At 43.1% G+C, this 144,179-nt stretch overlaps 2 protein-coding genes across 3 annotated transcripts; one reads left to right on the top strand and one right to left on the bottom strand.

The window, feature by feature from the left end:
* The first annotated feature begins 26,122 nt into the window (after positions 1 to 26,122).
* Positions 26,123 to 101,303, top strand: hdac7a (histone deacetylase 7a). 2 transcript variants are annotated; one of them, XM_080496058.1, is made up of 26 exons: positions 26,123 to 26,277; positions 45,935 to 46,003; positions 71,347 to 71,537; positions 71,641 to 71,731; positions 73,779 to 73,896; positions 74,390 to 74,490; positions 74,602 to 74,724; positions 74,957 to 75,066; positions 75,878 to 75,979; positions 76,940 to 77,111; positions 78,078 to 78,271; positions 78,368 to 78,571; positions 84,077 to 84,299; positions 85,242 to 85,375; positions 85,492 to 85,612; positions 85,943 to 85,992; positions 87,037 to 87,144; positions 88,299 to 88,354; positions 89,517 to 89,604; positions 89,706 to 89,825; positions 89,911 to 90,008; positions 95,596 to 95,714; positions 96,006 to 96,139; positions 96,666 to 96,747; positions 96,885 to 97,023; positions 97,737 to 101,303. In XM_080496058.1, exons 1-26 carry the CDS (start codon positions 26,259 to 26,261, stop codon positions 97,777 to 97,779), a joined length of 3,009 nt encoding a protein of 1,002 aa, XP_080352184.1. In that variant the 5' UTR covers positions 26,123 to 26,258; the 3' UTR covers positions 97,780 to 101,303. The 2 variants fall into 2 exon arrangements, with proteins under 2 accessions (XP_080352184.1, XP_080352185.1); XM_080496059.1 differs by lacking the exon at positions 26,123 to 26,277 and adding an exon at positions 43,747 to 43,824.
* A 3,126-nt stretch (positions 101,304 to 104,429) lies between these two features.
* Positions 104,430 to 109,092, bottom strand: LOC308130432 (protein twist-like). The gene has a single exon (XM_080496828.1). The coding sequence runs from the start codon at positions 108,657 to 108,659 to the stop codon at positions 108,024 to 108,026; it is 636 nt and encodes a 211-aa protein (XP_080352954.1). The 5' UTR covers positions 108,660 to 109,092; the 3' UTR covers positions 104,430 to 108,023.
* Positions 109,093 to 144,179: the final 35,087 nt, after the last annotated feature.

Genomic DNA, 144,179 nt, shown 5'->3' with positions numbered 1-144,179 from the left:
ATCCACCACATATTTCTACAGGCGAACATGTCAGACACCTTTAGTTCGTCTGCAGCCGTACTTGTTGGGAGTTACGGTATCATAATACTGACGTTAAAGAAAAACAACAACAAAAAAAAACCTTTAAAAAGTGCTTTTTCTGATGTTATTACCTGGTGGGGCAGAAGCTTCCTGGATCTGAGTTCTCGTTTGTGAAAACGCATCGTTCTGTGTTTTTGTTCCAGAAGTTTAAGCGGCAACGATTTGAAAACATCGGTTGACACAGAAATGGCAAGAAAACAATGGCGCTGGCATGTCAGGCCGTGACTCGGCGCTTCATGTGCTGTAAACATTAACAATGGCGAGTAGATCGACAACGTTGGATTGTTTTTCCAGTGACTGTCAACCATAAAACTACGGAGTCCCAGGAGGATCTGGACTGGGAGTCATGACACCCTGGAGACCGCCATTGTCGTTATCGTCCATCGACTCGCACATTTGCAGAAGAACTATTCACTGCAGCAGCCCCCCCCGCCCTGTTTCCACGAAGCTGGAGTGTTGTCAAAAAGTTCCACCTCGGGAGTCGCTTTTAAAGAAAATTGCATTTTCAGTTGCTCTGTCTGAGCAGCATTGTTTTAAAAATGGACGCCCAAAATGCAACAAAAGGTTTTCCATTTTCACTTGAAATATGAGGAAATGGGGGCCTTAATATTCAAAAACCTGAGGAACTTGTCAGGTGTTTTTTGAAAAGACCCAAGAAAACCTGCACCGAGCTGGAAGTGATGAAAGATATTCGGGTTTGAACCTGAAGTTTTCTTAAGCGATTTACCTGAATTTGATCATTACTTTATTAGTTGGTTTTGAAAGTTCCCCTCTCTCTCTCTCTCTCTCTCTCTCTCTCTCTCTCTCTGCCTCTCCCTCTCCCTCTCCCTCTCTCGGCCATGGGGCTGCTGAACGTTGGGACCTCTGTGAGGGACAGATGAGGGCTCTTCCTTCAGTCTGGTCTTGTAATGTGATTATTTGATCGTGCCCAGACACGGTACACTCATGCCGACGGTATGTTGTTGGTCACATTTTCTTATTTATTCCTTCATTTTATTTTCCTTGGCTGAGCTGAAGACTGCTGAACTGAATTAGGATAATTAATCAGGCAGTCCGAGTAGAGCAATTTTTTTTTTTGCTTTCCTTTGGCGGTGTTCTTGCATCTTTGTCAGAAACGCCATGTTGATGATGTCGGCGATGAAGACGGAAGAACGCCGTCTCAAGGTGACATGACGTTTGTGATTTTATGCTGCAAAAAAACCTTCCCGCATGAGAATCAGAAAAAGCGAACCACGTCTCAGAAGAGCGCCATTAAAACAACGTCCATGGTTGGAGTTCAGAAATACATGTACACAAACCAACGGCATAATGGACTTTATTGAACCAGCCTGTTTTCTCTCAAGAATTTAATTTTCAGCAACTTGCACAACGCTGTCCCGAAAGTTTGATTCCTGAACGCCGTCCAGAGTTTCTGCGGTGCCTCGGCAGATGTTATTTGTATCCTCGGATTGCACCACATGGTTTAACTTCCTGTCAAAGAACAGATACGCCGCAGATCAGAGGTCACGTAAACAAGGACTTTAAAAATACCCTGCTGCTATTTTGGTGTAAATATGATGACTTCCAGTTCTTTTTCTCTCTTGTCCAGAAACAAGTGATGGAAATTTACCAGCGACACGCCGGTGACCTCGGCGGTTCTGGCACGGCGAGCGTGTTTGTGAACGTCGCAGACGGACTTTCTGGGTCATCCTGTCGCCGGGGATTTTCTCTGTTTTTAATGCACCGGTGCGACGTTCAGGATACACCGTGTCTCTGGGTCGCTTTGGAAACGCTGTATTTTTCCCCGAGTGTGACAAACCTTTGACTTCGGCCCCGTCCTCTCCGTGTTCTTTTCCCAGCATCCTTCTGCCTCCAGGCTATCTTCTCCTCTTCTTCATCTCCTCTTTTCTTTTGCTGTTTCTTTTTTTTTTTTTTTTAAAGAAGCATGTGAGAGCGCAATCACGGAGACTCCAAGCTTTTCCGCACAAGCAAGCCAAATTTATCCTGGTGGTTTTCCTCGTGTTTATTTTGGGTTTCTCTTGAGGGACGACATATCTGCGGGAAAACCAAACGGCCCGGAGCGGGTGCTTTCCCCTCCTGGGAGCATCATCCAGGCGCGGATAAAAATAAAAGAGGCCTTTTTTTTCTCTCTCTCTCTCTCTCTCTCTCTCTATGCATGGAGATGGAATTAAGGATTGGTGAGCACCTCCCGAGGGTCCCCCCCCCCCCCCCACCACCACCACCCCCCTCTCTCTCTAAAACACAGCAGACATCATCACTCATTTACTTCTTTGTTTCTTTTACATGCGCTCCTCTCTTTCCAGCCCGCAACAGTTTCAGTCTGGCCGTAGACACAATAGGAAAGCAGCGCTTCCACTCAGCCAGCGCCATGTTTAATGTCACTGTAATTTCTTTTAACTGTGCAATTAGCAGTAAAACATCCCATAATCACACAAACACTACTTTCCACTCTGTCTCCGACTTGTAAGTGACTATTAATCTCTGTCATCACTTTCAGAAAAACCCTCCTTTTCTCTCGCGGCTGAACCCCGTGGCTGTCATTGTAGGATGTGTGTGTGGGTTGGGAGGAATTCTGGCCTCGGAAAGAAAAAAAGAAGGAGAAGAAAAGAAAAGGGAAAAAAACAACCTCCTCCTCCGCTCCGACTCCTGAGTTTGACCTGTGTTTAGCGTGCTGTCTGCTCTGGTCATCTGCTGCTGCTGCTGGAAGTGGTTGATCTGTGAGGTGGGCGACCCGGGGAGACGGCGAGTCGTCTCCGTTCACGCCGCCGTCGTTTGGCCCCCGCCCAGCGGCTGTCGTCGATACGACGGAGGTCTTTCCCCGAGAAACCTCTGACCTTTGATAATTCATTCCTCACTCGAAACGCTGCGATGTGACTTTTCCAGCCAGCGCGGGCTGAACGCCGGCCCCGGCCATGAAGCTGTCAACACACCGAAAGGGATTTTTTATTTTTTATTTTTTTAACTACTGCGAGTTTTTCACTGGGGAGGTTAAACATCCCGTGTTGATGCAAATCCAGCAGCTGAATATCGAATATTTGAAAGTGTTGGACCCTGAAAGCGTCCCTCCACGTGCTTACGTTCCCGCTGGAAGCGTCTGGAGACGCCGGCCTCACGATAGGCGGGCAGGCAGCTCATCGCTCGCACATGACTCATCGGGCATTTTTGGGAGCTTTTTTTTTATTATAGTCAGCGAGATGCCTGTGCGTGCCTGTGGAGAGCTGCATATGTGTGTGTGTGTGTGTGTGTGTGTGTGTGTGTGTGTGTGTGTGTGTGTGTGTGTGTGTGTGTGTGTGTGTGTGTGTGTGTGTGTGTGTGTGTGTGTGTGTGTGTGTGTGTGTGTGTGTGTGTGTGTGTGTGTGTGTGTGTGTGTGTGTGTGTGTGATCATATTTGTGAAGAGACTCGACTTGCATACAAATCGAGCGGATTTCTATGCGCGCAATGAGTCATGAGGTCGTCATGCGTCACACACTTGAATGTGCCCACGAGGAACGTGCAAACATCCGGCTTCTCCTCAGGTACACCTCTCAGTCTGCAGGATTTCTACCCCTCGGTGGAGATAAGCTCCAAAAATTATGACAAATGTTTGTTCTACAAAAAGAGCTGGCAGAGAGACCCCCCCCCCACCCCCCCCCCCCCCCCACCCCTCCCACCCCCACCTGAGACGGAGGTGGAGACGTTTACGGGTCCTTGTCGGCTCAACTCAAGCGTCCACGCCATAAACATGTCACACTCAGGCCCCCGTTTACGCCGCCGTGTTTTTAAGTGGGAATGGAAAACTTATGCTTCGATTTTCATTTTGAGAAATGGCTCCCAAGGTGGAACTTTCTGAATACGCTCTTTTCTGAAATGGTGCTTCCGCTGAAATATAACTCCGCGCAAAACCGCTTGCGACTTTTCACTTGTGCAATAAATGCAGGTGGATGCATCTGTATGTATATGTTTACACATATATTAATGTATGTGTATTAGTGCTGTCAAAAATAACACGTTAATTTAATTAATTGATTGATTTGAAACTTTAATTCGCTAAAAAAAACTTTTACGGAATTAACGTTTTCTTCCGTTTTTGTTTTTGGGTTTTTTTTTTTTTACTCCCTTACCAGAACAGCAGCATGTGCAGCGTCTCTGGATGCAGAGTGGAGTGATATTAAGGCAGAAAGTATCACTTAAAAAAGTTACCTGATGGCTGATTGATAAAGTGAAAGTCAATAGCTTTACTTTGAAAAGCCGAATTTAATGACCACAGAAGTAATTCTGCAGCAAACCAGCACGTTGCCATGTTGGCCGACCAGGAGACCCAAACTAGTAAACCTGGAGGAAAGATTTGCAGGTAAAATATTACTTCTCCTCTTTCTCTCCTGCATTGTGTGTTTGTGTGTGTGGTTTATGTTTTTATTATTTTGCTAATCTTGAAGAGAAAAAGTTTCACCAAAAGCTAAAAGGACATTATAAAAAGAGTCTTTGAATTTAAATATAGTCTCTGTGTTGAGTCAACATTAATTCCATGGTTTTCCTTCAATAAATATCCATTAGAAGCTTCAGTCTTCAGTAGAAAAACAATGTGATTAATCAAAATTAACTACAGAAAATTGTGCAATTAATTATTTTTTTCGTTTTTCATCATTGACAGCACTGGTGTATATATACAATATATGCATAAAGCCTTAGATGTATATACTGTCAATGTATTTCTTTCTTTCCTTTACTCTATTTTGAGATTTTGTTTCAATATTTTGGTTTTTCTTACCAAAATGTTTTGGTCTTTGTTTTATACCAATGTGATGGTGAATTTTGCAACGAAATTCAATGAAAATAAACCAGCTAGTGTTTGTTCTGTTAGACAATAAAGTGTCTATTCTATTCTATTCTATTCTTCTGCAACTATAGCTTTGTTTTTTTTCTTTACTTAAGTTTTTTTCTAATTCGTTTGATAAAATTACAAATACAGATATAGATACAAATATAGCTATGGTTTTATATTGTATATGCAACACATTTTTTAACTGTTTGTATGGATATAGAACCACATCAACTTTCTGCCGTTCAGAGTTTTACGTTATATTGTATATTGAGTTGTTGTTGATCCGTTTGCATCGGCACGCATGACAGAGTGAAGACGTGTGACTGACGATGGAAAATACTGACATACTTCAAAGAGATGGTTCTTTTGGTTTCCCATTGCATTTCCCCCCTCTACAATCTGAGAATTGTTTTGAAACGCTGCAGTGAAGCCAGGCACTCGCAGACACACCCACTTTTACAAGCAGGGACACAAAACGTCTCTCTTCTCTGAGACACATGTCGATATAAATATCTCTCATACTTGAGGTGTAGCATAATCACTTAAATGTGACCGTCTTGTCCATTATTGACTCGCCTGCGAGCAGCTTTGTGTCCACGTCAGCGCTGACCACAGCTCTCAACACTCAGCTGGGTCACCCTGGTGGAGGCGTGGACTCCGCTCCGCTGTCACCGAGACTAACAAGAAGCATCTGCACAAACACAAACAGATGTATGGACGGGGACGTGTACGAGGGTCCGCAGGACACAGTCATATTGGGAACGTGGCTTGGATCCTGTCGGCGATACAAATGGGCTGATTGGAACCAGAAACAAGGAGAACATAGAACTAAAAGACCTAGAATGGAGAAACACAGTCAAGAGATGTTTGTGAGCCTTAAATACAATTTGATTAAACTGTTTAAAACAATGTGACCCAAACTGTGATTTGATTTGACCACATACTGTAGTTCAGATTTGGAAGATAACTGAATTAATATCTACCACTTACTTATTTCCTTACTTACTTCTACTTATTTTTACCGTGCGGTGTGCTCTTCTGAATCATCGTGTACACCCGGACATAAAAACTGTGTATCATTAGCGTTATGCCAGTGAGCCAGAGTGAGTCACGGCATTAGTTTTATGTTCTTGTCTCAGTCTTTCTTCAGGTTTTCTTGTATCTTGCTTTACTGTCCTCCAGTCAGAGTGCCTTGTGTTTTATTTATTGTTTATAGATCTAGTACGGTGGCCTAGGTGGTTGTTTCAGCTCATGTTCGATTTGTATGGTTGAATGACGGCTTTGGTTTGGACTTGGTTGTGTGTACACGCTGAATATCGACACTCATCGTACAGAGATGAGAAATGTTCTCATTTGATTATTCTTCATAATTAAACTGAAATGAAAGCACCACATGTCTCGTAGAAAAGGCCGTGAAGGACAAAGCGACCTGCATTGTTAGTGCGAAAACTCCGTGTTGAAACATAATCTTGAGAATCTTGGTTTTGAGACCACAGGTCGGTTATTGCTGTGACAGGATTATTTATACCAGAGTATCTTGGGAAAGAAGCTAAAAGTCAAAAGTGAAAATAGCAGCAACAGCTAAATATAACCACGCCACAGAAAGTAAAGCAGTGGGGGCAACAGGGGGGAGGGAGGCTGACACTCTGGATCTACCTGATGACTGAACTCTGCTCTCCGGGGTCACCCGAGGTGGACCGACATGTCTGACAGAGCTCCTCGTGGGGCGATAACATATTAACCCAAGACTTTTTCATGAAAGGAAAGGACATACTTTAAAACTCAGTCAACTCCATGAATCACTTGGAAGGAATGTCCTTACTTTATACCCGGTGTTTGTGTTTTTCTGAAGCTTTCAGCTGCGAGAGGAGGACGGACGTGTGACTCGGAGGAACTTCAAGTAAAATGATTTATTAGCGTTACGTAATAACAATGGTGCAACACCTAAAAGAAACATGTCGTTTCCACACCACTCTGAAAGAGTTTTTTTTATTGTGTGCTCATGTCAATTTTCATTTTCATGCCAATAGAGTCACATAGATAGGTCTTGTCACTGGTGGAGACGACAGATTATTGTGGTTGAGCTGTTAAGTGGTCATATGTGGTCATTGATCAACAGAGTACAGGCTCACTGTGTTTTACCTCAAACGCTACTTGTTGTATTCAAATATTTACATTTTGCGCAACCTGCCAGTGTGTCAAGGTGAACATGATTGACTTGCATCTGAGATGAAGACAATCTCTCTCTGTTTTCCTTTTTTTTTTTTTTGTTTCATTCACTGGTTGGGATGACAGTGCTGTCGTGACGAAGAGAGTGGTAGTTGAAGAAAGGCACTGAAATTGTGCTATACGATGGGGCAAGTGGTGAAAACTTGAGAGTATTTATTGGACATGCATGGTAAAAGAACACCAAGGTCCAACAGGCTGCAGTAAAGGTCTTGTGCCCTGCGCTTCAGAGGCATGACAGGCCAATGGGTCTGAGATAAAGAAGAATGGGCCCCACTGGAACACCAGGCACTATCCCCACAGTGACAGTTATCCAGAACAAGACCGGCCCTGACAGAGCGACAGCCATAAATGGAAGGATGATACTTTTATCCCTCCGGGGGGGAGCGATGAAATCCCACTGCACACGCATTCTGTCTCAAACGTGACGATTGTGGAAATGAAAGTGGAAAAAGTACAAGAATGTAAATCAGAAAGTTGGAATTTAATTCAATCAAAAGATGATAAGAGCGAGCTCACCCACCTCTGGCTGATATATGGAGCAGTCTTTGTGCTCCAGATGTGCTGTAGAGGGTCGCTAGGGTAGGAAATCCTTCAAGACCGTGGACCACACCTCCAGACCCTCATGGATGCTGATATCCCATGAGCGACCAAGCTCATTCATGGCCATAGCAATACCAGAACCAGTGGCAATGGTCCAAAACCCACAAGAAGCGAGAACCCATAAGTCCCCCTGAGACGTCCAGCCTCGGACCGATCCACACAGAAGCTTTCCTCCAGTCAAAGAAAGCCAGACCCCGCAGGCCTGACCACACCTCAGACAAGTTTTGCCTCACCATCACCCTTGATTACCCTGTTTTTGGTTTCTATTCCCAATGCTTGCTCTCAGAGATGTATCAGTATGCGACATAGCTGAACCAGATGTCTTTGCTGCACTATATTGTATATTTTGGATATTTGCCCAGGTGAGTACTTCAATGTTAGAACGCCTCACGTTGAACACTTAAAGTTGAAGTCTTTAGTACGTTGTCCAAGTCGCATTGCCGTCCGGCGAAGTGCTGACGGTGCGTCGATATCGATCCAACTGCTCCAACTTCCATCATTTCAGAGGCGGCTGCACTGAGCGGCTGCAGACTCCATATTGAGCTCTGTCAAGTCTATTTATGTGTAAAACTAGGCAGATCCCACAGTGAGTCCTGGCCTACAGGGCTGTAATTCTGTGTGCAGTCAAAGAGTCAAGGTCCCCCGTCAAAGAGGAAATGACTTCACGAGACTCCGCGGCCTCAGAAGCGCGGGGGGGAAATGCCGGCAAGCATGCGCGCGCACACACACACACACACACACACACACACACACACACACACACACACACACACACACACACACACACACACACACACACACACACACATACACACCTGCAAACCCACGCAAGCGTACATGCACAACAGGCTTTCCTCACAAACGCACAATGGCACACTGCAGGAACACGTGTACAGGTCCTTTAAATACACACCGTCTGGTCCCGTCACCTCCGAGACTGAGTGCTGAGTGTGTTATTTGTTTTAGCGAGCCAGTGTGAGGGTTAAAAATGGAATGTTTCAGCTACATAAAACACTTCCTGTTTTGATGACTCCCTCGCTGAGCTGTTCCCCTGCCTAAATAGTCCCAGAGTGCCACATAATGAAGGCCTGACACACAGGGAAGTGTTGTGTATTTGCGTGAGAATAAACTGCGGACAGCCAGTGATAGTCGTCCACTGCTCGGGCACGTTATACACATTTTGTCCACCAGTCTATTCTGCGACAAGAGGTCTTGTTTTGTGTTTGCGTCTCTGCACTTTGCTAGACTCTGGCTGAAAACACTACGCTTCATTGGTAGCATATCCCAGGACGGTCATAGCCAACACCGTCACTTCCAGCAGATGCTCTGAAAATATTCACGTCCCTTTCTTCTAGAGATTTTTTTCTTTTTTCTTTTAGGACGTATGTTTTTTTTGGAAGCCACAGCTCAGGACCAACATCTTGGTCCATCGGTCAGATTTCCGCTGGGCACCTAAGTGGGTCCCTTGTGTCAATAGAAAAGAAAAATACTGGCGACTGTATCAGGGCAAACAGCTAAATGTGCCAACAGTGTCCCCAGTGAACCGGTGACTCATTCGCCTAAAATGCTAACTTAAACGACTTAAATCCTTATGTTGACAGCTGTGATGCACATGCTAACCTACTAGGGGGGGTTGATTTAAATGCCCATTTCAAGCACATTTATACAAAGTGTTTTTTGAGAAAGAAGAAATTACATTTATGAAGGGATTATCAGAATATCTTTAAAAGATACCATCACCTGTAAGCAATCCTGTAAGTGAGTTTTAGAGAGTTTTTTGAAGGAAAGTACAGAAGACACGTGGGTTCATTACCAGAGCAACAAACAGCTCAAACTCACAGTCTGGCAGTTTGGTAAACGGACGGGAAACTTTACTGAAATGGAAACGCAAAAACACACATTTTCCCTTGAAATGTTGTCGTGTAAACGGGCCAGTAGAGTGACACGCTCAGTGTGTTTACATGCTCACGGGTTGACCTGCAGGTGTTTTGCCCCACATGCTTGTGAAGAATGGAATCTTTTTTCTTTTTTTGTTAACCACCATGGTAAGTGGTGATATGCACTTTTTCAACTTGACAGCATTTGCAGTTGACTCACAACTTCCCATATAGTTAATATATTTTTTATTATGATATCGTATTATTTCCATCCATGTTTTGTTTCTACATGTCCTTGTTTTGGGTGGGTGGGGGGAGTTTAGTAGGGACACACAGGTGAAAGTTACTGTATCTTGAAGTACACTTTGTCCTGATTGACTTCCAGTGGCACGGCACTGTGTCTGGCCTTCTATGATCTCCTTACTGTCACCTCATTGGGACTAAGAAAGAAGATGAATAAATGACGGCGCATGTTTAAGAGTTCAATCAGTCAAAAAGGAGAGAATGTTTAACGTCATCAACTATACTCAAGAACTTTTACCAATTGTTCAAAACGTCCGCAATTGGAAAGATCCTCACTTGCTAGCTGGCACAGCCTCCTTTTTATGTTTCATTTTTCACTTTTAGAACAGTAATTATTTTAGTTTGATGAAACTAAAGGTTGGAATTTAAGTTTTTGCGGTTTTTCTCTAAGTAGCTCTCTAAAGGATAGCTGTACATGATCCAGACAGCCACATGAAGACTGACTGTGGTTAGCGGAGAAGCTTTGGAGTGTTGAAAGGTGTCTAAATGCTGGAAGGTGACGAACGAGCGTTAAGTAATCCTTGTGAGACACGAGGACATCAGTGGAAACGGGAGGAAGAAGAAGAACAAGGAAAAGCATTTGAGATGACAGGAGCCTTCATTCCTCCTGTTTCATCTGCAACTCCACTTTTTTTTGTTTGAGTTTGGAGTTTGCAGTAAAATATTTGCACCAGTACACACACACACACACACACACGCACGCAGGCACACACACACACACACACACACACACACACACACACACACACACACACACACACACACACACACACACACACACACACACACACACACACACATACACACACACACACACACATACACACACACACACACACACACACATACACACACACGCTCTGAGTGAGAGCAACAGCTGCAGGGATTACAGACAAGGGAGGGAAAAGGAAGAGAGCATGTGTGTGTGTGTGTGTGTGTGTGTGTGTGTGTGTGTGTGTGTGAGTGTGTGTGTGTGTGTGTGTGTGTGTGTGTGTGTGTGTGTGTGTGTGTGTGTGTGTGTGTGTGTGTGTGTGTGTGTGTGTGTGTTGAATTAGGAAAAGCTACATTCAGGGTGAAGGAGGAGTGACGGCGAGCGAGTGAGAGAGAGAGAGTGAGAGCTGTGAATGAGAGGATGGGAGATGGAGAGGTGGAGAGGTGGAGAGGCGGAGAGGCGGAGGGGAAAATTCCCCTCCAGTTTCCCCTCCGAGAGAGGCTCCGTCTTCCCTTTCTCCCAGACCCATTGTGTTCCCTCTTCACCTCCTTCCTCCGTCCATCCATCTCCACATCCTCGGGGGTTCTGCTTTTCGGATATCACAAATCTATCAGCCACATCTGGCTCCATCGTGAATGTCAAGTGGAGAGTTGGCAGTGTGTGAATAATAGCTAAATATATAACAGGGGTATTACATCTCAGAACGGCGGCTGCGGTTTGGACGGAGGCCACTTCAGTCTTGTTCTGAGCGAACACCCTGATAAAACATATTTGTCCCTGAACTGATGTTTCAGTGACACAAGGAGCAGCTTTTTTCTTTGTCCAATTATTTTTTTGTGGGCTCGGATATTTCAAAGGGGAAAAAAAACTTTATTCACACAATTCAGCCACTTTGTACTTTTACAAAAACCACAGTGGCCCAGGAGATGAAGACCTCCAGCGCAGTTTCCAGTCAGCAGATTGTGCTCTTTGAAGGAAAATGCAATTGATTGTTCATGTCGGGGGTAATTTACAACCCTTGTGCACAACTGCACAGTCTGTGCAAACAGTTGTACATTATCTTTTGTGGCTTTGCAGAAACGTGGCCAAATCTGCATAAAAATAGCTCGTATGATAAAAACTCCTGAATTACTATGATGTAAATTAGGGCTCACTAACCACTTGGTTGCGGATCGGTACATTTGGTCATTTGGTACCGGATCCTTTGGTACCGGATCATTTGGTGAGCCTTGGAGCTGAATTGGAACCAGTCTAAGGGGTCGTCACACCAGGAAAACAAGCTGTTTTGGGCCTGTCGTCCACATAAGGTGGTGTTTTAGAAGCATGAAAACAGGTTTTTTTTAATATGGGTCCCAGAGTGGGGACATTTTAAAACCCCGGCTCAATAATCTGTGGAAAAAAGATGTGGTAATCACCCCTTCTCCCCCCCACCGCGGCCCGCAATGTCATCAAATAACCACAACAATCAGGGACTACAAGCTCTGGTCAAGCTGCATAAAGCTTCATGATGCTAACAGCAGGAAGAGTGTGGTCATAGACTTATAGAGCTAGAATTATATAGAGGTTTATGAGCAGAAATCTACTTCTATCTAATTCTAAAGTTCTTCGTGCTCTATCTTATTCTGTGTTTTTGGTGTGTTTGGTGAGTCACAGTGCCCCTAAAGGCCTGGCATGTGTACAACAAGCAGTTCTTTACAACTCATTTACTAGTGTTGTAGTTTCAATTAGATTTTTCTTTCACAGAGGTTGAGATTTGAGCCAGTTCTGTGGCTCGTAGAAACTTTGTTTTTCAGCCATATCACTTTGAACCACAGCCCGGCCCAGGAGGAGACGCTTGTGAAGAAGTTCAGACGGTAAGTTCAACATATTGTATGTCTGAATAACTAATGTTCACCAGTCATCTTCAAAACCAAACATTAGCGCAACATAATGCCACTCATTTTCAAAAAGTGACGTCATCTGAACTTGCTTCTTCTCTGTTAGTCTTTCTTCAAGCAGGATCTTAAAAATGGTGCACAGGTGGACAACCAGTGTTTGGCACGATGACATAACGTCCCAGAGCCTCTGCAGTCTCATTTAGCAACGCACCAGCAATTGCCTTCTTTTTTTAGGGAAAAACATGTAGGAGTTTTAAAATGCAGGTCTTATTTCAGGCACATAATTATAAACCCATCAGTGTTGGGATGAGACGACCAGAGGAACTAAAATAAAGATTTATTCCAGGTGTTGCACATGTGGCACATCGTGGATTCCACAGCTTTTCAGGGAAGTCGGTCCTTTTTCTTTTTTTTAAATGAGCACCAGACCAACAGGAGGTGGAGAGTGATAAAAACCACCACGCTAGGATTTTGAATGTTTAACTTCAAGATTTGCGATATTGAATACCAACTTTCAATGTGAAACAGGAAGTTCAGCACTGAGTTTAAGGCTGTTGTTGTTGTTGTTGTTGTTGTTGTTGTTGTTGTTGTTGTTGCTGTTGCTAGAATTGTTTAAAGGTTTTATAATTTAATCATAAAACATATGAGAAGTTTAATGAACATGCACTGCTGTATTTCATGCCATTTCATCTTTATTCTAAAAGATTGATTCATAACAAAATAAAACTCTTCTGTTTCTATGATGGGGTTGTCTTACTGTTTATACGTGGCCTTATTTTCAGACCCGTTGCGATGTTGAAGGCAGAGGAGGTAAACATCAACAGCTCGGAAAGGAGAAAAGCAGCAAAGCACAAGATGAAAGAAAAAAAAAAAGTCCAGTTCCTGACCGGGTTGTCTCCGAGATGGAAAATGTCTATTTCCTCTACAGTTTTCCTTCTCAAAGACAAAGACAAACAGGCAGTAAAGGCACAAGTTGCAAGAACTCAAAAAAAACAAAAAACAAAAAACAATGCACGATATTAAAGGTCTGTTTACATTTTCAACATTTTTAAGTGAAAACTTATTGCATTTTTTTGGGTGGGGAAAAGCTCCAGTTGTCTCCGTGGAAATGGTGGAAAATGCTACTTTTCCGAAACGCAGGAATTGATTATGTGCGCTACGGCCGTATTAAATTGTTCTCGAGTAGATGGGAAATAACAATGTTTGCCTCCAGAGTGTCAGGACTTCCAGTACATATTGTCCTGGGACTTGGTAGTTGAGACTCACCTGTAATAGCAACCCAACTTCTTCATCTGTCCATACGATTGTCTGTGTTTAGAACGTTTTGTTCTCTGCTTGCATGTGTGTGTGTGTGTGTGTGTGTGTGTGTGTGTGTGTGTGTGTGTGGTTTCATTACAAAAACAAACAGCACCCACTAGTGGCCTGGCATGCGAATGACATTGTTTTAAGCATTTCTGCCATTTCCGTGGAAACAGCCATCATTTTCAAAATGCTGCTGCAAAACGTCTCTGAAACAAAAACACAAAAAAGACGCGTTTTCACTTAAAGGTATAGTAGAGGATTTTCTTCTTCCGGGTGGATCATCAAAATAACTGGTCCTCCCAATTGTCAATCATTCTGGTGATATATGACGTAAGCCCGTCGTACGTGCTCGTCCCTGCGCGCAGCTCACTCCACACGGTTCTCATCAAGCCGCTGGCCGACCCGACGCATTATTCTCGGACATCTTTACACAGTTTCACCCCCTCTGGTGCAAATCTTCTTGTAAAGTGAGCTTATGTGAGCGATGCCGACTTGTGACTTGTAAACAGAGCGTGCACGAGGAGAACTGGGCTCGTGCATGTCTCTCGCACGCGTATTTGTAGGCGTTCCGTCTCGGGAGCAGGTACAGCGTTGCGCATGCGCATTTTTTTCAAACGGTGGAGAGGGCGGTTCTTTCCTAAAATTCCTGAAAATCCTCCTGTATACCTTTAAAATGCACTTCCATATGTTGCCAGGCCCGAAAGTGTTTGTGTTGGAAATTAGACTCGTTTAGTTAAGTGGCTAAGAAACGAATCAAGCTGCTCCGTGAGAAATACCTCCTCACCCTGGTTTTACACTTGAGTAAAAAGCAGCAGAGAGAAGTCAGAAATAGTGACACTCAGAGTGTCACTATTTCTGTTGAGATCAGCCACTGGTGTAACGGCTGCAGCCGCAGAGCTGCTATAGAACCACATGTTATTTCAACGGCCTATATCAAACATGCACGTCACAGCCAGATGTCTGAATTCACACACACTCCTAAAATACACACACACACACACACACACACACCAGTGTGGTTTCCCAACACTCAGCTGGTACATGTCCTGATTACAGTGTTGTAGATATAATGCCGATATGCACTGAAGCAGGTTTTCTGTTTGCCGTTCACATCAGTCCCTGTTCCTTTCTGAGTTAAAAAAAAAAAAAAAAAAAGCATCATTTTTTTTTTTTAATGCAGTGATTTCCTACTTTACCCCTCTGTGACTGTTGTAAACAGTTGAAATGAGCGGAGAGGATAAAGTGTTTACTCTGCCTCCGTGAAGCTTGTATACAGGACTGGCGGCCTTGCGTACACACTCGTGTTTGGATAACGCCCGGGTTTATTTATATTCAGGTTTGGCCATAACAACAAGCTGTTCAAACACACACAGAACTATGACGTGACGACGCCCCTCTGTGTTTTAATCTGATTGTTAGGATAATTCATCTTTACCATAAGGTCTTATCTTTTCTGCTTTCTATTGTACACAATATGTATTTTTAGGTTAAATATGAAAAGGGCAATTTTTAGTTCATTGTGGAATACTTAAGGTACATCAGGCTTGATTTACAAAGATCCTGCATAAACTGTTAAATTATATATGCAACTGAGTTGAGCTTTTTTTTTTTTTGCATTGGTTTTGTGGGTGTTTACCCAGAAAAGACATTATCACATGTAAACATGGGCATTCAAATGAGTATTTTAAGACATAACTCCATGAGAGCAATCAGTTGGTGTAATCAAACATATTGGATACCTTAGATAAATTCATTGATATTTGGATCAAAAAAGACAGAAAATAAAAAATCTATTTTATAATAAAGGTGAACAATTGCTGTGGCGAGCCGGTTGAGGAAATGACAATAATGTCAGCATCTGTGTTCAAGGTTGTGTAAATTGATTGTTGTGTCAATATCAATATTATGCATTTTGTAAAAGACAGATTCATTCGTTTTCAGTGTACTGTGCATTCATGCTCTGCAAATTAACAAATGACTGAATTTCAAAAAGTGTGATTTTTCGCAACTTTTTCAAAAGAATTATGCAATAAACTTAAACACTTAGAGCACTAATCATGCCATACCCGCTGGAATTGGGTTAGGAATCAAGGAACAATGACAAAAATCAACATTAAACAAATGTCTTATTTTCTAAAGTGTTGCTGATGGGAACATGTGGCAGAAAAGGAGCTGTTGTAAGTTTGTGGGCACGAGAAAGCACACTGGTATTTGTAAGAAAGACAAAACTATCCACTGTCAACTTTTTATTAATCATGAGCATGTTGGCCTGATGTCCTATTGCCCTAATAGAACATAAAACTGCTCAAATCAATGGAGAAATGGAGAAATACCATCTTGTAATACCAATTTGAGCCACAGGTTGATGTAGCGAGTCACTTTACCACTAATTCTATTGAACAGGAGCTTAAAATTACGTTAGTGTGTGAAAACAGAACACGATAGTGGCACTCTACACTCACTAGCACCACCAACTTATATAAAGGGTGACTTTCACATATATTAAGTAAAGAGCATCTTCCTTTGTGAATAGCAGCCATGTTTGCTTCCCTCATGACGTCATTAAGGAATAAAAGCCCCACATGCCTCATTAGAAGTAAATGTGTGTGGGGGGGGGGGGTTGTATGGCTGCCTTGTTGCCCCGGCGACCACGCCCATGTGTGACTTGAACACATCCCTCCATTCATGGCTCACCCTGTCACTCAGACGTTTACAGTCTTGGTGATCTGGTGCCCGGTGCGGTTCAGCAGCAGAAAAAAAGAAGACGTGACCCATGTTGGAGGTCTGCTGCCCGAGAGCTCAAAACCACACCACTTAACCTCTGTGTGACACACACACACTCACACACATGCACACGCATGCTCCTCACCGCATCCATTCACCGTAAAAATCCTCCCACATGTGGATGCTATAAATTCAAACAGAGCCGTAAATTCTTGCGCAGCACATTAGTGGTATAAGTAGAACCGTTCCAACTCCTCTGGGTTTGACACCAGATTTTATTCGACGTTTAAGCCGTAATTCTTTCCAAAAAGACAGCTGGCACGTTAAATCGACCGTGATATTGACGAGCTGTACACTCTGACATCTGCACCTCTGTTGTATTTTTGATTAGACTGGGCATCATTTAAGAATCACATCTCAGGAAAGGTTATTTTAATGAATCACTCGACCTCGGGTTTGAATTCACTGGGCGTATTACTGCATGAAAATAAACGTAGATCTGCTGTCTCCGTCTGTCCTAACATCAGTCCAAGCATTGCCGTGGTAACCATTGGTGCCTGCGTCCTTTGGAATGGGGCGGTAGGAGAATATACACGTTTTCCCAAATTTTTACATCATTGAAATACAACATGCAAATTTGTTTGTTATTTTCTCAAATATCAAAATAGACAAGACGCTATATCTTTGGGTGGGGGGTGGGGGTGGGGGGGGGCAGAGGTCCAATGCAGCCACTAGAGTGACATTGCAAAGTGTAAAAGTTACATTAAGTGCAATTTTTTAAATATAAGCACATGTTTCTAATTGTTCTGTTCTAATGAGATCATCAGAGAACATTAACACCAACAATTGAACACTCAATTCCAGCCAATAAATTCATAATTTGGCCCATTGTTCATGTAATTACACCAAAAAACTTGCCAATAGTGCAAGAATTTATTTAAGCTAATATTGCAATAACATTTTGCTAATGTTTTAATTATTATGCAGAAGAAGGAGCATTAAAATGTATTTAAAATGAAATAACGTTTAATGTCCTGCCAGTATTGATTTGCTTTCATATTATTAATGAAAAGTCAGAACATGATATCACGAATGTATAACAGGGACAAATGGAAGACAAAATGTAAAATAGAAATCATTTTAAAAAGCAATTCATGCAAGCCTGGAACATGGCATTTCTATTGTTTCTATTTATGTTTTCTAAAAAAGAGATTGCCATAACTGCAGTCAGTATTCCAAAAATACACAACTACGACTATATTTCTTGGGAAGACTTTTTTACTCTGCAGTTTACTTATCAAACAAATAGGTTTAGTGGATGGAACAGTCATAGGGAGTTATTGGGGAAACATTTTTAATCATTTCTGATTATTAGCAAGTCATTTTATTATTGGTCTTCTTCTTCATCATGAAATTTTAAGTCGTTCAGACGATTTTTGTTCACTTTTGTGCTCAAACAAAATGGCAATGATGTCACTTCAGGAAACACCCAGATTACAGAGCACTTTACAGAATGTCCTACTAATTTTCACTCAGCAGGTTCTTTGCACGACGGCGTCAAAACGCATCGGTGCCGCAAACGCGAAAATAAAAGTGATGGAGCTTGAATTTCAAAACAATCCACGCGGCCAGACTTTCTCAGGGTCGACTTCAGTTAGCCGAAAACACCGTTAAGGACCTACTTCCTAAATGATGTGGCCTTTCAGCAGCTGTGAATAAAACAAGATGACAAAACAATGTGCGCAGCCTGGCGTTGGGTAGGAAGTGAGTGAGTGAGTGCTGGGAAGCCGGGGAGTATTGGATGTCAACGAACACTAACATTCTTTAAGTAGGTCAAGTAGAGAAGTGATTCTCAGCCTTTTCCATAAACCTACTGATGTAATGCTGACCTACAAAACAGCAGCAGCTGCTGGGATCAGGGGTCTGGACCCCAGCTCGTCTCCTCCTCCTCTTCCTCCTCTTCCTCCTGCTCCTCCTCGTCCCCCTCTTTGTCCATTCCTTGCCTTTCCACGTCCTTACATCATTCTATCATCGCGGCATTACCTCAACCAAAATGTTACCGTTGCCTAATCCCACTTTTCGTTGACCACAGCAGCTTATTTGTCTTCTACTTCTCCTTTTGGCTCTGCAGTTTTCCCCCTTTCCGAACAAACAAACATGGATTTGTTTCCCCACTCGTGATTCTGCTGCAGCGCGGTGCGGTGTCGTGTTGGCTTGACCGTGTTGACTGAGGTTATTATCGTTGGAGATGTTTGGAAAATCTTGATTTTTTAGGTATACAGCGCGGGGCCGCAGTGTTTACAGCTGGGTTTCATTGCAGTGGCTCACAGAGGAAGTCCTTCATCCAACCGAGTGGCCACAGGCTCTCTGGGTAGGAACAGCAGCAGCGAGCGGGCCAACATGCAGAAAACCTTACCTGCTATTGTTCCATCTTTTGGAGTAAGAGAGTGAACTTTTCTTCTATTTTCTTGTGAAATCACATTTGTTTTTGGAGGCTCAAGGATAAATATGCATTTACTGTACACCTGAACCTGGACCTAAACCAAATGAAATTACCTGACACACTAATAAACTGGATTATTATGAAGTGATGTCAAAATATGCTTCAACTGCCAGAACAAGGTCAGTAGAATTAGTAGTACAAATATGACTGTCATCCTCTATTGCCGTCTGTCAGTCGGGTTGGTGCAAGAAGGTTAATTAGGACAGCAGCTCTTCTGCATCTTCTCCTTTTTGCTATAAAGACAGAGACGCTGTACAGACACAAAAACCCAACTCCAGGTGCACAAGATGATTGTCTGTCTCTTCTCTATTTGCCCTGTGACTCCAGAGCGGTTGGGGTGTTACTTCACCCACAGTCCACTCCAGCCCTCCCAGCTTTAAACTGGGTAAAGCACTGCAGATGGAGGGACTTGCTCCGACCTTTGTTTACCTTTATTTTGGTCTTTGCCAACTGCTACATGTTTGATGTTTGACCAACAATTGGGGTTTTTACCAACACTTATGATGGCACCTGATTCTGATTGCCAATATTGTCAGTGCTTTCAGTATGGTAGTTACAGGGTAGTCAAGCCCAATGGTGCCTATTAGAACCTAGAGGTAAAACTCATGACACTATTTTGGGATCTTTTTTTTAGTTTTATGGAAAGAAATTTACTTTTTTTTTTAAAAAAGATATAACTAGTTATTTCTGGACTAAAGTACCTAAACATGTAATTACTGCAGGTCACAATTTAGCTTTTTTAGCGAAACCTCGCTTCGTCTTTCGGATGAGTGAACCGAACCAAAGCGTCCATCCATCCATCCATCCCTCCATCATCCATCCATCCATCCATCCATCCATCCATCCATCCATTCAGCTGACAATGGCGAAGGCAGTCTTCAGTGACTACCAACATCGTTTTAGTGTAAACGAACAGCTGATGTGCCCAAAATGTTTACCTTTTTCACCGAAACTGTTGTCATGCAGGACCTTAAAGGCACCAATTAACCTCATATTTTCTGGACAGCTTGAGGAAGGTAAAACCCCCACATGCACAGGTAGAACATGCAAACCCTGCACAGAAAGGGATGTCCCAAACTCCAACAAAAACCTTCTTGCAGTGAGGCGAGACTGCTAACCACTAGCATATATCCACATCTGATCGCCTCTTCATCGAGTTGGACTTTACCATTCAAATCAGGCCTAAAAAATAAAGTACAGGAACATGAATAGTGAACACATATATTACAATAATATTTTGGCCAGGAACATATTTCTTTTAGTTGCAGTTGAAACCAGAAGTCCAGCTCACTGTGCAGATCATTAGCATTAGCATTAGCATTAGCATTAGCCAAAGCTTTATTTATTTATACTAAACTTCTGTTTACGAGTAAAGGAATTGCACCTAAAATGTGAAATTGTAAGTAGCCCCAGTCGGTAGTGACATTTCATTTGCAGATACGAGTAACGTAATTATTTTTCAACGAGGTATTTAGTAACTGTTTTCATTCACTTGCTTTAGAAAACACTGTCAAAGGGTTAAAATTGATCAAATGATACACACTGATTATCACATACATATGTGTCAGTTAGTAATATAAATAGCTAAATAGTAATACAGTGATTGCTGGGATCATTTTACAATACTGAAGAGAATTGACTTCTGATTGGTCTTGCCTCTCTTTCAGAATCACCTCATCAAAGTTCACATTCTTCACTTGGTAGAAATACATATTTCTGTCAATGTGGAAGAACATGTAAACTGTGAAATGCTGCTTTTGGGGAGACGAACAACGGTATCACTGCAATTCATCTGTTCGCCACAATTTATGTTGGCATGGGAGCAGATATTAAAATACTCGTCTGTGATGTGTTGTTTAAACAAATACAGTTTTGGATTGACGGTATCGAAATGCACATCAGGATCAAGTTATCAACATGAGAAAGCCAAAGCAACTTAAGCTATTAGCCACAAAAATAGATCCAATAAACAGGGGAAAACTTACATCATCTCTGACTTCTGCACCGCCAGCCGCCACCGTGATGAAGCCATGAAGGGATTAAAGAGAGGCCAACACAGCAGTGGAAACACAGACAGACAAACCTCGTGCAATTAACCAGCACAGCCAGTTACTCTATACGCTCAAGGCCAGCACATCCTGCACCGGCAGTGAAAATAACCGACCGCCTTGAAACTTCGAGTTCATCACTCACAGTTACAGCACTGGAACAGGACGGGTGTGCTTTCATGTTGCCTCTCGGGCTGCACTCCCCGTGCCCTGCTCCTGCAAACCATCACTCTTATATTATTCTCCATGCAGTCGTTCCCACAACGACCTGCAGATGCTCCACGCTAGCCTCAGCGAGCACGGTGGACGTAAGGAATCACAGGGAGGGTTTAGATCTCCTTTCATTAGAACACATTTTGCAGAATTTGATTTAACGCAAAGGTGACGGGAGACAAATGACACTCACCGGACCAGTAAAATAGTGTAATAATAACCTTCAAGTTTTAACTTGAAGGTCATGTCTTGAGACAGTATATGTATGTTTTTTGCAAAACGTTTGGCATTTAATGCCAAAAATTGCTACAATCTCAACATAGTGACACAACAACATTTTCAAATGAAAAATGTTGATTTTTGTGTTCATTTACATGACAATGGTGCTCAGAGTCACTGGAAACGCAACTTTGTGAAAACGACCTTAAAGGTGACATTTTTTTGAAAACACTCCAACTCTGTCTCCGTGGAAATGGAGTAAAATGCAACTTTTCTAAAGTAGTGCTACTGTGTGTCACAGTATAGTCAATAGTTAACTTCTGTACTTGCGCAAATAGATGGACAATAACTACAATGGCAGGACTCCCAGTCCATTTTCCATAAAAGGAGCCTCACTGTTGTGTTGCAACTCCTCTCCTGATCCTGACAAAGGTGTGTTAAATAGTCAGTGGGTTGTTTGCTTTTTGTTTTTTCAAAGTTGCTTGTTTTTTATGGGGCTTTTGGGGGGCCAATTAGGAGCTTCCTGTGGGCAGATTATGACACCCCTGATCTAAACTGACTGACCCACCTGATGTCAATTTAAAGTTAAACAAAAAACTTCTCACTAGCATCCCTTCCATAATGATTTTATTAAGAATCCCTAAAACGATTAAATATTATACCTTTAACTGTGAAATTCTAGCATGAAATCAAACTTGATTTCCAGACAACCATTCAGTCTCCTGTATACTGAACAGCAGCTCATCCATGACTCTGTAAAAGGAGAGAAAATCCGAAAAGGTGGGATTCCTGCTGTGTATGAAGCACCGCTGCCCATCCATTGAATGTGAATTGTACTTTTCGCTCGGGCCTCGGTCTTGTGTTTCTCCTCCCGACAGCAGGGCTGATTAGTGAGGCTTAGCAGACGAGGCCCGTAACCAAAACAGAGGAGGGGAGGTGGAAACGCACAACACACAGCGAGCGAGCTAATCACTGCGTCCAACCGCTTTCAACGCATGCGAGCGAGAGTGTGAACAGGAGTCGGGGTGGGTGGGGGTAAAGGTGTGTGTCAGTTAATGTGTGCGTGGTTATAGCGAAGATTTATGGTTTGAGGTTCCACTGAAGCCAGAGAGGTGGCTGGTTTGACTCCGCCAGGAGTGACGTTGCACTCAGCTGGAGGAAATGCAAGGTAACTATGGCTTGTGTGTGCGTGCATGTATGTGTGTGTGTGAGTGTGTACTCTAGATGTCCAACTACCCACCCCACTAAAGAGACCTCGCCCTTGTGTTCAGTCATTCTAATGACAAACACACTTTTGGAAACACACACTGGCTTTGTCTTCATCTGCGCCTCCTTATGTTTGCCATGCATTCGACACTGACGCACCGCATTGTTTTATTTGGCCCAAATGAGACTCAGATGTGTTGAGCGAGTCCAATAAACAACCCGCAGCGAGCCAGACGCTTCATCCGAGTCCGTGGAGGAGAGCACAGAAATGACCCCTCGCTTCGAATCAAAGCCGAATTCTTTTTCTTTCTTTCTTTTTTTGTTAATTAAGAAAATATTTGTCCTTGTCTCACTGCAGGACGTGCATATTGTGAGCGTGTGCTTCAGAGCGATCTGCCAGAAACAGGCCTGCAAACTATTTTTGGGCCCATATTTATACGTTTAGGGAGGAGAGCGCATGAGAGACTAACAATTCTTATCACAGAAGACTGATGTAGCGACACAATCTGCATCTCCACCCTAATTATTGTGATTCTGACTCATTTCTTGTGACGCTGTAATAGAAACCTCTGCAGAGAGACCTCCAAACCTCCGAAATGATGCTCGGCTTTAATTAGTGTTCAGTGCTTTTACGACAGGACTGTGAAGTCTAACCCATAAATTAAAAGTGTTGATGTAATTTTAAAAAAATACTTGGTTTTCATTCCTAGCCGCAGCATGCTCTCCATACTTTCAGGAGAACTCACAAAGAGACAGAAATAAAGCAAATTCAGCAAATATGTCGCCATCGCTTGTACTTTTTCTGAGCTTTGTGATTTTTTATTGTATTCAAAGTGCGACTTGCACCCTGTGCACAGTTTATTTCTCGTTAAACCCCCGTACGGATTTTGGAACGAAACCACGTGGGAGATGCAGATGATTTCCCAACATATTTTATTCTTTGTCATCTTCAAGAAGAATTGAAAAAGTAAGAAGGACGTGGAAAATTTCCGATTAAATTTTGCGTGCACCTGATGCTCGCTGCTCTCCGGGGGTTTCTGTGGAAATGGTTTCCCAAAACCTTAACAAAAGTCATGGCACACTATCTTCGTATTTTCCACACATTTTGATGAGCTTTTTGTGTAAATGCACCCATGTTCACCAAAATCCTAACTGCTTTGACTGGCAAATCATTTTTTGCAATTTTTTTTTTGCAGAAGCGGTTTATCAAGTCATTGACTGTAGTCATTATTACTATTCCCAGAATCTATGCATGTTCTCTGTACGTGCACCCGCAACAAAAATCCAGCAGAGGTTGATTCAAATGAAACTGTTGCCTCGGATAGTAATCTTTGCAGCATTCCTGGTAAAGAGGCAGGCACACAGAATAAGTACCGTGGGAATCTGATGTTGATTTGCTTCAAATTTGCACATTTTAAAATGAAGCGAATGTAATAATGACTGTAACGAACATTGGATACTAGAAATGTAACAGGTCTAACAGGTCACAGGGTTTTTTACACAAGATCTACATCACTTTTTAAAACAGGAGCCTCCAGGGGATTCCTACAGTCTCTCTCTCTCTCTCTCTTTTTTTAATATTGTAAACTCCATATTTAAATGTTACAATAGGGCACCGCATCAACCTCTACTTCTCAATGTGGAGGAGTAGCAGCCCAACTCCAGTCTCTCCTGGATGGTTGAGCTCCTCGCTCTATCGCCACGATTGACGGGCGCCACTCTTTCAACTGTCATGACCCAAAGTTCATGACGAGGAGCGAGGGTGTGGATGTGGATTGACAGCTCAGCTCCCTCTCCACCACCGCAGTCTGCCTTGCCGCAGCTGCTGGTTCCAAAGTTTATTTAATGGATTGGCTTTCACACGTGTGCACACAAAATCATGTTTGTGCCTGTTTTTACAAGTGCGAGTGGAGCCGGCCTCAAGTGCTTGAACCCACGTGTACTTCCTACACGTACAGCATTTCTAAATGTCCTTCCATCTTCCTTACGGATTCGTCCGACGCAGGGCCACCGGGACTTGAGCCGATCCCAGGTGATTGAAGGTGACGTCCAGGTGACACCCTGAACAGGTCACCAGACCATCACACACATCCATTTCCACACCTGCAGGCAAAGTCTGCAAATTGGAGCAGAGAAAAAGCCATGCAGGCACACTGAGGACATGTTGCACGAGAAAATATTTATTCATTGTGAACAGCTGACTGTCAAAGTTTGGGGTTTTGGTGGACAAAGTTTTTAATTCCAGCTCAGTGTTCTCAGGGATCAGGAATCTGTGTGTGTGTGTGTACACACACGCACACACACACACACAGGTTGACCCTGAGGGGAGGAAATTGAATTAGCGGAGTGTAATGCAGCTCCTTGTGTGTGTAATCAGTGCAGACTCAAATACAGAACCATTGTAAGTCACTGTGGTCGGAGCCCGGAGAACCAGCGACCGTGCGGCGGGGGGGGGGGGGCTGCCCTTATCACTAGATATGATTACAGCTGGGGGAATGTGTGTGCGTGCATACGTGCGTGGTGAGATTGGCGTGGGAGTCATGGCTAACTGATTGCATGGGGAATGTGTGTCCACATGCTTGTGATCTTGCAACAAAAAGTTGCCTTTTGTTCATCTCAATACACTCACTTGTGCACGGTTGCATCCTATGCTACAAACATTTTACCAACAGTTTTGACAAGCCATTGCCACAAATCCCCCTCAGGTCCTTCTGGAATTGCTGTTTTTTACACCCTGCGGTAGCGAACAACAAAACACCGAGCGTTTTCTGTCTGTCGTCTCCACTGTCATTGTTCAACCCAGGCTGCAGCGGGCTGTATTTTTTCCACTCTGCATGTCATTGTTTTCTTTTCTTCCCCCCCCCCTTTTTTTGCTGTCTGTTAATTATTTTTGTGCGGGTATTTTGCCTCCTTCTTATATAGTGTTTCCTGCTATTGTCTTTCTCTACCAGGCTGGCTGCTGCCTCTGGATTCCAGCCAGCCGGTCCCTCCTCCCTTTAAATACACTCACATATCCATGACCGTGAAAACACACACACACACACACACACACACACACACACACACACACACACACACACACACACACACACACACACACACACACACACACACACACACACACACACAAACACACACACACAGCTCTCCCTTCCTCCTCTTGGCACTTGTGAGAAAACACGAGAAAGTCAGTGATACGGCAAACCAACTGTGTGTGAGGGAGGGAGAGAGTCCACCAGTCAGCTCATAGGGGTTAATCTCTCTCTCTCTCTCTCTCTCCCTCTCCCTCTCCCTCTCCCTCTCTCTCTCTCTCTCTCTCTCTCTCTCTCTCTGTGTTGCCTTTTGTTGCAGAACCTCACTTTCTCAACACTTGGACAGAGGGAACTGATACCGTGCCTGTGTGTAATGTGTGTGTGTGTGTGCGTGTGTTTGTGTGTGAGAGAGAGCGAGAGCGAGAGAGAGAGAGAAAGAGAGAGAGTGTTGTTTGGCGTCCTCTTCACTCTTGATCTCTTTGGACTGAACTGTACATGAACATGACTGATGGGACTTTGTAGCACGCTGGATGTTCACACCACAGACTGGTAAGGCTCTGATTGGGTTGTTACATGTGAAAGATTGCAGTGTGTGTGTGTGTGTGTGTGTGTGTGTGTGTGTGTGTGTGTGTGTGTGTGTGTGTGTGTGTGTGTGTGTGTGTGTGTGTGTGTGTGTGTGTGTGTGTGTGTGTGTGTGTGTGTGTGTGTGTGTGTGTCTGGGAAAAATGATGTCTGGAATGCAACAGGAAAATTGTAAGTGCGAGACATTCATCTCTGCTTCTTCACGTCAGTGTTTTCAAGAACTATAAAGGTGCAAAACTTTGCCAGAGATGGTTTTCTCTGTATTTTTCTCATATTTCCCAATCTCTGCTTCCCTTTCCTTACCACCCCCCCACCCCCCAACCTCCCTTAACTCTCTGCCCGGCCCAAACTTACTCAAGTTACCGGCTTCCTCCTGTTGTTATGAAGCCCCGTGGTTTCTGTGCAGCACTCCGAGGGCGCTCCCACGCTCTCCCAAAGAGAAAGAAAGGAAGGAAAACAGCGATAACTATTTCAGAGCCACAAAAGAAGTGGGAGAAGCATGCTCGCTCTCACCCCCCTGCACACGTCTCCTCTCTCTCTCTCTCTCTCTCTCTCTCTCTCTCTCTCTCTCTCTCTCTCTCCCTCTCAAGAATCTCCATGCATGCTTTTGTCCCTTTAACTCCCAGAACTTGGAAAAAGGCGTCTGGATGAATCCTTTTCTTTCTTTCCCCTTCTTCTTCTTTCCCCCTTTGGTTTGTTGGACACAAGCTGCCTCTCCTCTTCCAAAAGGTGGCGGGGTGGCCGAGGTGGTGAGAAAATTGGAAACAGAACCACCCACAGTGGAAGTGAGTCAGCCCCGGCATTTAGTGGCGTGTTGACTTTGGAAGCGGCAGGGATTTTGGAGGGGTACGGGCGCAGGAGGAATTGTCAGGGAAAAAGAAAAAAAGATTTAAAGAAAAAAAATAGCCATAAAGCATCAATTTGATCATATCTTTGGATGAGGAAACTGTGAAGTGGGAGCTGAATTGTGGCCAGAGAGGAGGGGGGGGGGAGTAGAAGCTGGAGTGTGTTTCTAAAGGGAGGGAGCGGCTTGTGTCCATCTGGGACAATCCCAAGTGCTGAAAGCTTCTCCACCCTGATCCCAAACATCCCCCCCCCCTCCCCCCCACCCCTTCTTCTCTCTCCCTCTGTCCTCCTCATTGCCTCTCTCGCTCGCTCCTCCTTCTCAGTAAAGTGCCAGTTTGATTGCAAAATGCATCCTACTTGTTGCATTTCTACTTCTTTTTAACAAACACTCTGGATAATCTTTGCTATTTTCTCCTGTGTGTGTGTGTGTGTGTGTGTGTGTGTGTGTGTGTGTGTGTGTGTGTGTGTGTGTGTGTGTGTGTGTGTGTGTGTGTGTGTGTGTGTGTGTGTGTGTGTGTGTGTGTGTGTGTGTGTGTGTGTGTGTGTGTGTGTGTGTGTGTGTGTGTGTCTGACTCCTTACCACACAACTCCCACTGCCAGCATTGACAACAACAAAAAATACACTGCTTCTATTTGTGACTTTGTGCATTATGATGTCAGGATAATGAGCATTTAAAGCCTCACCACAGCTGCATATAGTATCCTACAAATACCGACGCTGCAGGGTTGCACATAGGAATTTGTGTTGTGTTCTTCCCTCTTTGCATATTTGAAGTACAAATATGTGACACACAGTGCAATGGCATGATTTTTAAAAAAGAGATATATAATCAAAACACTGTGCATCTTGCAGTTTATTATAATTTATTGACTGCAGTACTCAAGATGTTGACCAACTGGCAGGTCCAGACCCAAAACACCATCAACCAATCAGTGGAGTCTGCCAACAACAAATGAAGGAGCAGCACTTGTAGACACTTATGAACATAGAATTGATATATTCTGATGAAGTTTGTTGCTTGTTTAGTTGTTTTCCTGCAGCGTATTCTCCTCCACATCACCCACTGTAATCGCTTACTGGCTCGTTGCTGCATTCTTGCAGCACCAAACCAAAGGTTTGCCTGTCCTCTTTGTCCCGTCCTGCTCCTCTTCCCCCTTCATCTCCTTCCTCCTCTTCCTCCCCTCTGAGCCGCCTGTGTACCCAGCGATAAGGGAGGGGGACAGCGACGGTGGCGCTTCCTCTCGCCGCAGGAAGCAGGAAGCGCTGGTTTCCAGCGAGCTCTGCGTCACACGCGCAGACACGCCGCGTGTTTGCGCGTAACGAAGGATGCAGCTTTCGAGACGTGGCGTGATGAGTGAGTGTAACCTGACAATGACACCAGTATGCATCAGGGCTCTGCAGCTGTGCGCCGGCTGGCCTTCATGGGAAAACACCTGAGGAGCTGCTCACTCGGTCTCTTTGACCTCTGGGGGTTGGTGCTCAGGTCAGAGGACGATTGGCTAATTACTCCTCTAATCACGGCTCTTGTTTTGCTCTCTCCCCGTTTGGCCGCGGAGGCAGGGGGTGGCGCTGTCGAGCTTAAGAAAACACAAACAAGCATTCATCAGCTTAATGGGTTCCAGTTCCTCTGCAGGGTGGGAGGGCCGAGGGGAGAGAGCAGCTGGGGATGACTACATGTGGAGCCTTTTCATACGTTACAGTCACAGTATGTGTATGTCCTTCAAGTCCGTTTCACCAGTGGATTGACATCATCATCAAACCTCGGTTCATTAGAGCGTCGCTGTCACAGTATGTCCGTAACCTGAAGCAGTAAGGCTGAGAAAATTGCACTTGACTTAGGAAAACATTGGCAGCGAGCTGTCTCAAACTGACTGACTCACTTATTTCACTTGTTCCAAGATAGTTTGAGGAGGATATTACTTTTCAGAGCGTGACGCACATGGTCCGAGCAGGAGCTCACAGTGAATGAGCTTTGTGAGACTGAACGGGAGCTCAGCGTTGTGGAGAACAAGCAGGAAAACAGCCCAAAATCTTGTGAGCCTTTCATGCAGTTTATTATCTTTAATGAAAGTCATAGCAATTCTGTGAGCACGCTGTAAAGAAATAGTCTTTTTGCACCACTTGTTAATCTTATGGTGCTCAAGACATTAGAGTTAGATGAAGCACATTTAGATGAGCATCAACACCATTGATTATTCTGGAAAGGCAAACAGCAGAGTCAGAATGTTTTACTCTTCATATAAAGTGAATAAGACAGTTAAGTTCAACAAGCAGAAAGAAAATCCCTCCAGAAGACACTGCCAGCTTCTCTAGCATTGTATTGGATGCTGCTGAAGTCTTTTCTTCTTTCTTTCCGAAGCCTTGAAGTGGCTCAATGAGGAAGTGGGAAGTGGGAAAGGTCCCACATCTTAGTGGGACCTTTCAAACTATGAACTTCAAACCCAACTTTCTCAAAGAGATGTTCACGCACTGCCCAAAAAAGCTTATTCTTATCTGATTGTCTCTCCCCATATAAACAGGCAGCTTTATGGTAATAGAAAATGTGTGTGATGATGATGATGATGAGCTTGTTCTTGTTCTGTGGCTGTTATCACTTCCGAACTGGTAACTATCCCAGTTCCCAGCTGCATGAATGAAGCATGAGCTACGCATTTACCCCACTTCCCAAAATCTGAATAAATATATGATTTATATACAGTTACATATGTTTGGCTGTGTAAACCTTCCAAAACTAAACATACTTCATAATTTCTAGCTTCATAAATAGTCTACAAGTTGTTATTACATCATACACAGTGTTATTATAGACCTGCCTTATTTTGCAGAAAGTGTAGGCCTGCACTGAATATGGATAAACACAGTAATTTAGTCATGCATTCTTTGATTGTCATCACTTTATATCACAGTTTGGAAGAAGCAGGAAGAAATGTGAAAATAAGCAGTTCTTGTCACAGCTGGTTGTTGAGCTGAAGTTTCCTTTAGCATTTTTTAACATTTCAAGCTGTACAAGCCTATTTCATCATTGCAGGAGCGAAATGATCATTAACTGATAATTCTGTATTGGTATTTTATAAGACACAAATAAAAGTTGCTTAATATCACAATGTGAGGTTCAGGGAAATGCTTTTTCTTCTCATGATTTTTTTATTTTTACTATAGTTTTGAGAAGAAATCATGATTAAAAGACATTTAGTCTCAATGTCCACAGGGGAAAATGCAACTTTTCTGAAAAGTTGCTGCTGTGCACCACTGCCACAGTCAATACTTCTTCTGCACATGAGCGACTCGATGGACAATCGTTACAAAAACAACAAACACCGCCAACTTGTGCCCTACATACCACCCACGTCACTTTCAAAACTTTTCCGTGTGAACGTGAAACTTTTCTGAAATGAAAACGCGAAGTGGAAACATTGAAAAGTTCCATATTAAACCTAAAATGACATCATGGAGTCTCTGTGACGAGGCCTCATCATCTTTTACTTTGCTAAAGAGAGTCTGTATATGAGAGTTGTACTTAAAGTTTGATGGAGAGATGTAAGGGTACTCTATTCCAAGAGGGGTGACTTTAAATATTCACTTTTTCTTCCTTTGTATACACATTATTCATTACGTCTTGAAGTGTTTTGTTTGAACTGTGGAAGACAAAAGTCAATGAATGACACCTGTATGGCAGAGGAGTTGGAAAACAGAGAATGCAAAGAGACCTCGGTGAGAGATACTTAGAGATTCGGACGATTAGGAAACATGGGAGATGTGAGCCTAAACCACGGGCGGGTCAGGGGTCGAGAGGGGTGAGGAGGTCAGGATGGGAGCCCAGCAGCTCTACTTAGAACAGGATATCCTGCGAGGAAAAGCCATCTGTCTCTATTTCGCTCTCTCTTTCTGCGATTCCCACAGAGGGCACAGTGGCCAGGGGAGATGTAACCTTTCACCGAAATAACCCAGAGAAAACACGGACTCATCAGTCACCGCTGACACGTGGCATTTCTCCTGATTCTGATTAAATAACAGGCCATCCCGTGTTTTATAGCGTGTGATGATGTATTCAGTGTGTGTGTGTGTGTGTGTGTGTGTGTGTGTGTGTGTGTGTGTGTGTGTGTGTGTGTGTGTGTGTGTGTGTGTGTGTGTGTGTGTGTGTGTGTGTGTGTGTGTGGATCTGTTTTCATCCACTTCAAAGGATTCAGCAGCCAAGACAAACTCCCCCGCCGGGACAATGAAGTTTATCCTACTGTATCTTATCTTAACCAGACACACAGTGTGTAAAACTGATGAATCACCTCCTTCTGTTGTGGTTACACTCTCAGTAAAGGCTTGGAAAACACTGTCATGATGTACATACACAATATAACTTTAACCTGCCCTGCTCATTTTTAATTGATGCACTAAACCTGTTAGCCGCTGTGCTGTCCGTCTTTGCTGGCCTGCAGGCAGGAAACTGCTTGGTTTTTCTAATAAATGTCCACAGCGGTTTGTAGAAACTTATCTAATAACAGGAACCAGCCAGGAACACATCATATTATGATTAGATTCTTCACAGCAAGGCACTCTGTTTCTATATATTTTAGCCAAACAAGGCTCAAAGCAGCACCTCTTCACTCAAACACTCTGTCCTCTGTCGTATTTAACTTTCAAAAGTGCTCACAAAAACAACAACACACACAAAATCATCACCGAAATCTTATATTTTGGATTTGTTCAAGTGTTTTTAGGCTTTATGGATACTTCACCGAAATCTGAGTCACTCCTATAAATCTATTTGAATCTTGATATTCAATATTGTGTAGTCGATCAATAATCATGTTGACTGGACAATCAGGGCTTTTTGTATTTCTGCTTGCGAGCTAATCCATAGCGCTAGTTTACCGAGCAGGTAGTCGCACCACTTCAGCAGCATCTTTCTAAACTGTTGTCCTGCTTCCTTGGATTTATTTGTATCCCAATCACACATAATTTTATCCACTACAGTGTTCTTGGTGGGGCCTTTCCCAGTTGAGATGACATTCATCCTTTATTGCTCCAGAAAGTCAAAAGTCAGACAAAGAAGGTCAAACTGGAATGCTTCTACATCGTTCGTCACATGCACACATCAGCAGCAAACTATGTTATCATCCACTGGGAGCAATTTTGGTTTTATTACCGTCTTGGTCGAGGACACGCCGACAAGGGAATTCACTTTGTGATGAAGACCACTCACTCTACTAGCTGAGCAATATAATTTGCAAAGTACATTATGGAACTGAGAGAATCGGTACAGAGTCTAAGTGTTTAGCTGAATTATTGTCATTTCTGGTCATCCTCCATCTGTTTTGGGACAATGGAACCGATCCCAGCTGATTACGGGTTAGGGCAGCATGTTAACAACTAACGTCCACGCAGTTGTAGACCTTGGACATGTTGCCAGTCCATCACAGGGCAAACATGGCAACACACAATCAAACACACCCATAGGAGTGCCTGGGAATCACCACCTAACATAATCATTCAATCACATCTCTGGGTTGTGTAGGAGTACCCAGGGAAAACCCATGCGAACACTGAAAGAACAAAGGGTCTGTACCGAGTCTGTCATCGAACCGGGGGTCCGCTCACTGTGAGTCAGCAGGGCAGACCACTGCAGCGCCGGGTGGCCCAGGCCCACACTCAGTCGGCGGAGCACGGCTCAGGATGATATCATTAGAGAGACAAGTCCACACCAATGCTTTGCTTATTTATCAGAGACTGTAATCAGATTTGTTTAAGACTCTCCAACCTTTGCAGAATGACAGGTTAGGAAAGTGCCAAGTAAACATCCACTTGTGCGTCCATGTGACTCCTGTTTACCTGCCAGGATTCACTTGTAATTGAGCATCCTGAGTCCAAACAAAAGGACAAAGCTGGTGAAACGGTTTAGCCCGAGGCAGACCTGCATGTGGGTGTGACAGCGTGAGTGGGATGCAGGAAATCCAGCCTGATGATGAAGAGGAGATCATTCTTTTTATTTGATCCTGACTGAGAGTTGCTGTGGAAGGTCGTCTACTGTCCCCTGGTCGGCTCTTCAGTCGCCCAGTGAAGCCCAAGTTGCTCCATTTGCTATGTTTGTGTGATAGAATGTGCCTGAGCATGTAAGGAGTGTGTCGACTGCTCAAAGATGAAAATGAGTCCACGTCAGATAAGGAGGTATTTCTCAGCCTACTAAAGTTCCCCTCCTGCATCAGTTTTGCCAAAATCATCATTTTTCTCTCCATTACACTGGTTCATAATCTGAATACATTCTCATATCTAAGGTGGGCGATATGTTTTTTTTGGTTTTTTCCATCCAGGCACATGAACTTATTGTTTTTCCCACCGCCGGTTCATTGTGACACAGGCGAAGCACCGAGAAAAGAAGAAACTCAGAGCGAGAGCGAGCGGCTGAAAGCGAGAGATGGGGAACGAGCGTGGAGCTATTTTGGGCCCGTCTGGGTGTTTCCTCCTCACACGCTCACGCTTCTCAGGCTTGTTGTTGTTCAGAGTGGTGGGAGTCAGAAGAGAGAGGTTATATTTGATTTGACTTTATATGTTTGTTTGTTTTTTGGTTTTTTTGCATTGGATTTTCCTTTGATTACTACAGTTTTTTTTTTTTGTTGTGTTTTGAACAACTTGCCATTCTTCCAAACATCCCAGGGGTGTTTGAAGGATCCTCAGAGCTTCATTATGCTCTCCTGACTGTGCCGACCTCAGTTTAACCAGATCAAATGACCAGAAGAGGCGGCACGTCTTTAGTTTCACCCTTTATCTCCAAATTCAGTCTGAAGTTTGTGCGAAACACTTTCAATACCTTGTCCAGTGGACATTTGTTTAAGCATTGCTGCGCTTCGATTATTTTCCTCTGTGATTGCACATTCCTCTGGAAATAAGAAGTAACACTACTTGTTGACGTTACATCTCTCTCTCTCTCTCTCTCTCACACACACACACACACACACACACACACACACACACACACACACACACACACACACACACACACACACACACACACACACACACACACACACACACACACACACACACACACACACACACACACACACACACACACACACACATACTCATTCTGTTGTGGAGAAAGTTAGTCAACAACTCGCTGTGCGTTCCCTGTGTCACCGAGGCTCTCGCTGTGGACGGGACTTTTATTCATACGTCTGTTCACGCAAGCATTCAAGGCAGAAACATTTATAAAATGCATCTTTAAAGAATGCACACTGACTTGACAATGTTTACATTTCCATCAATGATCGTTCCTCATCTTGGAGTTGACTCCCACTGAATTCCAATGTGATTCTTTTCGAGTCGTGTTTTGTCGACAAATTGATCAGCCTTTTAAAAAGGATATTATAAAAGTATTTTTCATTAAAAATTGCCACAATCAAATGGTTGGAATCTCCTCTAAACTCATTCCAGCCATTTTAATGACTGGACTTTTAACAGGCGTTCCAGCAAGACAAACAAAAATACAATTAACTTGCACTTTGTTTGAAGTCAATGGAAAAGTCCATTTTTAAATAAATATATTAGCAACATAAAAGCAATATGAAATATCACATGTCTATTACACATTAAATGTTGCTGAAATAGTACATGTTTGAAAATTATCACAAATTAACAACTTTATTATATATTATTTATTCAATTAATATTGAGGGTTTGCATGTGAGCAACAGATTAGATACAAATATAATATTAACAAAACAGTAATTATCAATGACATATCATATATTACTGACATATTAGCAAGATGCAACATATCAGCAACAGACTTCGCCAACATGTCACATATGTGCAGCTGAGAAATTGGCCGACAATGATACGGTCGGCTAACTTTAAATGGATAAATAGTCCATCGTCAGCACGACGGAGTCCAGGTACTTCAATCATGATGGCTTTCTTCTCACTCTGCTAATGTGTTGTACGTTGGAAACCGCTCAGTGCGGCGCTGCTTTGTGGGTCCTGCGTGAGGCGCCGCCGTCTCTGCACCTTCAGCCGCTTCGTTCTCAAACGGGCTAAAAGTGTCATCCTGTGCTGCCGCACGCCTCCTGCCTGTTTGTTGCTTTAAATAACTCCCAGAAGTTTCTGTCTTGCGTCTCGTATGCAAACCAACTGACTGACACAAATCTGCCGAACGCAGAGAGAGAATATGTTCTGGAATTAGAAACAAAGTTGAATCTAGTTCAGTCGTGTGATTAACCACACCCTGAAATATTCTCCTTCACACACACACACACACACACACAAATACTTGAATGCACAAACAGTTTTCACCCTTATTATATTCATCCTCTTTGTTCTTGTGTTCACTCAGCCTACTAAAGATAATACGTCTCTTCCTCAGTGTGTACAACCCCCCCCCCTTCTTTTTCTAATGTCCTCTCTCCTCCTCCTCCTCCTCCTCTTCCTCTTCTCCTGCTCCTTCCTTCTCTCCTCTCTTGCAGCATTCCTCACATTCCTGCTGGCTTCTTAAGGGGAAGGACCCCGCTGGCAGAGCAAGGCAAAACATTATTACAGAGCTCTCCGCCTCTCCCTCTCCCTCCCTCTCATTCCTCTCCTTTTTCACCCTTCTGTCCCTCGTTTCCCCACACAAGCTCCTTCTTTTCTCCCAGACCTGCAGTGTAATACTGAGACCACTGTCTCCCGTAACTGCTGGAAATCAGGGTCATGCTATTCTTATCAGACGGTCAGCACATGACTCATAAACCTTCACCACAACAAGCCCTAACTATAAGAACATATTTCTGTTGTTTGGTGTTCAGGGCTTATTATTGGCCCCCGTTTACATGTCAGGAGGAAACATACAACTTTTGTCCAGATTCTCCCGGGACTGGGTAGTTTTATAGTTGAGAGTCGCCCATAATACCAATCCAACTTCGTAATCTGAGTTCAAAGAAAGTAGAAATGAGCACATGGCGTTCATGGCATTTCAGTGTACGAAACACAATAACACAAGCTGGTTTCAAGATTTTCTCAAATTCTACAAAATCATCGTTCGTCTGAACGTATCAGAGTACATGTATGTCGTGGATTTACCTCGGGAAGGTTGGAAGAAGCAGGAAGAAATTTTCAAACATTGTCACTTGCTAAATTAAGTGGCTTCATTTGTTACACATAAAGTAATAATAACAAATAAGTGAGAATAAGCACAATTCTAAACACTGTGGGTTCAGAACCACTCTGTAAGAAAGCCATCGCTTCCTGATGCTCAGGGTAAAAGAGCAGATATCACAGAGGACCAGCAACCCTCAAAATCACAGTCATTTGATTGATCGGAGAGATTTTACAATGCTTGGCGTTAATGTCCAGCTCTGGAAATCCCTGAAGTTCAATGTGAACGTTCTCCTTTCAGGATTAAGTTTTTGTTTTCTGTGAAACATCACTTAAATGTTGTAGCAGGAACGCAATAGCTCAGCAGGTGGGAGGTAACTCTGCACAGTTGACCACATCCTGCCTCATATAAGAGCTATCAAAAAATTTTAAAAACCAAGAGAAAAAGCGTACCTACGTCAGAATGGCTGCTTTTGCATGTATGTGTGTTTCCCCATATATGCCACTTGTCGTGATCATCTACATATTTCAGGTTTTCTCAGTAATTCAAGAGACACACGACCAAGCGTTGGTCCTCTCCCTGTGGGTGGCTGCCTGCTGCGCTGCTTTTCTGTCACCCTGTGGTTTTGTTATTTTCAGCTCGAAACCGGATGTGATTCAGACTGCATGGTAGATTGTGTAATTGAATGGATCAACCGCACACACACACACACGTGTGTGCACAGGCACACATAACACATAGAGAACACACACACACAGTTATATGTACGCCCACGTACCGAGGGTTTCTGGGAACAATAACCCCCACCAGAGGCACCCGAGGTTGAACAAGCAGCAGCACTCAAACGCTTCTTTGGTTTCAATATTGGTCTGAAACATCAGTCGTTGACCTGGCTGAGGCTGAGATTGGAAAGAAAAAAAAAGAAAAAAAGAATAAATCGCACGCACACATGCGAGCTGTGTGGAAAAAAACCCCAAACAAAACAACTCAACATCGCGAAGAAGAACGGTTGAAAGTGTGGGGAAAGAAAACACAATGACGCGCGCGCAAGAGACACTTTCTGACTCAGACAGTTCATGAAGTTGGTGTCGTTTTAAGTCAGATGTGGACAGAAACACAAATGCAAAATGGGATTGAGCGCCTCTGCAATACAACATGACTGTAATTTATGGTGACGTTCAGCCGCCACGTTCACCAGGTGGTTGTTTTGTTCAGACTGATATGGAGAATATTAGCAGAGAATACAAACCAATGCAATCATGTCAAAATTGGTTGAACATTGTGGAATTCCAACACTGGTATCTGTATAATTTACACTTTTATACGAGTTTAAAGGGCAAGGGACTGTATATGGTTATTAATTTGTTTTTCATGTTTATTTAAAAGTAACCAAAATTAGTTAATGACATTTTTGACATTTATTTGCAGCACACTTTATACAAAAGCTTTATTTTGGACTTTCAGTGAAGATATTTTTCCCCATTTATAGATGACTTTTTTCACCACAAATTCACAAAGGCCGGATCATTTTCCCTCGTTTCACACTTACAGAAACATTTCATTTAGTGCTTACTTACCTTCATTTTTTAAATGTTGCAAAACTAAAACAAAGTCTTGAAAGGTGAAAGCACAATTGAAGTATTTATAGGAGTAGCCCTAAAATGGATTAAGCGCCCATCTATTCATTTTCTATATTGTGTTATTCAATTGAGGGTCTGCAGGGAGAACATGCAAACCCCACAAACCCATTCAGTTTGAATGAATAAAAAATAAAACTGTCTCATGTATGCATCAATAAATCAAATATGATGATTTGTGCCTTCACATGAAATAATTTCAAAAAAATTTGCCATATCCTTTACATGAGTGAGTGACAATGTCCGACTTTATTTGCAAATTAGGAGCTTGAATTTGAGTTACTGGTAATGTTTTACATATCTTTGAGGTTGGTCACACTCTCACTCACGGTTTGTGGGCATCTGATCAAATATGGTGTCAAAGTGGTTAAAAAAATAAAAGACTGCAGCATTGATATCATCTTGCAAATTTTGGAAATCCCTCACATCCTACATATAAACCAGTGTTAAATATTCCTCAGTCATTTTCGGTGTGTATTGTTTGATTGCCACAAACTAATCCTGGTCCGGTCTGAAGTTACAAGAGGAAATGATCCACATTCCAAATATGGTCACAGAGTTTAGCAGATCAGAACGTCATCCAAATTCTTCAAAAAGCAAAAATGTCTAAAATGTTGTTGATGTATATTCAAAGGCTGAGTTAATTTTTTCATATTGATATTTCACACAATCATATACAATTTAGGTTTAGCAATGCAGTTTAAACTGATTCAAACCATGTTCCTCATTTGAAAAGTTTTTTTTATCCATTTGGAGAATTGTAAGCACAATTAAACACTTATTTCTTATAACTCTGCAATATGATTGTTGGATGATGTATTTTAACATGGCTGACATGACAAGCAGTGAGGTAGTTTGTTCTTTTTAATTACAAGAGACATTTTAGAAAAATGTCAAAAATAATATTGTGGTTATTATTAGAAGGGTGACACACCACAGTCCTACTCAGTCAACGCCAACACAAACATTTAATTGTGTATTGCCTGAAGTTCGTCAATTCATTATTTTTAGTTTGGGGCAAATTTGGGAGTTAAGAAAAATAGTTTCTCCGATTGATGAAATCCCTTTGACGGCTGTTAACTCATTGTTTAAATGGGGAACTGGTTGGGGTGGCTTGCATCAGGTGCACTTCTTGTTTCCGTAGTAATATTTGCATTAAGGTCACAGCAGTAATGTAGCTTCAGGTTAGACCAGGTCGTCTGTGACCTTCATGACTAAAAGAGCCGTTTTTGTTACGTTCCACCAAATCAAACTTAACTGGAGCCGCAAAGCATGGCTGACCTTTAAAATGAGGCTGACGCAGCTCTTAAAGTTTCCTATAGAGTTCTGACATATGACCACAAACTGTGTCTTATGTTGAGTGAAGTTTTAATTAGAATTAAGGATGGTGAACATTTCATGACATTATTGGCTGTTTTTTGTTTTTTTTAGCCTGATTTAATCATTGTACTTGTGCCTTTTTTAAAGGCCAATAGTCAAAAGTCCTTTCAAAAATGGCTTTCTGTGTATAAATGTGTAAAAACAAGGAGGTTTTTCTCTTGTAAGCTTGTCGCATCAATGGGGCTTTATATCTTGCTTATATCACTGCTTTAATGGTCTTAAAGTCACACTCACATTCTACCTCAATTGGGACAAATTAGGACAGAAAGACAACCACATTATATTGTTATGATTTGCTCGATGTTTATGATTTTGATGACTATTATGATTGGGACTTTTCGTCCACGACTGAGAGCGAGAAGCTCCGGAGCGCTCGGAGAGACTCGCACCGGTTCGAAGTGTGACGGTCCTGCATCCACAGCGAACTGCACAAGACAGGATGTGTTACTTCCTCATGCGCAGACGTCGAGAGACAGCCGTGCACAGGGTGGTCCGACACCGGCGAGCGGTGATTTGTACTTGCCATATCAGAGGATTTACGTGCCTTTATTCCCAGTAGAAGGCAGTAGGTGCTGCAGCAGGAGTGAATTACAGAGCGCACAGACATATGATCGCCCCTCCAGTCTGTCATCATTACCAGGGAAAACAAATACAACCAATAATCAAAAGCAGTTACGCTGACATTTGGACTGTTAGTTTGACTGATTCCAACTGTAAAAGGCCGCTGTGACTCAGGCTTGTTAAGATCATGTCAGCGTACAAAGGTGGTAAAAGGCCACTTACCTTTCACCACATCCCGGCTTTTATAGTAAGTGTTGGCGTCTGCTCACAGTTGAAATGCAGGGAGTGCAGTCTGTGGAGTTCCTCTGTTGATGTGTGACAGAGGATTGTGGAAATCGACAGAGAGGTTTGAACCATGCAGAAGTCAGATTATCAAACAATCACACAAAACCGGTTGAAACTGTGAACAAAAAGTGAGGGGATTTGGAAATCCCAGGCTGTTGTGACTGCGTACGGTTGTAACAGACAGAGAAGCTGTTGGTGGAGAAAATCCCACAAATGCATGTTTCTGGTAAATATGACATAATTGACATGGAATGTAAATAGGCTTTCCAGCATTATAAGATTTATAATGTTATGTGTATGTTTGTTTATGTCAGGAAGCATTGTTACAAAAAGGAAATCATCTACCAAACACTCATGTCCTTATCTCTTCGCATATTTATGGAGGAATTTCAATTTTTATTGGTTATATCTTGATTTTTTATTTTTTTTAATTTTTTTTTTAAGTTTATGATTACCTCTTGTGCATCACACCGAGAAGACAATGGTTTGTTTTTGTCCTTTGAAGCTTTTTTTTGAGTGGTGTTTGCTCTGGCTTTGTTTGCTCCCTGTGTGGGTGGATTTTCTTCCCGTGCTCTGTGTGTGTGTGTGTGTGTGTGTGTGTGTGTGTGTGTGTGTGTGTGTGTGTGTGTGTGTGTGTGTGTGTGTGTGTGTGTGTGTGCCTAATATAAATACATTCTACACTGATTTCATAAGACACCCTCAAGCATGTTACATTACCTTTCTTTGTATTTTTCTTTTTAAAATTCTCTATTTTGTTTTGCGTTTTTACTTTTCAAGTAAAAACACAAAACTTACTTTGCTTTTTGGTTGTCCAGTCACACGACAATGGCACTGAAAACGCACCCTTTTCATCAAACCTCACTGGTCTTGTACCTGGGGACACTTGAAAATGATCATTCCAAAAGATGATCAATACTTGTATAAGATTTTCTTGACAGCGGCCAACAAATCCATCACAATGAACTGGCTGATGATGGAGGGACCAAATCATGAAAACTTGGGCTTAACAATAGAGGACATTGTTATTATAGAGAAGCGCAGATAGCTGAATCTATTTTTTACTAGAAACTGGGACAAGTGCTTGATCGCTCCTTTAAAAACACAACTTTCTGATAAAGCTTGGGCTCCATCTCCATGTGTCTGTGTAACACTGCTACTATTACTCATCATCGGTAGGGTAAAACTAACCTGTCTATCGACGACCTAGTCCCAGCTCACGGCCCCTATTCATATAAATTCTGCTTCACAATGATTGCGCATGTACAAGTGGACAATAACAAACATGGCAGCCTCCAGAGTGTAATGACTCTAGTTGAGAGAGTCACCCATAATAACAATCCAAAGAAACTACAGCACCCACTAGTGGCCCAACATGAAAACGGCATTTTGGTAAAAGTGGACGTAATTATGAAAATGTTGCCGTGCAAACATGCAACTTTTCTGAAATGTGAATCCAAAAATATGTTGCATTTCTACTTGGAATAATGTCGTGTAAATGAGTCCTGAAACCATGTTTTTTTCTGCAAATAGAAAACATCTCATTCATGAACAGGGACCGACATGCAAAATTGTTTTCATGGTGTTGAGGATTCATGTCGCTTCAGTGTGACTGAAATCAATGTGGGATTTTTTTTTTTCCCCCATACGGTGGGAATCTCTCAACAGAAAGTGAGTCCAGTGGTTAGTTTAACAGGAAGCACCCTTTACCTGAAATGACATTTGGATCACTCCGGTCCACTGCACCGTCCCGAGAGGACAAACCACTCAGTACATGGCTGCAGTTCGTTCTGTGACTTTGATTTTCTACCCAATAATTCTGCACCACATGAACAAGGTGTGCACAGTTTCAGTCCTATACATGACACACTGCGTTGGTTTGGGGCCACGCGGTGCGCTGGAAGTACGGCGCCACATAAAGCTGTTATACAATCGGCTTAACAACATATGACATTGTTATTGAGCCTAAAGAAAGTATTCCAGCCATCGACTAAAGCTGGCTTTATTGCTCGAAAGTTCACTCGCTGGCTTTACTTGAGTAGAGAACTCAAATAACCATGTACATAATCCTTATGAAATCTCTATCGCAATGCTGCTCTTTCATGATTTACTGTGTACATTATATATCTAACGGGACGTGTCATGAGCACCGCATTCATTATTTCTTTTACTTTTGAATTAATGTACAGGAGCGATTCATAATGTGAAGGTTTCAGTTGACGCTGTGCTTTAATCAGTTGAGCTGATTGGATTAATCAATGGATCCGTTCACATGTGCAGGGTAGTGATCCTTTAAAAAAAAAAAAAATAAAATAAAATAAAAAAGAATATATATGTAGGTTGTTTTTTTGTTTTGTTTTTTACCACTGGGGTGCAGCTACTTCCTACAACAAACAGCCGGGTATTTACAAAAAACAGACTCTTTTTGATCAAGAGATGTACTTAACTGATAAATTAAAATAATCTACTTATAATGCACAAATTTTCCTCTTCAGCTGTTTGGTAAAGTTGTTTTCGAATGGTGAATGGTGCAGGAAAGTTCATTGTAATGTGTTTCTAAAAAATGCTAACTAATCAAACAACATTGAAATATCATGCGGGAGTGTGAAACACTTTTTTGGAGCCTCTTGTGGGCCCCCAGTCCTTATGTTTGACACCTGAGTATTATAGTGTTGAAGTTTTGCAAAAAGTCAAGGAAAATCATGTAAGATACAGACGTTTTTCTTATAACTCTAGTAATTAAAATGTAGTTTGTTCAATTCTGAATATCAATGTGGTAATATTAAACCAGTGTTATTTGTCCTCTTTTAAAACACTTTAAAACACTGATTTTATGTTTTATTGTTTTAATTAAGTCCTTTTTATTCCGGTTCAAGTTGTATTTTATAGTTTTATTTCTTATTTTGTTATATAGACAATGAATGAAGTCGTGCTCCCCATGTAACAGCACTTTGTTTCTACCATGGTGTGGAAGCACCTTATGGTGTATCCTTCTGGGGGTCATTGGAGTCCATTCAGGTGGTCCTTGGGGCCCTTGGGGTGGTTTTTGAAGTCGTCAGGTGGTTCTTGAGGACCTTCGGAGGGTCTTCGAGGACCTTCAGGTGGTCCTTGAGGACGTTCAGGTGGTCTTTGAGGACACTCGGGTGGTTTCTATGGACCTTCAGGTGGTTTTTAAGGGCCTTCAGGTGGTCCTTGGGGGCCCTGATATTATAAGTGCACCAGGTGTTCTGGGGTTCATGACAGCAGGTGGAGCCACTTTTTTTTTTTTTATTTACCACAAACTCCTTGAAAAACCCAAAGTTGACAGGATGAGTTATACAAAGAGGGACACGAAGAGACGAGGGGGTAAATAAAGCACAATGGCCGTGAAGGTCCTGTGGATCTATTTTTGGTGGGTCTATTTCTGTCGGCAGGGGGAGAGAGAGGCAGGGGGCGGAGGGGAGGGGAGGGGAGGGGAGGGACCGGAGGACCGGAGGGGGGACGGACTTTCTTCTCCGGGACTCAGTGTCTTTCTGTTCCTCCGGAGAGCAGCAGCAGCAGCAGCGGCGGCTGTCGCGGTTCTCGGAGTCTCCGTGTCCCCCACTCTGTGTCTCTTGGTCCCCCTCCCCGGAGAGGGCTCCTCTCTTGCTTCCTCTCTCTCTCCCGCGGGGAGCGCGTGATTCTCTCGGGATTACCTGGCGCGCGGGCGGGCGCGCGGAGCGCGGCGGTGCCCGCGGGCTGTGGATCTGCGCTCGTGTCTTCCAGAGGTAGGAAACAGCTGGAGGAGGCTCGACCTGTTTGTTTGTGTTTGGATCAGAGGTCAAATGTTGCGTGAAAAACAAACAAACAATATTTAGTCACTTTTAACGCATATTATCACTCTGCTTCCTATTCATTGTTTCTATCGGGGAAAAATACTGAAACTTTAGATTTTTGTCCTTTTTTTAAAACATAGCACAAACATAATGTATTTTTTCCCCTATAATACTTTCCACTTTTGTTTGTCCGCTTTATTAATAACAGCACTATTTTATCTTGAGTTACAGGTAAAACAGTGTCACAATAAACTTTACTGTGTTTGTTTGTTGTGGTGCAGAATAAACAGGATGAAATTGTCTATATTTTTTCAAAAACAATCAATTACTACCAAAGAGCAATACAGCCTCAACATAAAGCCACTTTTAATGATATTGTCTGGTGCAAAAAGTGACATTTCCGACAAACTTCTCTAAAGTCCAGATATCAATTTGCTTGGTGGTTTGCTGGACTGGACTGGAGCCTCTTGTGGGCCAGTTTTGGTCTGAGGTTTTTTTTTTTTTTACTCCTGTTGTAACTAAGGCGTGGTATTTAGACATAGGGTAATTGACGGTGACAAGGAAATAAAGGCAATACTGTAACACAAGGCAATCTCAACCTTAAGTGATTTGGATTATGAAAAACATTAAACCAAAGTAATTAAGAAACGTATAAAAAGGAGAATAAATAAAGTTAAAGATTTATTTGGATATAGAGTTCGTTGTAAATAAAGCCTGAGTAAATAAGAGCAGATTTAAAGGAAGTGAATGAGTCAGCAGGACTTTTCTTTCACAGGTGAGGAGCCGAGGAACTAAAAGCTGCTTGTCTTGTTTCTTCTGACTCTGAAACACTCAGTAAATCTCTTCCTGAGGACCTCAGAGGTCTGGATGTTTCATATCCTACGAGTAAATATGAGATGTATTTAAGCCCGAGACCATTCATAAGAAGCAAGTGGTCCCGTGGGCCACTTGCAGCCCCTCCACCTGTCCTATTGTGGCCCTCAGTATGACGTTAACGCTGCAATGATGAACTTTACATGTGCAGTAACGTTGTTGGTCCTTAATTTACACAAACAGAGACGTATGTTTGCAACTGCTTTGAAAATAACTGAGCAGATTTGTCATTTTTGGTCATTTTCTCTTTATTTTTGTTCTTCTGCCCTGTGACGAAGGAATTAAGTTGCTCAACAGATTAAAAAATTGTAATCTTTATGAAATAATTGCCATCAGTACTCTTTCATATTTCAAGTTCAGTCTCTTTGAATATGCACAGCAATTAATGAATACATTTTGCGATGTGTATATTGCAAATGTTAGTATCACCATAACAATACATTTGCAATATGTTGCACAACCCTAATTGGAGCCAAACTCTAATTGGAACAATTGCAATATTGTAAGTTTAAATGCACATTGAAGTCACAAATTATTCAGCTGCAAGCTTTCTGATTCAGTGACCTTCCTTTACATCCTGCAGGCAGCTTTAATATAGAACGGTAAATGACATTCACCTGTTTTGTGGTCTTTTTTTTAAAATGTGTTACTTTACAGAAAGCTCGTAGGTGCACACACTCACTCACCACTGGGGACAGCAGCCATGCAAACATTGAACTCACATTGAGTCACTTTTGATATGCGCAGCGGGGCGGGACAGGCCACCGATGATGCAACCAACACACATAACATGTACAGATAATATTAGAGACCTTTAAAGACCCAGGTGCACTTTTTCACCGCATTCTCTACCATTAGGTCATGTACTCTGAGCTTTTCTGTGTTCCGCGGTGATGCAACCACAGCTGCCTTATTCTTTAAATCAAGATCTGGGTCAAATATCAGAGCTGTGCTCCATATGTTGCCCGGATCGGCCCGGCCGCAGACATCAGGTGGTGAAAACTGTTAACACACGGATTTAAAAGAGCACTCAGTCACCCTCAGCGTTTTTCTCTCTCTCTCTCTCTCTCTCTCTTTTTTTTTTAATCTGCCTCTGATGGTAAAAGTCTCTCTGGAGCAGTAAAATAGTCAAACAGGGAGTTTGCACTGTGTCCATGAGCTCATGAGTGTTTGTGTTTGCTTGTTGCAGATGGACTCAGGACCTCCGGAGACTTCCTGAAGGCACACAGACAGGACGTCGTACTCCAAAAAGTGGCAGGTTGGACTTTTAACCTCCGCAGAAAAATGCAGCGAGCGGCAGCTCTTAACTTTAATAAGTAGTTGCGTTGCGGGTTGTTGGTAATATTTGAATGAAATCCTCAGAAAGAGAGGCCACGGGCCGTCAGCGCTGAAACATTTGTGTGGAAAAATGTTGCCAGTCTGCAGTCAGTCAGGCCCCGAGGACTGCATCCTGTCTTCTTTATGTGTGTGTGTTTTTTTTTTTTAACAGTTTGGGTGACAGCAGTTTTTCCAGCGCGGCGCTCTCGCTGAGCTCAAAGCTGCCGGATTCTGTGCTGGTAAAAGGACAGAGCAGGTGTTGGAAAGACGTAACTCTGCCCTGCTTCTTTTTAAATGTGTGGTTTATTATGTGTCAGGCAGACCTACAGAAATGTGCGAAAAGCTCAATTTAATACATCGATATTGGTATAAGCAATAACAACAAAGCCTCCTAATCGGGCCAGCCATATAGTACAGTAAGGGGATTCACTTCACTTTTTTTTTTATTTCACTTCCATTATTTCGTATATTTCGTCAAGCAGAGCAGCTTAAAATACTGACGATTGTTATTTCACGCAAGTGAAGCAAGCGTGCACATTAAACCCCGAAAACACACAATGGAATACTCACGAATGCATGCGTGAGATTTTGCCGTTTGACTGGCAATAAGTTGAAGTTGTGACAAAAAGAACCCCTAGTGTAAGTGCTTGTGAGATGAGACTTCCCACTGCGACTGTTGCAGAGACCAGACGATATGAGATGCTAACAGTATCTGGATTGTTAATGTTGGTAATGATCCAAATTGTGGTTTACAAAGAAAATTAAAGGTCTCAAAAGAAGACAAAGCAAAAAAAACCCAAACATTTAAAACTGATTAGATAAGTTCGTTATATATGAGCTGAAACAGGTTCAACTATGAAAGATGGCAGTTTTATGGTGTTGATTTCTCTTCAGTGTCGTCGAATGTGGATCCGACGTGATGATTTGATATAATGTGGACAAGTATTGTAGTGAAATACCTCCTAAACACATTGACAGACTTCTTGTCTCACTGATTTCCTCTGACTCTGGAGGAGAGACATAGAGTCGAAGGATCTTTGAATAGTTATGTACACAAAGTGCAAAAACAAGGATTTTCTAAGAAACCGCAGCACATACCAACCCTGATCTGCGATGCAGAGGACAAATCCATCTCCACACAAACTATTAGAAAACCATTTCCCAATGAGTTTTTACCGTGAAAGTAGAAGTCAGATGATTATATGGCTGTGAATGTCGGTTCCATTCAGTTCTTAAAATGGGTCTTTTAATTTGATATCAGGCCATGGTTACATGACAAAGTTTTCAAGTGAAAATGAAAAACTTTTGTTGCATTTTGAGCGTTTACACAACAGTGGTGGCAATGGTCCACTGAAAACACAACTTTTCTGAACTGTTGCTGCTGCAATAATTAGATTTTGAAATAAAGCAGATTTGTGGGATTTGCAGCGTGAGAGACATTTGAAAATAACCCAAACTGACTTTCTTCAACAACAACAACAACAACCCTCGCCTCGGGAATTACACAAGCGCCACTCCAAGGGCTGCTTTTTAAACGACCGACACGTATCGCGTATCGGCCGCCGCTTTGTGAACTCTCTCCTTTGAGTTTAGATTAGCATTCTGCGCTGCCTGTGTGATCACACTGTGTAGGATTACAATGCATGACTCTCTGAATGGGAGCCGGCTCACGCTGTGCCAGGCTCCGCTGACTGTATGCTCACCAAGGACCTACTTTGTGCCCCGTGCATGTGTGTGTGTGTGTGTGTGTGTGTGTGTGTGTGTGTGTGTGTGTGTGTGTGTGTGTGTGTGTGTGTGTGTGTGTGTGTGTGTGTGTGTGTGTGTGTGTGTGTGTGTGGGTGGAAAAAACAAAAAACCCCAGTGAGGTCATGGCCGCAGCCACAGGGGTCCGGTTACATGTGCGTTGTCCGGAGCAGGACAACCGACACGGGCTCTGTTTCCTTTTGTTTTCCTCTGTAATCTCTAATCCTTCCTCACACACACGCACACCGATCTGCACACACAGAGCCCGGCCTCGGAACCCGTCCCCGCCGCAGAACACGGGGCCCGCGTGTGCCAGACGCGTCTCAATGCGGGGACGGACCGGCAGTGCGAGGTGGCAGCAGCGCGGGCCAGATGTGTATAACATGTGAAAACCACCGTTTTAAAAGCCTGTCGAGCTCAAACAGCCCTTTAAACTACACAGGCTGCTATAAAAGACCTGCAGGCCACCGGGATTACATCCCACTTGTACTGTGGCGTCTTGGTGCGTCTGTAAATACCCCCAACCAAAGTTTTTCCACACATGAAAAGCACATGCTCCACTTCGGGGTTTTTTTTTTTTTTTTTTTTCGTTTTTCTTTCCAAAGGAGGGAGATATTTGAAGCACATCTGAAGCACATTTTATAATTGGAACACATATCTAAGAATTATGAATGACTGAACCCTCCTTCCTTTTCAATATAGACAATATTTTGAGTATAAATCTCTTAAATTTTGTTACATTTCTTACATTTCAGAAGATTTAAGCTGCTACCTGAAGCCTATTTTTTGGGGGCATAATGTCTATTTCTTTAAATAGAACTTTACATGCATGAGCATAGTCCGGTTGCTTTAACCTAATGTTTCTCTGTAGGCTCTGTGGGAATAGACCACATTCTGGCATTTGTGGGTTTCTCGTCTCAAAGCTCAGATGGGCTCCCAGACGAACCGAGGGATGTGTTCTCGTACCAGTCGGAGGTTCCTGGTGTTTACGTCTGATGGGAGGTGACCCGGGGCGTCCTGGTCAGCTGCCCGATCGACCTCATCTGGTTCTACTCAGTGCGGCGTAGCAGCTCAACTTGGAGTCTCTCACGGATGGTTGAACTCCTCGCTCTCTCATTTCAGCTCCGTCTATCCGCGATCTCCTCCGTTAGGTCATGACCCAAAAGTTCACGGGGGGTGACGGTGGGAATGTAGACCGACCAGTAAACAGAGAGCTTTGCTTTACGGAGGTCTGCTCCAGCGACCACATGACATCACATTTATACTTTGATTTCAACACGTTTCTCTTAACAACAACCTCATTCATTAGATACAGTGCAGACGAGCGTCCCATCTTAAGGGAGAACTTCCTCGACTTGCACATATCGCTCCAGTTTTGCTCTTCAAAAAAAAAAAATCTTGACCGCAAACCAGCAGAAATTACATCCATTCGGTTCGAGATGTTATTTGTTTTCCTCTTTACTATGCTGGTTAAAGGAATCTGTTGGCACATGCGAGTCATAAAACGAGTTATTTTCCGGCATGGTGAGTGAAACCAGCCAGGCTGAGATTACAAAAATAGGACCTTGTTTCAATCTCTGAACAAGTCTTTCCCCTCGCTTCGCGAGATGCGGCAACTTGAGGGGAAGATAACAAGAGGCTTCATTGTCAGAGCTGCACCGGCTGCAGATCGTGTATCCTCTTCCTGGTTGTGGCTTCCAAACAGATGGGTCAGCTGATGCTGGTGCTTTGTTTCTTCTTGTCGCTGCTTCCTGCTCGACTGGAGGAGACCAGAGAATGAGCAATGTCGAATCATTTAAAGGTGCAGTGCGTGAGATGGAGCTGGCGCCACGTTTGTGCATCAGGGGGCAGCAGTGAGTCACTTTGCTTGATTTCCTCCTGAGGATTTATCCGTTTATGTCTGGGTTGTATTTATTATCCTTCTGTTGTTGGAGTGATGACAAATTTTTAATTCTTTAAAATGACTTATTACGCCATCGCACAAGACAGGAACTCCCCGGATGTTTTTTTTTAATGGCATCATATTCTTGTTTCTTCTGCTTTTTTTTCCCACATAGTTTTGATTGTTCTTAACAAGCATTTCTTTATAGAGTTTAATAAGTGTGCTGAAGGTCGCATTTACTAGAAAACGTGGTCAATTCACACCGGAGGACATTGCAACGTGTAAATGTTACAAAGAAAAACGGTTTTGATAGTAGCAGGTGTTACGCAAGACGTAGTACTTGAGCAATTTCGGCCCCATTTACTCACTTTCACTTGAAAACGTGGAACTTTTCGGGTTCCGTTTACATGACAACGCTGCTCGTCGCCACTGAAAAACAACTTTTTGAAAAAGGCTCCCAAGGTGAAACTTTCGACGTCTCCTTGTAAAAAGGGGAAAGAGCAACTTTTTGAAAGCTGTCCAACTTTGTCTCAAGTGGTAACTGGGAAACTAAAATGCAAAAACAATGTGTTGTCACTTGAACCGTTGTCGTGTAAATGAGGCCTAAATCTAGCAACTGTCGTTCTCCTGAAGTAGCCACTGTTTACCAAGTAAAAAACAAAAGAAAGAACATATCATATTACCACAATGACAGAAATCTTATCATGTAGTTTTTGGGATATTTCAATGAACGTTACTTTAGGACGTGTTGTCAAAAAGGGGTTTTTAACGTTGCGACTGCACTTGCCATTCTTTAAAATATTCAACATTTTAAACTGTGCACTAAAACAAAGCTGAAGTTCCGACTTTTGGACTCGACATAGAAATTTGAAGCTATGCTTTTACTGGTTTTACATGCGTTTTACCAGTGTGGTGCACTAAATGGTCCGACCGAGATGAACGTGTCCCCTGAGTTTTTTAGATTTGAGTCTTGAGCTCAAATCTAAAATACAACATCACAGTATACTGGACTGGTGGTACTGCTACTGTATTCTAGTGAACTGATATAATATGGTATTGACCTCTGCACATGTATTATGGTGCTTTTGAAGTGTGCGGCTCATTAGAGCCCAGCCGAGGCGCAGACACAAGCTGTCCCGTAGCTGCCGCGGTAGTAACGGTAGTAATAGTAGACGCCATTGAAGGAGGAGGCTATTTTTGACCAGGCTGAACAAATGGCTCAATTGTCCCTCCTCTAGGTGCATGAAATCACTTGATATGTCAGGGGGTAAGGTTATATAATACTCTCCAAGGGGCCCTGCAGGACCGTCTGTGTGTGTGTGCTGTTGTTTTTTTTGTGAGTTGTGAGCGTGAATGGAGCATAGAAACAGTGTATAATTGTGAGGTAGCTCCGTCCTTAACATTTTATTAGTGTGTCAAATCAATTCATGTTATATTAACCTTTGAGCTGAAGGCTTCTCGCTGTGGTCAGTCTGGGTAACAACTCTGTTTTTGCCCCTCAGCCACAGCCGCTGCCCCCCTATCCGGGGCGGTGGGGGGGGGGGGGGGGGGGGGGGGGGGCTCCCGCCTCGCTCTCGGTTTCACACACTCATGCGCGCACGCACGATTCCAGCTCAAATTCACTGCCGTTAGTTTTCTGAGGATTTATTCCTGTGGTATTTGGGAGGGGAAAGCCTTCAATTTTCACCCCCCAGTCCCACCCACTGCTCCAGACCAGAAGCTCCAGATCAAAAAAAAAAAAAAAAAAGTGTGATGGGGGTTGTGTTGGCTGAATTTAGGATCAGAGCGTGGGCTCAAAGCTCGACACAAATGCAGACTGATACTGTGGATGATGAATATTTCCAAAGTCATTTTTCCAATTCCTTCAAGCTGTTTTAGTGCAGCAAGAGGAAACACACCCATGCTTAGATCACACACTCGTGCAAATAGATTGCACTTTCAGTTGGTGTGCATTTCATCACTTCATAGGCGATTTGCTGTGAGCCTATTTACACAGCAGCGATTTCAAGAGAAAACGTAAAACATTTGTTGTGTTTCGGGTGTCGGTTTACACAGATGGCGGTGCTCGGAGCCACTGAAAACACAGATTTCCCCAAAAAAACAAAAAACCGCTTGGGCTCTGTCGCTGTGTAGATGGCAGAAACGCTGCCATTTCGCATGTGCGCCATGCCCGTGGTACATCTGCACATGCACCAGCGTTCTTGCTGTTTCCATTTGAACTGACATTGTTCTTTAAAAATGTGTCACGTAAACGCAAACGTTTTCTGGAAAAAAAAACATGCGAAACTTCAAATCTGGAGCCTGGACACACTCTGGACACAAGTCCGTCACAGACACACTCACATTCAAACGTATGATTAATTTACAGATGCGTGAGAGAAAACTGGAGGAGCTGGACTTAAAGTGTGTCCTTCACTTTTAAAAAGAAATACTTTGTCAAAAAGATAACTTCTTTAGTATTTCACATTTAACCGAAAGTCGGCATTTTCGCTGATTTTCCATGGTGTAACTTGTAATAAGTGGCGGGGGAATGTGTTGCCACTCGACTCTCCTCGGCGTTATCTGGTTGACTTTCATGTGGTCAGCACTTCTCCACGTCAGACGTCACATTAAACAGACGCCTTCTCTTCCTGCTCCTTCCAGGCTTTGATGTTGTTTTTGTCTTTTTATGTCCGCCGGTTGCACTTTTAGTGGCAAAGATACACAGATGAACAGTCAGAAGGGCTCAGTGGCTGGAGTGTCTCAGGAGCTTGGGAAGAAAACACAACTTCTGTAAAATAAAAATTAATTCAAGCATTATGAATTATTATTATTATTTTTTTTTTTTTTAAATACAAGGAAATTATACCCTCCATGTTTAAAAAAAAGAATTATTAACCAGTCTGACTTTAATTTATTCCAATTAATAGCACAACATTTTGAATTGATTAAAAATTCACAATTCGTTGGAAGGAATTAGCATTTATTGTAAATCTTTTGACACAAATAAACAATGACGAATTGCTCTGTTGTTGAATTCAACTTTGCAAAGTGCACATCTCACATTCCAAAGAACCGATAATGTCCTAAATAATAATTTTCCATTCAATATGACCTAATCCTTGTTCTTTTTCATTGCGGCTAGTGTGGAGATGTAAAAAAGATTTTAAAAAGTTCATGCAATTATACCAGCAATAGTTTTATACTAATAGAGCTAGCATTCCCTTTGTGTAAATTAAAGTGGTGTAAAGTGAAGGCTCATCCTCATCCATTCACGAATATGAAAATAACACCAGTTTATGTGAATTTAAATACGTTTAGCTGTCTCTTCATACAGCGGCTATGCTTAAAATCCACTTGAAGAAATGTGAAAAATGTCAATGAAATCAATAGATGAAAAGCAGTTTAACAATCTGACCTTAGACTATATAAATCACAGTCATTTGAGATGATTCTATCTCTGTTAGACTGTTTCTATCAAACAGTTCCTGACCTGGGGCCTAAAAAGAATAGAATAGAATAGAATAGAATAGAATAGAATAGAATAGAATAGAACCTTTTTGTTAATCTTAGGTTTACAATGACATTTGAAGTGAGTGCCAGTCAGTGCAACAGTCAAAGGGTATATGTAATATAGCTTGAATTGTAGATTAAGTAAAAAATATAAGTAACAAATTAATAAAAGCAATCTCGTGCTCATTGTTTAATCAAAGATCACAGCGGAGGCCTGCAGCCTTCCTCATAGGGAATCAACAGAGAATGGCTAAATATGGTACGGTAAATTGTATTCAAAATCAAAGTCATGTCATAGCTTGACACAGATTTTAAGTATTGTGCCGGCCCTCTCACCGAACGCTACGCGATTGTCAGACAATGGTAGGAAAGAGAACAAGTAGAACAGAATCCGAGTCAAAGCACTTCTTTAGTGACCCGACAGCATCAGTCAAAGGCCAGCGTGAACCACGTGTGTCGGTCTGGCCCCGCTCCTGAACCAGACTCCTCGCTGTATTCTGATATTGTCTGGCCCGGAGCGCAGCCCGGAGGGACGATTCGGCTCGCATTCATCCCGGATCACCGAGGTGACTGAGGCTGACCTCATATCAGATGGCTTGTTGTGGGCGCAGATGTAACAGGAGCTCCTCTCATCTCGATGGACTCCTGACTTCATATCGGAGCGTGTGTGTGTGTGTGTGTGTGTGTGTGTGTGTGTGTGTGTGTGTGTGTGTGTGTGTGTGTGTGTTTGTGTTTGTGTTTGTGTTGCGTGATGAACCAACTCCACTGACGTTTACAGCTTCAGGCTGATTTCGACTTGTAAGTAGTGGAGGAGGAGAACAACGACACAATGCATGTTTATTTAATGTGTGTGTGTGTGTGTGTGTATGTGTGTGCGTGTGTGCGTGTGTGCGTGTGTGCGTGCGTGCGTGTGTGCGCGTGTTCGCGTGTGTGTGGTATTGTGGTCAAGGTTGCAGTCAGATGAAATACTCCAATGTGACGGCTCAGGTGGGGGGGGGGGGGGGGGGGGGGTTTGTCTAAAGACTGCCGATCTTCCTACTGGTCAAAATATTAAATCGAAACTAAAAAGCATTGAACTGGATTCCTTGAACTGGATGCCAGGCCACAAGAAGGCATTGTTGTTCGTCCCAGGAGGATGTGGACTGGGAGCCATGACATCTAAGACCCTCTGCTTGTGCCTGTGCAGAAGAACTACATAACACAGGTGTGGAGCGCAGTAGCTGAGCATTTCAGAAAATGTTACCGTTACCATGGAGACGGAATTGGTTGTGCTCTTCAGTGGCTCTGAGCACCGTTGTCATGTAAACTGACACTCAACTCAACAAAAGTTTTCAGTTTTCACTTGTAAATGTCGTCGCGTAAAGAAAGGCTTTAATCTTCACCCGTCAACAAGATGGAGGCCCATAGACAGACCGCTGCAGACGCAATCTTTGTTTATTTTATCAAGCCTTTGAGATATGTGCACTCTGTGTGTGCAAACTGACGGATTATGTTTAATCTGGTGAATGGATTGGGGTGGGGGGTCACATCTAAAGTGAGGAAGAGAAGCACAGTTACCAAACACCAGGAAATTAAAGTATATGACCAGCTGCTGCTGGCAGTCTGTGGTCTTTATTGGTCCTTGTTGACCAGATCACCACTGACAGAATGAGCAGCAGCACTTTTACGCAACAAGTAAAATGTTCAGACGTGGAGAAGCAGCTTGTTTTCAGTCAAGAAAACAAAAGAAAACATCAATGAAGCATCATTGTAAATATTTGTGCTGCTGGGAGTCGAAACGAGACGAATTTCGAGCCTTACATTTGTGCATGGACATGTTTCCCCAATGGATTTGGATTTGTTCATGACTCCGTGGGTGTGTGTGTGTGTGTGTGTGTGTGTGTGTGTGTGTGTGTGTGTGTGTGTGTGTGTGTGTGTGTGTGTGTGTGTGTGTGTGTGTGTGTGTGTGTCTGTGTGTGTCTGTGTGTGTGTGTGTGTGTGTGTGTGTGTGTTTTTGGGAGCATGTGCAGGAATGTTAATGTCTTCTTCTTTTGTTGTCGGTGCAGACAGCCGAGTGTGACGGCGCATATTCATGAAGCTGCCTTTCCTGGAACATGTTAACATTTACCAGGGAACCAACAGGAATAATAAAGAGAAAACCCCGATATTTAAATGTAAAAAAAAAAAAATACATTTAAAAAAAAAAAAAATTCCTCAAAGGTTGATCCAAAAAGTGAAGTTGGCGTGAGAATGATGCAGATGTGAGAGTTCCGTTAGCAAATCCCAGTTCATCGATGTTCTGAAACCGCGGAGGGAAACCGGAGCTCCCACCCCCCCCCCCCCCACCCCCCCCCCGTTTGCGGATTTGGCCGCCAGCCACCTCCATGCGTTGCTCCCAACAATCTCCATGTGAACCGATCACGGAGTCAAGCAGTGCACCGAGACGTCGCTTTGAAAACAAGTGAGCAGGGGAAAAAAAACAACAAACGTGTTGCTCTGCCGAGATGTTCTGAGATTTGCAGGCAGAATTCAATTAGGTTGCTGTGCATTTCGCAGGAGCAGCGCTCCCGCCGTCTCTCGGGGACGAGTTGGAGCATCTCAGAAGAAATTCCACCCTGGTTTCTAAGAGTTGCATATTCAATGGCTTCCGAGGTGTAACTTTTTGAAAACACGGTTTTGACGTAAATATCGTCTTCCACCCCCGGTGCACAAGAGTCTGATCAACCAAACTTGGTTGATTGTCCACGTACTCACCATTGCTAATGTTTATGTTGGGGTTTTTTTCTATGTGTGTAGTTTCATTATCAAAAAAAACCCAAAACAATCAACAATGCCATCTTGTGCGTTTTCCAAACTTGTACAATACAAAACGATGCCTTTCCCTCTCATTGTCTTGTAATTAAGTTTGCAAATCTAACTTTTTTGTGTGTGTTTTTGACGTCTCATTGTAAGTATGGACATGAGATCTAGTATGAGTGTGTGTGACGTGTGTCGGATTAGATAAAAGAGGAAAAGCCTTTTGAGGTTGCTGCCGTTGACTGGCGTTATCAGCCTTTGACTCACAGCAGAGCAGGAGTTTCAATACAAATCTGACCAAATAAGAAGTTTAGTGCAGTTCAAGCAAAAAAATGATGTTTTTCCCCTCCTTTTAGCGATTGTAAACCTGGGGTCTGCCTTGTGTGATGAACTCTGCTGTGTTGCATCACTGATTTGCTGAAAGGCATTTCCAAAATACTGGTTCCTGTCACATTCCTGATAAATGAAACGCCGCGAGTGATTGGACACCGACTCAGAGATACCCGTCACGGCACAAAGACCTGCGAGCTGCAGGATGTCTGCTGCCAGTCACGACCTCTGAACTCCCGTAAAGTAGAACACGGGGGCAGGAAACGTTCTCCTCGAGGGCCCCACTCCGCGTTTCTGCAACACCACACTCACCCACAACTGTTTCCAGGTTCTCATTTGGTTGGGTAAAGGATCATTCTTTAGTTTAGGGGCAAAAATTCAAGCAAAAAACTTTTTTTTTTTTTTCTTTGAACTGAACAATGTCGATAACATTTTCAGTTCGATGAGGTACCAATGGCTCTTCATGGTTTTTTTGTTTGGTTTTTTTCCCTCCGCCTGTGCTCATTTGAGCAGATTTGCCTGCAGCAAGCTGTGAGGGTATTCTACAACAATTGAGCAATCATGAAAATGTGACGAAATCACTCATTCAGGTTCAGGCAACATCCTCAAATTCTGCAGAATTCTATGTTGAGCACAAACTGTTTCTGAGACACTGCTCAAAGTTTTGGCCTGATGAAATACTCAGTTACTCACTGTACTCATATTGATAACATGTGTTTTGGAGATAATGTTGGTATTAAACTAACTTGAACTCTTTTGAGAATAAGAGGTATTACGTTTTGGTTTTTTTCACAATCAAAAGAAGCTCATATGTTGTTTTGAAAATGTTATCACTTTGTGCATTTTTTTTAATAATTCAAGTAATGGTGAAAAAAACCCTAAACATTTTATTTATGATAGACTGGTACTTTATTTCATCCCCCAAACAAATAAATGTGACAATCAGCTGGCCTCGGTGTAATTTAACACCAGCCTCATCTCTTGTTTTCTTCCCCCTGCTTTTCATTGACGTGATCAGATGACCATATAAGGAAATCGCTCACAGAGTATAGACCTGGACCAAAACAGAGCGTTCACAGAAGTCACACTGTTGACACTTTTATTATGAAAGTCCAACATTGTAAAATCACCTGAAGCCAACAACACATAGTGAGTGCTCTGAAGAAGTTGCCGCGCCGCTAAGCTGACATCCAATTTGTCACTGACACTCAGCAGTCATTTTCTTGCCGCTGCGTTTCCTCTGCTTACATCAGACACGCCACAAAAACAAGGCGGGACATTTCGCTTAAAGGAGTGAAATCGCAGCAGGGCTGATGTGAGACGGGACTCTGCTCCTGAACGGCGAGTTTCGACCGCCGCCCCTCCATCCGTCCAGCCGTCCCATCAGTCAGGACTGAACACCTGGAGCCTCGTCCCTGACAGACGGAGGCATTCACATAATGAATGAGCCGCTCTGAAGTTTCCAGCTCCGGGCGAATTGCGGCGCTGAGTGGAACAGAAGATGACAGGGGCGCAGTGGATGTTTATGTAGCGCCTGTATTTGGGTTTTGTGTGTCACTTAATGTGACTGGATGGATTATTGACGTGGTGGAATCTGAAAGCACCTGTTCAGCCGAAGCACAAAGAGGGTGTAATGACTGGGAGTCTTCTTTTACTGGTCCGTAAATCTCTCGGGAGGCAAAAGTAGAAAACCTGTAATGACGTTGTTCAGGTGTGCATTCATTCACAATCCTGTTTTATAGTTAGTCAACGATTGGGATTATTAGTTACTTGTTATGACTGGAGGTTCTGTGCTTCTGGGCCCTGTGTACACAATCGACTGCAATTTTTCTTCTCCCCCCCCCCCCCCATTTCTAATAACGATGTAGTTTGCATGTCAGGTCCTCCAGTTGCTGCATTTTATGTCTTTCTTTGCCGTATTGACCCTCTGGGTGTGTGACAAATGTGTCTCCGCCTGTATGCAGATGGTGGTGTAGTAAAATGTGCACTTTGTTAGAGCCGCCGTTATTGTTGTCGACGTACTTATTGCGCGTGCTGTGCATTTCAGAAAAGTTGCATTCACCCCGTTTGCATGCAGACAGAGAGTGGCGCGTTCCAGAAACACTCTGGGAGGGAGAGCGTTGTTGTGCAGCAGCGATGAGGACTAGCTCCACTTGCAGCGTCACTCCGACACAGTAGTGGAAGTGTTTCGTTCAGTAATGAGTGAATTTTCCATCCCGTTTGTCATTATACTGGTTGTTTATTGCCGTGCTCGTGAAAAGGAAACGCTTTAGTTAGTCATCGCTGAGTTATCGCAGGCTGGATAGAAAATCAAGATCTTTTCTGCACAAGATGGCGACTCCAATAAGATCAAGTGTTCAGCAGTGCGGCACGTTTCAAAGTATGAAAGGAGAGATGGATTACCTGTAAATGTGTTGCAGGTACACCCATGTGCTCAAAGAAAAATGGCTTTTCTTCTGGGGCCCTTATGAAGCTCACGTTTGTGTTTTGCGGGTGAACTTTCTCAATACGTTATCAGTTTGAATTTGCGGTGCATGAATGCACAGTGAATGGAAACGCCATTCACTGCACTTACGTCGGTGCTTCGCGAAATGTCGATCGTGACACATTTTAATTGTATTTCGGAGCCCTACTTTAGAGTTTCATACAGTTTTTTTGACTAAAGTCGTGCAGTTCAGCGTGCTGATGCGATGCCTCAGCGTCAACTTTGACATCATCGCACTGGAACATATTTGAGACATTTGTTTATTCAGTACTGGGATTTCACTGTGAAATGTTCATGCAGCCTTTTTACACTCGACGCTCCACTGCATGTTCGCACGGTGAGTGGCATCGACGCATTCATTTGCTAAAATCAGGAAATATTAATGTGAAAATGTGCATTTTGCAACACTGCAGCATCGGTCGCCTTTTTCCCCAGTGGCAGTAAGAAATGTAATCAAATACGGTGGCTAAAAAAAAACCCTCAAAAGAAATAATTCACCATGCCATAAACACATGATAATGTTAATTCCACTCTGGCCTCGCTGTGACGAGTTGACGGCGGCTGTCCAAAGACATTCAGACACAATCAGCAAGCGGAGTGTGAAGCGAGCCGACGGTTCCATGAATTACTTACTGATGTACCGGGCGAAGTGCTTAAGTGTCACACGTGACTGATGATTTTAACAGTGCGAGTGGGTTTTTATTTTTGCCCGAACATCACGAGAGTGTAAAATCAATCCGTCTCTGAAAAGTCTTCCTCACATGAAGAAGTCATCCGGAGACACGTGGATGATGGAGGCGCTGTCCTCACTTCTGAAGGGGGTGGTCACCCATAAGAGGCAGAAGGAGTGAGCGAAAAAAGAAGAAACGACATGGCCTGGATTAGATCAGACCTCCGCAGACTTTTATCCCCCCGAGTGCCAGATTGGATCCCCTCTGATCTCTTGATCACAGTGAAGCCAAACACTTTCAGACATTTTGGGCCTTTCAAAATAAGGCCCCATTTACACAACAACACAAATGCAATTTTTTTGTGTGTGTGAAAATGCTCAGAATCCGTCTTTGTGGAAACTTTTTGAAAACTTGCTATTGTGCATGTGCACCACAACCCTAGTAAACAGTTGATGGAGTAGATGGACAATGAGAGTAACCGTAACAGCATCGTCTGTCCATAATGTCCAGGTACTCGCATGTGTGTTGTGTGTGTGTGGTGTCATTACACATTCTGCGTTTCTGCCACTTCTGTGTAAACGGACAGCATTTTTCCAAATGTTGCCGTGCAAATGCAAAACGTTTTCCGAAACGAAAAAGCAAAGACGACGTGTTTTCGCTTCAAATGATATTGTGGAAACGGGGCCTTAAAACAATGAGCAGTTTCCCAGAAAAGGTCTCAGAGTGTCTCTCTTTGACGTGCACAAATCTCATTTTTACAACTTTAATCCAGCGTAAGATTTCCAGACCTCAGGTTTAACACCAGATGAGAGACAAGATAGATGATTTATTATTTTCTTCACAAGTCAAACTAAAATGTTTTCTTGCAAAAAGAAGAATCAGTCTCTCAATTAAACTTTTTTTTTTATTACACTCCACCTCAGCGGTTTTCCTCACGAGCACAATATATCATAAATGTACAACATACCTCTGGAATGCAATCAGTCATGTTTTCATTCATGGTGTTTTTGTATTTGTCCTGTTGTTTGTACGTTTAACCAGACGTCGCTTCGTTATTCTTTCACTATTTTCACAAGGCTTTTGTCTAAATAATCTTTTATTTACTTCTGTTGAACTTGCCAAAAAGCTTCTTGTTAATATTTACATCACGTTGAAGTATGAAGAGTCTGCATGTGCTGATGGCAAATCTTTGTTTTTCCCCTTCTTTTGAGGCACAGAGGTCTCCCAGAGTAAAGAGCATGTGATCCCAACTGTCAGTATCGAACTATTCATAGAGATCCTGTGTTGCACAAGTCTTATTTAGCAACCCTGTAGTTTGTTTTTTTTTTGTACTGAGTACACCCTCACATCCTACACCTTTATGCTTTGCTTGCTTAATAATCCCTATTTTCCTCTACACTAAGCACTGATCGGTATTAAAGTGAGTCAGTTCTTAAGGAGAAATCTCCAGTAAGCCTTTTCTTGGAAAATACTTCAGAGGAAGTGATGACTTGTACAGATTCCAGATGAACAGATCATTGTTTTCAGTTATTAAAAAAAGGAGTCAGCTGTAATCAGGAGTTTATTACAATCATCACGGTTGTTGGGCAGACATGAAGAAACAAATGGCTCCTCCAACAGAAAGCAATGGAACAGATGCGAGGATGAAATGAACTCTACTTTGGGATTATGTGTATTATTAGTGTTTATTCTGATGATATTTCAGTTTTGGTAAACTCAGAAAGAAGCTAAATGGAGCTAAATCAACTTGCAATTTTGCCAGAACTCCATTTAGAATTATTAGCAAGTATAAAAAGAAAAAAATAATCAAACTTAATCATTGAGTGCGTCATCTCCAAATCAGAATCTATTAATATAAATCACGTGCAACAAGTCAGACATATAACTGTCTCTAATCGTTTGCACTGAAAAGAGCAGTCCCGTGCAAAAAGCAAGTACAGGGCCAACAAATAATAGGCGTAAATGTTCTCTGCAGTCACTCATGGTCTGCGCTGCACCCGTCACGCAGGTTATTCCAGCCCAAAGTGCTTCAGTGTTGACTGACAAGGTGGTAATGAGACACAAGAAGTGAGGACGAGAAAACAGTGAAGACAAGACGAGAATATATACAAAAAAGAAAAGTGTGATTGAGTATTGAAATTTTGTGAAAATAAACTAGATGAGTTTTCTAAGAAAAAGAAATAAACCATCTAACAATGTCACAGAAGTATTGTCATGTCATTAGAATAAAATATATCAGATAGAGAAATATGGTTAAGAAAGAATAAATTAATACATGTTTATGCTTTATTGATAACTATGTTTACTATTTGAATGTGGGCTATTACTGTACAGTATCTTTGAAGGTGTGATATGGAAAAAATCAGTACAAGTTAAGTTGACATGTTTCATGGTTATTTAGTGAATTTTGTCTATTTACCAAAATCACTAAAGTTGCTGACTTCCCAATGCCTGTTTCCACCACCAGATGGTGTATTGAGTTACCCACTGAAGCAGAATTAGGATTATGAACACAATAGATGAAGCTCCTGATCGCTACACTTGATAATCAGGTACACCTTATCTACACACTGAATTTAACTGCAAATAAACCAAACATACGTTCCAAAGAGGAAAATCCCTGAAAGCAGTCAACAAATATAACAACACGACCGGCTGATATAATATCTAGGCATATATTAAAAAAAATGTAATCTCATTAAAGATTTTACAGCTTGTTTTTCCAAGAGTTGTGCTGCCTTTAGTAACCAGTTATGGTCTTTTTTTTTTTTCTTTATTAATGGAGACATTTTGGCATTTTCGTTTTTCCCAAAAAGACACCTTACAACATAGTGTTTCCCAACATGTTCAAAAGACTGTGTCAAAGGTATGCTATGCCCCATTTCTGATTCATATCCAAAAACATTACAGTGAAGCCAAGCGACGCTCATTCTCACGAACAGCAACAAAAGCTGAGGCCTTCAAAATAAAATTAACCCATGAATGCCAGGTCGGCATGGAACGATGAATGCATGGATGCCTACCCACCTACCTCCATACTGTACATACATATATACATACATACATACATACATACATACATACATACATACATACATACATACACAGGGAGAAGATGCAAACCTTGTCTTTCTGCTGGGATCCAGAATAATAAGACAGCAGAACTTTTAGTGTATTTTGAATGTAAATCTTTTTAGAAAACTATTAGACAAACTCTTTCTTGCTGAAAGTACGTAGAAAGACAGTGCATTGTCTATAAAAGCTACATTTAAGTGGACCTTGATCCCCATCGGCTCCCCGGAGCCTCCTGCTGTGGCCGCCCAGCGCTCCTAGAAATAGAATGTGTCCAATGTGGGGAAGTAATTTCCTCAAGAGGCTTCAATAAAGTATACAAAATTCCAAATCAGCAAACATACTTCTGCAAAGTTCCCCAAACAACTGAAATTAGATGCAACCACTCCAGACTGGGTTGTCAATAGTTGACTTAGTAGTTTTCCATGTTCCTATAATGGATGTTTTGTAAGCAAGCGTGTATTCATGACATTAGCGTGTTGCCTTCAGGGCCACTGTTAGCCATTAATCAAAGTGGTTAATGGATGTCCGAGCACTCAGCACTCACCAATACATATAGGGACAGTCATTAGGACGTGTTTGAGGAGAAAAAAAAAAGTAGTCAGAGCGGCCACGCTGTGGCGTCTTTTTCATGGGGAGACCTTTATGGCTCATGGGCACTGCGGCAGTCACGTCACAACACGGGCACTTTGGAGGAGAAGGGAGGAAATGGGAGTCTAAACTGAGCTCTTAAACAGGAAGCCACCCCGGTTGTCTCATTGTTGTGTTTTTATAGACTCTGCTTCCTGCCAGCTTACACCGCCCCCGTTGCTATGGCTGCGATCCCTGTTGTTTATGGGATGGACTGTAAAGATGCCAAGAGTGGCAAGAGTTGTCATGACAAGCCAAAGCGTGACATTTAAAAAAAAAAAAAAACAAATCTGCTCAGCTTGTGGAGCAGTGGAGTCCCGTGATGCCTTCAGGTGCCTCCGGTGGAGTTCTCCGCCATCAGATGGTCCTTCAGATCTGTCATCATCTGTCCTTCTGCACCTAAAGCAATGATTTGGATTTTTTTTGGTTGATTATTTTGAGCATTTCTTCCGTTGGGACTTGAATTGCTGGCAGTGTTCAAACTATGTTGGAAACAGTAGGAAGACTTTTCTTACGGGAGTCTGCAAGCAACAGTTACTGTGTGAAATCAACAGTTTGACAGAATCAAGAGAGAGAGAGAGAGAGAGAGAGAGAGAGAGAGAGAAGAAAGAGAAGGAGTTAAAGAAAAAAGAGGATGTGGCCGCCAGTAGAAGATGACTGGAGGGGAGTGGAGCTCTCTGTCTAATTATAGATCCTGCTGTGAGCTGGCTGAGGCAGAAGTGCTACTGGGGTTTTCACATAGCCGGATATTTACAAGACAAACACGGGTATGTGCCTTCAACTTTATTTGTCCTTTCGTCCATGCGTGTGCATTCGCGGGAGTTTCTGCAGATGCTCAGACTTTGTGAACGGGAGGCGAACCGGGACGTAACTCTGGGGGCGTGCTGTTCGCCGTGACAAACTGTGATGGTCATGTCGGAGATGAAAGAGAGAGACTTTTTTTTTCCATTTTTTTATGACCTGCATGAAATAATTCAACTGTTTCTCACTGATTCTGAGGACCTCAGTCACTGTGTGTGTGTGTGTGTGTGTGTGTGTGTGTGTGTGTGTGTGTGTGTGTGTGTGTGTGTGTGTGTGTGTGTGTGTGTGTGTGTGTGTGTGTGTGTGTGTGTGTGTGTGTGTGTGTGTGTGTGTGTGTGTGTGTGTGTGTGTGTGTGTGACAGTAACAGAGGAAGGTTGATGTATAATGCAGCATGGGTCTGGTTTCCTAAGTCCTCACTGAGTTTCCATAAACATCCAGTACTGTCTGTCAGGTCACACACACACACACACACACACACACACACGCGCGCACACACACCAGCCATAACTAATTTCTTAGCTCTAAATTATGTCTTAACCCGTGAGTACATTAAACTTATCATTACTCTAATCCCCAACGGGAAATTCCTTTTTCTGCTTTTACAGATCTTCATTCTAGGATGTGGTTTGCAGTCACTTGGCAGCCAGTGGTGACCTGTCCACTGTGGGTTTCGAACTCGCACTATTCGGATCCCAAGTCTGCTTTTTTGCCTGTAACCCAGTGCTGCCCCCAATATTTATTTAATAATAATAATAATTATTATTATTATTATTGTTATTATTAGTAGTAGTGGTTGTGGTAGTAGTAGTAGTAGTAATAGTATTATTATGTTCCATTTCAGGACAGCGCTTTAGCTTACCTTCATTTTCTTTCTGAATTGCACATAAGGAACATTCTGAATGATCAACAGTTATGAGTAGGAATACAACGGCTCTGCACGGTTCAATATGTCCTTATAGAACACATTTTTTTTAGTTTTAAAATGAATCTTACAATAACGCTTTACAGGCCGCTGTGTGCAGGCGCGTGTGCGTCCCCACAAGCCGAGCAAACCTGCTGCACTAAATCCCTCCACCCACCAGTTAATGTCCGATCGCAGCCTCAATTTTAACGCGGGGCTCCAGTGGCGTCGGGGCCATTCTGAGACTCATTGCTGAGCCTGGAACGATATTTAGTTTTCAGTCTGTTTATTGTAAAGAAGGCTGCCTCACAGTTGTGTGTGGAGCCAAGCATGATCAAGTGTCTCCGGGACTATTTGGAGCCAGAAAGTGGAAGGGTCAGTTCTCAAAGGGTCAGATCAAACATTTACGTCTTTACAAGCCCAGCATTTACCCCACGACATCTGTGATGAGAAATACATCTGAATGGTGCCCGTGAACCTGTTGCTGCACTGCTGAAAACCCAAGTACCTGTGAGGGCGGACACTCGAGCACATGGTGGGGCAGTAAATGTTTGGGTCAGGATCCTGGTGGACTGGTCATACCGAGATCTGAGACTCTCTGTGATCTCACTTCTGATTTGAGGGGTTCGTCTGTTCAAAACCTTCATGTTGTGTCTCATAATGCTGTTGGACATTGACATGAGACACACGGGTTTAGTGCTGCCAGTGGGAAGTATGAGCAGAAACGTCTGGATTTAATGTATCGTCAACTTTTGGTCTCTTATTTTTTTTCCCAAATTCGTCCATCTCATTTGTCATCCCACCCCCCCCCCCCCCCCCCCCCCACTTGTCGTTTTCTCAAACTTTCACCATCTCATTTACAGTAACTCTCACATCTGTCTGTGCGTTTCCTCATCCACTAAACCGTTACCGTAAAGACTCCAGAAGCTGCGTCACTTCAAAACAAAGCGGCCCGTCATGTTATAAATCATAAGTCTCTGTTTTGGCTGTCGGTCGCTCCGTGGTCCACATGGGACAGGGTCTGGGTCCAGACTCGTACCGCGGTCCACCTGTTAGTGACCTTTGGTCTAGCATGATTCAGAATCATACACACTGACACCACTGCAGCATGGAGCTTTATGTACAAGTCATTTAAAGCACCAAAAAACTTTTATTTTATTTTATTTTTTATTTATTTTTTGCCTGTGGGACTAATCTATTGAGTGAAAAACATCCATGGTATTTACTAATTGTCACACTAATTGAACCACCCTACTCTGCCTCCGATTGGCTCGTCAGCCCTCGTGCTACACGGCAAACACAGATTTAAACCAATCAAACCACTATAACTTGCACCGCTGTGATAACACTTTTCCTGCCTCCGAATCCCAAAACAACCTTTGACATTTTGAGATAAGTTCAGCTGACAAACTGAACGTTTCAAACAGTGAATGTGGATGAAGAGAACATTTCTAGGTAAACGCAGTCGAGTACCATAGATTCCTCATGGAGGACGTTTACAGGGTTTCCTGTTTACAGAGTTTCTTGCCATAATGTTGAGCGCTCTTGAGCTAATATAGAGGAAGACCTAAAATGCACTTTCAGCATAAAGTTCAGATTTTTGGTTAGCTAAGAAGGAAGTGGAAAGCAGTAACTGTAGACTCTGGTATTGGATCGTTGAGGTGTTTTTCTCACGGTAACCTGGATGGAGCCTTCTGCTCTTTAGTAATTTATCAGGAAATACATTTTCTATATATTTTCAAATAAAGGCTTGACTCGCTATCTATTGTTATATTTCAGTTTTTGGTTTTTTTTGCATTACTAACCATTAACCAAACTGATATTTGTTCTTAAAGACTATTTATTCTGTGATATAAGATTCAACTGCATATCATACATTTCTAACATGAACGTCTCATTATTAATGAAAATACTCTACCAGATACAGAAAAAATATCATGAACATAATACAATAACAGTCATGAAGTTTAACGAACATGTTAAATATGTAACCAGTGTTTGGTGCAATAATTCCTGTTGTTCACTTTTAGGGAGCAACTTCATAAACATTTCAATTATAATTGAATCATCAGCAATTGGGTGGAATTATCGTTCCTTTGACTTTTCCACCCATACAGAGAAAACAGTGCAACGTCAAGTGACCAGAATTACTCCGTCATTGAACATTTTGTTCCACAATTCTAGAGGCCTGAAATATCACGTTAGAGTCAGTCACTCTGGAAATTAAAAGGTTAACATGAGGCTAATCTGTGCGCTTAGGTAAAGTCTGATAAATGTGCAGCCCAGACGCCGCTTTTGTTTTCTCTCCACACGAACCCAGATGGTCAATCTGCAAACCTGGATCAGCAGTTTTCTGGAGACACACACACACACACACACACACACACACACACACACACACACACACACACACACACACACACACACACACACACACACGGTGATCTGTGGGGTGGTTTGTGCATTCATACTTGCATTAAACCCCACTAAACACATCATGCTAATCTCATTACATAACGAGATCAGCATGCACATAACCATGCAGGGAAGCTGCTCAACACACGTAGAGATTAGAACATACATGTGAGCTTTCCCAGACCTGAAGGAGGTTTTCCTGGGATCTTATTTACATCTCAGCCTACCTTTTGTGCCTGAAGTAACGACAACTTTCAGACCCTGGGAGCAGTTGTTGCCTCTTAAAGGTGTAGCGTAATTCCGTAGCTATATTTGGATGTGTGACAAGACCCGAAGCGGAGGCGTCTGCCTTGATGGTTGTTGACTTTGTCCAGAGTGTGTCTTCTGTCACTGTCGTCTGTCAGTGCGCAGAGGCTGGGGGGGGAAGAAACTCAATCTATCTGTATGTTTAAATCTTCTTCGTTTTTGTGTTTCTTGCTTTTTCTCTCCAGTCACAATTTGCAGCTGTTTCTGTTTTCATTTCTCACTCTTTCAACATCCACTTGTACGTGCTGAAAGAGAGAAACCTTTGTGCATCCTGGCCATACCTGTAAAACCAGTCCTGACTAAGCTGTGCACAAAATTCCAAATTAAAGAATAGACAGGGGGAGGAATCGGTGGTAAAGGGATTACCTTAAAGGCCAGGATGGTCTCTCCGTCAGTCTCACACACGTGTATTATCTATGTGGAGATCACGTGTCTAATCTGTCTGATAAATCAGCACATTCCCAACGGTTTCCACGGACAGGCCAGAGGTATCGTACTGCACCCGTGGTGATTTCCATAATGACACACTGACACTCCCACACTTGCTCATAATCACATAAACACACTCGCACAAAGTAAACGCTTCAGTTTTGTTTTACCGGCTTTGTTTGAACAGGGGCTGGTTGTGTGGCGTCATTAAATTCAACTTAGAACCATGTTTCGCTGTGAGATCCTGATGCACTAAGCACGCACACACGCACAAACACACACATACGCACATGCACTAAGCACGCACACATACGCTCATGCACGTACGCACGCACACACACACATGCAGCAGCTGTTGCCTCTTCATGAAATTACTTCATGACTTGTTCCTTCATCCTCACAGATCTGTACGTTTGTTTTTTTAATTAGTTGGCACAGACAAACCAGTAGTTAGAAATAGTTTCTAAGTCATTGTATTTCAGCTCGGCGTGCTAATGCTGCTTTATTATGGATCGATCCTGTAAAACGGATGATGTGTTGGCTCCGACACTCAAAACTATTATTTGTTGCGTTAATGTGATTTCGTCATGTCACACTTTTCCACCTATTCAGATTAAGTAGATTGAATCCCTTTTAATCATATTACCTGGACAACATGTATCAGAATGAACCATTTAACAAGAAACTCAATATGCTCATTTTAATCAAACATGTTTCTGCTCTGTAAACTTAAGCTGTTTGGCTGCCTTTATTTTTGGAGTGTAACATCATGCAGACATATATTATACCGCATTTTATTCAGTCTGAGTTTATATTAGTGTTGTCGGACTGTAGTGCTGTGAGAACAACATTCAAAACACTGTTCATGCTACCATGTCACACTGCATACAGCCGTATTAACAGTAAAACTCTTGCATATGAGGTTGATTTGTGACTCTAAAGGTCTTGTACCTGTGAGTGTGTCTGTCTCTGTTTGACCTGTGATGGACCGGCGACCTTTCTCGACGCGATGGATGGAAAAGAAATTAATGCCATGTTAAGATGTGCAGATGAGTTATTTTTTTCTGAGTGCAACGCGTAAAGGAAATGACCCGATGCACAATGTGAATGTTGATGCAAACCTAAACAGCCAGAATCTTGTGTTCTTATAGTCGAGGATTTAATCCAGTGGAAGAAGTTCAAAGGAAAAAACTTTTTTTCTAGACTTAAAGTCATATTGGCTGAGTGGGTTTTCATTTTTACAATTACACAAGGGCTCATGTAACCACTCACTGGACGGCACCGTTCAAAGAGATTAGGCCTGGTCAGTTTCATGTTCGGCTGCAGGAAACCAAACTAAACCTTACTCCACTGACAGTGGAGTGCTCCTTCAGTTTTAAATGATCTTACATTTTGAACTCACTGTTCTCGACAAGTTATGAAACACTCTAAAACTATGCAAAACTAGGGCGTCTTTTTGCTGTTTATGCATTCTGTGTACGTGTGTATTTGTTTGTGTGTCACTGTGCACTGTAGCTGTCTTTGCTTCCTTGTATGATCATGTTATGTTCCTCTTATCCTGCAGAATAGCTGCATTATTCCATGCTGTCATTACAGAGAATATATACAGCACGTGCACAGGCAGTGTGTGTTTGCTGAGAGATTCCTGTTATTCCAGCCACGGTCGGCATTCGGTCCGTCTCTACGCGCCCGTACCTCCTAATATGGAGGAGCAGCACTGACACTGTTCACTGACAGCGATGTCACATCAACCCAAACCAAGACGCTGGTTTCTGTGAAAGTCTCTTCGCTCAGCACTTCTCGCCTTTCACCCATTTCCCGTGGCGCCATTGGCACCGGGCCAAGAGTCACTGTGTGACATTTACTGCCAGCGCCGTGGCCTGATGTGCAGCAGCACAAAGATGATGTCACGTGAAGTTATTTCAAGGCCCGGCTCTGTGTGTGTTTGAAGTTGGTTGGTCTGAGGCAGGTTTGTGCAATGGGCATGTGTGTGTGTGTGTGTGTGTGTGTGTGTGTGTGTGTGTGTGTGTGTGTGTGTGTGTGTGTGTGTGTGTGTGTGTGTGTGTGTGTGTGTGTGTGTGTGTGTGTGTGTGTGTGTGTGTGTGTGTGTGTGTGTGTGTGTGACACTGCACGTGTTGTAGATGTTTGTGAAGGTGTGATGTGTGGAGCGTTTATCCAACTGTCTGGGCAAATATATGCACACACATCTGAAGGTGAATGTGTGTCACTCTCTGCAGTGTCACCCGCAAGTGTGTGTTCACCATCCTGTGCGGTTTTCATACGTTTACAGTTTACAGCTGGGTTTCTGTGTTTGCTGCCAGTCGGTATGCAGAGGCGAGTTGCACGAGCGTGTCTGGTGCACCTGCGTGTGTGTGTGCGTGCGTGCGTGTGTGTGTGCGTGTGTGTGTGTGTAAGACACAGAAACCCTCCCCAGACTTTTCCCAAGTTGTTCCCTTCCTGGAGCCTGTTTTAAGCGCCGAATGAGGCAATCTTTCCCATTGACTCAGCCGTGCAATGCAAATAACCCCAATAGCATGCGGAGAGCATGGAAATGTGTGTGTGTGTGTGTGTGTGTGTGTGTGTGTGTGTGTGTGTGTGTGTGTGTGTGTGTGTGTGTGTGTGTGTGTGTGTGTGTGTGTGTGTGTGTGTGTGTGTGTGTGTGTAGAGCAAGTGAGCAATACCTTGTGCGACACTGATGCACGGCCGTTGGTTTTGAATAAGTACAAGAAGCTCAAAGATGATGTCGAGACACTAAAAGTCTTATTTGGACTCCCTTTCGCAGTCGGGCTCAGCATTTCCGAAAAGTTCAGTGTTTCCCTGTTTCCACGAAGACAGCGCCGGGGCATTTTTGAAAGGTCCCCAGTGGCCTCGAGCACCGTCATGGAACAAAAAGAAAACAAACAAACACCAAAATGCAACAAAGTTTTCCGTTTACACATGAAAACATGGTTGACATGGGGCTTGCATGAGTGCAGTGAAGGTTTCATGTGGGATGCGAGACTACGAGACCTGCACTTCACTGCAAGTGACGCTAATTGAGACAATCTATTTGAACAGGAGTTCCTTGATTCTGTGTGGAGATTCAGCGAAGCACTTGAGCAGACATGAGTTGGCGCTCCCTGCTCACCGAAAGCCCAAAACGATACCGTTTTTTTTTCTTTTTTTTCTTTGCATATTCAAAGGAGTGCGGCAACTTTATCATGTCGTGGATTTAATGATGCCGAGTTTCCTTTTCATCTCCTCTAAATGTCACCATGGCATATCTTACTGGGCATCTCTCACCTGTGGCACTGAAGCCAGTTCCCTCAGTGGGTTTGAGGCTCGCTGACGCCTCTTCTCCGCTCTCTCCAGATTCGTCAGTGGCGGCGCCGGTGTCGCACGCAGCCTTGTTACCCATGGACCTCAGGGTGGGAGAGCGGGGGATGCGCCCCGGTTCGGACACGGCTCTCCTCACCCCGCTGCACCCGCCTCTGCTCCTCACGCCGTTCTCCGCACCGCCGCGAACCTCCTTCTCCCAACAGCAGATCCACCAGCAAATCCGGGTAAACAAAATTGCGCCATTCACACGCTTTGCTTTTTTTTTTTTTTTTTTTTTACAGGTGTTGCCGTCGTTTACATTTTTCTGTGTTTGTTTTTGTGGGACAGTTCAATATGGAGCAGAGGAGGCGAGAGCAGGAGCACCATGAGAAACAACAGGAGCTGCAGCAGCTAAAACACAAAGACAAGAGTCAACAAAGTGAGTACACACACACACACACACACACACACACACACACACACACACACACACACACACACACACACACACACACACACACACACACCTACACACAAAGACACGCGCACACACACAGACAATGGGCTGTCTATATGGGACTTTCCATGACATTGTGCAGGGATGTGCAACTTCCATCGCGGTGAGCAACACACAAGTTTCAACCTCCACCAAATACTGTTTAACAAAGAACTGGAGCTTCTAATTGTAGCTTCAAGAGGAACTGAGTAGCTGTCATTAAAACATAATGCGTCGTTTTGATTATTTTCACCTTGAAATGCAATTCGTTTTTCCCTCACATCACCGTTTGCGATAACTATGTTCATCTTTTAAGATGTGAGAGGATGAGAAATACAAATCAGATGAAAATCAGTGGTCATGATGCATTCAAGACCACTTTTCTTTGCTTTTGTATTTTACTTTTTTTTTTACAGCACATCGGCCATGACAGTGAGTGTGACTTACACCAAAAACTGAATCCTGAAACACTGTAACATGATTAATTTCACAATACGGATAAGCTGAGGCTCTGTCCTCCACGGTTACCCTGAACTCCACCTCATTGTTGCCTTATGGTCTGAAGCAGGGGCGGCCAACCAATCCTCCCAAAGTGGCCATATGAGAAATTAGCATTAGACTTGAGCTTTGCCCAATAAAAAGCAGTTTTCAACACGTTTTTTTATGAGCTACTGTGTCACTCTTTCTTTCCCAGTCATTGTCTGGAAATAATTCAATTTCTTGAAATTTCAAGTTCACAATAAGTGAATTAGGAAAATAATTTCTTCATGAACCATCTTTTGTTCACGCTGTGAAACACCAATTTTTGTGGGGTAACAATTGGCTCTGCTAGCCAATGTGCCCGACCCAGCCAACGATGTAACAATGGCCAATAACGTGACAAATTGACCATTTTAGTTGTAATAAAGCCAATAATATCAGTCATTTTCATTTGATTCAGGATTTTTTCCCCGTCACACCCTGAGGGCCGGTGAAGCAGAGCTAAAGGGGTCACGTATGGCCCGCAGGCCTTACGATGCTCGGCTCTGGTTGGACCTTCCTCATTGATATAAGCTAACCTCACCTTGATATCGAACCCTAAGCTTTACCTCATTGTGACCTCAGCTCTTTAAACTAAACAATTAAAGTCTATCTTCATGCAAAGCATTCTGGTCCCACAATGTTACGTTGGACCCCAGAAATCTACTGAGCTTTCGTTGTGTAAGCACCACATCGTACAATAAACAAGAACAGACACACACAAGTGGTGTTTTGATGCAGTTTAGGGATATTACCCTGACTTACACTCATTTCCTGCAGACCTGCCCTACACTCATCCTTAATTATAACTTGCCCTACTCAAAACCCTTCAACGTTAATCTAAGCACAACACTCGTTTAAAGCTGACATATCTTTCCTGTAAAATATAGTGAAACTCCCACTATATCAGTGTGTAAATAGAGATTGGCCTTCACAATAGATGTAAATAAATGTCCACACACACTCAGTAACTTGTTAAAACAAGTTTGCGTTGACATTTAAAGTAGTCTTTTTTCTTTTTTTTCTCCTTCCCCCACCTGGCCTCATGTGAAACCATTTCCATGGCTTTGAAAATAATTACAGCTCACAGTCCTAAATCGTGGCCAGAGAGGAAAGTCCCGACATGAAGGGCTTGAGGTCCATGATCAGATGTGTTTGCTTTGAAATGGGAGCTAAATATAACCTGACGAGTGCAGCGACGACGGCCGGGTTAAATATAGTCCGGGGTCCGGGCGTATACTGTCACTGGGTCAATATTGACTCCATCACTCCCGGCACCTGCTGTCACCTCTGTGTGTGACACACACACACACACACACACACACAGGGATGTAAGTAAACATACTCTCTCAGACACAGCGTGCTCATTGTGTGCACGGCGTGTGGATTTTCTCATGCCTCTCCTGACGCTGCTCTGCCGCTCACTGGGTCCTCGTGTGGTTTTCATTGGTCCACGTCACTCGACCGACAGGCGCTGTGGCCAGTTCCCTCGTGAAGCGAAGACTTCAGGAGGTCATCCTCAAGAAGCAGAAACAGGCGCTGGAAAGAACAAACTCCAACCCACTGACCGCTCCTCCCGTAGCATACAGGTGAAGCAACACACACACACACACATGCACACGCATTGTCGAAACATTTGTGAAGCCAGTCCCAGCTCACACATGTGGGATTTATCCAACTTTCTGTTGGATATGTCATTTAAAATGAGCGTTTCATTGCTGCCTTCAGGTTTTAATCACATTGTTTCAGCCAAGGTGCAGCTTACGGGATGGATGCTGTGGGTTGCTTGCAATTTTGGGAAGAAAATCAGATAGTATATAAGTATATATTATTGAGGAGAAGAGAAACAGTAGAGCTTATATATGTATTTGGTTTGATCTGTGAGCTGCCAGCGTTAAAGGAAGTGGATGGATGTTTTTGCCAAAGTTAATTCATGATTTAATGCAAATGCATAAAAACATTAAGCATCGAGGTGGAGATGTTCGACGTGATCTTCCCTGATCGCAGCTCACGTTCACACCAGGACAGTTTGTTAGAGAGCCTCTGTTCAAATGTGTGTGTTTGTGGGGTTTGTTTTGTCAGAAAACAGGGGCCGGACTCCAGCGTGTCGTCCCAGGCTCAGCTCTCATCTCCATCACAGCCTCCGCCCGAGGGTCCGGAGGGGACGCGTCTGCGCAGAGCAGGTGAATCATCTTAACACACACACACACACACACACACACACGTCTGCGAGGTGCTTGATTTATTGTCAGGACATCACAGTGACAGTCCTCCCGTTGCTCTGATTTCGTCAGCGTCTGAACCCAATCTGAAGGTGAAACACAAGCTGAAGAAACACCTGAACACCCGCAGGGGCCCGCTCACCCGCAAGCAGAGCGCTCCGCCCACTGTCAAACACAGAGTGCCTGACACACTGGGTAACCACAACACACACACACACACACACACACACACACACACACACACACAATTATGAACTGCATCTCAGGTGAATGTGACTTTTATTTCACTGTTTCTTTTTCGTGGAGCCAAACTTTGCTTCTCCTGGCCGTGCAGATGTTGCAGCTGCGATCAGAGGAATGTTCTTCCTCGTGTTTCTGTCTCGATTAGTTTAGAAAGTTGATGTGATTGCGTTCCGATGTGTTGCAGACTCGTCTCCCAGCAGCAGCAGCACGCCCGTCTCCGGCTGCAGTTCTCCCAATGACAGTCTGCCCAATGAGAACGGACTGCTGCCCTCTGCTGGAGGCCTCTCCCACGAGGTGCGCGCACACACACACACACACACACACACACACACACACACACACGCACACACACACTGCCGGGTCCTTTCAGGCAGTGAAAAGTAGTATAAAAGTAGTAGACAATGCATTTCAATGTAACCTTAGACCGATTATTGAAATTGAAAGAAATGAAACATATAAATAATAAAAAAAAATCTAGGAATAAATTGTTATTAACTATTCTATTCTATTCTATTATAAAAAGATACAATCTATGAAATAATAGAAATGTAAAACAAATCTAGTCAAAAGTAAGAAGGCAACCAAAGAGCATGTATTACATACATAAAAAGAAAAAAAAAATCAAAGGTAAATAAGTACTTTAAGATGAATAAACTTGACATTTTGAACAGGGAGTTTCTTTTTTAGAAAGCGTTCAGAAGCTTTCATGATTGTATTATCAAAGTTTACCACAAGAAGACGTTTTATAGATATTTAAAGAAGTATTCTTCCTCTTCCTGCTGTTCCAACAGCCTCCAGTATCTTGCAGGGTTGAAACACACGAGCCTTTTCAGACAAATAAAAATGGAGCCGTTCAATGTGCATGGGCTGTGCTGTAATGACATGTTTAAAACAATGACACCAGAGCAGCACAACACAGGCTGTCAGATGTTTCTACATAATTCATTTAATCACAGAAAGGCCGAGCAGAAGCGTCTCTGTCACACCTGCCATAAACGTCTCACAGCTCCGGATTCAACACAATGATCGTTAGCGGTTTTAATATGAAGTGAATATATCTATATATGGATGTACCAACTCCTAATAGCCCATCTTGTATTTACAGGCACAGAAGCTGCTGCTCAGAGACGGCACTTTAGCAAACTTCACCATCCAGAGTCCGTCCACACTGCCCACCATCACACTGGGACTGCCGGCCAACTCCAGGGTAAACACTCACGTACACTTCCAGCTCAGTCCAGCGAAACCAGGCATCTCCAAGTTACAATCAAACTCTTGGACAGATCAAATAAAGTTTAAAAACAGTTTTGAGCATTCGGTGTCTCCGTGCAAAAATGACTTTTATAACACAAGCAGTGCTCCGAAAGAGAACTAAAAATAAAACACCCCAACAAACCTGATAGATTTCCAAAATCAAATTCAGATACAGAATAGTCTTTATTGTTCAACAAAATAACAACAACTTTGTCGGTGCTATCCGTGAATGTGACACAGTATGAATGCTGTATGTAAAGAAGAGGTGCAAAGTTTAGAACGGGAAAATGAAATGCACAATATGTGCTAGAATATGTGCAAAAAACACGCCCATTGAGCACTCGACTGTCGGTTGTTGTACATTTTCATTTCAGGTGTAATGAGCTATATAGTCTGACTATGGTAAAATCTGTTTCTCGGTCTGTTTGTGGCCTTTTAAGTCCTGAAAATCACAGTGAAGTGAAACGGCTGTGCAGCCAGAGCCAATCTCCTTGCACAGCATGGAAAGAAACCACTCATACGTGAGAACAATATGATGTAAACACAAAAACTAGCAACAAGAAAGACAAGGAGAATAAAAAGCAAAGCTCTTAAATGACGCATAGATGACGAGAGCAATCAGAGATTTCTGACGTCCACCAAAGGTTGACCTACGCTCAGAAAAAAAAACATGTTTTCTCACTTTAACACGAATAAAGAAATTAAGAAACGGCGGGCATGTGTAGTTTCTTATGTGATCTTAGAGTTACACTCGAAACAGAAGTGTTATCAGTGGTGAAAATTTGGTGAAGATCTGCCATGAAGTTTTGATGTAATCCTTAAAAGCCAATAATGAATAACTTCTCGTGGATCTCGTACTGTATTGAACACGATCGAATTCTACTGCTGCTGAAATGTGGACGTGTGCTGGCAGGCTGAAGGAGACCTGTCCTCTCTGAAGGTGGGCCGGGTGCCCGTGGTCACCGCGGGGGGCTCGCCGGTCTTCCTGCCCCTCAGCAGAGAGGATCAGGCGGGACAGATGAACCCTCACCTACCCGTCATCATCCTGGAGGCGTCGGGGCTCGTACACACTCCGCTGCTCTCCGGTGAGACTTTCTACTCCTGCGGATCGAAAATTAATCGAAAGGCTGAACAGTGTTGACAGAGGCTGGGAAGTAACTAAGTACTTATCCCGCAGCTGATGGTGACATTTCATTCCTTCGTAAAATAAAGGTTTGACATATGATCATGGAAAAGATTTGAGGTTCAAGCACCAACAACCTTAAAACGTGTTTTTTTATTTTTGTACTTAAAACATTTCAGAATGTAGACATTTTTTTACTTTTACTTCTTTCAGTTTTTTTAAAGTTTGACCTTTATTTATACAGATAATCAACAAGAGAGTTCACTGACAATAGAAAAAGATATTCTATAAATAAATACATATTTTCAAAATGAATGAACATATAAATACTTAAAGTATATGTGTTACTTTCACCAAAGTTTTTTTTTTCCCATTAAAATCTGAAATTCTACTTCAGTAAAGATTGTGATTGTCCACAAAAAAAAACCTTCAATCTATCAAGGTGGAGCTGCTCTATAAAGTTGAGTGAACTGTTTGAGCACCACCTAGTGGTTGGATTTAGAAAGATCCTCTTTCTGCATGTGGACAGAGAAGATGAAGTGAGAGTGGCTTTAAATTATTGGTTCAATATGAATGCATGTGATCTTCTCTGCCTACAAATTGATATCTGATTGAAATGTGCTTCATAATGGCAGTTATCCGTGCTCGAAATGTCAGGAGTCAATAAGAAGGGCGTTTAATTGTTTTGAGCCTCTTCGGGAGGAGGAGAGTTTGGTTAAAGCAATTCTGAGGATGTGATGTTGAATGAGGATATTATCATCCTCCCCCACCCTCCGTTGAGTCATTTCAGTTGTTTCCGAGGTCTCGACACTACGTCACCGCGTGGTTTCAATCCCAGATGAAATGTTGACTTAACGGTTTTCAGTTAACTTGATTCACCTGCCTCGTGCGGCCGTGTTCACTTGTGGACCTCTGCTCCTTCTCTCAGTTCCAGGCCCCCTGCAGTTCGCTCCCCAGGTGGACCACCTCTCTCCCGGCGGCGCCCAGTCCCACAAGCCCCTGAGCAGGACGCGCTCGGAGCCGCTGCCCCAGAGCCCCCGCAGCCTTCACACGCACCTCCTGCAGCAACAGCACAACACGCAGCTCCTGGAGCGGCTCAAACAGCAGACTCCCCTGGGCAAGGTGGGGACACGCCCTTGACACGCCCTTGTCCATCCCTGTCACAGTCTCTTCATCTCAGCGGCTGCATGACACTCTGGTTTTTGTGCGTCCGTGCAGCTGATGTCCAAGTCCAGCGAGAAGCCCAGGCTGCACCAGATCCCGTCGGAGGACATGGACTCGGAGGACGGGGGTGGGACGTCTCCCACCGAGCCCACCTATCACGGCAGGATGAGGGCGGAGTCTCTGAGGGAGGCGGAGCCGACGGCGTCCAAGTCCCAGGAAGAGCAAATGAACCTGCAGCATGCGCTCATTCTGAACCAGGTCTGCAGACTCTCCAGATTTTTTTTGAAATGATAAAGACAAATGACTGTTTATACTGATCATTCTAGAATTGTGGTCATTTTAAAAACATTGGAAACGGATATATATATAGTCTTTCTTTGTTATGACACAGAGCATGTGTAATGACAAAAACATATATATTCGGGCTGAAAATGATCATCTCAGCATTAATTGATTTTTTTATTTTTTTTATTTTAATTTGAATGAAACCTTCTGCTGCAAAATACAATAAAATGTCCAATTGCAGCATGTATGTTTTTACAAACTCACCCTGACAGCACGGCTTTGAGGCTAGTTTTATTCCATCGAGGGAGCTCGCTTTCATGGCAGCATCACTGATATCTCAATTCGGGTCTCAGTGTTGTGTCAGTGCTGAAAAATATGTTTTCTTTGAATTTTTTTTCAATTTCTTTGGTGGTTTGGTGGCCGGTTTGAAGCCTCTTGAAGGCCCATTTTGGACCAGGGGCCTTTTGTTTGACACTCCTGGTTTAAGGTGAAATCATTAAATGCATGTATTGTGGAGGCGGAGAATGAGGAGACGGACGAAGGAGTCGAGTTGCTTTTTCCTTTATTTTCTCCAACCGTCTGACAGTTCACCTGTCAGATAACCCACACCCAGTGTCACCGCACTTCCCCTTATAAACACCTCCCACTATCAACACCACACCACGTGACCGACACACCCACTCCATTCTGGTTGGGAGAACCTCCCCCTCAGGTGCACACCACACAGGCCCCCCCCGAACAATCAGAATGATACTACAAGTTTTACAAAAAAATTTTTTTTTTTTTTTTTTTTTTAGTCCCACTTGGGTGGTCTGCACAGCCGACCATATCGGCTGCGTTGCACCACCACAGGAGGAGGTGCAGGTACCGGCACCGGGGTCACTGCAGGTGCAGGCGCTGTGGCAGGTGCAGGCGCTGTGGCAGCTGACGACTTGGGGGGTCGTCCACGTCTTGGGGGTTGTGCCACCTCCACCGGCTGCTCCGGCATGGTGTGGGCCGGCTTCAGGCGGTCCAGTGAAACCCGGACCCGTTTACCCCCCATGTCCACCACAAAGTTCTTTGTCCCTGCCTCCAGGACATGAAAGGGGCCGTCGTATGGCGGCTGAAGTGGGGAACGGTGAGCGTCATGCCTGATAAAGACATATTTGGCTGTCATCAGGTTTTTTGGGATGTATGACCGGGGAAGGCAGTGATGAACTGGGACCGGGTCGAAGGTGTGGACTGCCCCGTTGAACCTTGGTCGTCCCGCTGTGACCCCCCAGGGTTCCGATGGCTGTGGCAGGAACTCCCCGGGGACCCGTAGTGGCTGCCCCAACACCAGCTCCGCAGATGATGACTGGAGATCTTCCTTCGGAGCCGAACGCAGGCCCAACATGACCCATGGCAGTCGGTCAGCCCAGTTGCTGTCTGTGAGAGTGGCTCGGAGCGCGGCCTTCATTGTGCGATGGAAACGCTCACACAGTCCATTGGCCTGTGGGTTGAATGCCGTTGTCCGATGCAGCTGCACTCCCAGGCCTTTAGCCACCTCTGTCCACAGCTCGGAGGTGAACTGGGAGCCTCTGTCCGAAGTGATGTCCAATGGCGTGCCGAACCGTGCCACCCAGGTGGCTATGAAAGCACGAGCCACCTCTGCCGACGTCGTTGAAGCCAGCGGGACCACCTCTGGCCACCTGGTGGTCCTGTCCACCATGGTGAGGAGGTGAGTAAAGCCTTGGGAGGGAGGCAGTGGACCCACCAAGTCCAGATGCACATGGTCAAACCTCCGTTCCGGGACCAGGAACGGCTCTAGGGGGGCTTTGGTGTGACGCTGTACCTTGGACCGCTGACACGCCACACAGGAGGCTGCCCAGCTCCTGACGTCCTTCTTGAGGCCCGGCCAGACAAACTTTGCCCCCACCAGCTTCACCGATGCTCTCACGCCTGGATGCGATAGGGCATGAACAGCATCAAAAACCTGCCGTCTCCAGCCAGCAGGTACCATGGGGCGGGGCCGACCTGTAGACACATCGCAGAGGAGTGTGGCACCATCGTCGTGGAACAGCAAATCCTGCAGCTGTAGACCTGTGGCGGCTGTCCTGAAGGCCTGGATGTCAGAGTCTGCCTGCTGGTCGCTGGCCATGGCAGTGTAGTCCACCCCAAGATGCACAGAGTCCACGTGTGCCCGAGAGAGGCAGTCGGCCACAGCATTGCTTTTTCCAGCCACGTGCTGAATGTCTGTGGTGAACTCTGAAATGGCAGAGAGGTGGCGCTGCTGCCGCCCAGACCATGGCTCCGAGGTCTTGGACATGGCGAAGGTGAGGGGCTTGTGGTCCACAAAGGCAGTAAACCGCCGACCTTCCAACAGGAACCTAAAATGGCGGACAGCGAGGAAAAGAGCCAAAAGTTCTCTGTCAAATGTGCTGTACTTCCTCTCGTTGTCGCGCAGTTGTTTGCTGAAAAACGCCAGAGGCTGCCAGGCTCCAGCCACACATTGTTCACATACTGCCCCCACTGCGTAGTCCGAGGCATCGGTGGTGAGCGCTACCGGTGCCGTGGGAGATGGGTGGGCCAGCATGGCGGTGTTGGAGAGCGCAGCCTTGGCCTTTTCGAAAGCCAGGATCCTCTCTGCGGACCAGTTCACGTCCTGCTTGGCCTTTCCGCCCCTCAGGGCTTCATAAAGAGGCCGCATCAGCTGAGCTGCATGTCTGATGAAGCGGTTGTAAAAGTTCACCATGCCCAGGAACTCTTGCAGTGCCCTGATGGTCTTTGGGCGCGGAAAAGCAGTGATTGCTTTCACCTTAGCCGGTAAGGGCACCACTCCCAGTGCTGACACATGGTGGCCCAGAAACTCAATCTCTGAGAGTCCAAAACAACACTTAGCTGGGTTCACGATCAGTCCATGCTCCTGCAGTCTTTCAAAAAGCTGACGCAGGTGTAGTAGGTGCTCCGCAGGCGAGGCGCTGGCCACCAGGATGTCATCCAGGTAGATGAACAGGAAAGGTAAGCCCCTTAAGACGGAGTCCATCAAGCGCTGGAAAGTTTGTGCTGCACCTTTCAGACCAAATGGCATCCGCAGAAACTCGAATAGTCCAAAAGGTGTGATCACTGCAGTTTTGGCTACATCCTGCGGGTGGACTGGCACCTGGTGGTAGCCTCTCACCAGATCCACCTTGGAAAATATTACCTTCCCTGCCAGGTGGACAGAAAAGTCTTGGATGTGCGGAACAGGGTACCGATCATGTGCCGTGACCGTATTAAGGCGTCGAAAATCCCCACAAGGCCTCCAACTCCCATCAGATTTTGGGACCATATGCAATGGGGATGCCCACGGGCTGTCAGAGCGTCGCACGATACCCAGTCTCTCCATAGTGGCAAACTCCTCCTTAGCAATCGCCAGCTTTGCCGCATCCAGTCGGCGGGGGCGAGCAAACACCGGCGGCCCAGCCGTGGGGATATAATGTTCCACTCCGTGTTTGACTACGGCGGCTGAAAACGTGGGGACTGTCAGTTCAGGAAACTCAGCCAGGAGCCGCTGGTACACATCCCCCGAAGCCAAGATATTAGCAAGGGACACCACCTCTCCTTTCCCCAAAGTGCAGGAGAAGGAGGAGAATGAGACGGCGTCCACCAGGCGGCGATTCACCATGTCCACTAAGAGTCCATGCGCACACAAAAAATCTGCTCCCAGGATGGGCACGGACACAGCAGCCATCACAAAATCCCATCCGAACTGACGGCCATTAAAACACACATTCACGAACCTGGTGCCAAATGTGCGGATGGAAGTCCCGTTCGCAGCATCCAGAGGCGGCCCTTTACCACCGCTCTCGACGTCGGTGAAGGAGGCGGGAATGATGCTCCGCTGGGCGCCGGTATCCACGAGGAAGCGCCTCCCGGATACAGTGTCTTTAATGAAGAGCAGCGTTCCGATGTCCCCGGCGCTCATGGCTGCTAATGAGTGCCGGGTCTGGCGTTTCCCTGCACAGAGAAGGAGCAGGGCGCCGTGCAGCGCTTGGCTCTGCTCCCGAACCGCCGGTGAAAAAAACACAGCTGGTTGTCATGCTTGCGCCGATCCGTAATCGTCCCGACCGCAAACTGCGCTTCCTCCTCCGGCCGGTGTTCCAGTGGCTCCGGCAGGACTGCATGCACCCCGTACTGCCGTGATGCGAGCAGGAGCTTGTCTGCCTCTTCCGCCAGCCCCCGATAGTCCTTTGTGTGCACGAGTGGAGAACTCGCCAGTGCCGTGCGGACCGGAGCTGGGAGTTGACGCAGAAACAGGTGGATGAACAGGAACTCCGCGTCCCCCGATCCCCGCAGCGCCAACATGTTCTCCATCAGCTCCGTTGGTTTACTGTCTCCCAAGCCGTTGAGAGACAGGAGACGCTCGGCTCTCTCGGCGTCGGAAATCTGGAACAGCCGCAGGAGCAGAGTCTTGAGGGCGGCGTACTTTCCTTGCGCCGGCGGGTCCCGGAGCAGCCCCATCACTCGGCGGGTGGTGGAAGAGTCCAGAGCTGCGACGACGTGGTAATACTTGGTGTCGTCGGCCGTGACTCCCCGGAGGTGGAACTGTGCCTCGATGTGCTGGAACCATGGTTCCGGATGATGTGGCCAAAACTCCGGTAATTTTACCGCTGCGGCGTACACCACGGGCGCACCGGCCGCCGCGCCGCCGGGGATTGCACTGCTGCTGGCTTCGGTCGACATGTTCGTTTGTCAGGGTCACCAATGTGGAGGCGGAGAATGAGGAGACGGACGAAGGAGTCGAGTTGCTTTTTCCTTTATTTTCTCCAACCGTCTGACAGTTCACCTGTCAGATAACCCACACCCAGTGTCACCGCACTTCCCCTTATAAACACCTCCCACTATCAACACCACACCACGTGACCGACACACCCACTCCATTCTGGTTGGGAGAACCTCCCCCTCAGGTGCACACCACAGTATACACATTATTAGTGATCATTTAGGGATACACACTTTTTTCAGTAAATAAGGAGCTGTTATACATATAATAAATCATTTTGAGGTTCGCTTTTTTGAAGTGGGGCTTCCCGCAGGGGGATGCATTTTACCGGCATAGAACATTTTTCAACTCAACCCGGGATGTAGCAAAATAAAACATTTATCTTATGACACGCAAAAAAACACTAAAGTTTGTTATTGGTCCACTTTAGCTGAGACAAAGCTTATGAGGAGAAGAGGGAGTTAAAACAACACAGCCGCAGTTCACTGGGATGGCCTGTAGGTGGCAGTGCAGCTCTGTCATCTCCAATTGGTGGCATGTGGTCATTTGCAGTCTTTCAGGGAATCTGATCAAATAAAGCACGAGGTCAGAGGTCAGGTTGTGTTGGGCTGTATTACAAGATGAATGACAACATCGAACAATGACTCTATAGATGTGGGAAGAAGGGCGAATTCGAAGGATTAATTAAAACAACAACTTTAGAAGTTTTTCTGACGATCAACATTTGAGTGTGTCTTTTCTCATCGCCTCCGTAGTCGTTGCTATGGGAACAGCAGAAGCAGCTGCAGCAGCTCCATCGACAGATGGAGACCCTCGCCGTGCCCATGCTCCATGGCGGCGGGGTCGGGGGCGGCTTGGGCATGCATCGCCCCCTGTCCCGGACCCAGTCCTCCCCGGCCTCCACCTCCCTCACCCTGCCAGAGAAGCCCCTGAGCCTCACCGCACAGGACGCCAGCAGCAAACTGCGCTTCACGACGGGTGAGTCAGAGTCCCGGGTTAACAGCATCACAAACTTAGCAGCTTTAATCTAAATACTGAATCTCTGTATGGCGACAAGCCACAATCCCTTAAATATTCCCAGGAAATGGTGGCTGTTAGAGGTTAAAACCAGCGGGGCGATGACATCTCAGAAAAAAGAAGCACTTAAAGCCGAGAGGATTGTCGTGTGACTGCAACGAGATGTTTGCTGTTACTTTCGTGTCACTGCGTTCTTCTCACCGCTCCTAACAAGCTCTTTGCCCTTCTCAGGAAATCGTTCCACCACAAAAAAAAGACATTAATAGCCTCTTGAATTTATTTTACGTGGTTTTAAAGCACGAATGATGCAGATTTGTAAGTCAGCGTTCAGCAGACTGTACCGTCGCTTCACTAACTGCATTCGGAGGTGGAACTGCGTTCCTTCGTTCAATCCGTCCAGATTACTTCAAACTCCTAAGACATCAGGAGGATTTCTTAAGTTGGAGGTTTTCTCTGCGTGTCGTCGTGAGAAACAGAGACATAAACCTCAACAAGTCTAATGCCACATCTTGTCTTTGTTGTAAAGTTAAAGCAACTATCCAGCCGTTAACATGGGGTCACACTTTAGTCACTGACCTTTGTAGGTTTTACATTAATTGGAATATTTAACGCTCTTTTTTTGTTTTATTCGTTATGATTCGAGCTAATAAACCATGTAAATGAAAAAAAAGTGTCTCAAAATATTACTATATCTCATTAGATCTGATGTTTTGATTAAAATTATACAAACGCTTGAATCTTTTGAGGGATAGAACTGTACTAATGTGTGTGTGTGTGTGTGTGTGTGTGTGTGTGTGTGTGTGTGTGTGTGTGTGTGTGTGTGTGTGTGTGTGTGTGTGTGTGTGTGTGTGTGTGTGTGTGTGTGTGTGTGTGTGTGTGTGTGTGCGTGTGTGTGTGTGTCAGGTCTGGTGTACGACTCTCAGATGCTGAAGCACCAGTGTACGTGTGGCGATAACAGCAGCCACCCGGAGCATGCTGGGAGAATACAGAGCATCTGGTCCCGACTGCAGGAGAGAGGACTGAGGGGGCAGTGTGAGGTATGACATACACGCACACACACACACACGTTGCTAATAAAGAGCAAGAATTTAAAAAAACTCCCTTATACATGTGATCTTAATCTAAAGTGCAGACTGCTGTCGTGTCTCTGCAGAGCATCCGCGGCCGTAAAGCCACTCTGGAGGAGCTGCAGTCCGTCCACACGGAGCGACACGTGTTGCTTTACGGGACCAACCCCTTCAACAGACTCAAACTGGACAACCGCAAGCTGGCCGGTGCGTCACAGACCGTTCACAGTTTCACCCTTTAAGTCCTGCAGACACACCTTATGTCTTTATATTTGAACTATGGGGAGAAGGTAGAAGGTTTGTTGAAATCAAAGGTGTCGAAACATGATGAAAGCATGGCAAACCGTCATTTAAAAACTCTAATCACTCAGGAAAGTTATGTTATCATCATCTGCTCCAGTCAGGATGAAGACATATTATTACAGCTCGTGACAAATATGATGATTGGAAGCCACACTTACAACTTTTCTTGTTTTCAAACTTTTTTATTTTCGTTTGTAAGGTTCTGAATGTTAATTGTAAATGAATCTTCCTCAGGAATCCTCTCTCAAAGGATGTTTGTGATGCTGCCGTGCGGCGGTGTGGGGGTGAGTCGTGACATCACACCATCACAAGGGAAAGACGACACCGTTTCAAAGGTTCAGCGAGTAGGACGAGGAAGGAGAGAATTACAAGAAAAGACAGAAACAAATACGGAGTATTAGGGGGGGGGGGGGGGGGGGGGGGGGGTGAAGCTGATGACGACCTGGCAGTCCGTGTCAGACCATGACAAGTCAAACTAATGAGAACCGCGTGTCGACGGCTGAGGATGAAAGAAAAGCCTCAGCTTTCACTGTCCGCGCCTGATGGACAGTCATGAACAAACACAGATATGATGTCTGAAAGAAAAAATAAGCAGCTACACGAAGTTACTGTCACTGAATATTGTTATTAAATTGAGTAACACTGTTTTGAAGTACCAGACGGGCGTGCAGAAAATAAGGATATAATACAGAATTACAAGAAATGAAACCTGACTGTGGAGGAGAGTGCAGTCCACTATTGACTTCTGCATTTATGAAATTCTTCTTAATTTGTTTTGTTTTGTTTTTTTTTATAAGAGAACTATTTTAAGAAGGATGTGAGGGAGTACTTTTACAGAGGTACTATCTTGGTACTTTTACAGAGGGAAAACTCAACAATCCTTATTAAGGCGTAACGAGCAGCGAGTTCACGTTAAGATTTATTACAACTCATTACATATGAACATTTGTCAGACTCTCCTCTTTTGCACTCATTATAAATCATTATTTTGTCTCACTTCTCTGTTTCATAGTGGCTTCCTGCAATGAGCCAAACAATAACAGAATTGCTATTCCACGGCACATGGAATTAATGTATTTGCTGCTATATAAATAAAGTTAAATTGATTTGAAATTGATTGAATTGAAATGTATTGAATTGAATCGACCTCCTGGGCAGACAGTTCAGGCCTGCGGGTCACACGTTTGACAATATAAAGATGTGGATAAATTTAACTCATAATATAATTACTTTTTCAGTAAATTGCTTTTAACAGTTACATCAAGAAGGAAAACACCAACATGCCATCAGTCGTGTTTGATGCATGGATATAATCCTTCTTTCGACAGGTTGACAACGACACCATCTGGAACGAATCGCACACGTCCACGGCGGCCCGCATGGCGGCCGGCAGCGTGGTGGAGCTGGCGTTCAGAGTGGCCAAAAGAGAGCTGAAGGTGAGGAAAGACTCGGTCTGACGGAGGGAACAGGAGCAGGAAAGGAGTTACCGCAGTGTACATGTTTTAATATTGTCACTCAGAAAACTCATTCATCGTGTCATTAACGGCTCGCAGCAGTGTGTTTCCACCCTCTGCTGGAGGAAACCGTCAGTTAGAAATATAGCAGAGAAACATGTGTCACCCTCCCTGCAAAAGACTTTCTCTGTCACAACACGGCCTTAAATGTCTTCCTTTTCCCTCCTTGTAGTGATTAAGACTCTGAGATACACATGACATTTTCTCCAAACACTTTAAAACTGCCAGATAAAAACCCGGTTGGTTGGAGTGAGGATGCGGATGCTGGCATGTTCGGAATAAAAAGGGATCACCCCGTAAAGAAACCACTAAACTGTGTGACATTAGGACGGATCGGGCTGTTGTGAGCCTGCAGGCTCCGTCTCAAACTGCTGGAGGCAGTGAACGGACTGCTCTGATCTGATGTGTGATCATCACTAGTGGCTTTCCACTATATTCTTTAGGTTTAGTTTTTTTTTTTCTTGAGTTGAAGTGAAATTAAATGTACAAAAAAAAAAAAAAAGACATGAACTGAATTTCATTTACTTGCCCATATAAAGTGGCTGTGTATTGGGAGGAATCAGGTAAGACAGATGTTTTGACGTCTTATATGCATGAAGATATTGGAAGGCAAAGCAACATTTTTTTTAATAGGCATTTTGGAAACTGATACTAAGTTCAAGAGAAATCCATACATGGTCTAGTTCAATCTACCTGTTAACGTCACAGTCTCCGTCAAACATCAACGTAAACTGGCTGTTTTCCCTTCAGTCACCAGGTGGCAGTGTTGTGAGCTGACTACAACCATTTCTTTCAGAGAAGAAATCACAGAGACCGAAATCCAAATTACAAGACACAAATTCATTAAGAACTCTCCAACTTTTTAAAGTCACGAGAACTACCTTTGTGTTTCATGTCAGCAAACATCTATATGGGAAACCCTCATTTTGCCTGCTTGTTTTCATGGGTGCTGAAACCTTAATCTTTCTAATTATGAGAAAAATCTGAAAATAAAATGATTGAAAATGTTAACAATCCCTTTATATGTCACTGCAAAGCCACTGTGTGACAGAATAACGTTTTCCTCCTTCATACAGAACGGCTTCGCTGTGGTCAGACCACCTGGACACCACGCAGACCCCTCCAATCCACTGTAAGTGTGTGTGTGTGTGTGTGTGTGTGTGTGTGTGTGTGTGTGTGTGTGTGTGTGTGTGTGTGTGTGTGTGTGTGTGTGTGTGTGTGTGTGTGTGTGTGTGTGTGTGTGTGTGTGTCCCTTTCATGTGCTGAGTCGTCCACATTTCTGACAACATTTGCAGAACTGTACAAACCAAGGAAATGATGCCAGGATTAACAGCTATAGTTTCTACCTGCCAACCAAATATAAATGAAAGCAGTAAAAATCCGTAGTTGTGGTGACGCCCAGCAGCAGTTGTCTTTTAATGAGTGTCTTTTACCATTGTTTTGTCAGTTTAGGCTTTTTGATTTACAACAGCTGCAATGAAACAGCTATTGGAGGAGTTGTTTCACTGTCTTTTATATGAGAAGGTTTCATGGAAATTCACTTTATGTTGAGATTGTAGTAAGTTTTGTTAGTAGTTGTTTGGTTGTGTGAAAATATAGACGTTTCCATCAGGTGCTAAATGCTCTGCACCACAACAAAGGAACATTTCAAGGTTTAAATTTAAAGGTTATTTTACTATTCCAGCCCATTCAATATGGAATCGGGCTGAATGTGGCCCCTGAGCCGAACTGTGTTTTACACCTTTTTATTTAAGGTGTCTTTATGGAAACCTTTTTGATAGTTGGTATATTTTTTTTATACTTTTATATAGTGCTCTATGTTTGTAATCACATTAATGTTGCAATATAGAGAACACACTTGCCAGTTTCATAAGACTGTATGATATTTTGCATCTTAGCTGTTTTCCTCCACTATGGAAACGGACTCTTCCAAAACCCAATTGATGCCTATTTTTTCCTAACGTCAATCCAGAATTCCTTGAAGAGAGGTTGTGGGTCTCTTTGTTAAGCTCTAACATTACACTGATGATTATTGTCACAATATTTAGATGCATAATTCTGCAAAATGAAAGTAACAATCAGTTTCCTAGTTCTATTCTCGGTTCTACAAAGTGTCTTGTTATACTTTCCTTTGACAAATCTGTGATTTCAAGTCCTCAACAAGGTTCTGGACCCCAGGTTGGGAACCACGACTATAAAGAACCGATAATCCCATGGGGGTGCATCACTCATTCTAAGTTTTGTTTACTTCTTTATATCTTTCAGTGTAATATTTCTATTTCTGTGTCTATTAGGGGTTTCTGTTACTTCAACTCTGTGGCAATAGCGGCCAAGCAGCTCCAGCACAAGCTCAGTGTCAGCAAGATCCTCATTGTGGACTGGGTGAGGCATCGTGGTTTTCTCTCTGACCTCGACTCATGAGGCCTGCTGCTCCAATGCTGCTCATACTAAACGGACATGTTGGCTTTCTTTCTCCCGGCCAGGACGTTCACCACGGTAACGGCACCCAGGAGGTGTTCTACGGCGACCCCAGCGTTCTCTACGTCTCACTCCATCGCTACGATGATGGGAACTTCTTCCCCGGCAGTGGATCGCCAGCTGAGGTGGGTCTTTGGCCTGCTGCCTTCTGGAGTCGCCTCGATGAACAATGTCCCCGGCGACAAACCTGAACAAAGTTTTTGGGTCCAGGTGGGTTCTGGAGCTGGCAAGGGCTTCAACGTTAACGTGGCGTGGACGGGAGGACTGGAGCCGCCCATGGGAGATGCTGAGTACCTCGCTGCCTTCAGGTAGGACCCCAGTGCAGTTTCAGTTTCCACAGCATGACACAGCCAGACCATCAAACGACAGGGATTAGCACCGTTACTTCTTTTCCCTCCGCCAAAGACATTAGGACCCCGTTTACACGACAGCGTTTCTTGAAACGTTTCCTACATGCAAGGCAACGATTTTTTTTTTTTTTTTATGATTTCCGTTTACACGGACTTGACAATTACTCGGTTGTGACATGCCAGTGGAAAGTAGTGCAGTACTTATGGAAGAGAATAATTAGTCCAAAGTTGTGAAATGGAGCTGAAAACTCAACAGAGGGATACGTCTTAATTTATTTCCCCGCCAGCACCTGCGCCCCGGCATTTTATTGATCAGGGTCAGGGGAGTCGGCCTGATCACACAATTTTCTCTCATTTCCTTTCCACCGAGCCACAACAAACGCGCCGAAGCTGATCAGAGGCCGGGCTCCACGCCGCCTCTGACGTACTTTCTTGCGTAATTAATAATCCTTGTCATTTGGAGAGCATGTGTCTGGCGCTCCCTGTTTCCAATAACTTCAGAGGCTTTACAGTAAATGCTCTCCGCGTCGTGTGTTTGGCAGATTGCGGAGCGTTACTTCCTGCTGGTGGGTTGGATAATTGTCATCGGTGGGTGTTTAGCACCAATAAAGTTTCGGTCGTGTGGGCTTCGGTTGTCTGGCGCATCCAGCCCCGAGGAAACCGTTGGCAACCACACGGTTACTGGAAAAAGGGGGGGGGGGGGCTCGGTGGCGAGGGCGCAGACATAAAGGCGAAGGAGGGGTGTACGTACACACAAGAATGCAATGTGTTTACTTTCAGTGCAAACACAACGGGCATTGTACACAAGCCAAGTGCACACAACCTCTCATAAAGCTCGCTTCACGGTTTGTTTGGGGGTTGTTGTTTTTTTTAGTGGACTTTGAGGCGTTTTCGCCACCCTGACCTCTGACCTCTGGGCTCCCTGTGGAGCAAAGAGAAGAAATGTTCCTAACATTAATAACTGAGCGATACGGAGCATGTTGGGGCGGGATGGTGGACAGGGGAGGCCGTCCTCACTACTCTCTTGTGTCTGAAGTGGAATCAGATGAGCCTTCATGAAAGCGACAGGTCCAGTCTTACCAGCACTTCCGATTCACTCGCATGAGGTTACATCTGCAGAAATGCACAATACTCAAACAGCTACAATGAGAAAAACACCCGAATTGTTGCGTGCTGTATGTCCTGTAAGCAGTTTGGAGCACCAGGCACGCTGGATTGTTTTCAAAACCGTTTACCAGCCGACGTCAAAATCGTTCAGTCCTGTTGTGATTTTTGCAGATCCAGTAGCTTCGGAATCTTTTTGGCTTCGGTGCTTTGTTTTCATGGTGAGAGACCTCCCCAGAGTGGCGCACGCTGCCGAGTCTCCTGTGCTTCTGCCCGTTTGCACAGAGGGAGGTTTCCACCATCCAGAACTTGATTGATATGATAACAAACACACAATGAATGCAGTTTGTTTCAGGACACAGTGTGGAGCTGAATTCCCCTCCTCTCAGTCTCTAACAGCTACGTTAATACAAAGTATCCTCACATATGGCCTTGTGTTGAGATCTGGACTCAATAGACGCTGTAAGCAGTGTTGTATGTGTTTGAGCCTGGAGCCGCAGCTGGTGAGAGTTCACCACATCAAAAACCTGCACATCATTGTCTGCTCAGTTCTTCACAATAACTGCTAATGCTAGCCGAGTCTGAATCCACAAATTACAGCTGAGCGCTATTGAGAAACACATTTCTCCCACCAAAGTAACACAAGGGAAATGAATACAACGTGTGCAATGTGCGCGGAAAGAACTTCGAAACGTTCGCTGGCATTGAGGCGACGATGTTGAATAAAGAAGGATGTGTTAATTTTCAGCCGGGTCACAAGACCTCGTTAAACAATTTAAACCGAAGGTGGCCAATGCACTGTCTGTGGGCTTTTAGGAAGGAGAACATGGGCCGTGATCACAAAAGTACAAAGCATGAATTGAAACTGAGATTTAAAAAGGTTGATGACTAGATCAAAATTAGTTTTAAATGATCTGGTTAAGTTATTATTTGGGTGCATGTGTATATTGGAACCTCTTTTGCTTGGAGAGCCTCAACATTGCCTGTTGGGGAGTTGAGGAACCCCTTCAACGTCCTCAGACTAGTTAAAGCATTATAGAGAAGCTCAGCGTGAGAGGACACACCCTTTCTTGTTGGGGCTGAACAATATATGGTAATGGAGGTTTAAACATGCACAAAATACACATCGTACAAAGACTGACTGAACATGAGCGAAGTCTGTTTCTAAACACTCGACATTCATGTTATGCAAATTCAAAACGACAGTTTTAGATATGGAAAAAAAAAAAAGATTTTGCATGATTTCTTCACAACAATTATTCAAATAAAGTACCAATAAAAAAACTTTGGATCAACTCATAAAGAGAGTGAGCTGCTATCTGGAAGAATGACATTAACTTCCCCAGAAGTTCATCTGTAGCAAATCATATCATTATCAATCCGCACTATACAAACATTGTTATGTATACAAAAGCTCCCTTCCTACAAATAAGAAGAAACCTGCAGGACCAGACTCAGTGGTGAAGACTTTCTCCACACTGAGACTCAGAGGTAGAGACATTCTGCTGGTCCAGTTGGGGTTAGTGGGTAGAAGAAGAAAACAAAGAAACAACAAGCAAAAAGCCATAACCCCCCCCCCTTTCCAAAAAAAGAAAGAAAGAAAGAAAGCTGTTGTGTCTGCAGGTACATCGCAAATTACTCATCTATGCAGACCAACCCTGCAGATGAAGTTTCCATCTGCCCTCCAATTGGGAGTTTTAATTATTTGCATGGCCTCTGCTTCTGGCCTCCACAATCCACAACAGTTGATTGTTTGAACGTAAAGAGAAAAGGTGCAGAATGAGTGGGCGCTTGTGTTGAAGTCACAGCGGAGGATTAGTAATATTTCGACCTGCTTTGAAAGCAAGCTTCCTGTGGGAGTTCCCAATTATTGTTATGAATCGTGTGCCAGTGTACATAATCTCTCTTTTTTTTCAGGCCTTAATGGGAAGCCCCTTTGCTTTTTTTTCTTCTTTCTTTCCTTCATAGAACCCCCCCCCCCCCCCCCCCCCCCACCCCCAGTAATTAATAAAGTTCTCATTCAGCCTGTGGAAAAGAAAACAAAGCCTTAAAGCTTTTTTATGGGTTGGACCTTGTGAGCCGGAGCTTTTTCACCTCATCCTTCACTCAACCCCCCCTCCACACACACACACACTTTTTTCCATCACCGCTACCAGCCCTCCACACATTCTCACCCTCTTCCTGTCCTCCCCTGATTGATCTTTAATAAGCATCCCCTCCTCTCCCCCGCCCTCTCTGCAGCCCCTCCATCTTTCCATTAGCTTGTCGGTAGTTACCCTCTCGGAGGGGACCGCGGCTGCTTTAATGGCTCTACAGGGGAGGTGGGAGTCGGGTTTTCTTGTGGTTGTGTGTGTGTGTGTGTGTGTGTGTGTGTGTGTGTGTGTGTGTGTGTGTGTGTGTGTGTGTGTGTGTGTGTGTGTGTGTGTGTGTGTGTGTGTGTGTGTGTGTGCGCGCACACTCTCGATTCATTCTCACGTCACAATGTCAGAGTTTGGCCCTCTTCTTCACAGACTGAATCGAAAGTCAATGCAAAACTGACACAACGACGAAAGAAAACTCTGCTTTTCTGTGTGTGAGTTTGACGCGTTTCGTCTCTCCGGGTCGTCGTTTTCTCTCCGTGAGATCATGTTGTCCATTCTCATGCTGTCATGACAGCAGTATGCGTTTGGATATGCGAACGTGTGCTTTAATATGTGTGCGTGTTTGTGTGAGTATGTGTGTGTATGGAGGGGAGGGGAGGGGAGGGGAGGGGAGGGGAGCCCCCCCCGGCAGAATAATGAAGGTAAATGGATCCCAGATGGACTTCTTTTCCTCTTTTCTCTGTGTTGTCAATGACGTGAGGAGAGTGACAAGCCTCTAATGGGAAACAGACTCGCACGCTGCAGCTTTGAACTCCGTTGCAGCGTCGAGCCTCCCTCCACCTCCGGACAGCGCCGCTTCTCTTCCCAACAACAATGGCATTTCGGGACGTTCTCCTCCAGAGGAACAATTGCTCACTGTCAACAACGGTTTCAGCCAAACTCTGGTTTCAGTCGTCATGTTTAATGATTTCTTTCGGACCGGATCCTAAATATTTGTATCGTCCCGGTGAAGTGCCCGCTTCGGAAAGACCCAGAATTAGGATCTTCCTTTGTGAGCCGCCAGATGAAATAAATCCAATTTCAGGTCAATCTGTCAGGAGCCCAGTAAGATTGGAATCAGCTGAAATGTGGGCTCCAGCTGGTTGTGACTTGAGCTGAGTGTTGGCACCAGTCGGATACGTATCAGTTATGATTTGATGAACATCCTGATGTAATGACACTGTGAGCCATGTGACTTAATGTGATTATTAATCCAACTTTTTTGCGTGGCTCAAACTGAGGAAACCAGATGCCGTAACCCAAACAGTATTTCCCTCTGCACCCACTAGGTGGCGTATCCTCAACAAAACTCTCTCAGTATTAGCATACGTGGTGGAAAAGAAAGCAGATGTTAATCCTTTAAATCTCAAAGTTCAGTTTCGTCCGGTTTTCAAACAACAACGCGATTCATGATTGAGTTACAGTTTGGTTTTCAGTTTGCATATTTCTCTTTTCTTGCTTATATATAATAACTTCACAGCAGGAACAATAACTTTAAATAATCTACAAGAAATTAAGGAAACATTTAATGTCATCGCAAAGATTTAACATTGTTTACGTAACTGTTTTCAAGTGCAGCCTTTTAGTGTTTTTGACATGACAGTTTACATGATGATCGTGCTTGAAGTCACTGAATGAATCAAAATGACAAAGAAAGACAGTTTTTAGGTGCTTCAGTGTTTACAGTGCATTGTTGTCCGTGTGCGTTAGACGGGTGTTGTTCGTTTAAACAGCGTGTAAACGGAGCCTGAATCTGGATCATTGTCTCATGATACCACGTTGTACCACAAGACAAAGGAGTAAATCACTTTATACTAGTGGTTGTCAAAGATTCCGGATGCAAGCAGAAGGTTTTTTTTTATTTTAGTTTTTTGAGAAGAATTAATAAAAAGAAACATTTGGATTACAGCTTATTTTGTAGAAACAAACATGAAGTGTCTTAAATATCAACTCTCAGAGTTCGACGGACTGGACAAATACAGTGATTCTGTAAAAATGCTTCAATCTCACCGTATCTTTAACAATCATAGAAAATTCTGCTCTAATATCTGTAGAGCAGCTTAAGCAACACTGTTTTAGTTGTAAAGTTGTTTTGTGAGCTGCTCCTTGCTGTAAAAGTATTGCTTTTTATGTCTCTCAAAAGAAATGTTCCATTTCTATGTCCCATTATTGTTTCAGCCAAAGGAAACAATGGAGGCTTCAAATGTTCACGCGTCACAAAAAACACAACATATGTCATTTAATTGTGTTTTTTTTACGTATGTATATATGTACATGCATGTGTAAAGTGATCTAATTTTGTATTTTGTGTATCCCTCCAGGTCCGTGGTGATGCCTATCGCCCAGGAGTTCTCCCCGGACGTGGTTCTGGTGTCGGCCGGCTTCGACGCGGCCGAGGGAAACCCGGCTCCTCTTGGAGGATACAAGGTCTCCGCCAAATGTAAGCAGGATTCTCAACCGCCGACTGAACATTCTGTCCTGCAGGATTTAAAACCTCAGGGCCTCAAATTTAGCAAGAAACAAGAGAGTTGGCTTTATGGCCTTGTGGGTATTTGGCGGTATTAATAGATTATTGCAGCTCCTGTCAAGCATGCTATTGAAGAAGAGGATTGTGGCGCTCTTATAGTAATTAGTGGGGAGGACCCACTCAGTAAAAATAAACATATTGGAATAGAATATTGGAAACTACAGAAAAAATCATGGTGTGTGTTTGTATGTGTGTGTGCCTCAGGTTTTGGCTTCCTGACCCGCCAGCTGATGTCCCTGGCAGGAGGTCGTCTCGTCTTGGCCCTGGAGGGAGGCCACGATCTCACAGCGATCTGCGACGCATCGGAAGCCTGCGTCACTGCACTCCTGGGTTTACCGGTGAGGCGCATCAGAAAGCATCGACACACACCGCTAAAGGCTTTATTCAGTTGGTCTAGTGGAGCGACGTATTTCTGCACCTTAAGTGTGGGTTTTGATATTAGAGTATCCACTCATCTGTCCTCTGAAACGGGGCTGTCAAACACATTTTAGTTCAGAAGCAATTCATACAATTTCACCTTGAGTGGGCCGGACTGGAATATGAGTGCCAAAATAGCATTCAAATACAAATGTGAATGTTTTTCTTTATTGTGCAGCAGAGTATACGTGATGAAAATGTCCACATTTTCACAAAACCCAACAATTACTCGGGAAAATGACTGCAAACGCACCATAAAGCGGTGGTTTGGCCAGATTGGAGCCTCTTGTGGGCCATTTTTTGGCCCACAGGCCTTATGTTTGACACCCCTGTTCTAAACCAACCCCAGTGTGGATGATATATGTTTTCAGTCATTTCGTAACCACGCCTTCGCCCTTAACGAGACGTGAGATTAAAGTTGTGTGTCGACGTGTTTCCATCCTGTAGGACCCTTTGCCAGAGGACGTCCTCCTCCAGAAGCCCAATGCGAACGCAGTGCGCTCTCTGCAGACCGTCATCCAGATACAAAGTGAGCAGATTTTTGGTTGATGACACTGTTAATCACTGCTCTTCTCCCTCTTCCATCAACTCCTCCTCCGCCATGAGAAGCACAACCGACTCAGAATTAGCTTTGAGACCGCTGACATGCCTGTGCTGGTGTTTCAGGTCAGTACTGGCAGAATGTGAAGGCGTCCGGTGGATCCGTGGGTTTGTCATACCTGGCAGCTCAGAGCAGAGACTGTGAGGAGGCAGACGCCGTCAATGCGTTGGCGTCGCTCTCCGTGGGAGTCCTTCCCGGCCAGAGGTACCCCACAAACACTGACCAGTAGAGTCATTATTCTGGGAGGGTGCTTGGACTGAAGAGTGAGCTTCAATGTTTGTTTGGTTTCGATTTTGTTAAAATGTTAGAGATGGTTGGGTTTGGAATCGGGATCCACCGGCATATGGTAACTTGTAGGGACGCACCACTATACCACAATACCACTTTTTAAAAGGATGAATACAAACACTAACTTCACCACTCATCCTCTGCCTCTGCCTGTTGCTGATGACGTTATGTGATACTCCCCGGGTTGTACCGAGGATCTTTTATGAGTACTCCATTACAGTATTGGACCCGATACCGGTATCGGTATCTGTGTATTCCTATTATTGTATGTTTCTTTCAGATAGGTGAGCTGTCACGCAGAAACATTTTATCTGTTACACCGCGACCGTCCTTCATCCTGAGGCTCTGCTGTTGTTTTCACTTTACTACTTAAATTGGGAAAGCGAATGGAAGATGACAATCTGATTTGACGCTACACCCAAAGCGCATCCGGGATTGATTAAACAAGAAGCACATTTGTTGCACATGTAGCCGTAGTTCGCATGCACAATATCCACTTTGACGATGTGGATGTGGACGCTCCCTAACACCGCTAATGCTTCACGCCGTGATATTTAGACCTTCCCAATTCATAGCTCTTGTAAAGATTCCACCTAACCTCGTTTTGTTTTGTTTTTTTCCACTTTCAGCCTCCCAGATGAGCCGATGGAGCACGACAGCAACTCCATGTAGGAAAATTCCAACCAATCACCTCGCAGAACTCACTTTCAGGAACCGGGCCCTCCTGCGCTGTCAGAAAACATGAAGGGGAAGCATTCATGAATGCCACTGATCCCCCCCAGACCTGTTAGCCTTCCTCACACACACACACACAAACACACACACACACACACACACACACACACACACACACACACACACACACACACACACACACACACAACAAAAACACAATATCTGCCTGTATGAACACCTCAATGCTGGCAACCACTGGGCCGACGCCGGCAGCACTACCTGCAGCTGAGAAACCTTCTGAAACCTCACCAAAGAGCAATACAAGTCCGCGTTGATAGACTTCTCATGTTTCATGACTGACATATGTGTGACTGTGTTTGTGTGTGCGTGCGTGTGTGTTCTGAGGACCCTTCTCTTTAAGCACCAGCAACTGTTTGACTGCCTTCACTTTGCCTTAAAACGAAACGACGTCAGGATCCAGAGGAAGGAGATCGGATTGTGAATTCTTTTCCCTCGTCGCCGCTGCCGTTTCACGTATCAGAGCTGAAGGACACAGAATGAACCCAGTGTTGTGACAACACCATCAGAATGCATTTGATGGATATGATGCAAAACAAACAAACAAACAAAAAAAAGCTTTTTAAACTTCCATAAAGAAGAGGAAGCAGTCAGGTCGATGTCTTAGCGATGATGTCATTACATGCAGTTTAACCACTAAAAGAGGGCGACAAAGAACCGGAGGGGAAAGAACGAAAGATGAAGACACAACATGGACAACTGTGGTTTTCTGTAAACAAAGAAAGGACAATTGTCCTTTGTTGTTTTATTGCACTGTTCATTCCATAATGTGAACCATAAGAAATTCCAAAGCTCTGGGAAAAAAAGAAAAGAAAACAATTCCTCTTTGTTGATTATTTAATGTTTTGTTTTTTTTGTTTTTGTTTTTAAGATTTGGATTAAATGTCCCCCCCCCCCCCCCCCCTCCAATTGATCAGAAATCTTATGCAAGATTGTCTGATTCTCATCGTGGACTCATAGCAGCCGACATAGCGTGTGGTTGTATTCGTGTCCCGATGACGTGAATCCAGGAAGTAGGCATGATTTCTCCGAACAGGGTTTATTTTTCCTCCGCTGCTGTTCAGTGTCTTCACACGCAAACCTTCACACACATTTACTCAGCAATGACAAAGTCTCGACGCACCACTAGTACTGAATACTGTGTATTGTTGTTTATGTATGAAACTAAAGGAGTGTTCATTCCCGCGGCGGAGCCACTGAGGACCAGCGTATTGTTGCGTACTGGCAAATGCCGTTAATGCACTTAATGGACATCACCCAAAGAAAACTGCCTTAAAACAACCTGCACTTGGCAATGGGACTGGAAGCAACAGAAGGGACTCTTACTCTTTCAAGACAATGTTTTCAACCTGTGGATTCTGGGGGGGAAAAGTCACATATGCAGTCTTTTTGTATGCCATTCGCATCGATCGACCAAGCCTGGTCAGGTAACCTGGAAAAAAATGGTCTAATTAAGGAAATGAATTATTTGTAAGGGGGGTTTTGATATTGGAGAATAGTTTTAAGAAGCATTTTACACTTAGACTTAGCACAGGCCCCGCCATGGTAAAACAAAGAACTCATGTTGATCATTAACTGTTTGTTTGTTTTTTGTTTGTGTTTTTATCTACCTTGCTCCCGGAGTATAAAAGGGCTCTGCATTCCAAGAGTAATTCAATCGTGTTCCTTAGTTTGTAGGGTGTTTTTTTTTGTTCAGAAACTAATCGAGCTTGTGTAAATCTTGGGTCGGTGCATATTTGGTGTGACCAGTCAGGCGACCTGATAATCGATGTACGTGCCAGCAAAAAGTATATGTCTCTGTCTCCAGAGGGTCTTTAAAGGTACAGTATGGAAGATTTCATTGATATGAAGTGGTCGTTGTGAGCTACTGTAGCATCCAGTCTGGTAACAGCTGTAATTACCCAGCGATCCCAGGTCATTTAATACTGAAATGACCCATATCAGTACTAAAAATAGTTATATATAGCCATAATGTGTTTAACATTCCATCTTATCCCATTTCAAAAAGGACGGGCTGAATGCCAAAGTGACTCTGTCCCACAATGTGGTTTACATTGGCATTGCATTGGTATTCATTAGCTAATACCTAACTAATTCGACACTGATGTGTTGAGTTAAGTATTTAAAAGAATAGTATTTTGTCCAGGGAAACAACAGGCATGAGTTCATTGAATTCATGACTATCAAAAGACTATTGAGTCTTTTAAATCCAACTTCGAGTCTGTCCTCAGGCCAATAAGAAGAGTGGCAGATGGAATAGTGAATGATAATTGCTTACCAAAAAGCAAACAAAATTCCAAAGAGCAGAACTGATGACACACTGGGTATTATATTGGCTCTCTATTGGTACTCAAGGTGACCATACCAAGATCTAACTTACTCCACCTTCATGGTTATTTAAATTGAAAGCACTACATACTGTACCTTTAGGATTACTTCGCAGAATCTTGACACTAAACTCTGCTGAAACAGAAAGCAATCGTTCTGTATTTGACTACTTTGTCATTCTTTGTTTTGTTTCTTGCAGAAATGGTTATATTTAGCGCTTGCCTGTGAGTTTTCAATACTGGGAAATCCCATAGGTAAACGAGATGAGGATTTAAAACGACGCATATTTTTTGGCCTTTGTGAGTAAATGCAACCAGCTGAAGTGCAGCATTCAGGTAGAAAACCATATGATTGTTTCTTTTCATCCGACTCTGGGCATCGTCTGCCCAATAGAAGGCCTCACAGATGTTAACTTCCACTATAGGACAGCAGATATCCCAGCTGACAATTCTTTCATTGCATAGCAAAGTTCCTGCTGTTAGAGGGGGAAAAAAAAAAATGTGTGAAAGACTTTTTAAGGGTGCAATTGCTCATGTCCTTCCTCTCGTGTGTCATAGTATTCTTGGCAGCATTGACACAACATGCTGTGTCTGTCTTATACATCATGCCCAGCAGGGAGCATGCTGTGTCTATCAAGGTGTCTATGAAGTTGCGTGTGTGTGTGCGTGCGTGTCCGTGTGTGAGAGAGAGTGTGGCTGATGTTTCCATCTCGTGTTGTGCACACTGACGTGTCGGTCAGATAGTGTAAATGACCTGTATCATATTCCCAACGGCTGTTTTTATTCCCGTGTCTTACATAGAGGCCGATGTTGCCTCGACTCTTAATTCCCTTTATTGAACATGTCGTTTCTACCTTCGTCTTAAAGAAAGACACTGTAAATAGAACCTCCAAGACCAAAATACACGTCACACGTCGTGCCTTGATGCATTCAGTAGTATGTGTATTGGTAACTTTCAACTAACTGGACTTAAAAGTAGCTGTGTATCGTCTAAACATGACTTTGAAATCTTTGTTTCATGCTTGTTCTTTATTATTCTGTGTGCTATTTTCCTTTCACATTTCCTACTATGTGTATGTATAGAAAGATTGTCTATTTTGTACTTTTTTGTCTGTTCGTCTTGATTAAAAAATGATTTACATTATAAGCCCGGTCTCGTCTTGCTTTTTATTTCTAAGCATACCAATAGGAACACTAATGTTCGTGCATCCACCCATGAGTCGTGACATCATGACCTTCTGTATGATATTGGATTGGATTTTACTGCCCAGACCCACCAATTCCATGAATTCACGAGATATCTGAAGGCAGTTTTTTTTTTTCTATCTCGCATTAAAATGTTTAAGTAGATACTTCAAAAATTGCCGAGGTGAAGCCTCCATAGATTGGACTTGTTTGTCCAGTTCGTCCCACAAATACTTCATTGGAATGAATTCTAGTGAATTCAAAGACTGGCACCACCGCTCAGCTACTCCTTTGTCATATTTGCTTAGGGTACGTTTACACTATGTTCCCGGCAGCCCCGGTGGCCTGCGCAGGGGGACAAGATGGGAAAACGTAACAGGTCGTGATTGCCGTGGGTGCCAGATTTTTAAATTGTCAAAAAATGTGCCACAGCGGCCGCGGTGCGGATGAGATACTTAGTCTTCCGTAGCAAAACGGGCTGAATGTCATAAAACATGGCAGCACGTAATTGGCCGTAATAGAACTTGGTGGTCCAAAGAGGGACGGGAAGCTAAACAGGAAGTGACGTTTAGTGCTAGTTCTATAACGGTTGTTTCACGGTTGCTTCGCGTTTTATCACGCCGTGCTTCGTCACGGTTTTTACGGCAAACCTACGGTGTATGGTAGCCGTTTCATCACGTTCAATCGCGGCTTATCCCAGCGTGTGACGGTTTGTGGACCCGACACGTTGCATTCTACTCCGGTCTGCCACAGCGCACACGGTCTAGGAGGAGCCAGGCCCAGGAGGGGAGTTTCACTCGGGTCTGCGCAATGAAAGTCTCAGGATACAGTGATTACCTTCACTTTTAGAGGCCCTTTGGAGCATAAATAGGCTTCAAAATGGCCCGGCGTCCACATTCCATCCGTAGAAAGCCTTGACAGAATGTGAAAAACATCCCGAACCTTCCTTAGAATTCCCCAAAATTCCACAGCGCACTGCATTTGGGCAAACGGGGCTGCCGGGAACAAAGTGTAAATGTACCCTGAGTGTTAGGCTGCTGAAAGAGTCCAGTGCCAACAAGGGACACCCGTTTCCATTGTTGGTGCTCAGGTTGTGTTCATTGCTCAGCATTGCTCCACTTACTGGTCTCCATCTATGACGCCTCATAGAAGCACCTAAAAGCTTTAACTTCATCAGCTGTTTAAACTACAGTCACTCATCTATTGGGACGGCCCACACAGACCAGCCTTTATTCCCCTTCTCTGCTTCAGTGACTCATGATTCTGTTGTTGGGTCATCACTTTTTTCTTCCTTGGACTACATTCAATAGATATTGTCCAGAGTAACTCTTTAAAAGAACATTTGCCTGTTTTTATCTAGAAATAGCCTTGTTCTGCACATGTTTGATTCCTCGTTGCCAGTGAGACACTTTATATGTAGAAGCCTTGAGGGATGCATTCATTTGAACCGTGAGCACTGGAGCATGGAGATAGCCGAGAAAGCCAAAATACTACAATAGTCAAAATTTATTTTATAAATGATAGAAGACATCATGACCTCAAACATAAGTGCAATATATCATGCATCAAAGGCACTCAATCACAGTCTGGTATTATCAAGACTGGCTTTCTTACAAGATCACAAATGTGTTGCAGGAGATCAAATGGATTACCCAATAAGTCTGTTTCCCACGTTGCTCCTGGTGGAAACTTGAAAACGGAGCCACGTTTGGAACACTGGAGCAGAAACAAAAGCATTTCATGGGGAAAAAAAACTGCGCGTGTGGCGAAATAAGAAGAGAAAACCAGAGAAAGACAAAAGAAAAGTTGCAGTTTTCATGCCTTCTGGTCGGGTGCAGGTATATGTCCTACCAGACACTGACAGGCATCCAGTGCCTCTGAGCTCAATCCCAATCAACCATCCTCCACTCTACATCAAATCTGTTGTCCAACTTAGGGTTGTGGAGACAGTCCCAGCCTACTCCGTGCGAAGGCCAAATACAAATCCCTCACAGGGCAAACAAAGAGAGGCAGTCACACACACTTATATTCACAGTCAGCTCAGTTGGGGATCATCAACTAACATTTTTTTGAATGAGTGGATAGACTATAAAGTGAAAAAATAAACATTGGATGCCATTTGCACTGGTGTTGTGCAACAACATCATCATCATCAAACAGTTGGTTTTAACCTTTAACCCATTAAGACCATTATTCCGCTCACAACTTTCAGGGCTGGGTGTGATTTGAGCGGCCACAATGCATTTCATTGGACACGGCTTGTTAATAAGATAACATGATGTAAGGGGCTTTTAGCAAAAAAACTTGTTTGCGCTGACTTTCTATGATTTCGGTCTGGGTGAAGCGGGTACAGATGGTGGCTGGATGAACGCTCCAGGTGAGCACTCTGACACCACGGAGGAGACAAGCCTCTCAAACTGCACCTGATTTCATGTCACTGTGTCCAACTCTGGCTGGATAGAACATGGAGGGGAAACGTTGTCTGTGGTGTAACCACGCCGCATGAAGCGAAGAATTCTGGCACCGAAGCTCTGAGTCATATACAACGCTCTGGCACACGGCGAGTTTTATTTATCAGCCAATGAAACAGCAGGGCAGCGAAACCTCAAACAACCCCGGCAAGGTCATCACTGATCAGATCACACTCATTTATAATGGAGCTTCAACACTGTCGTCTGTGTGTGTGTGTGTGTGTGCGTGCGTGCGTGCGTGCGTGCGTGCGTGCGTGCGTGTGTGTGTGCGTGGCAGTGTCCACTTAAAAGCCTTCAAATATGTTGTGCGGAGCTCATATTCCTGTTAAGGAGTAAATACAAACCCCACTGTGTTTATGAGCTGTCTCGTTTTCATTGTTAACCATTTTCCTCAGTTTCGCTCTAATGGCTTCGCAGTTGAAGCTCGGAGCCACAGCGGAGATAAAACTGTGGCTCCCAGTGGCTTTAAGAACGAACTGTTCCTGGCTGACCAGGCGAAGGCACACAGGCCTCATTAAAAGAAAAAAAAACAACAGAAAAAAGGGAAACAAGAGAGACAGTTTAACAAGAGAGACAGGAGACAGAGTGGGTGTGGAGGCTGAATAAATCTGAGCATGTTTGAGGAAAAACACCAACAACAAGCACTTTAGGGAGACATTTTTTTTCAACTTTTTGACAGGGCAATAGAAAAAAAAAATCTAAATAGCACAGATACAGTTCAACTTTTATCACTTTTATTCCTGTTGAATTCCAGTCTGAACACACCTTAAAAAAAAATCAACATTAATCCATGTATTGAGCTTCTCTTTTGCTTTATTTGAGATGGAAAATCACACATTCACACATACAAGTGTTTTAGAGACGCAAATGAACTTTAAACGCATGCTTTTGGATTGATGCAGGAAAACCCAAGAACCACCTCCCACACACACACAATGAGAACATGCAACTTTTAGAAAGATTGCCCACTACCAATTAGGACTCGAACCGGGAACGACTGCCACTGTGTGGCGACAGAGCTTACCGCTGCATCAGTGCATCGCTCGCCCACTGTTTCTCTCCAAAAGTGAGGTGCCTTTTTGACGGAGCTACCCGAGGAAGCGTTTTGCCTTCACATTTGTTAAAAACTATTTTTTCTGAATTAACAGAAAGGTTTGACTCCAGACTAAAAAGCAGCCTCAAACTGTGCAGAAATCCACTGCTGCTGATCTTCAACAGTGTTTTAACAATTCAAGACTGACACAAGTTATTCAATAACGGTTTGTTATTTCAATCTCATTCAAAAAAAATTCAAAAACTCAGAAAAATCTTAATAATTTATGTTTTGTATTTCTAATTCAGAGAAACTAAACAAATATATCTATTATAAATTGCAATTATTCATAAAAATGGAGACAGAATTTTAAGTTTTCTTTAAATGTTTCTCAATAATTTGGAAAAACAGAAAACATTATTTTTGTACATTTCTTTCATCAGATCACTAAAATGGACACTAAAATGTTATTTCCCACATGGATGTGTTTCATTAATTCAGACAAACTAAACCTTTAATTTTTGTTTAATGTTTCGTTTAGATTGCAAAACGCTACATTTTAATATGAATTCATCCAAAGCAAACCAATTTATTTTTTCTCATTAAGGAAAGGAAAAGAGCTGTCAAATTCCAATATGTTTCTCAAATATAAATTAGTGTTTTTAATTCAGAAAATCCCAGAACCACTTAAAACTAATCACTGGATTATTTTTTTTATGTAATCATTTTTATTTGTTAATTCTGGGAAATAAAAATACTGTGCAAAGCGACACTGATCTAAAAGATCAGTTATAGATATTTTCCTATTATTCTAATGAAAGAACCCCACTTTTATAAATATACATATCTCTTTCATTGAGAAAATGTATTTTCATTGTATAATTTGCTGTTCATTCAATAATCTATATTTTGTATATTTTAGATTCACAGCTCCAATTTGTTTTACAGATTAAAGAAAACTTTATAGATATGAGAAAGATCATTACGATATTTCCTTAGTTGTTCATTTAGAAAAAAAAAGAACTTGTTTTTGTTTTTTTTAGGGTATTTTGTTTATCTCGTTGAGGTTTTCACAACATTTCCGGGGAGAAACCTTATTAATAATTCAGAGCCAGTGATTTTTACCTATGTCAATGCAGTTTCCACCTGCATCCAAGTCCGTCCAGACGGAGTATGAAAGATGGCGGACACGGGGATCAGATCAGCTTGATTGACAGAAATGATGGACACGTTACCGTGGAGATCCCTGACAGAAGCTTTTCAACCCAGCAGACACCCGATGTTGAGTACATCTGGAAAAAAGACAAATGCAAGGAACACTAATATTGTTCCCCGGGTGGAACACGAGACAGAAGTGGGAGAACAAGTTAGATTTAATTAATGAGCCCATACAGCATAACGTATGTTCTCCATTCGTCTGTGCTAGCCTAGCCTCTCTCATGCTACATAGAAAAACACACAGATTCCTTCCATTTTGGCCAAAAAAGCATTCTTTTCAAATGTCAAGTGTCTTTTAGCATGTCGGTGAAGTTTAGCCTCACGAGACCACACTGTGCCGACTGCGGGACTCGGGTAAAAGACTTCACAAGAGCTGGAAACCTTAGCTACCTCCCCGCGACATGCTAATGATAGGGTCCTGCTTTCTGCTGCATTTTGGCAACGAGGGAAGAAATGATTTGTCATGGATGTGAGCTGGAACCCAAACAGCACGTCGACCCTTGTTCCCTCTCAAGTGTGTGTGTTTTATTTAAGGCTTGCAGGTGTTGCTCCTTTTTAGCATGCTTGTTTTAATCCCTTTGGCAAAATAAAAACTCAGACTCATTTGAACAAATTTGTTTGATTATGTTCGCTTGAATCAGAAACCTCGATTCAGGTTGTTGTTTTTTTTTAACAAACTCCAATTCATTCGGAAAGGGGTTATGTTTGTGTGTGCCTGCGCACAACTACACCTATGTGCAGATTTTCATGCATAAATCAGCTCTCACCTCCTCCATCACTCCCAGTGGTTTATGGGAGCCCAGCAGGGAGCCACATCAGCCTCCCCTTTGATGGCGACACGCATGATTCATGGCTTTTTGGAGGCCGTTTGTTTTCATTACTCCTCCTCGTCAGCGTGCCGCCACTGTATCACCGTTTCGTGCAACGCAAGCGAATGTGGGCCAGAACGAGAGGAAAGAATTTTAAGAGGAGAGGTTGGTTTTTTTTTGTTTTTTTTGTTTTTTTTGGCAACAGAAGAAACAAAGGGGCTTGGGGATTTTTTGGCGTATAGAGGAGAAACTTCAGGCAGGAGAGACGGCGGCTGCCCGTGGAGGCTTTTTCCACCGCTTTTCAGGTTCAGAGGTGGTCGGGGATTCATAAAATGTCAGGAGTCTTGGAAAAGTAGGAGTTGAAAGGGTACGGAAAAGTCAAAGGTCCAACATGCCTTCAAAACATCCAACTTTTGTCTTTCCACTTCTGACTCTAGTCCTCCTCTGTCTTTCTATAGCTACCGCTATTTTCCCATATTGTGTGCACGTCCTCCACTGTGGCTGATGGTGGGCACACCATCACCTGTCACAATGGTGACGTTGGTGATTTGGCAAGACGAAGCGATAAAGCGGCTGAACCCAGCTGTCAAGCTTCACAACCTGAGAAAGTCGAGGGGTCAGAGGGCGTCAAGCACAATAAGCTGCGGGGTCACGGGGATGCTACGCTTCAGGACAGGGAGTCCTGAGCCGTGAGGTCGAGGAACTGAATGGATGCTGAATGAAGACCAGCTGTGTTTCTCTCACCTCTCCTGATTTATGTAAACAAGAACACACATGTCCTTAAAGACAGAGCAAACTCACATCTCGCTCAAACGGGTTTTTGAACCGCAGCACTGACACTCATGAGCGGTAACAACTGCTTTTAAACGAAGCAGAGTAGTCACATGACAATATTCCTCTATTACATCCTACGCACTGTTTGATGACAAGGGAAAGTGGCGGTGAATTAAAAATCGCTTCTGTCTACATGTTCACATGTCTTTTCACTGCAGGTCACAAAACATGAATAGTGGTACATACAGGAGTCGACCGTTGAGCAGACAGTTTGACCATCTCCTCAGTCTATGTAAAAGTGTTTCCCTGCTGTGAGGAGTTTGTCATATTTAAAATCTCTTTCGAGCTAATGACCAGCAGACATAGTCGACCAGGCGCCCTCCATCCTCCAGACAGAGAAGGCGTAGCTCAGTCTCTCGTGGGCCAGGTAGTTGCATCCAGCGAGCTTGGCGTCCATCTCGTCACTCTGCAGAACCTGGTACAAGAAGTCAATGTAGCGCGATGCCAGCTTCAACGTCTGGATCTTGCTGAGTTTGTCGGACGGCAACGTGGGGATAATCTTCCGCAGTGAGGCGAAAGCTTCGTTGAGGGACTGTGTCCGCTGGCGCTCCCGTATGTTGGCGATGACCCTCTGTGCGTGCGAGTCCTCGAGGGATGAGAGCCCCCCGGGGCTGGGACCGGGGACGGGGGACAGGGACGGGCCCGAGGACGGCGACCGGTGCTGCGGGCTCCTCTTGAGTTTTTTTGCAGTGTAGAGGTGGATGTCGTTCTCTGCCTTGACTTGGCCGTCGTCCGCAGCCGTGGTGGGGCTGACGGTGAGGTGATCCTCCATGCGCGCGATCAGCTGCCGTTTCCGTCCGATGACCCCCGGCGTTGCTACTACGACGGGACAGGTGTTGGAAAGAGGTCTCCCCATGTTCTCCTCGCTGGAAACCACTCCTTCCTCGGGGTGGTCATCTTTCGACTGCTCCTCCTCTCTCATGCTTGGCCACGTTTTTCTTCTGGTTTTCTTTTTTCTTTTTTCTTTTTTTTTCCTTTTTTTTGTGACTGAATCCTCCTCTGAAGACCAGCTCTTCCTTCAGTTCGCCTCCCTCTCCACTTCTTTCTTTTCTGTTGGCGCTCAGAAACTCCCTCCACGACGTGCCTTCATTTAATCATCTGCCGTTCCAATTCTTTCACGGTCTTTCCACCTTGTCACACGTGAACTCAGCCCTGGGTGTTCAGATCACGGCCGCCCTCCTTTGTCCACACGGGTGGAAACCTGTCAGAGCCTCAGTGAGGGAGCGCTGCATTCGGCAAAGCACACTCTCCTCATGTCCCGCTCCCACAGCAGCATGTGAGACAACAGCAACCTGAATCTGACTTCTTAAAGGCAGAGGAAGGCAAAGCCTCCAGCTGCCCACCCGTCTGACTCACCGATTGGTCTGTGAGGGTTTTTTTCGTGGGGGGGTTTGTGGGACAGCTGAGCTTAACACAACAGGAAGAGCAGATCCTGAACGATTGGCCGGATCAAAGAGACGAGGCGGGGATGAAGGTGTCTCGTACAGCCAACCAGATCGCACCGCTGTGACGTTTGCGTCTCCGTCTTAGAAGTTGCTCAAGTTTATAGGTTCCAGATTTCCCCCAAAGCACTACCACCACCCCTCGACTCCCACCCTCAGCCCCTCGCTGCCGTTCCCTTCGTCCCCCTCTCCGTTCGGCACAGTCATCGGTTGCTTTCAATAAAAGTCAGACAGAGGGAAAAAGAAAAGATTCTCCAATGTTTTGGTTTCAGGTTTGAAAGTTGGACAAAGTTCATCTACATTTCCGAGCCTTGCGGTGGATTTCTTTGCTTTATAACTATGAATTGATCATTCTTAACGCACTCTCAACACTGAGCTCTCCAGGCATAATTTCTGTTTGTAACAATGCAATTACTACACATCAACCGTGAACTAAAGTGACGGAATTGTTTTGGGGATGTTTTTTTTGGATGAAATATGACTTCTTTATGGAATATAAACAAAAAAAATGTTACTTGGCAAACACTAAAATACAAGGTCAGAATTTCTTGAGTAAATAATTAGATAAATTATCAGTAAATTTGAAAACAAAAAATCTCCACAGAAGGTTTTTGTTTGCAAAACAACAAAGACGGAGTGTTTTATTTTACTGGCAGTGACTTGGCTGGAGTTTGTCGGCATAAAGCTGGAGGGAGGAAAGCTTTGGCATTCGGTCAGCACCGCAGCACCGAGCTCTAATCACTGTATTAAGGAAAGAAGGAGCAGCGTGAATCAGAGGGACGCCTGCGGGATAACCACTTACTTACATCCGTATAGACTACGTGGAGAACACGCCTCGGTGCAGGTCCTCGGGGTGTCTCCCACTCTCCAGGACGTCCCCGCCCCGCCCCGCCCCGCCCCAGCAAGAGAAGAGTCTATTGTTAGCATTTAGCATTTCTGTGATTAAGTGATTTCCTCCAGTGACGACGCCGGAGTCGGAGAGGTCTTTGACAGCCGGGACACAGAGTTGGAAAATCTCTCCACTGAGTCGGCTCATGGATGGCTCGTGTCCACAATAAGAAGAAAAACCTCTATTGTCTGACCATTCCTCTTCTAAACACGCAAATGTCCACCAACACAGACGTTTGTTGTAGTTTGTGTAAAGTTTGCAGGGCCTGCACTTCATAACTTAGAGCTAATGAACAATCGACTGCGCTACACTGAAGAAAAGTTGATCGTGACTGACTGGAACTGATGTCAATGGTTTATATATCAAGTATTATGTCTTACAACAGGATTCATGAAATATAATACAGAGAAAAAGGTAAGTAGCTTTATCATCAATTTCCAGCAAATATGTAAAATCTGTTTGTGTGTTAGTTTGCTAAAAATGTAATAATTGAAGTTACATTGTACTTCTGTATAAAATGTATGTGTTTATATTTCTCCATCTGTCTTTATCATGTGCAGGTAGCTTTATTATAACACAGCTTTATTATAACTTTGAAATAGAGTGGCGTTAAATAAATAAAATAGTGCATTGTCTCATAATGCATTATTCACAATATACCATTGCTGCTTTCGTCAGGAAATACTTGTGCAATTTTTCACCTTTACGATTTCTAAATTGGTCGTGTTCAGCTCGTTTGCTTAGGGCGCATTTACACAATGTTTTCAGTGAAAATGTAAACATTGCTGCGTTTGCCTCTGAGCGAAGTATCGCTTTTGAAATGCAATGTTTTGAGATTGATGTCATTTTCATTTTGGGTCACTAGTGGCTGCTGTAGGTTGTTTTCGGAATGAAACCACACGCTCATACACACAAAGAACAATACACTATAAACAACATAACTATGCCGAGTACACAGACATTCATATGGACAGACAGCCATGTTAGATTGTTATTAATGTGACTGTCAACTAACTGTTGGGTCCCAGGAGAATGTGGACGGGGAGTCATGACACTCTGGGGGCAACATTGTTGTTATTGTTCATTGACTCGTGCGGACGAACTATTTACTAACCGTGGTGTGCATGTGCAGCAGCGTTTTAGAAGAACATTTTATCATTTTATCCCTGCCTCTACTGAGATGAGTCAGAGTGTTTTCAAAAGTTGCATTTTCAGTTCCTCCAAGCACTGTTGTTGTATAAACAGAAACGCAAAACTTGAAAACGTTGTCGTGTAGACAGGATGTTGACTCTTTGCTGTCTTCAACCCCATACTCGTACGTACACCCAATAAAACAAAGCATTTTAGTTGTATAGTTTTGTTTTGTTTAATATCACCAGTTCTATGGACAAATAAAAATAAGCAGCAAAGAAAAAGACAATAAAAGAATGTTAATGGAAAGCCTTTTCGGTCTTCCTGTGCAAAATTAGTAGGTTCTCCCTGTGCATGCTCCAGTTTCATTGCACAGTTCCACAAAATGTATTTGAGGTTAAAGAGTGATCTACAGTCCCTTGATGGAGCCGTGACCTGTGAAGGAAGCATCCTGCTCTCGCCAATCGTCAGATGGATGGATGTACAACTGCTTGGTTTACATGCAGGGAAGTGTAATTAGTTACAAAAGTAGTGGAGACACAGTAACATGTAAAATGAGTAACGGCTTCTACAGCTCAGAAAGACACAAGCCCGCATGTGGTCACATTAATACTAACACAATCAGTGTAGTGTTGAGCGACTGGAAATGTTTACATCAGAGGGTTATACTAAGAGTCCAATGTGCCGACCCTGTCAGATTGGCTGGATCCTTTTCATCTTCTTCACTTTAAACAACAAACCATACGCCCACCCCCCCTGTGGGGGATCGCACACCTGTGCTGGATCACTACTATTTACATATCATCGCTCTCCTAACATTGTTCCTTGCGTGCTGAAAATAAATACCTGCAAGTGATGCTGAATATGATACGCCTCGATATAAACACGCTTTACACACGTATGTGTGTAAAGCGAGGGGAGGGGGGGCCGGGTCTTGTTCACAATGAACGGGCTTGTAAGGGAATGGTCGCCCCCCCCCCCCCCCCCCCCCCCCCCCCGGAGTTTTGCTACCCCTGGACAGAAAAAAAGGGAGGGAAAGAACACCGGACATTGTCTGTTTGAACTGCACGCTCAAATGAAGACTTAGCATAAATATTTCCACCAAGAGAAATGGGAGAATGTTATCACATGCAAAGCTTGTGTACACACACACACACACACACACACACACACACACACACACACACACACACACACACACACACACACACACACACACACACACACACGCATGCTTTAAAACTTCATGGAGGGAGTCTAATTTTTCCATATCAGCATTTTGATTGGAGATTATTTATGTGATCTGGCCACAAAACCAATAACTCAAAGATCGAATTGAATTATACAGTCGTGTGTTTTTCAGTTTCACTTTTGTTCCAAATCGATGAAAATCACACCAAAAAAGAAGTATATTGTTATTTTTAATTCAAGCTCATAAAGACACTTACTATTTCTCAAATCTTCACACACAGTTTTAAAAACTCACGCCCAACGGTACAAACATCTAACTTCTGGTTTTTACCCTCAGACAAGCTGTCAACACACACTACATGAGTGTTTGTTACACACTGCCACTAAAATATCCTAAATAGGGTTCATTTGAAGTATTTCCATGTTGAGCACACATCTAACATCAGCATGATCTTGTCTCAGGTCGGGGTTCATCAACTGTCCGTTCATTCATTCGCCCCGGACAGCTTCCCAGCATCCCCTGCTCCTTGTCCCTCCTCCCAGGTGCCCGCTCATCCAATCACCATAACAAGCGCAACAACATAAACAGTGAGAATAATGATTATAACGCAGTTTTTGACAGAACAATGAACAATAATTGACACTGGTCAATTTTAAGGAATGAACGTGTTTTGTGGCTCCGGGTAAATTTGATTTGGTGGAAATGAGAAAAATGGTAGATTTGGTCATAAACATTGCAGACGGCTGGACAAGGTTCTGAGTTTGATCGATCTGCATTGTATTTTTGCAGATGTTAGTGATGCTATATCAACGACAGTTTGACTTGATCTGTCAATAAATTCTTTCAGTTTCGTAACATCTCTGCTTAGAATAGAGGAATATGTGATTTAATCACTGAGAGCAACAATGAAAGCAGCTTTAATAAAGAACTTAAAGTATTTTATGTTGTTGTGAGGTAGAGTATTAATTCGGGAAACAGCTCGACCCTCTTCCTTTGAGTGTTTAAGGAAATTGTAACTGGTAAGATTTTTTTTTTTTTAATCACAGAAGTAATAATAATAGTATTGCTTTTAGCAACTTTAAATAGCTGAAAGTTAAAACTCACAATTCTTAACCAGCTTCATGGTTAAGTTGCTGTAGGTTTATTTGAGTGATAGATCCGTTGTGAAATTGACTTGGAAGGGAAGAAGATCCACTGGATTTGTTGGCACTCTCCCTTGTTTCATGAAAAGGAGCCAACAAGAAAGAGGAGACGTTTCCCCCATCTGTGAAAAATAGAACTGAAGCCACAGCGTCTTTATCAGTGTTCCATTTATTGGCCACTTGGTGGAGCAGTGCAACAAATAAAGCTCTGTGGAGATTCAGCCCGTCAGTGAACCTATAGGATGTAAAGCTTGACTTTTTATTGCGCTCAGATTCTTTTGTCTTTACTGATCTGGAGACGGACACTCCCCAGTGCATGTCATTCAGCTTCGTCTTTCTCTTCCCATGAGATTAATCACAATCACACATCCGTTCAGAAATGCACAAGGCAATGATGGGGGAGTTCACCGTGTCTATGCAAGTGCCGTTCCAGACTTTTCGAGACTCAGTCCACTGCTGCTTTATTTTTGCGTGCATGTTGAGTAAGTCAAAAACGTATCTACACATTCGGCAAGTGTTCTAAAAAATGGCAGTTCTCTGCATATGGGTAAAAATGTAGTACAATTATGTGTCATGTATCAATCAGGTGACACAGAGGTTGTTAGCATACTGGTTGGAAAAAAAACAGTGTTAAGAAACCAGGAAATGACCAAGCCCTTACTTCTGCAAGACATATATTGATCACACTGAACACAGACTCTCTCAAAAATAATCACTAGATGGAACTCATCTTTAAAATACTGGTGTATAAAAGCTACTTTACCATTTTCTAATAATATATACATTATTTACAAAAAGTTCAGCATATTCAGCTTAAGTTTGAAATTTCAAGATGAAGATAAAACAAATGCACTCGAACCTTTGGAGGTGAACTTAATGTGACTTTCTCTGAACTTCTGAATGCACGCGAGCACACATTGATCAACAGTATCACGCCATTGAAGCTTTAAACAGGATGTCCTCAGGCGGAAGTGCCCACTCAGCTGAGAGTGTCATCAGCTCGTTAAACAGAGACTGGAAGAGTCACAGGAATAAATGGAAGTGGGCGTCCTTTGGCCACGTCCCACACTGATGACCACTTCATTGTGAGCAGAGCCCTGCCTAATCAGATGTTGGTTTTTATTTCATTGTCTTGAGATGAGGGAATCACCATGGCATGCTTCTGCTTAAATGCCCTTCTTTCATAATATATCACTGTGACGTCAACTTTTTACCATTTCCATCAATTAATGTGTTGTTTTTTTAATTTAAGGTAGTGCAGATAAACAATACAAAACAGTAAACAATTCCAAAGATGTGTGAAAATGAACAATACATTCTATATACAAAAGTAATACAAACATTACAATACAAATTAATGTGTTTTTTAAATGTACAAACTTCAATCGTGCATTGACTTTACACTGCATGATGGATTAGTTTATTGTAAAAACCAGCTGTCCAAATCTTCTTTCGAAGCTGACAAGGAGTCAGCAGTGGAATTACAACCGAGAGAAAATTTACCTGTGTCTGAGTCATTCATGGTTTGTGCAGCAGCTGCTAAGTGTCCAGTCTGGTTCTGTAAATTCTTTATCAGTCATGGGATGAAGGCAGAAGCAGTGGGGCGAAGGCTCCAAACAAAGAAGAGTTTATAAACCACGAAACACTCAACACTAGATTGTCAACATTCTTTTGCGAAACGGAGGTATCAGCTGACTTGGTTTCTCGTTCACCTGTTACTATCTAAATGTTTTGGTTTTACATTTTTCTCTTATCATTTCCTCAGCGAGTTAACCCTTCATACACCAAACTTTTTGTGAATGAACATTCCAACTGTCAAATTAGTTTTATTCACAATTCTTATTTTCTTTTTGCACTCCTCAATGCCTCAGTTTCACAATTCCATCAGGTCAATACTTCAAAGAGTTTGTGATTATCCTTGGTGTCTTGTTTTTGTTTTTGTTTTTGTTTTTAACAGTGTAAAAGTGACTATGAAGACACAGACAAGGGAATCAAAGACAGTGCGAGGTGATATACAATAGTGACTACAATAGTCTGAGGCAGTCCTGACAGAATATAGAAAACTCACTATAGCTGCTCCAGCAGTGACTGCAAGCCGTCCTGTCAACCCAGACCAGCCCACATGTTGATCTTAAGGAATCTGTTGCAGCTCCAGCTGCAGCCAAACTTACCCCCACTGCCCCCGCCACCCACATCCGCACTCCTATAGTGGGACCAGGAGCCAGAACTGGCAGAACCCTCTCTATGAAATGTACAATAGCTACACCTGAAGCCAGAGCACCAGCCCAGAGTTTACCTGCACCAGCGCTTTACCAAAATATGAATAATGACATTCCAACAGGAACTGTTAGAAACTGGGATCATAATAATAATAAAGTAGTTTTCTATAGTGCTTTTCTGGCTTTTCTGAAAGACGCGTTAAATTGCATTATTCATTCACTCAAGAGTGGACAGTGATAAACTACGTCTGTAGCCAGAGGGGCCCTGGGGCAGACTGACGGAGGCGAGGCTGCCAATATGCACCATCGGCCCCTCAGACCACCACCAACCAGTCACTCTCACGCTGCATTCAGACAGGCAGTTTGAGTTGTAGTGTCTTGTCCAAGGACACTTCGGGATGTAGGCAGGCAGAGATGGGAACCGAACTTGCCACCTCCTGATTGGGCGACAACCGATCTACCAACAGAGCCATGTCAGCCCTCGGATGCTGCAACGCCAACAAAAACGCTCGTGTTGTTGGTGACTGTAAGGTAACAATGGGCTCTCTTGCAAAGTTTAACATATCAGTTATCACATAACATCAGCGGTACAGGAGCAATAACAGTTTGGAAGACGAGATTCTCAAAAACATCACAAAAATCTTTGGAAAACAATGCAGCCACGAGACAGAATTCTGTTTTGAACATATTAGTGATTCCCCACATAAGAAATAGAACTCCTGGTGTGTTCAGTAGGGAAATAAATCAAATCCCACATGCAACTGCAGCGTCGAAGTCACAGTTAAAGCAGGAAAGAAAGAGCATCATAAAGAGGATAACAAAAAAAAGAACACTGCCATAGAAACAGGGGTTCGTAAAAACATGTTTTGCTCTGAGAACCGTTATTCTTGTCAGAATAACCTTTCCCCCCTTCAGTAGGTGGGCAGTGGCCATAGAATCAATGTGTAAATCTGTGAACCGTTGGCTGGACAATGTTTCAGCTCATACAATGAAGGTGGAAGAGAAAAGTTTGATTTTGCCAAGATTGTGCAGTGTGTGCAGGTGGAGAGTATATCTGTATTTCTTTTTTTTTTTCTTTTCTTTTTCTTTTAAACTTGGGATGACTTTGCTGGTTTAGACAGAAGCTATGTGTGGTTGAACACTGGCAATACTGGATTTTCTTCTCTATGTTTAAAATGACAAACCGAACATGGAGTTCAAGTTCCTGGGATCACAACATGGAGTAAAACTAATTAATTAATCAGCTGGTTACTTAAGAGACACTGAAAACCAAAACATTGACAGAGCCAGTATCACAAACAGCCCAGAGAGAGGCGGTAAGAATGGCAGGGAAAGTGCACCAAAACAGTTTGATGATAAAGCATAAAACATTATATCATTGATTTTGTTGTTGTTGTTTTATTCTTTCTCAAGTGTTTGTTTTCTTCTTACGAAGTGCAACCCCGATGCACAACCCCAGACCTCACGACAGCAAATGCGTGCCAACACAAATGCAGAGCAGGCCTCCGAATCAGGGGAAGTTCAGACATGAACACACACAAGAGTGAGGAGACCCAGATTTCATAAAGAAATTAAATTTTCTGTCATTTCATGACGTGTGATGATCCTCTGTTTCCTTGTTCCTGCTGAGAACTCCTATGCAGGAAAGGAAGTTAAAAGTCATGGCTGAGGTATCAGTGAATTGTGAATAGAGAGATGGGCTGTGAGAGGAGGAAGGAGGTGTGCTGGCTGGAGGAGTGACGAGGTTGTGGAAGCGGCAGGGCAAAAGTGAAAAGTTCCAAAGTGGTGACGGCGTGCTGCAACGTGATGAGAAATGAATCGGTGTGCGAGGACCATTGCAGCCTATTGATGTGTCGAATGCTCATTGGACGAGGCACTAAATGATGCATCACAGCTGTTGTTAGTGTGAAAATGTCAGTGATAAGCCTCTGATAAGTGCATTGGAACAGCTTTTCCAGTAAAAAATATATATATATTACCATATAGTTCCCACTCATTGCATGAGTGCAAGCCTCGAGGTGCATGTCTATTGGGAACCCAGCCCCAGCTGGTGTGAGAAATAAAAAACAATTTTGAAAAAAAAAAAAAGGAATCGACTGTTGTTTCTACATTTTTGCACCCACTGCAAAATATAACATTTATCAATTCGTGAAGTTTGTTCTTTCTTCATGCGCCCCACACTATTGAAAAAGAGGGGTGCTCCTCTATTACGTGGTGCTCTTCTATTGGGAACTTTACGGTATATCACTCTATTCAGCAAGAAGTTTAAGTATTGCGGTGAAGTGATTTATGTTAAACGTTGTATCTGTCGTTTGCGGGAACCAGATGTTTGAAAAAGCATTTTGTCTTATTGGTAAAAAAAATACATTCATCTGAAGACATTGAAAAAAAATCAATGTTTTCTTCTGCCAGTGAAAAAAGTTTCAATATTGGTGATTGTAGACCTTAGATATGTTTCTTTTGTCCACGTTGTTTATGTTCAAAAAGGACATTCGGCACAAGGTAATGGATCAGCAAGGAAAGCATGGATCACAATAGCATAAAAAAGGCACGTTACAAAAATAAATGTTTTCTCGATTGAGCAATCGCATGGAAAATGCCTTCTGAACATGCTGCTCTACATGGAAATCCAAACAGTTCTTGCACCATGTTAAAGTTCAAAAAGTACAAAGGTAACTTGTGTCAGATGTGTTTATAGTTTGTGAGGCAGCTCCCAGTTCTTTGAATTGAAAGAGCATAAAGTATCTCAAAATAGTTTTTTAATTGCAGTGTGACACAACATAAACGGGAATTTCTGCATTGTTCACCAATGATAACGCAGACAAACCACAAGGTAGAAAACATTCAACACTTGTGCTGCTTAATGTGCCTCATTTGTTCAAGATGTTTGTCCTATGTACCAAAGTAATTTTAATCAAATTTGTGGAAATTTCTATCTTGGAAAAACATTGACAACACCGCCTTGGATACTAAACTAAGATGTTTTCTCACTTGTCAGTGTCAACTAGCAGCACATTTTGGGCCAAATTGCACATTTGAGATGTTGCCTTTTGTTTGGTTCATGATTCATTCTAAACGAGAGTTTCTATGAAAAAAAATGAAAGCTGTCAAAATATATGGCAGCAGAGAGGTGCAGTGAAGAGTGCATGGTTTTGAAAGCAAATAATCAAACAGGAGGAAATAATGAAAGCACCTGAAGCAACACAACTTATATCGCTCAGACATAATTTTTATTGACTGTATCAGTAAACCAAGCATATAACACACTGCAAGCTGAAAGATCACAAAATATCCTCTCTGGTTCCTCTGTAGTATATCTTTAATTATTAGCGTGATAGCTGTTTATTACATAACTGCTCAATACTTCACACTGACAAAGAAAAAACAAATATTGTGCAGTTTTGTTCATGCAAACATGAATGGAAGATGAGATCAAATACAACACTTGGCACTTCGTAATAACCCTCACAGATCAAGAATCAACTCATGCAGCACACACTGGTAGCGTCACACCAAATGGTACACTTTGGTACAATTCTGGGTTTTCACTATAAAAGTCTGATCTACCTGTTGAGAAATGTTGCTACGGTTCTTACTTTGAAAGTGAAAGTTATAGCTTGTCAATGCACCTGATTGACCTGAAGCATTTATCATTGTACTACTTGTTATTTTGTCTGCATGGCATCAGGACCATGGAGTTGGAATCAAGTTAAAATCATTTAATAACATTCAAATTCTTACACTCTCTCCGTTGCTCTTTTGTATGATATCCTTTGTCATAGAAACACCACAACCCTTTTTATTTATTTTTTTAACATAAATCACACACTGTGAGTACATATGGTGTTTGCAAAAAAGACCCCTGGGCCAGATGCAGTGTAACCAATGTCAAAGCCCGACTGTAAAGATATAAAGGGGATGACTGCACTGACTATCAAGTTATTCCCTGAAGATCAACACATTCAGGTGAAATTAAGTGCAGCAACATGTCCTTAACATCAATAGCACCAACAATCTCTGTATTTGTTCCAGACAGGCCAAAACAAGTCACAAATAGATTGCCTTTTGTCCAGCTGTGAGGATAATACATATGCCGGATGGCCTCTTTCTTCATTAGTACTTTCTGGAACCCTGCTTCTTTTTGAGGGTTGGGCTCTTCACCCAGTGGCAAAGACGTCCACTAGTGATTCACCTGAACTCTAAATGTCCTTTTAGTGTTGAGAACAAGAGTTGGTCGAGTTGGGTTGGTAGGAAATGTGCTACAGAACACCACCATGTGTGGGGTGGAGGCATTGAAGTGGTAATCGTTAAATCAAATTTAATCAAGCAGATACATACAACAAGATCAAACCGTGTTACAACAGGCGAAACAAAAACTCTTACTATCTCGATCTCCTGATGCTTTTGTGCCTCCCTGTGTCCTCCATCACGTGAATGACTGCTCTTTCTTTTGAACTTGTCTTCCTCTATAGGTGTTACTTGGTGTGGAAAAGGTATGTCATTTTTTCAACTTGACATTTGTAAGGGGTCATGCTTCTGGCTTCTGAATTTGATTGTTTTCGAGTCTCAAAGTTCCTGGTTTAATAACCATTTACATTTTTATTTGGGCAAGACCCAGAACCCCAAAAATGCTCACACTGATTCACCCCTAAGCAAATTCCTATCTCTCTCAATTAGATTGTGAGGAAGGGAAATGCCCACAACACCAAGCTATAGACACATGACATCATTGCCACGACTGACACAATAATTATAAAGACTGTAGCAATGGCAGCACCGGCAGTGGTGGTGGTAAAATACAACCACACTAAGAGAATTACAAATTTTACTGCACTTAAACAAAAATTAAACCTCGACACTGCACAATGCTTGTGTACAAACAATAACATTCCTGGCAGATAGAGTCCACCAGGAATCATGGTGGCACAAAGAACCATAAAGCTCCTTGAGAGTCCACTGTGGGTGCATGACGTTAGAAACGCTCCAACAGCTGCTCCAACGGTCACCCCCAACCTTCCCACCGATCCATGGTGCCCAATGACTTCTCCATAGGAATCTGCTTTTGCGTCAGCTGCAACAAGACTTACCCCGACTGACCCTGCCACCCCCATCAGAGCTCCGATAGTGGGACCTGGACCCAGCACTGGCAGAACAGACTCTATGACAGCTACAACTGCTGCACCTGAAGCCACAGCACCAACACAAATCTTCCCTGCTCCTACTGTTCTATAAGTCGCAAACAATGTCATTCCCACAGTAAATATCAGAAACTGTGAAGTTAGGACTCCAACAAAAAGGCCCTCCACTACAGCACTGCTTGTGTCTGTGTGTGGCTGCAGGGCAATAATTGGCTGTCCTGCAACATTGAACACTTCAGTCATGATTAACATCAGGGGGAGTGGTGCATAAGTTAGTGCAAGTTCATAGTCCATGCACGCAGCTCCACCCAAAATCATTGGCAACGAATCAAGCATAACAGTAAGCTTCGTCTTCGACAAACATGTAGTTAGGCATATGACGAATAGAAAAAATGGCGTACTCAGTGGTGTCAATAGCCAGATTGTCATTGCCTTGGATTCTTCAAAGCAAAGCTCCAAGCTGGGAGGGACCAGCAGGCCGCAGACAGTGGCGACAAGAACAATACCAAACCACATAACAATATTTATGCTGGATGCTTTTAACAGAAACCACTCTAATGCTCTTCCGACAGCACATCCTGTTGCAGTGACTCCCATCAGACAAAGTGGCCCGGCCACAGCAAGAGCCTTCCCTGTTGCGGTTTCACCGTATTTTTTAATTATCAGCCTGTTCATGGACAATCCGAGAGGGATCCCAACAGCTAATGATCCAATGGTAGAAAAGACACCAAACTTCTCAACCAACAGCGATATGAACATGTAGTCATTTTTGCACCTTTTTGCTTCACTCAGTTTTTGCCCTGTAAACAAATCAAAGTCCTGAAAGTTGTTGTCCAGCTGGTCCATGAGGAGCTTGTTGTTGGCCAGAAGCTCCAGAGCTCGAAGCGTGATGACTGCTGTTCTGCCCAGCATCAGACCTCCAGGAACTCCTAACATCAGCCCGAAGCAAAAGATGGTAACACCTGGTGGCCCTGAAGGCACATGAACAGAACAGAGTATTGTCCTTCGCTGTTTAATCAACGGAAACAAATAAACCAGCAAATATTCTTGTTGGAGATTGAAGCTACTTTACCATTAGAGTGGACCAACAACATTATACTTTTTTCCCATTGCTGGTGAAACTCATGCAATCAACTTTATACTTTATACTTTATACTGCCAATTCTAAACTCATACTGCACTTTCACAGTGACCATCATCTCCCATTATAGCCGGTATTGTCTCCTCCCACCAGCAAATCTCACAATCCGCATCTGAACTCAGCCATACCTAATACTCCCCTCATTTTGACTCTGCCGTACTTTACCTTCACCTAAAAACAGGAGCACTTTCAACTTACATCTGGAGAAGAATTGGGGCAATTGAGCATCGCTGTCAAAGAGAATATAAAAAAGTCAAATATAGTTAATGGTACAATTAATGTGAAAAACATCTGTTTGCTGAATATTTTCACTTCACCTGGAGGTCTGGGTGTTTTCCTCTGTTTCGGCCAGCGTCAGGAGAGTGTCTGATAAAAAGTGTATAATGAATAGATTAATTCTATGTCCAAATCTGCATTTATGTAAAGTTATGCATGGACATTAATAAAGCGTTCTATAAAGGATTAATGCAGATTCAATCTTAATATGTATTTTCTCAGGGGCCTCCTCAACATTGCCTATAAGAACACTGCCCCTGTCTTGAATCGCTGAATTTCCAAAACATTACAGTAAAGCCAAGTGGGGGCGCTCACCCACACCAACTCAAAATAAAAGCAACGAGCAGATTCCCAGGGCTGTTCTATATTTCAGAAAGTGTTTAATTATGGTTTGTGGTCTTTGACATGCACAATCCGCATTTTGACAATCTCAAAGTTACAACAAAGTCATAGAGATGCACCCATACTACTTTTTCAGAAGCTGAGTACAAGTACAAGTACAAACCTTTAGATACTTGATGATACCGAGTATCGCTACAAGTACTTATCAAATGCCATTAAACCTAATCTATACTTCGTATACAAATGATATGCAAAGGCTGTGTGTTTCTCTGAACCACCTCCGTACAGCATTGGGCCAAGTGTAACATCTATTCACACACTGCTTCGTGTAGATTGTAGATTATAGAATGAGACACTGAGCTCACTGTTAGCAAAAATGTTGGATTCAAAGTTTTTTGCTCCAAATCCAGCTCCTCCTTGATTCTCCACCATTTGAATATTAGATCATAGGAGCTGCATTCAGAATCTGCTGTGTCTGTGTGAGCTGGACTGGCTCGGCCCACACATGCCCATCTTGGGAAAAGGAGAAAATACTTCCTCTCGTGGTGCCATGTGCCAGAGCAGAGCTGCCTAATTGTGGGAGGAGTCTAAGGGGAGGAGCCGACCTTGATCAGGATTGGCTAAACCCCGGATGACACTAGTATATAGGGTTTGATCTCTGATTGGCTGGTTGGAGCAACACACTTCTTAAAAACTGAAACAAGCCAGAGAGACAGAGGACACACTTTCTTTACTTCTGGGGCGTCGTTCCAGGTATGGAGACGATGAGTACAGTTGGAAAACCATTAGAAGGTGATTTTTTTCATGATATGAGCCCTTTAAACTAATGAGCATCAGGCTCATGCTGCTGGTTCAAATTTCACTGGTGATTAAGTTGCTGGTGTTGTACAAGCAGGCTTTCACCCCTCTTGATATTTGGGCAAAACATAACTTGCAGTCTGTCAAACTTTTGTATCGGTGCATCCCTATAATGTAGTGTTGACCTGTTCATTAAAGAGGGAATACAATTTTCAGCACTGGCATTTCCATTAATTTCACCTTTTCAAAAGAAAACAAACAAAAAAAGCTTTTCAGCCCAAACCTCAATGGCATAATAAAGAATAAAAGAATCTTACCTGTGTCAGACTGAGTCATAGTTTGTGCAGCAGCTCCCAGATGTTGACATGGGTTAGAAAGTTCCTTTAATTTCTGTGACATTGGTCGAATGTAACAAGTAAAAGCTGCCAGAAGTGACTTTGCACTGGACTTTGTGCAAAATGATCTCTAAGAGGTTTAACAGATCAACACAGAACTGGAAATTCTACATCGCATTCATCCACTATCTGCCAATTATCCAGGGCCGGGCCGCGGAGGCAGCAGTCTTGCGACATTATTTTTGAAGGACATTGATGCAGTGATATCTTGAGTGTCTTGTGTGTGTGGGTGTGTGTGTGTGTGTGTGTGTGTGTGTGTGTGTGTGTGTGTGTGTGTGTGTGTGTGTGTGTGTGTGTGTGTGTGTGTGTGTGTGTGGGTGGGTGTGTCTGAAAGAGAGAGCGTGAGAGAGCAACAATGCTTTCTCAACATATTCTTTCATTCATTCATACCATGTGCCTCAGTTAGCAGTCACTAAAAACAGGTCTGTATTCATCATTTGTTTCAGTTGTGTCTCTTTACTTATTCGACCTGTGTCTGGAGGAGTTATTTTATTCCTGCTGATTGATGGTTTCTGTCTCCCTCTGATGGTTAAATACAGGAAGAACCACAGAAAACTTAGTCAACATGATCATCTGATCATCAACCTGACAGATCCGTAAATAGTTTAAGCAGAGATGCCAAAAAAAATTAACTCCATCACAAAACACTCAGAAAAACTGCTTCTCCCTCTTTCTCCACAACAAAATGACTTGAGTCTTAAACAGAGTGTAACGATTCTGTCATCACTGGACTGTACACATACGACCAAGCTAAATATTTCAGTAGCACAAAGACACATTTAGAAGCACACACAGGTCAAGTTTTAATATATTGATATTGGTCAAAATCCATTTGATTGTGGTAAAAAAAAGAAGCATTTTCTGAGGTTGTTAGGCAATTGAACTGGTTCTTTCAGCAACAACTTTCTGACATGAAAAAAAACAAGGCAAATAATGTGACAGAGGTTGTTCACGTTTGAATACCAGATGATTAAAATGCAAAAAATTCCAAGTTTTAATATTATATCATTATCCTTCTTAACATCATGCCTCTTACTAAAACCTTAAGTAAAACAATAGATAGTATAACAGATCTACGAAAGTTTGAAAATCAATACGGAAAATTTGGCCAGTGAAAATAAAGTCTAATAAATACATTTTGTTCTTTTCCAACAAATCCATATTGTTCAGTACAAAAGTCTGGCCATCAAAGCTAAATAAAAGTGACCCCTCTCACATCTAATAGACAAGCTCCTGTACTCCTGCTCTCTACAGCCTCATATTCTATAATCTGCATGTCAGAGGATTTCTTCATGTCCAACATGAACCGACACACAAAAGGTGGAAAAACTCTGGCCTGAGCCAAACAGACTAAATGTTCATTCCTCCTGTCATTTGCAGCATTTGGACCATATATTGACTTGTGGTCCAAAAAGGCTCCAATAAAGTTCAATAAGTTTGAACTTACTACGAGCAAACAACAACATGGTTTAACTTTTTTGTGAACTTTTATAAAACATCTGGTGTTATATGTTACTCTCTGTGAGGTGAGGTGATTGTGAGGTGATCTTTTTATTTATTTCTATGATTAAATGGAGGTTCGGGATATTCACCTGTCTGCTATCAATTATGATCATTAGTAGAGGATCATTAAATCATCTGATCTCAGTGTGGCATGCCAGCTATATTATATTATAATATTTCTCCAGCAGCAGCAGTTAGTCGCTCGTTGATAAACTCTCTCAAAGTCTGAACTGAACTCATTGTTGCTGCAGGAAATGAAATATTTCCTCTGTGAGAAACGAGGACACAACAGAGACCGGCAAGCTCAGAAAACAGCCTCCATAACTTCTTCTTCTCTCGAAAACAACGCTCAGCTTCATCCTGACACCTACTGGACACAGGCGGAACTGCAGGTTATTCCTCTGACCTGAAACAGTTGGAGCGCCTTAAGAATGAAATGTCTGCGTTTTTTATAACTATCAATTCAACTATCATAAACTGTGAGAAATAAACATGTATTCATGCATTTTGAATTCCTGATTGACTGTACATTTTCCAGGATGCCAGGACTAACGTTGGGAATCATGACCAACCATTCACCGTCAAAGTGAGAAACATTCATAGAACAAATAGCTTCTCCACAAAATCATTCACAATTAGTTTGGGGAATCTTCATTTCTCTTCGACTCTCTCATTAAAAGTGGCTTTCCGTTTACAGCACATTTTGCAACTATTTTGACAAGTATAGATAAAACTATCTTACAGGTGATTTTGGACCATTTCCTGCTAAAAACAACTTGGATTTGAGGAATGGCTGGAATGTAATGTTTTGTGTGCTGTCATGCCAAGTGACATCCTGGTGTGCACTGGTTGGAACGTTCCCTAATTTCAGTATTACTACTGATAAATGTGTTTGGATGAACACCAAAACACCTTTCTTGTATGTTTTAGTCAATTGTTTCAAATAAACCTTTTGTTTGAGAAATGGATGACATGTTTTGGTGAATATAATCAGTTTCAATAAAGGCTCCAGACATATTGCATACATTTTTCTAGCATGTGTTGCAGTTAAGGAAAAATTGTTTATTTCCTACATGGGGGGGGAAAAAGTGAAAGTGATTAGAAAAAATATTGTTAAATAAAAAAAACAAACCTGAATAATAAAAATCAGTGGATTCAATTCAACAATTGCGTTCCATTTGTTCAAAGTTATAAACCAACATTTATTTAAAGCTCAATTTTACGCGGATGCCATTTTACCTGGCAAGAGAACTTCAGTGTCTAATTACCAGCATTGTGCACGACGCTGCCTCCGCCAGGGACGAAGCTGAACGAGCTGCACAACCTGACAAACAGGCCCGAGAACTCTTATTCAGACGGTGCCGTTCTCATTCTGGGAGATTTCAATCACCGTCATCTCTGAAAGAACATGCCAAAGATGTACCCGTTTGTGAAGTTTCCCCATCAGAGGAAATAGATGCTGAGATACGCATGAAAATCAGGAACTGGTTTTCTGTAAAACGAGTGGAATCAAATCTGGGAAAAACAACAAAACCTGTTTGTGGGGGGAAAAAATCGGATGTTTTATTATTACACGCCAAATTCAAAGCAAACAAACAAAAGTTCAGCATCATTGCTGGAGATTACGGAGGCACATGGAACCAAATCAGACACATACATTCTGATTGTGAAAAAATACCTTTATAAAACTACTTGGAACAGAATTTAAAGCCCCATTTCAAAGAATATTTCACAGTTGACACAAATTGGTTCCTCATTGGAACTGGGCACACTAATGTTACTTTCTTTGCAGCCTGGACACACCCAAACAATATACAGCAAAAACTTGTATGGTAACAAAACGGGAGTGCTGCTCCCTTGCGGTTAACTTTGTAGTGATTAATCTTTCAACAAATAAAAAAAAAAAAAAAGGTTGCTATTTGTGTTCATTTTATTCTGAATACAACTCAGGGGCCAAAACATAAAAGCTTACATGTACATTAAGAAATGTAAATTAACTATGACCAAATTTATAAAATGATGCCACATTTTTTTTTTTTTCAAAATATATGGTGTGTGTATATATACACACACACACACACACACACAATAGACCCCCTTTCGTAAATTATAACTGCCAAACAGTCCAAGTGGCCTGCTTATCATCCAAAGACAGTTATTGTTCTTGTGTAGACTTAATAAAAAGTACATATCTCAATTTCATTAATAATCAAATACTCGCATTCAGATGTGTGAAAGATTTTTTTTTTTTTTTTTAAAGAAAAATGGCATTGTAAAACTACTCTACTTTGCAAAAATCCATCCATATTTGCTCATGGTCACGTAATGTCAGTATAATTTAGCAGCTGGTCACAAACTACAGCAGGAAGAGCACGGACCCATCAAGGGCAACACGCTTCCTGGCAGCCTCAACAGTTCCTATGCCAGTTGTGATCACAACACAGGCGCACCATAAAAGTCCCCTGTGAGCTCGAGCACGATGCACTACAGGTGACGCACACGAGAATCCTCTCACCCACAGAGCTTTTCCACCGGGAAGAACCAGGAGCTGGGTCAGGGCCGATTCTTAAATTAGCACTGTCCACGGAGCCAAGTGAGAGCCATGTCATTGCGACTCTCCAAAACGTGACGCGTCACTGATTTCACCAATGTAGTGCTCATACAGGAACCAGGGGACGGACTGGATTCATGGGTTTGGTCCGTTTCACTCCACCGAATTTGGTCTGAACCTCGGATGCAGACCGAAGAGCCAGAAAACATTATGTCTCCCGGGGCTGCAACCTGGAACATTTCATTATTACAGCAATATTTTACCAGTCTAGTCCACTCAGGATGAAATTGGACTGTATGTGGTCCCTGAAGTACATTAAATCTTATTTAATAATGATCTTGTATACATCTTATATACAGGTCTACATATGTAGATATATTGTATCCATCTTTGTACTGGTTCAGTTATGTACTTTTAAATAACCATAACATATTTGATGTTTTGTTTGTTCAATATCAACTGGTCCTACAATTTGAAATGTTTTTTGTAACCGATTCGGTGATTAACCAAAAAAATAATCAACCGATTAATCAATTATTAAAATATGTTACTTGAAGGCCTAATATCTCCTCGTCGCTTTATTTGTGATTTTTAATGTCCTTCTTGGAGCCTCGGAGTGGCCATAGAGGTAAAAAAATAAAATAACACGTGAATGAGCTTGGATATTGGCTTTGGTGGTGGAAAGACAAAGTACTGGTGCTAAAAACTGCCCTGGCTCCAAACTAGTTTCTGGTTCTTTCTGATCTTAGAACGCCCCAGAGTTCTAAAGCTCTGTGCAGAACTAGCAGGTATCATGACATCTTCAACCCATCTCTAACACAAGCAGTGGACCTCTGGAAGTCCAGCATCATCATTCCCAAGACCAGATTCATCCACCTACACCTATGAATCACGGATAGAAACGAGGCAGTACATCGGACTGTGGTCAAAAACCCAACGGTTTACGAAGAGGACAAGACCTCATCTTCAATGTCAACAAAACAAGGGAGATCATCACTGATTTCAGGAAGAAGGCACCACCTCTCCATCAAAGGTCCTGTACAGGAGAAGGTGGACAGCCACAAGTTCCTTGGCCTCGAGCCAACAGCTCACATGAGCAGGACTGCCCACATCACCGCCCTGGGGGTGAAGGCCCGAGGGTGGCTTTATACAACACAGCCCATTGAGAGAGGAAGGCTCTCCAGATGGTGGTTAAGACAGCAGAGGGGATCATTAAGGCTGAACTTCTTTCCATGGGGCAACTATACATAATGCAAAATAAAAAAAAAAAAGCCAACAAAATAATCCAAGACCCACATCACCCGGGTCACCTTCTCCACAGCATATTTAGACACTGGGTACGCCAGTGAGACTGATGGCAGACACAAAATTTTAAAATGGCCTCACCGACAAAGTTCATGGTGTTCGCTGTACATGTTAATTTGAACTTAAACCAATATGAAAAAACGGTTAAAAAGATTATCTATTACATAACTTATTGAACGATGTGTCTATAAATCCATAATTCCTTTATGTGCCTCAATACAACATTGCTTAAATCAGTAACAATTCCTGTGAATTGCATGATAGCTTGTGATTTTGCACTCAAGCTGGATTTGCTGAATTAAGGTCTTTCATGATCGCATTTCTTTGTGAGTTTTCACGTGACGACTCCAGGAACCATGTCGATTGAAACCCTTCCCACAAGTTTCACAATACAACTTCTCACCTGTGTGAGTTCTCACGTGGTGCAACAAATTTTTCTGAAAAACAAAACTTTTCCCACATGTTTCACAAGAATACGGCTTCTCACCTGTGTGAGTTCTTGTGTGGTGCAACAAAGTTTTCTGAGAGCCGAAACGTTTCCCACATGTTTCACAGGAAACAGACTCCTTGCTTGTGTGAGTTCTCAAGTGGCGCAACAAATTACTCTGCCCACCGAAACGTTTCCCACATGTTTCACAAGAATACGGCTTCTCACCTGTGTGAGTTCTAATGTGGCGCAACAAATTTTTCTGAAAACTGAATTTTCTCCCACATGTTTCACAACAATACGGCTTCTCCCCTGTGTGAGTTCTCATGTGCACAAACAAATTACCCTGTCGACTGAATGTTCTCCCACATGTTTCACAAGCATACGGCTTCTCACCTGTGTGACTTTCCATGTGGCGAAACAAATTTTTTTCTGAACAGAAGCTTTTCCCACATGTTTTACAAGAAAACGGCTTCTCACCTGTGTGAGTTCTCATGTGGCGGAACAAATTACTCTGCTGACTGAAACTTTTCCCACATGTTTCACAAGAATACGGCTTCTCACCTGTGTGAGTTCTTATGTGGCTTGACAAAGTACTCTGTTGACTGAAACTTTTCCCACATGTTTCACAAGAATATGGCTTCTCACCTGTGTGAATTCTCATGTGGCGCAAAAAACGTTTCTTTAAACCGAAACCTTTCCCACATGTTTCACAACAATACGGCTTCTCATCTGTGTGAGTTTTCATGTGGACCAACAAATTACTGTGTCGGTTGTAACTTCTATCACAGACTTTACAAGGGTACGGCTTCTCAGTGAGAGTTCCTAAGTTCTGAGATACTTCAGGTTTTTTACGGTCAGTTTCACCAGATGTTTCCTTACAAAGAAGCTTTTCACCTTCAGCCTGCTTCTCTGACACAGGACCAGGTTTTTTTTTAAGCTCTTCTTGTTTCTCTTTAGTCTGTGGAGGTCCTGGTTCTTCTTGTTCCTCTTTGATCTGTGGAGGTCCTGGTTCTTCTTTGATCTGTGAAGGTCCTGGTTCTACTTGCTCCTCTTTGATCTGTGGAGGTTCTGGTTCTTCCTGCTTTAGACAGCTTGTATCTTGTTTAAAGATCTGCTCCTCCTTAAAGTCATGGTGCAGTGGGAGCGCTGGAGAGACAAAAAAAATACAAGATCAAAGGTTAGTTACATTAGTTTACTGCCTGAGATGAAGTAATGAGATGTCCTGCTTTCAAATGTTCTCCGGAAATGCCTGAAATTTCAATGTCCACAACTTCATTGGACTGTCCATGAGGAAAAAAAAGTAGTAATCGTTTCCACAACCCACCACCTCTGGCCCTACGAGATCCACAAGCAAGGCAGCAAAGGAGCATCACGCTGACAGGCATCCCTACCAGGACAAGGAAAAGGCCACAGGCACCCCCCAACTGCAGAGTCACCAGGCACCCAATAGAAAATAGTACACTATGAGCTGGCTAAGCACGAGAAGAAGAAACGACAAAAAGCAAGACGATGTTAGAAAGTAACAAGCGATGGAAGAAAACTCTGAACACGACATTAGTCAACGCAAGGATGAATCGATGGAGAACATTTACGGCTACGATAGCACAGTAATCATGATAGTTTACCTTAGTACACGCAACTGTCAGCTCGCCTGCTTGTAGATACAGACGTCTATCCCGAGAAGCCCGGATATCTTGTACTGAGTGGTTCCTCCTGATCTACACCAATGGCTGCAGAGTTTGGCTCGCCCCTCCCTCACAATGCAGCATTCATTGCAGTAAAACGCAAGTTCGCCTGCTGAGGCTCTGGTTGTATTCATTTAGATCACGTGAGGCCTGAAGTCCCACTAACGACGTCAATTAGAAGCTCAGAGCTGATTGGCTGGGGCTGATTTGGACTGGTTTTCCTTGAAGAGATGGTGTGAATAATCAATTCTGTAAAATTACACATCATCAAAAACAACATTCACGGTAATATTGCAGACCACATTGCACCTTTATCCACGACTCTCATTCATGTGTTCATTCACACTTTTCCATACCTGTTCTGTGTAACTTGATTTGAGGTTGCCAGATGACTTCCAGCAGTTTGTGGTGGCGAGCAATCTCCTCCTCGTACTGGACCATAGTTGGTTCCAACAGGGTGAATATTTCCACAGCAGCAGCAGTTAGTCGCTGGGTGGTCAAGTCTCTCACAGAGTCGTGGGAATTGTCACTTTCACCATCAGTAACAGTCACCTCAACAATATCCTCCTCCTCTTTAATGTGTGGAGCTTCATGTTCCTCCTGCTGCAGACTGGAGCTCGTCTTCTGGTGACCAATGTGCTGCTGTGGACTCTCTGGAGGGAAACAACACAAAAGTCAGTGTTCTCACCAGTACATTTCACTTGTGTCGTCGACGCTGCCATTCGGGCCGTTACGCTGTCTATCAGTTCAACGTGATGGTGGTTATATGTTGTGCGCGTGCATACGGTGTTAAAGACCGATTCACCTGCACCCTTTGCTCCCGCGTGACCTCAAAAGGTCAATATTCAGGGATGCACCGATTTTCACTTCCGATTTGATCCGATCCCTGGATTTGGATATCTGCCGATACCGATATTATTCCGATACCAGAGCTGTTTGGTTTAATATTATTATTATTGTTAATTGTATGAGGCCATCTCCACAATAAAGTATGAAATGTATGACTATTCTCTCAAAATGTAATTTAAGGTTAGTAAAAGGTCAGAAAAGGAAAGAGCACAAACTATTTTTGTTCAATTTGGACAATGTGGAGGTCTGCGTGACGCCATCTTCTCATAATAAACAAGTTCCATCTTTAAAACCTCAGAATCACTGAATTGATTCCTGGAGAAATCCATTAGCAACGCAGCACAAATAACTGGGACTATTTTCAGGGAGTTTAGCGTGGACTATGACGCAGCTTCATGGAGGTGTGAATCGCCTGCTACAGTGCGGAGGAGCTGCTGTTCATTGCTTTGATGTCGGTGCCGTTCTCCTCGGCGAGCTGGGTGTTTTGAGCATAAAATACGTCCAAACAGCACACATTGTTATGAAAAGTATGATAGCCACAATGCTAACTTCCCTGGCATCCTCACTGGCTGCAAAATGTGGAATGGATTTCCTAAACGGAGGCGGATCTCAATGAGACGCCGAGTAATGAGTCAGGAACGCCATTCCACATTTTGCAGAGCAGCGGAAATCCAGACATGAGACCAGTTTTAAGAGGATATTAACTGGAACGAGGGCATTTTTCTTCGTAATATCTGACTGTCCGATGTATTTCCTGCTTCTGTCAAAATCCCATAACACAGGAGTTTAGTTGGCCCAAACAGGAATGTCTTAAGTCCGGGGCCAACCTGGAAGTGATAACGGAAGAAGGTCAATTCAAGATTAACGTGTACTGTAAAATAGTGACGGGAAACCCGACTCCTCAAACTGGCTCAAAGGGTTAATTACTCGTTCATCCAAGTGAGCTGGGTGTGTGAGTCGACACCATTTCCACCCTCTCCAGGACCGGGGGCTTCATTTATAAAACATTGCGCAAGATTCCTACTAAAAATGCACATACACCCAAAAGTTGAAAATGGCATGTCACTCGGAACTTTCTGAACGCAGCGCAACTGTAGTCTTTCAGCGAAATGAGGGTTTGGCTAAAATAAGCCTTGGCTTCAGCCTTGCAAGTATATTGTGGAAACAGTGTGGGAACTGAATACACAAAAATTCATCAACTGCACTTATACTGAAACTGTAACCGAAATAAACCATCCATTCATTCATCCATTCATTCATTCGTGGTTGGAGCCGGAGCAGCAAGGTGAGCGACTATTGAGCTTCAAGCCGAGTCGAGCATGCGCACTACTGACCCCTCAGACGAGCTCAAGGAGCCGGTAACAGCTATGAGTACGAGAAGTGTGGCGACTCGTGCTCATTGCTTCTTTTAGCCGCTATTAGCGGTAGCAGCGTGGCTGTACTTCCTCCAAGGCGACTAAAATGAGTGATGTGGTACATTTAAACAGGTGCAGCGAGAGTAGCAGCAGCAGCAGCAGCACAAGAGGGACATTTCGGTTTTCCTCTCTTCAGCTGGAGCAAGAATGACTCAGTGAAGGAGTTAATGAATGTGATGATTCACCGTTCAGTCAATCGACTTACGGGTTCAGAATGATTGGTTTAAACTCAAACATCGCTTCAGCCAAAGCTGCACAGACGGTGATGATAGCATGTTAGCTCTGACTGCGAGGAGATACACGACTTCTTCCGTTTCCAAACAGTGTGATACAGATGCTCAGTTGAATGCTGAAGATTTTAATCTTTAAAAATCCCTCCTGTTATTTCACTGTGAACAAGAACTGCAGCTGCAGCCTAATTTCTGTCTGCTCGCTTCAAAACAAATGAAACGATCCTCCACCAGTCACATTCAGGACTTTAACATACCTGTTCTGTGGAAGTTATGAAGTTTCCCGCTGATTTCCAACAGTCTGAGCTGACGACGAATCTCCTCCTCGTACTGGACGATAGCTTGTTGAAACACGGAGAATATTTCTCCAGCAGCAGCAGTTAGTCGCTCGTTGATAAACTCTCTCAAAGTCTGAACTGAACTCATTGCTGCTGCAGGAGATGAAATGTTTCCTCTGTGAGACACGAGGACACGACAGAGTCCAGCAGCCTCCGAACCTCTTCTTCTTCTTCCCTCTCAAACAACCTTCATCTGACACCTACTGGACACAAAAAGGTACTACAGGTCATTCCTCACTCGCTCTTCTATAAAGAGACTGCCCTGCGTGTTTTACAACTATCAATTTAGTTATCATAACCCGTGAGGTATAAACATGTAATGAAATATTTTGTAAGAGAGACAATGGCTGGAATTTCTGATTGGCTGTCAATTTTCCAGAAAGATGCCAAGAATCATTTTGGGAATCATAAGCAACCAATCACCATCAAAGTTAGAAACTGATATAGAATGGAAAGCTCACCCTTAGAGTCATTCATTAATGATTTGAACATTTTTATGTGTTTGACTTTCTCATTAAAATTGGTCTCTCGGTTTACAACACATTTCGGAACCATTTTTGACCAGATGAACAATTTAGAAGGACCATTTATGGCAAAATATCTTTGATTTGAGGAATGGATGAAATGTAATGTGTTGTGTGATGCCATGATGTGACATCCTGGTGTGCACTGGTTGGATCGGTCTCTTGTTTCATGAAAACAACTGATAAAAGAGTTTGGAGGAACATGAGAACAACTTGCTTGTATGCTATAGTTGATTGTTTCAAATAAACCTTTTGTTTGACAAATGGATGAAATGTTTTGGTGAATAAGAAATGCTCCATATTGATTCCATATATTTTTCAAACATTGTATTTCAGCAGGCATGCGCTGCATGTAAGCAAAAAATATGTTCTCCTATGTAGTGTAAAGAGTGAAAAGTTAACTCATTCATATTGAATAAACAACAAACACTGAATAAAAAAACCCCACTGGAATCATATCAACATCTTACTTCAAATTTTATGTGCTCAGAATTTTGCAAATGCATACAGGTTTTATTAATGTTTCTATATGTTCCTATTTATGAATGGCTAAAAATCTAAGAGCCTAAAACAGAAGCTTATTTGACAACTCTTTTATTTGAGGTTTCTTTTAAACAATAAAAAAAAAAAAAACTTTGAATCTGCATTTGAAAGTTTTGCTTTGTTGTGGCGCAAAGTTTACACGATGAAAGTGTCCATCATTTTGCAAGATCAAAGAGTTTGGAATGAAAATTACAACAATCTCAACATAAAGTCAATTTTAATTAAACATTCTGGTGCAAAATACATCATGTAAAAAAGCAAACAAAAAATCTACTAAAAATCCTTGGGGTAAAGTGAAATTGACCTTTAAGAGGAGTAACAGCTGGCAGCGTGCTGCCAGGCCAGCTGTTCACTCATTAAGGCAGGGGTGTCAAACTCATTCTGGTCTGAGGGCTGCATACAACTTAGTCGGATCTCAAGGGGGCCAGACCAGTAAACTCATCCAAAATTACATAGAACGAACAATAAGTCCACTTTTTTCTTTGTATTAGTGCAAAGAAGCAAATTATAAAAATCTTTATATGCAATGAATTGTCCTTTTACTAAATATATTATGAACAACCTAAGAGTTTTTAAGAAAAGTATGTGCAATTTCAACAACACTTTCACCCAGTTTAACATTTCTTTAAGTGCATTATGCATAAAAACTGATCACCGTGATTGTACAATGTTGCAAAACATTAATCGACAGTTTTGTGGAAGTTAAAACACTGTCCTGCATGTTAAAATACATCAAACACGTCAAAATTTATAAATGATTTAAAATCCATTTTCCACATCTGGGAAGCAATTCTGAACACATGAACTGACTCCACACACTTGAAATCTTAAGTGGCAGCTGTTTTAAACAGACATTTGATAAAGTAAATTTGTCCCCTTCCTTGTTAATGCATAACATGTATACACGTAAAAAAAAAAAAAACATTGATAACATATATGGCATGCATAAGAAATAATTTTTTACTCAACAAAGCTCTTCTGTTGTAAATCTGTTACTGACTAGCACTGACTTTCACAGCAATTACAACAGCAAATACCCACAGCTGTTTATTTTTATAGTGCAATGTTGACAGGAGCGTTCCATAAGATTTAGTCTTGCTCAGTATTTGCCCCTGAAACTTGGCATCTTTTAGCCTGCACAAGTGCATTAATATCAGGCATCATGTCCTGAGTAGCAGCCACTTTCAGAATCTCATTTAAGTGCTTATGTGTGAGCTTTGAAACAAGTGGCACAAAGGCAGGTAGTCTCCAACATGGACAACATTTTTGCAGCCAGTGCTGTCAATTTAGGATAGCCTGGTTGGAGATACTGTAAAAGGCTGTCAAACTGACGATGATTGAGACTTCTGGCTCGGATGGAATAAACAGTTCGGACAACCACCTCCATGACGTGATCCATTTTTAACGCCTTGCAACATAATGCCTCCTGATGCAAAATGCAATGAAATGTCCAAAAATCACCCCCTCCATTTGCGGCTTGAACTTTCTCTCTGAACTTTGTCACATCACCTGCCTTTTTCCCCGATCATTGACGGCGCACCATCAGTAGCCAGGCTTATGGCGCGGGACCAGTCCGCCCGGACTACGGAGCCGAAAATATCCTCAGCTGTTGTGGTGTCGGTCATAGGCACCAACTCGAGAAACTCCTCTGTGACAGTCAAAGTTTCGTCAACTCCACGAATGGATATGGCCAGTTGAGTGACGTCCGTAATATCAGTACTCTCATCAATTGCAACAGAAAATGCCAGAAATGACTCCGATTTGCGTTTTAGTTGGCTGTCCCAATCTGCCGATAGTTCCGAAATCCTGTCTGCCACGGTCTTTCTCATCAAGCTAATATTGGTAAAAGCTTGTCGCTTCTCAGGACACAAAATTTCGGCAGCCTTCAGCATACAGTTTTTGACCAACTCCCCCTCACAGTATGGCTTTGAGGCCAATGCTATTTGGCTTGCAATTATGTAGCTGGCTTTCACCGCAGCATCACCGACCTCTCGGCTCCGGGTGAAAACAGATTGCTGGTTCCTCAGACCCGCCAACAATTCATTTACCTTCTGTTTTCTCAGTTCTCCCTGCAAGCTGTTGTATTTTTCACCATGCTGAGTTTCATAGTGGCACCGAATATTGTATTCCTTAAGCACCGACACTTGCTGCGTGCACACCAGGCAGACGGGTTTCCCATTCACCTCCGTGAACATACAGGAAGAGGTCAATTTTTCTTGAAAAATCCGACACTGTGTCCACTTTTCTCTTTTTTTGACAAAGCCATTTCACTGAAGAGGGTGCCAGGGCCAACAGAAAAAGCAGGTAAAGCGATAGAACTGACTAAAACACAGCGCCACTAGCGGACAATATAGGAACTGCAGACTTGAAAGAAAATGAAGTTTATACTTGTTTTTTTTCTATAATGCAGATTTATCCCGCGGGCCGGACTGAACCCCCTGGCGGGCCGGTTCCGGCCCGCGGGCCGTACGTTTGACACCCCTGCATTAAGGGGTGTTAACAGTTAAAACCTCTCTGTGCAAGACAATTTGTCCCCTCAGTCAAGGGTGTCCACTCTTAATCTGGTCCCCTCATCTGAGGTTTGACTGTAAACATATCTTAGACTGCGTTGAGCAAGTAGTGCACTATTTTTTTGGCCGTCTTTTTTTAATAATGACCGTCCAAAATGACGACTGGACAGCTCGCTGCACAAAACTATGCATGTTTCCAATAGACGAGGTCCAAGGTTTGCACATCTATTAGGAACTATACGGTAGGTCACACAATCATTGCTTTATGGACCCATTATCCTCACAGCAAACTGTGAACTCTCGTCGCACACAGATGACATTTGAGTCACATATTGTACATAAACCTCTGCCTCCCTCTCTTTAGTTCATGGAGACAGAGTTTTTATAAAAAATCTCCACTGTGGCCGTGGTTTCAGAAATCCTCCTATGTAGCTGCATTTATATGTAATAAAAGGCCCAAACAGACCAACATCACTTCATCCCTGAAATGTTTGTCTCAAATTCTACGAATGCAACATCTCATCTGTGAGTTCTCATGCGGCTCCACAATGTATCACTCTGACTGAAACTTTTTCCACGTTTGACAAGGTTGCAGCTTCGCACCTGTGTGAGTTCTCATGTGGCACACCAAAGTATCGCGTACACGAAACCGTCTCCCACATGTTTCACAAGAATATGGCTTTTCACCTGTGTGACCTCTCATGTGGCGCAACAAATTACTGTGTTGACTGAAACTTTTCCCACATGTTTCACAAGAATATGGCTTCTCGCCTGTGTGAGTTCGCACGTGACACGACCAAGTGAAGTGGACACTGAACCGTTTCCCACATGTTTCACAAGGATATGGCTTCTCACCTGTGTGAGTTCTCATGTGGATCACTAACCTACTCGACGTAACGAAACTTTTCCCACATATTTCACAAGAATACGGCTTCTCACCTGTGTGACTTCTCATGTGGCGCAACATATTACTCTGTTGCCTGAAACTTTTCCCACATGTTTCACAAGAATACGGCTTCTCACTTGTGTGAGTTCTTATGTGGATCACCAACTTCCTCGATGTAACAAAACTTTTCCCACATGTTTCACAAGAATACGGCTTCTCACCTGTGTGACTTCTCATGTGGACTAATAATTTACTTTGTTGGATGTAACTTTTACCACAGATTTCACAAATGTTTTTCTTCTCATCAGTGAGAGCTCTCAAGTTCTGACATGATTTAACTTTCTTACGGACAGTTTCACCAGATGTTTCCTCACAAAGAAGTTTTTCACCTTCAGCCTGTTTCTCTGACACAGGAACGTTCTCCACACTCACTATTTCACTATGAAATATGTTGATGTTTTTCAGCTCTACATTAATAGTTGATTCTGAGTCAAGATGTTTTTTCACATCGTGGACTTCAGAGTCATGAGAGACGAGCTGCTCAGTGTCCGGTTCTTCGTCTGGTTCACTCTGGTAACTTTGATCCTCAATAGAACGAATCAACAAAGTCTCACTTTCAATCTGCAGTCCAAGATGTTCTCCCTCCTGGCTGGTACCGAGTTCCTCATGCTCCTCATTCTGTGGAGGTTCTGGTTCTTCTTTGACGTGAGGAGGTTCTGGTTCTTCTTGTTCTTTGATCTGTGGAGGTTCTGGTTCTTCTTGTTCTTTGATCTGAGGAGGTTCTGGTTCTTCTTGTTCCTCTTTGATGTGAGGAGGTTCTGGTTCTTCTTGTTCTTTGATCTGAGGAGGTTCTGGTTCTTCTTGTTCCTCTTTGATCTGAGGAGGTTCTGGTTCTTCCTGCTCTAGACAGCAGCTTGTTTCCTGTTTAAAGATCTGCTCCTCCCTACAGTCACGGTGCTGGTGGAGCTCTGGAGGGACAAAAAGTACAAGATCAAAGGTTAGCTACATTACTTCTATAGTTCCAACTGAAAATAAGAAAATAAAAATGGGACTCAAGCAGTTAAATTGAAAACTTTTTTTAAAATTTCAAAAACAGCAAAGAACCATTACATTAGAATCAGAATCAGAATTGTCTTTACTGTCATTGTAACAGGTACAATGAAATTGCATAGAAAGTTGGGGGAAAGAAAGGTAACATGAGGTGAGGAGAGGAGGGGAAAAAAAGGTAACATGAGGTGAGGAGAGGAGGGACAAAAAAGGCAGATTACAGGTTGAGCTCTATAATTGGGGGAAAAAATCCACCTCAGGCACATTTAGCATCAACACAGACAGGTTACAACATATTCCTCGAAACAGCACTTAGGATATGTGAAGGGTAGTTTTGCAGGCCGCCGCTAGGAGAAGGTGTTTCGGCGCACAGCAATATCTCCTCCCACAGCCTCTGCTTGGATTTGGGGAAGGGGGCGCAGCAAAGGCGGTGAAAGCTACTGGTGAATTCCAGTGGGCCAAAGTATCAGGGAGGGGGGGGGGGGGGGGGCAGAGCCTTCGTTCCACACTCACATCCAGGAGAGTTGAATAAAAGCATAACAGACACTAATCCTGCTTCTGTCTGTGGTGGATAAACCAAACACAGTCATAACGATGGAGATCCTCCACGACTCACATTCATGTGTTCATTCACACTTTCCCATACCTGTTCTGTGTAACTTGATTTCAGGTTGCCAGATGACTTGCAGCAGTTTGTGGTGGCGAGCAATCTCCTCCTCGTACTGGACCATAGTTGGTTCCAACAGGGTGAATATTTCCACAGCAGCAGCAGTTAGTCGCTGGGTGGTCAAGTCTCTCACAGAGTCGTGGGAATTGTCACTTTCACCATCAGTAACAGTCACCTCAACAATATCCTCCTCCTCTTTAATGTGTGGAGCTTCATGTTCCTCCTGCTGCAGACTGGAGCTCGTCTTCTGGTGACCAATGTGCTGCTGTGGACTCTCTGGAGGGAAACAACACAAAAGTCACTGATGTGGTGGATGGGAATGATTTTACAGTGATGGATGGATGAGACAGGACAGGATACATTTAAAATATAAACATAAAGAAACAAAAAGTCTGTTCATTTTAAGAAAACTGACAGTAGCTGTAGGGTTTATAAAATAAATGAGAAAAGTGTTTGGATACAACATTAGATTCTCCGAGCTCTGAAACGTTAGTGGGAAGTTCCCACTTTAACGTGGTTCAGACAGAATTGTTTGTTTTCCAGCAACACCTGAACGCATCAATGTTCTAATGATTTTCCGTAATGTCTCTGTTATTAGCGCGCAAAGAAGGATAATTACACCAACCAGTCACGTTAGCTCAGACTGAGTGGAAATAAATGTCTTCTTCCGTATCCAAACAGCACAAACACCGTTTCCGGTGTTTGTGATACAGATGTTTTGTTAAATACTGAAGGTTTGTGCTTTAAAATCTCTCGTTATTTCACTGTGAACTGGAACTGCAGCCTCATTTCTGTCTGTTCACTTCAAAACAAATGTAACGATCCTACATTCCTGAGTTTGATCAGACTTTAACATACCTGTTCTGTGGAACTTGATTTGAGGTTTCTGGGCGATTTCTAATAATATGAGCTGCCGACGAATCTCCTCCTCGTACTGGACGATAGTTTGTTGAAACACGGAGAATATTACTCCAGCAGCAGCAGTTAGTCGCTCGTTGATAAACTCTCTCAAAGTCTGAACTGAACTCATTGTTGCTGCAGGAAATTAAATGTTTCCTCAGTGAGAGACGAGGACACAACAGAGTCCAACAAGCTCCAAACAGGCTCCATAACTTCTTCTCTTGCAAACAACGTTCAGCTTCATACTGACACCTACTGGGCACATGGGGAACTGCAGGTTTATTCTCACCTGAAACACACGAGTTCGAGCTTTTAGAATGGACCGTCCTGTGTATTTTACAAATCTTAATTCAATGATCATGATCTGTGACACGCAAAAATCTATTCAATGATGTTGTAAGAGAGACAATGGGTGGGATTTCTGATTGGTTGTAAATCTTCCACAAAGATGCCAGGAATAATTTGGGGACTCATAACCAATCACAGTTGAAGTTAGAAACTTATATCCAATGTAAAGTCAATCCACAAAATCATTTTTGTTTTGGATCATTTTATGCGTCTCTGACATTCCCTGAAAAACTGGATTCCTTGTTTACAGTACATTTTATACAATTTGCAACAATTTGGACCAGAGTGGATAAAATGATCTTCCAAGTGATACCGGTGTTGTGTGATGTCATGATAAGTGACATCCTGGTGTGCACTGGTTGGAACTCTCTCTTGTTTCAACATCACAACTGATAAAAGAGTTTGGATGAACATGAAAACAACTTGCTTGTATTGTTTCAAATAAACGTTTTGTTTGAGAAATGGATGACATGTTTTGATGACTATAATCAGTTTCAAGAAATGCTCCATATTGATTCCAGAGATTTTTCAAACATTGTATTTCAGCAGGCATGTGCTGCATGTAAGCAAAAAATATATGCTCCGATGCAGTGCACAAAGAGTGAAAATTTGAACTCGTCCACAAAACTGCAACCCTGGACATCTTGTCCACGACTACTTTTTTTTTTTCAGAATTATTGAATTGAAGGATTGGATTTCAAAGTATATTTGACACATTTGGAAAGATTATCAAGGATATTTGCACAGAAAAATATTTTCTATTTGTTCTTGTCTAATTTATTGGGGGGGAGGGGGGGGGGGTACCCCAAGTCTCCATACTTGGGCCATTATTGTTCATATTGTACATGAATGACTTTACAAAAGCATCGGATAGATTACAGAGTATCTTATTTGCTGCCAACACCTTATTTTACTCAAGAAAGATATACAGCAAACAATGGAAGGAGTAAATAAAGAACTCAAAAAACTAAATCTATAATATTCAATGACAAAAGAAACTGTTGATCTATCAATTAAAAATAGGCGGGATGGGCATTCAAAGGGTTAAAGAAACAAAATTATTCCGAGTCATCGTTGATGAGGACCTCAAATAGAAGTCACATATAAAACAATAAATGGCTAAATCCTTCACGGTCTTACATAAATTCAAATTCTCTGTCAATCGATGTTCTTGACTCACTTTATACAACACAATGACTAAAGCATATTTAAATTACTGTGTGGATATTTGGGGTTCGACCTGCAAAACTTGCAGCCACTGCTCATTTTATGAAAACAATGTTTAATATTAGATATAGATTAATTAAACCCACTATTATTAAAATTTAAGTCACTAAAATGCTACAATATAGTTATAATGCATCATATTTTGCATGTTTTATACAAAGACAATACAAAATATTGCCAATGAACACCCAACAAAGGTTTGAAAAAAGAGAAAGTCACTTTATTTTGAAAGGAACAGGTGTTTAAAAAAAAAAACTCAGCTTCAATTCCAAAGCAATGGAACAAACTGTGACAGTGACAGGGATTAGTTTATGGAACGCACTTCAGAAAGAAGCAAAATACTCAGGAACTCTCCTGGAATTCAACAAACACATCAAAGCTCATGTTAGAAAAGTATGAAAATTAGATTTGGACATAAATAATGTGAGATAGTTGATTTGAACAAACTTGAAAATGATGGTTTTGTATTTGTATTTTGTAAATACTGTACATAAAATGCACAAAAATATCTGTAAAACTGTAAATGTTTAGAAAGTTGGACATGAACAAAATAATAGACTGATGGAAAGTGATTGTAAAGTAACAAAGGGGCAGAAATCATAAGACTGATTCTCTTCTGCTCCTTTTCATTCAGACTGTGTTGGAAGTTTTGTTGCAGGGAGTGCTTTTTTATCATTATTACTTTTGAATGACATTTTTTTTTTTTTAAAGAAACAAAAAAGCACATTTTAATGAAACATTCAGGTGAAAAATACAGTGAAATTTCCCCCAAAAAACAAGTAAACAAAACATCCTATAAATCCTATTTAACCACCATGCTTGGTGGATTTGGGGGCTGGATTGAAGCATTTTGCGAGCTGGTTTTTGCCCATGGGCCTCATGTTTGATTCTCTATAAAGTGAAAGTGACTGAGGAGTGACAGTGTAGCACCCTACAGGGTGTCTGCTCTTATCTGGTCCCCTCATCTGAGGGTTGACTGTAAACATATCTTAGACTGCGTTGAGCAAGTAGTGCAACCCCAAGGTTTGCACGTCTATTAGGAACTATACGGTAGATCACCCAAGCGTTGCTTTAAGGACCCATTATTTTCACAGCAAATTGTAAACATTGGTCGCACACAGATGACATTTCATCACATATTGTACATAAACCTCTGCCTCCCCCCCTCTTTAGTTCACGGAGACAGTTTTTATAAACAAAATCTCCACTGTGGCCGTGGTTTCAGAAATCCTCCTCTGTGGTGACTCGTAGCTGCATTTATATGAAAATAAAAGGCCCAAACAGACCGACATCACCCTTATAAATATGTGTAAATGTGGCCTGAAACTTTAGTCTCAAATTCTCATCTGTGAGTTCCCATGTGGCGCGACAATGTACTA

This window comes from Blennius ocellaris (assembly GCF_963422515.1).
Source record: "Blennius ocellaris genome assembly, chromosome: 5".
NCBI classification, from domain to species: domain Eukaryota; kingdom Metazoa; phylum Chordata; class Actinopteri; order Blenniiformes; family Blenniidae; genus Blennius; species Blennius ocellaris.
This window is presented reverse-complemented; position numbering and strand designations above follow the sequence as displayed.

What these genes read in the sequence shown, in the direction of transcription:
- hdac7a (XM_080496058.1), top strand. An exon ending in ATACAAGGTCTCCGCCAAAT is followed by an intron (nt 95,715 to 96,005) that starts GTAAGCAGGATT and finishes TGTGTGCCTCAG; the next exon opens with GTTTTGGCTTCCTGACCCGC. An exon ending in GACCGTCATCCAGATACAAA is followed by an intron (nt 96,748 to 96,884) that starts GTGAGCAGATTT and finishes CTGGTGTTTCAG; the next exon opens with GTCAGTACTGGCAGAATGTG.
- LOC308130432 (XM_080496828.1), bottom strand. Translation starts at nt 108,659, where the DNA reads ATGAGAGAGGAGGAGCAGTCGAAAGATGACCACCCCGAGGAAGGAGTG.